The 144,179-nt window shown below is 43.1% G+C and overlaps 3 protein-coding genes across 4 annotated transcripts in view; all 3 read right to left on the bottom strand.

The window, feature by feature from the left end:
- Window positions 1–6,211: 6,211 nt before the first annotated feature.
- Window positions 6,212–46,798, bottom strand: LOC149441005 (guanylate-binding protein 5-like). The gene is made up of 13 exons (XM_089657869.1): window positions 46,272–46,798; window positions 41,430–41,628; window positions 36,614–36,744; window positions 36,427–36,536; window positions 33,748–33,941; window positions 32,735–32,983; window positions 30,172–30,449; window positions 29,882–30,094; window positions 25,312–25,393; window positions 21,711–22,019; window positions 18,099–18,225; window positions 12,374–12,447; window positions 6,212–8,455 (listed from the first exon to the last, which is right to left on the bottom strand). Exons 2-13 carry the CDS (start codon window positions 41,620–41,622, stop codon window positions 8,172–8,174), a joined length of 2,244 nt encoding a protein of 747 aa, XP_089513995.1. The 5' UTR covers window positions 41,623–41,628; window positions 46,272–46,798; the 3' UTR covers window positions 6,212–8,171.
- A 19,425-nt stretch (window positions 46,799–66,223) lies between these two features.
- LOC149441006 (guanylate-binding protein 3-like) lies at window positions 66,224–88,942 on the bottom strand. Its single transcript, XM_089657872.1, has 11 exons — window positions 88,779–88,942; window positions 88,489–88,687; window positions 88,244–88,371; window positions 86,885–86,994; window positions 84,434–84,621; window positions 80,770–81,027; window positions 76,385–76,665; window positions 69,939–70,151; window positions 69,552–69,654; window positions 67,644–67,837; window positions 66,224–66,614 (listed from the first exon to the last, which is right to left on the bottom strand). Exons 2-11 carry the CDS (start codon window positions 88,673–88,675, stop codon window positions 66,399–66,401), a joined length of 1,878 nt encoding a protein of 625 aa, XP_089513998.1. The 5' UTR covers window positions 88,676–88,687; window positions 88,779–88,942; the 3' UTR covers window positions 66,224–66,398.
- A 12,136-nt stretch (window positions 88,943–101,078) lies between these two features.
- The window catches only part of LOC149441007 (uncharacterized), a 50,438-nt gene continuing 7,337 nt past the window's right edge, over window positions 101,079–144,179 (bottom strand). The window contains exons 2-7 of one of the 2 annotated variants that reach the window (XM_089657879.1): window positions 126,089–126,349; window positions 121,229–121,429; window positions 120,784–121,149; window positions 112,523–112,584; window positions 107,459–107,567; window positions 101,079–103,566 (exon numbers count right to left, since the gene is read on the bottom strand). In XM_089657879.1, the coding sequence (XP_089514005.1) occupies window positions 103,382–103,566; window positions 107,459–107,567; window positions 112,523–112,584; window positions 120,784–121,149; window positions 121,229–121,429; window positions 126,089–126,349 (1,184 nt within the window). In that variant the 3' untranslated portion in view covers window positions 101,079–103,381. Of the gene's footprint in view, window positions 103,567–107,458; window positions 107,721–112,522; window positions 112,585–120,783; window positions 121,150–121,228; window positions 121,430–126,088; window positions 126,350–144,179 lie in introns of both variants that reach the window. The other variant, XM_089657878.1, reaches the window with a different exon arrangement.

Here is a 144,179-nt window from a genome sequence, read left to right on the forward strand (position 1 = left end):
GGTAGAGTCCTCGACACCTGGCCGAGGAGAGATGTGGGAACTCTCAGCAGGAGGCAGCTCCCTGGTGCCCGGCACACCACTTTATGTGGGCCACGTGCGGGTGCAGGGGCATGCAATAGGGAAGGGGAGGGGACAGGGATCCGGAGAGGGGGAAAGAGAGGGAGGATTGTGACACAAGGGTTGGACAAAAAAATGGAAACCCTACATGGTTTGCAGGTGAGAAAGTGACGCCATGTTTGGCGGTAAAAGTGGAAGTGATGTGACATCCTTTTGCTTCCGCTGTGTGATGAGACACCTAGCTAACAGGTGAGAAGCTTCAATTTTCTCATTCACTGCGTGCGCTGCTAGTAATACAGAGTCATGTCAGAGCTTACTGAGTTTCAAAGAAGGCAAATCGTTGGTGCCGCTTAGCTGGAGCCTCTGTGACTGAAGTTACCAATTTATTTGCTGCGTCGAGAGGTACAGGATCAAAGATTATGGCGGAGTATACAGTTTCCGGGAAACGTTGTTGATAAGCATACGTGCGGTCCACATAGTCAACTGATCGAAAGAGACGTTGTGGAGGATTGTGACCTGGAATGACAACTGTTGCAAGAGTCACTGCAGAGCTCAATCTCTGTCTTCACAGGACACAGTCTTCACAGGACTGAGACTGAGCTCTCACACAACACTCGTGGTTTATGTTTTACTGGAGTAGATATGTATTTTTACAGACAGCTAGTTGGGAGAGGTTGGTGACTAACCTGTACCACTCAAAAGCAATGGTGAAAAGTTTGATTGACTGGTCTGGCAGAAGTGCTTGGGTCACAGGACTGGATAAATACAATTGGAAAGCTTTAGGCCAAAAAGTGTTCACATATTTACATTTAATTTGTATATTTAATAAATTATCTGGCTGTTAGTTTTCTATATTCTCTTAGGGCCAGTTCACACCACACAAATGCACTCCTGATCCGTTCTGGATGCATTACTGAATACAAGATTTTAAAGTGTTTCTAAAGGCTCAAGGTTTTTTACCTTCATGAATTCTTTACCTTCTATGTGCAGAAGCCCCCTACCCCCCCAATCCTTACTTGAGCCCCCTCTGATCCAGCGATGTTCTCAACAGCTTTAGGGGACTCTTCCTCACTGGCTGAGACAGCAATGGGAGCTCATTGGCTCCCGCTACTGTCAATTACAGCCAGTGAGCCAATGAGGAGGGAGCAGGGGGTGGGACCGAGCCAGAGCTTTATGTGTCTTGTGGACATATAGAGCAGAAGCTCAGGTGACGAGCACACAGAGGTGCCCCCAGGGCAAGTGGCTTTCCCTGGGGGCACTTCTTGAGGGGAAGGAGAAGTATAGACATGTTTGTTATTTTAGAAAAAAAAACAAGCTTTTGTGTCACTTTAATGTGTGTTTGATGTGTTCTGGTGCTGTTTTATGCATTTCTGGATGCCTTACAGATGTTTTTTTCTTTTTTTTTCTGTTTTTTTCTCTCTGTACTGAGGCCCAGCATGTTTTTAATGCATTCCACTGCAATCTGATGCACTTTACTGTGTTTCAGTACAGTTCAGGGGCGGACTGACCATTTGGGCTCTCGGGCACTGCCCGAGGGCCCAGGGTCAGTAGGGGGCCCCATGAGAAGCCCCTAGTACCATTCATAGGCTTTTTTGGGTGTGGTTTGAGTGTGTGTGAGGACACAGGGGCCCCATGATCCCCTATTGCCCGGGGGCCCCATGAGTTGTCAGTCCGCCCCTGGTACAGTTCAATGCAGGAAAAATGCAGAATGTACTACTTTTTTTTTTCTGGCACAAGAACTCACTGGAACTGACTGAACTGCTGTGACCTATGCCATTGGAAACAATATACCCTACTTTCCATGTGTTTTTGATACTGAAAAAAAACTGCACTGGACTGAATGTGGCCTGAACTGGCCTTTAATTGTTTACCACTTTGCCATCTAGCAGACCCAAGCTATCCATTCACGACTCCTTTGTTATGCCATGGGACATGTTGCTAGTCAATCATTTGTCCATGACAACAGTATTCTTCATGATTCGTTTTGTTCCCCTAAATTCTTATATTTTATTTTTGTTGAAAAGGAAGAGATCCCGGGCAAACGTTTCTATTCTCGGCTGGGATATTAGGATCTGTCTCTTCTCCTTATCATTCTTCCTCCAGATGGTCAACAACCACAATTGCCTTCTCTTCCCTGTGTATAGACATCACGTTACATCACGTTACATCACGCTACATCATGTTACATCCAATACATACATCCATGGAGGAATAGTTACAGCTCTGCTGACAGTAGAATTAGTAGAGGTAGAAGAGCAGTAGGATTCGCTGTGACAACATTATCAGTAGTTGTGTTGGTGGTGATTGCAGTTGTAGTAATAATAGTAGCAACTGGATTATAGTTTTGGCCTTTTTATAGTGAACCTTCTTTTGAAAAAGGGTTTCTGCTTCATTTAAAATAAAAGCCAGTCCCTGGAATTCATAAAGACTGGCACAGACAGGAAGGCCCGGAGCAGGAAAAAAAAAAATATTAAGTGCAGGGAGGACATGACGGGCTGACTAGAGGGACAACCTAATAGGGTTAAAAGAAGTGTAAGAAGTTGGAAAGTGCAGCTTACCTGATTGGATGGTTATTGTTGGGAGGGGTCACAGGAAGGTAGGGGAGAGTCAGATCTCAGGAAGTCCAGTGGGAATTCTGTAGAAGGAGAAGCTTCCCACCCTCCCTTCTCTTCATGCTTGGGCTTGGATTGCCACGGCAGCCTTGCCGGTGGTTGGTCTTTGGAGGAGGAAAGAATTCTGTATGTAGAATGATTCGGGACCCATTGGTGGTATGGGGACCTCAGAGCATTCCGATTAACAAGGGGTTAACTTGGAATAGGTAAAATGGTGGTCACTGCGGATAAGTAGGATTATCTCCGAGCCGGTGTGTTGTGGATGGGGATAAGTAGGATTATCTCCGAGCCGGTGTGTTGCGGATGGGGATAAGTAGGATTATCTCCGAGCCGATGTGTTGCGGATGGGGATAAGTAAGATTATCTCCGAGCCGGTGTGTTGTGGATGGGGATAAGTAGCATTATCTCCGAGCTGGTGTGTTGTGGATGGGGATAAGTAGGGTAATCTCCGAGCCGTTGTGTTGCGGATGGGGATAAGTAGGATTATCTCCGAGCCGGTGTGTTGCGGATGGGGATAAGTAGGATTATCTCCGAGCCGGTGTGTTGCGGATGGGGATAAGTAGAATTATCTCCGAGCCGGTGTGTTGCGGATGGGGATAAGTAGGATTATCTCCGAGCCGGTGTGTTGCGGATGGGGATAAGTAGGATTATCTCCGAGCCGGTGTGTTGCGGATGGGGATAAGTAGGATTATCTCCGAGCTGGTGTGTTGCGGATGGGGATAAGTAGGATTATCTCCGAGCCGGTGTGTTGCGGATGGGGATAAGTAGAATTATCTCCGAGCCGGTGTGTTGCGGATGGGGATAAGTAGGGTTATCTCCGAGCCGGTGTGTAGCGGATGGGGATAAGTAGAATTATCCCCGAGCTGATTGGTTGCGGCTGGGGGCCTGAGTTTAAGAAAAATTTTCCCCAAAAGATAAGTTTGCGTTTGTTGCCTTCAAATTACCACGTTTTTTTCTTCTGTTTCTATTTTGGAATGTTATGTTATTTATATTGAAATGTATTAGTTAATAAAAGGCTGCTACGGCCATTTGACTCCAAAACCCTGGTTTGTGTATTTTGTATATCTAAGTCGGTGGAGGGTATGGCCTAGCAGGCCAGGTTAGGTTGAAAGGCATCTATTCTACCCTTGTAAAGATCTTGTGAAAAGTGTTTTTCATGCATTGTATGCATTTGTTTCTGAATGCATCAAATTCTTATACCTGTGTAGAACTTGCACTTGAATTCGGCTCATGCTGCATCACTTTTAGAATGAACCAGGGGCGGACTGACAACTCATGGGGCCCCCTGGCAATAGGGGATCATGGAGCCCCTGTGTCCTCGCCCACACCCAAAAAAGCCTATGAAAAAGACAATGAAAGGTACCAGGGGCATCTCATGGGGCCCCCTACTGACCTCGGGCAGTGCCCAAGTGCTCAAATGGTGAAATGGTCAGTCCGCCCCTGGAATGAACTCAAGACTTCAGCAAAATCTTTCTTTCTCTCTGTTTGACAAACGAAAGTTGGTCTTATTTAGCTCCACTTTTACATTTTGTGCATTGAATACAACACAACGTAAAAGTGGCACATTTTAGGACTACCTGAATTTGGTGCACAAGTCGCTGTCAGAACCAAAAGTGTTGCAAATGCTTCATGAATTTGGCACAATACATTAACAGGAGGAATTAACACCAGAAAAGTAGCTTGGCAGCTTTATTGAATTCCCCCCTATGTGTTTTTATTTACTTTAACCGCTTTCCTACCCTGCTATAGCCGAATGATGGCTACACTGTGGTTGTCTGGTTCTGGGAGGGCGTCGTATGATGTCCATCCAGAACGCGCCCTCCCCTGCATACGCCACCTGCAGCGCACATCCGGGGCTGTCTGTGATCGCTGTATCACGTAATCAGCTGTGTCCAATCACCATGAGTTATCCATCCGCCCCTGCTCTCAGTTGTGTCACAAAAAAAGGAAGTGGGGCAAGTTAGCCTCAGCAGTGAATAAAGCTGAGATATGGAAAAGGATGCTCTCCATGTCCATGAGTGTTCAGAAATAGTGGTGGGCTGCTTGGGCACCAATGTTGTGGATAGGAGAAAGGAGAGTCATGTTTCTATCTCTCCCCTGGTGGGTAAGTAGAGAGGAAGGAAAGGGATGGTGAGTATAAGTAGTGAGCAGGTGGAATTAAGTGAAATGCAAGGGCATAGCACAGGTCTACTTTAAAATAATCAAGGGGTCAGCTTGTGTCTGCAGTGTAATTACCACAAGGCAAACACTGCCCCCAGAAGAAGGGAAGGAAGGAGGAACACACACGGCATGATGACCAGGTGGGATCCGAGAGGGGCTGTCAGCTGCTTGATGTTGTATGCAGAGCCCGACTCTCATTCCTGGGAATGTCCAGAGCTGTGAAGGTAAGTGTCTTCTCTCTCTCGACAGGGGGGGTGGCCAGTGTATGGGGGGCGGTGGTAGTGGAAAGCTCTCTCGGGTGGGGGAGCAGGAGTGTTATTGGCCAAAGTCAGGCTCTCTGTGAGGGGGGGGGGGTGTTGGTCGGTGCCGGGCTCCTTTCCGCAGAAGGTGGGGGGTGTTAAGCGGCCAATTTTTGTGTTGCCCAGGGCAGCACAGAACATAGATACACCACTGCTGCAGAGTAATATAAAGCATCATCTGTTCCAATGGATCCATCATCATAACCAAGGCTCTCTGTACCATAACTGGGGGATCTCTGCTGCCATCTGACTTTAATATTTACATTCCTTGACTAATGAGAGCTTCCCTCTGCATCTACTAATATGGACAGTATCATTCAGGGGCGGACTGACAACTCATGGGGCCCCCGGGCAATAGGGGATCATGGGGCCCCTGTGTCCTTGCCCAAACTCAAAGAAGCCTATGAAAAAGGTACCAGGGGCATCTCATGGGGCCCCCTACTGACCCCGGGCCCTCAGGCAGTGCCAGAGTTTCCAAATGGTCAGTCTGCCCCTGGTACCATTGCAGCGGAAAGATACATAATTGAGAAAGTACCAGTACCCGGACCAGAAGCCACAACCTCTGCCCCCTTAGCTTTCCTACTCGTTATTCATACTTAGGATAATTAGGTAAACTGCATCTGTGGGGACTGTGCAGGAACCCCAGTGGGATGAGAAACACACATATCTGATATCTTCTATGTTAGGATCTGGCTGCATATGAAATCCCTTACTTAAATGTTCAGACATACATTGTAATTCTTCATCATACAGGGAGTCGGTGAAATCCGTGATGTTAATTCATCCTCTGTTGTTGGTGTGATACAGAATCCCAAATGTGCACTGAGAGACGTCGTCAAGAATTGTTGCCTCCCATTATTGGAGATGTAGTGAGGACAGTAGACACTATGCTCTGAAAGGGCTCACAATTCAGCTGGCTCAGCCATTTGCAGTCATCCTCTGGTGACCTTGAAAAGATCCCAATCGTGTGAGATACCACTAAATAATGAAAGACGTTATAACAATATGAAGAAAACAACTGCTAGACCCCTAGACAGTATAAAAAAGGACTTTATAGGCACTACTTTATGAGACCACACTTCATTTCATTCAAAAATATATATTTTATTCTATAGAAATGTAAAACAATGAGAATACATTGAAACAATTCATACATTTAAAAACAGGGGAGACTGGGAAAAGAATCCCCTAAGATACACAACCTCCTCTTATCAGTAAGTTGTGTACCCACATAGACTGGTTTTTTGCTTGCCCAGCTTCAATGGTCAACGCGTTTCACATATAGTTTCCTCAGAACGGTATAATAGAGGAGGTAGAATATTATTAGTATAGAGAAATGACATACATTAGTACATATATCACCAAACGATAAGGAACCGTACAATGGAAAAAAAATTGCATATATACATAGGCTCCCATTAATAGGGCGTACTGCAGAATGACCCAAATGCAAGGTCTGACAGGCGAACATAGGGGAACCTAAAAGGACCACTTCTCTGAGGGGCACATTTGCAATGATACAGCGATCACCAATGGGCTGTAGAAAGATAATTAGATTAGATCTATCTTTCTCTTCATAAGTTGTTTCAAAGAGACTGGTGCATATACTGTGGATCCCTACATACTGTAGCTTGGCTTCACATCGGCGTCTTCTAATTGTAACAGTCCTCACAGGGAACGTCACACCTTCTTTCATCTTCCCGGAGCTGATTGTTGGCTGAGTCCGCGCCATTTTGGCTATTCTTCTATCCATTCGAATGGTAGTTTTTTGCTTTTTCCCTATGGATCTGTACAATTATCCTGACTGTATATCAAACCCGCAGGATTCGTCTTGAACCCATGGTAGCTGTGAATCCAAACCTCATCCCTAATAGTGATAAATCAGATTATTTTCCTGTACTTCTTGATAATTGCAGTTTTTATTATAAATATAGTTTTCATAGTGAATATAATTATTATCATGATCATTATAAAATGTAATGTTACAAAAATATAGTGCATAATAATATACTGTTATAAGTAAATACAGAGCTCAAAAAAATGAAAGGAACACTTTGAAAACCCATCAGATCTCAATGGGGAAAAAAATTTCCTACTGGCTATCCGGTGCATTTTTGATGCATTTTGCTATGTTCCAATACAGTTCTGTGCAGAAAAAAATGCCACACTGGTTCCGGTGCACTTCCTGATGTACACAGGGTGTCCCGACCAGGGACAGACTGACCATTTGGAAACTTGGGCACTGCCCAAGGGCCCAGGGTCAGTAGGGGGCCCCATGAGATGCCCCTGGTACCTTTTTCATAGGCTTTTTTTGAGTTTGGGCAAGGACACAGGGGCCCCATGATCCCCAATTGCCTGGGGGCCCCATGAGTTGTCAGTCCGCCCCTGGTCCCGACTCCATTCTCCCATCTTCCAGTCTAGATGAGAATGGCAGAGCCTGCTAAAGGAGCGAACTAAGGACATATAAGTCTGAAGTTTTTAGCCATCTTTAAACACTTTTAATAAACCGTCTTTATACACATACTGCACTTAGGTGGCGCCTCCTGTTCTTCCCTTACTGTCATCCCTACAGAGCTGGTCACACTCTGCGGATGGCTGCCACCTTTGCCTCTTTGTATTTTTGGTATCTTGGAATTCTAGGACTTATAAGAACTTTGTAAGAGCAATTAGGACTTCTAAGGACTCCCTTATGTATTGTTTGCATTAAGATTGGTCCTGGTTAAGCACCAGATCATGCTGTTCTCAAAGTCAGAAGATGACCATGTTGTCAGGACAGACTGGGACTACGTAGGTAAGTATGTCAATGCGTACGGTGGCATTTGAAAGATAAAGTTCACTGTCCAAGCAGTAAGCCCAGAACATCTAGTCTACCCCCCACCCCCACTCACAATGACCCCACAAGAGAAAGCTGCCACTGCCAATTCAAAAGAAAAAATGAAAAGCACGTGTGATGTCACTGGACTGAAGACGTCTCGAAAACATTTCAGTCCAGAGAATTTTAAGGATGCCAAGGCTGCTCCGAGGAGATGAGGCGAGTTGTGTTTCAGAAGTTGTTACGACAAATGTCATTGGCCTCCTTCACCAGGAAGCTCATCCATTCATACCGCTGAGTATGAAACGCGTCACTCTCCTGCAGGTGGAAGTTTACAGCCTTCAAGATGTTTTTAAAAAAACGCAGCAATTGGAGATGCTTGTGCCTGTCCTTGATATGGTCGGAGATAATGTAATTTTCTATTGGATAGATGTTCTCTATCCCCATCTGGGCAAACGTGGGTCTGAGTCCGGAGTCCTTTCTACCCTTGGTCAGCACAACGAAGGGCTGGATACCTGGAGAGATGTACATCATCGCTATGTTAGTCCTATATTTCTATATTGATCAATAATTTCATCAATATCATTTCAATAGAAATAGATTGAATACATTCTTAAAGTGATAGAAATAAACATTCCCAATTCCTTTAACCCCTTGTCAACCGGGCACTTTCACCCCCTTCCTGCCCAGGCCAATTTTCAGCTTTCAGTTCTGACGCATTTTGAATGACAATTGCGCGGTCATGTGACACGGTGAAATGTTTAGCATTTTTTTCACACAAATAGAGCTTTCTTTTGGTTATATTTAATCGCCACGGGGGGGGGGGGTCATTTTTTGCACTGTAAACAAAATAATAGCAAAAAATGTGAGAAAAAAAAAGGTTTTCTTTGTCTCTATTGTACAGATATATTTTCTCCTTCACTGATGAGCGTTGATGAGGCTGTACTGATAGGCAGCATTGATGGGCACTGATAGGCTGCGCTAATGAGGCAGCACTGGTGAGAATTGATGAGGAGGCACTGATGATGCTGCACTGATAGGCAGCACTGATAGGCGGCACTGACTGGCGGCACTGACTGACAGCACTGACTGGTGGTACTGATAGTCGGAACTGCTGGCTGGTACTGCTGGGTGGCACTGATGGGCACTGATGGGTGACACTGCTGTGTGGCACTGCTGGGCACTGATAGGCGCCATTACTGAGCACTTTTGAGGCTGCACTGATTATCATTATAGATGCCCTGTGACACTTGCCGGTTATCGGCAGTACTTTCCTTACGCTGTTTTTGCTTTGTGATCAGCTGTGTCATTGGACAGAAAGTGTTGCACCAGAGCTGACATTTACAATTTTTTTTTACATTTTACAAAACCAATATAGCAGACCTCTAAGTCTGTATGGTTTTATTTTTTTCATTTTTTAATAACTATCATTTTTGCTGTAGCACATCGTACAGCAGGAATAAAAAGTCTCCACCAAAATTCATACCAAACCCTTGAGTTTGGTATGAATTGTTAGAAGGTACCCCATACAAAAAATAAAAATAAATTTGCACGGTCCCTCAAGAAATCCATACCAGACCTTTAAAGGATAAGTTCACCTTTGGGAACATGTTACGTGTTTCCTCGTACTGCTTGTCAGATTTGAAAACAGCGTGGCTGTGCGGGGCTCCACCCACATGACCACGCCATTCATTCCCAGGATTCTGTGAATGAATGAACTGCAAGTCCCAACAGCCTTAGCAGCTGTCAGTTTGTAGTTTTCAATAAACGACCAGGGTGCTGTGGGGCGCTGTGATAGTTCATTGAATCTTCCTGTCAGAATATCTGCTTGACAGCACACCCCATACATCCCATATGCCCCGTACATCCTGTAGATCCCGTACATCCCATACACCCTGTACATCCCATACACCCCGTACATCCCGTACATCCCATACATCCCATACACCCCGTACATCCTGTAGATCCCGTACATCCCATACACCCTGTACATCCCATACACCCCGTACATCCCGTACATCCCATACATCCCATACACCCCGTACATCCTGTAGATCCCGTACATCCCATACACCCTGTACATCCCATACACCCTGTACATCCCATACATCCCGTACATCCCATACACCCTGTACATCCTGTAGATCCCGTACATCCCATACACCCTGTACATCCCATACATCCCGTACATCCCATACATCCCATACACCCTGTACATCCCATACATCCCATACACCCCATACATCCCATACACCCCGTACATCCCGTACATCCCATACACCCTGTACATCCTGTAGATCCCGTACATCCCATACACCCTGTACATCCCATACATCCCATACATCCCATACACCCTGTACATCCCATACATCCCATACACCCTGTACATCCCATACACCCCATACATCCCGTACATCCCATACACCCTGTACATTCCATACATCCCATACACCCTGTACATCCCTTACACCTTGTACATCCTATACACCCCATACATCCCGTACACCCCATACATCCCGTACATTCCATACATCCCGTACATCCCATACACCCTGTACATCCCATACATCCCATACACCCCATACATCCCTTACACCCCATACATCCCGTACATTCCATACATCCCGTACATCCCATACACCCTGTACATCCCATACCCGTACATCCCATACACCCTGTACATCCTGTAGATCCCGTACATCCCATACACCCTGTACATCCCATACATCCCGTACATCCCATACATCCCATACATCCCATACACCCTGTACATCCCATACATCCCATACACCCCATACATCCCATACACCCTGTACATCCCGTACATCCCATACACCCTGTACATCCTGTAGATCCCGTACATCCCATACACCCTGTACATCCCATACATCCCGTACATCCCATACATCCCATACATCCCATACACCCTGTACATCCCATACATCCCATACACCCTGTACATCCCATACACCCTGTACATTCCATACATCCCATACACCCTGTACATCCCTTACACCTTGTACATCCTATACACCCCATACACCCCATACATCCCATACATTCCATACACCCTGTACATCCCATACATCCTGTACATCCCGTACACCCTGTCCATTCCCTACACCCAGTACATCTCATACACCCAGTTCATCCCATACACCCAGTTTATCCCGTACATCCTGTACACCCCATACATCCTGTACACCCTGTCCATTCCATACACCCAGTACATTCCGTACACCCAGTACATCTGGTACACCCCATGTTACCAATCACTCATTGTGTTCATTCAGGAGAGGATGGGGCTGATAAATATGACATATTTACTTGACCCTTTCCCCACTGTCCATCCTGAAGGATTGTATTGTGTGCTTGCAGCTGCCAGCATGAAGGAGAGGAAGGAAGCCAACAGTACCGCGTGGGTGGGGGCACACAGGAGGACCTGGGCAGCAGGGAGAAACATATGGTGCAGAGTGAGGGTGATCAGTGCGGTGGTGGTGCAAGTACTGGAACCAATCCCCTGTATGGCTCTCTCTGAAGCAGCTGAAAGCCGGAGGCAGAGGAGAAGAAGCCAGTTTCGAGCTGCTGATCACCCTCCCTGCTCAAATTTGATTCACCCAGCTGCCTGGGCCTTGTACAGGAGGCCTGGTGGTACCCCCTTATCCACAGCCCTGCATTCTGTGCACCCCGTACATCCCTTACACCCGGTACATCCTGATCTACTGGTCACTAATGCAATGCTTTCCAGGCTCCTGTAGACAAAAATAATAGATGCAATTTTGTACCTGCAAAAAAATGTGCATTTATTATTTTTGTCCAAAAGATGAACTTATCCTTTAATCTTAGCATGCAGCCTGCATGGTCAGGAAAGGGGGTAGATGAGTGTGCGCTCCCCTCTTTCTTGAACCACACCAGGTCACATGCCCTCAACATTGGGAAAGTTCCCCCTGGCAAAGAACCTTGTCCCCAAGTCCACAAAGGCAAGGGTTTCTCCCTGGCTGGTGGTTGTAGAAGTCTGCGGGTGGGGGCTTATCGGACAATGCAAACGTCTAACAAAATGTATTTGCCATGAATTCAGAGTCAATGATCTGTCCTTTAATTAGCAGGATGGGACAATAGTGTACTCTCTCTTATAAGCTGAAAACAGAAATAGCCTAAGTAGATAAGCCGGCCCCATGATAGCCGCAGAGAAGAAGTCTCAGGCTCTGGGTTGAAGTAGAAGAGAGACAACTGCTTCCACACAGAAAACAAAGGTTCTTTGCAGCATTCTGGCAGAGGATAGGATTTTCCACTCAGGCTGTGGCTGCTTTCTAAAGAAAATCAGCATTATGCCAAAAACACAGTAGGCTCCAATATATCACTTTAGCTGACTTTATAGATTTTCTTTTTCTTTAATCACAATTACTGTTACAGCAGATTTAGTGCTCACTTACCAGTAAGTTCATGAGCCTTTTTTAAGAATGTTTTGAAGGAGCTGGATTCAACATCACTTAGGTTATGTTCTGAGCTACAGAGGAAAAGCAAAAGTTAGTTTAGATTACTTCAAGAGCTCAAAAATATAAATATAAAAAACATTAAAATATTCCAGTTATTTTTAAATAATAACCAAGTGTGCAGGATGCAGGGGATGTGTCCTGGACAGCAAGTATAAGGTGAACATTTGTACGCAGTTTGTATAGAAGTGATCCTGAGCTATATCTAATAGATGCCAACATCCCTAAAGTACAAAATTGTATAGGAGAAACAACCCCCCTAGATGGGACTTTAAAGGCATCACCAAACATGAGTAAAAATTGCATCAATCTTTATTGAACATAAATGAATATTAGCCGTAAAACAGTGAACAGGCGGTGATTTACAAATAAGTACAATAGTACCATACAGAATTGTGTCAACATAACAGAGTTCCGAAATAGCATCCAATGCGTTTCAGAGTACATCTACTCCTTCTTCAGGGCCGAGACTCTGTGCATGAAACATATGGCCTCTAAAGACTGAAACATATATACAGTCATACAGTAATCCTATTGACAATTGTAGACAATTTTGTGGCATAAATCTCAGAAATACAATACTCACAGCATATTATAATGGAGACCAAAGAATATCAATAATCAAGTTTCTGCCATATTGCAAACATTTGGTAATAGCCAAGTCTGTATATCCTCCCCAGACCGCATCCGGGCAAGCACCAACCGGGCCAGGGCCCCCCAGGAGAGCACTGAAGCCACACCAATAGCCACAGAGGCGAGCTATATGCAAAGAATAACAAAAGTAACTATCAAGTAGCCAAAAAGAAAAGAGTATCATAACATCTTTGTCATATGTAAAAAGGGTATAGTGACTATTGGATCTAGTAAGACACCCACCACTGATAAGGCAGATGCAGATTCTATTATAGCCACTATTCTCAAAAGGTTAGGGAAACAAGTCAGATCCATACACAGTGAGATCATCCAATGTCATAAGCCACAGCTCATTCAAAAAACCTTAAAAAGAGTATCAAAACAAAGGGAAAAAAGCCCAAAGAGGTATATAGCCATATAATCATATACTGAGCCCCATATGGAGCCGTGTAACAAAGCAAAGAAGAAAAGCAACATTAGTTTACCTAAATGGAGAACCAACGGCAAGACCGCAAGGAGTTATGTCCGGCTTGTCACCCGAATATAGAGAAGAGAGAGTGAGGTCAGGGAGAGTGGTGACAAGCCGGACATAACTCCTTGCGGTCTTGCCGTTGGTTCTCCATTTAGGTAAACTAATGTTGCTTTTCTTCTTTGCTTTGTTACACGGCTCCATATGGGGCTCAGTATATGATTATATGGCTATATACCTCTTTGTGATCTCGATATGGGCTTTTTTCCCTTTGTTTTGATACTCTTTTTACATTTTTTTGAATGAGCTGTGGCTTATGACATTGGATGATCTCACTGTGTATGGATCTGACTTGTTTCACTAACCTTTTGAGAATAGTGGCTATAATAGAATCTGCATCTGCCTTATCAGTGGTGGGTGTCTTACTAGATCCAATAGTCACTATACCCTTTTTACATATGACAAAGATGTTATGATACTCTTTTCTTTTTGGCTACTTGATAGTTACTTTTGTTATTCTTTGCATATAGCTCGCCTTTGTTGCTATCGGTGTGGTCTCAGTGCTATCTTGGGGGGCCTTGGCCCGGTTGGTGCTTGCCCGGATGCGGTCTGGGGAGGATATACAGACTTGGCTATTACCAAATGTTTGCAATATGGCGGAAACTTGATTATTGATATTCTTTTGTTTGGTCTCCATAATAATATGCTGTGAGTATTGTATTTCTGAGATATATGCAACAACATTGTCTACAATTGTCAATAGGATTACTGTATGACCAGGGGCAGACTGACAACTCATGGGGCCCCCAGGCAATAGGGGATCATGGGGCCCCTGTGTCCTTGCCCAAACTCAAAAAAGCCTATGAAAAAGGTACCAGGGCCATCTCAAGGGGCCCCCTACTTCCCCCGGGCCCTCGGGCAGAGCCCAAGTTTCCAAATGGTCAGTCCGCCCCTGTGTATGACTGTAATATATATGTTTCAGTCTTTAGAGGCCATATGTTTCATGCACAGAGTCTCAGCCCTGAAGAAGGAGTAGATGTACTCTGAAACGTGTTGGTGGCTATTTAGGAACGCTGTTATGTCGACACAATTCTGTATGGGAGTATTGTACTTATTTGTAAATCACCGCCTTTTCACTGTTTTATGGTTAATATTCATCTATGTTCAATAAAGATTGATGCAATTTTGTAGACACAATGCTGTATGGTACTATTGTACCTGATTAGTCATTGTGATGCCTGCTCCCCGTGTGTGCTCTCTGTGTACATTGTATACATTGTATCTCTCTGTAGCCTTGCTAAGAGAAAAAGAAATTGTGTGTGTGTGTGAAAAAAAAAAAAATAATAATAATAATAACACAAATAAATAAATAAAAATACCTAGATCAAGGTTTGATCTAGGTCAGTGCCAGGGTTAGTGTTTGGGTCAAGGTCAGGGTCAAAGGTCAGTCATTTTTTTAATATATATATTTTTAAAATAGTGTCAGTGTATTTTAGATAGGATTAAAAAAAAAACAAAATGTGCACTTTTGTTTCTAGGCCATACTACAGGTACAAACAACAACTAACATAAAAACATGTGGTATTGCTGCGATCCTCGGGAGCAGGAACATTTATTTTGGGTTGTTCTTTGGTGGTAGGTTATGGTAGTAGCAAGAAATATACAGCTAATTTTTTTCTTTTTAGATTTTTTTTTTACTATTTTGGGCCAGTTTTCCTTTGACAATAAAAAAAGAAAATCAGGAGATATCCAATACTTTTCACCACCACAGGAAAGCCCAATTTGTCCTGAAATAAAACCAAGGTATAATCCACCTGGATGTACAAAGTAGTTGCGATGATGTGTAAAGTTTTACTAACGTATGTCAAAGTTGCAAAATTGAGCTTCGGCATTAAGATTTGTTTTACCCCTCAGGCACAAAGGGGTTAAAGAAAAATTTTGAGTAGCATAGTTTGTCGCAATTTTGCAGATGCATGCAATTTTGAGAACTGACACACGTGGCATCTATTTACTCAACAAAATCTAACCTTTTAACAAAAAATGGAGATTATATTGTGTTTCTGTTCAGTAAATCTTTTATGTTTTTTTGCACAAAAAATAGTTTTGATAAAGAGTTTTTGCAAATATTCCGCAACATAAAAATTTGCAACTACTGTTTTATTCTGTAGGATCCCTGCTTACAAAAATCTATGTTTTAGGGGTTATATATAGTCTCTAGGCCAAAAAAACATGTGTCTTAGCAGGTGTTTAAAAAAATGGTCTGGCACCAAAAAACATAAAATCTACTGACGTTTTATTGTATAGGATCCTTGCTTTCAGAAATATAAAATGTTATGGGGATTATAAGTATTCTTCAGACCAAAATGTGAGTAAAAGAAAAGAAAAAACGATTTAAATAGTTGCCGACCGCAGATAGCCGAATGACGGCTTCACTGCGGCCGGCCAGTTCTGGGTGGACGTCATATGACGTCCCCCCAGAACGCGCTCTCCTGCGCGCCCCAGGGGGCGCGCACCCGGCGATCTCCGTGATCGCTGTGTCCTACGGACACAGCTGATCACGTGATGTGGTAAAAGGCCAATCATACCGGCCTTTTACCACGTGATCCGCGGTGTCCAATGAACGCTGATCACAGGGAAATGCAAGTGCCGGTTCTCGGCTGCACTTTCCTCACGCTGTCAGATCGTGAGGAAAGTACTGCCGAGAACCAGCAGTTGTCAGAGCGGGGATCGGCACCGATCATCAGGGCACTGATGTTCAGTGCCCTGATGATCGGTGCCCAGCAGTGCCACCCACAAGTTCCGCCCACCTGTGCCCAGCAGTGCGCCCACTAGCTCCGCCCACCTGTGCCCAGCAGTGCACCCACCTGTGCCCAGCAGTGCACCCACCTGTGCCACTCTGCAGTGTCACACACCTGTGCCCAGAAGTGCCACCTACCTGTGCCCAGCAGTGCCCCCCACCTGTGCCCACCCACCTGTGCCCACCAGTGCCACCCACCTGTGCCCACCAGTGCCACCCACCTGTGCCCACCCACCAGTGCTGCCCACCAGTGCCACCCACCAGTGCAGCCCAGCAGTGCTGCCAGTCAGTGCCACCAGTCAGTGCCCAGCGGTTGTGCCAGTCAGTGCTGCCAGTCAGTGCCCAGCAGTGATGCCAGTCAGTGCCATCTATCAGTACCCATCATCAGTGTCACCTATCAGTGCCGCCTATCAGTGCTGCATATTAGTGCCGCCTATCTGTGACACCTCATTAGTGCTGCCTATCAGTGCCGCCTATCCGTGCCACCTCATTAGTACTGCCTATCAGTGCCCTTTAGTGCTGCCTATCAGTGCCCATCAGTGCCGCCTATCAGTGCCCATCAGTGCTGCCTCATCAACGCACATCAGTGAAGGAGAAAAAATACCTGTTTGAAAAATTTTATAATAGAAACAAAGAAACTTTTTTTTTTCAACTTTTTTGCACTTTTTTAATTTATAGCGCAAAAAGTAAAGCGCCCAGTGGCGATTAAATACCACCAAAAGAAAGCTCTATTTGTGAGAAAAAAATTATCAAAATTTCATATGGTTACAATGTTGCATGACAGCGCAATTGTCAATCAAAGTGCGGCAGCGCTGAAAGCTGAAAATTGGCCTGGTAAGGAAAGGGGTATAAGTGCCTGGTAGGCAAGTGGTTAAAAATGGTCTGGTAGTGATACAGGTTAAAATGGTCCAAACACTGGCCATTTTACAGTACTGTATTCTCTGTAGTATCTCCATTCTTGAGTAAAACAACTGCGAGTGCTTTTTGTCTCTAGTATATTTTGTTAAATTTTTCTTCATTAAAAATGTCCTGGTGCTGGCCAATTGTGTTATCTACAATCCCTTTATCTCTAGGACGTTTTTTTGTATAAAAAAAAAAACTGAAATTAATCAGATTTCTTGTGAAAGAAAAACATAATAATCAGTCAAGTATATGATGCCAATCTATGCTGTCATTGGGACTGTCTATGGAAATCTTACTGGTTTGTTAGACCACATGCAGCTTTAAGGCATCCACCAAGTATGTTGTTAAAAATATTTGTGTATTATCTTCAAAGCCACATGAAAACACTGTCCTCACTCTGAACAGCATTTTGCTAAAAAAAAATTATTTTGCAGTGGTACTTACTAACAGGGGCGGACTGACCATTTGGAAACTCGGGCACTGCCCGAGGACCCGTGGTCAGTAGGGGGCCCCATGAGATGCCCCTGGTACCTTTTTCATAGGTTTTTTTGAGTTTGGGCAAGGACACAGGGGCCCCATGATCCCCTATTGCCCAGGGGCCCCATGAGTTGTCAGTCCGCCACTGCTTACTAACGAACTTTACCAAGTTTTGCCCCTCCCAAAACTTCAGTAGGATTCGCCTCTAAATTTGTATGTTCGGGTTTGCCAAATTTTGCGAAAGATTCGCCAAGACCCTTGGCAAAGCAAACCCGGGCAGATTTGCTGATCACTAGTTCTAATATAACAAAGAATTTAAAACATTGACATTTACATTAAAATATAATTCATACTTCACTGATCAGATTCACAAGCTATAAAGTTACCTGCACACAAAGACGGGAACAATCAAGTCAGGAAGTTTATTTTCCTTCAATTTTAGTATTAGGCCATCGTTTCGTTCTTGAAAGCTTTTATTCCACACCACCTTCTCATTAAAAGGTGCAAAATTACCTTTTAAAATATAATTATTATTATTATAAAAAATTATAATTGCAGTGTTTCGTCATTTCTTTCCCAAGCATAGTTTTCACTGTAAACTAACATTATTTAAAATGAATGCTTGAATCGGCTAAATGTTAGGATCTCATGGTAACCCACCTGCCCCCTTCATTCCTTCTCCCTGCCTCCCACCAATTTTCACATTTGATGCTATATGCTAATATCTCATAAATGTGCAGCGCTAAAAAATATATGTAGTCTCATTAATACGTGTTAGTCCATAGTAGAGTGATGAATACAAGAACTGGTAATGACTTCGGACTTCAGTGGCATGCCAAGGAAATATAGTAAAAATACGCACTCACCAGATGCGGATTTCTATATACGCAAAATAATGTAACCAGAGGTCCTCCGCTCAGGATGGAATGGATGGGTTGTGCCGTAATAGCTGAGCTGATGTCTCCCTAGGTACGTATGAACAGGATCCAACCAAAGGCCTCCTTAATGGATGGATGGACGCTTGTCTGCCAGTAATGGAACAGCTCACTCCTTTGGGGTAATCTCACTTGAACCACTGCTACCGTATCATCCAGGTGGGCTCTATAAATGAATCTCAGCTCACTGGTCCTATTTTATTGTTTTATGATGCTATGTGCTGTTTGATTGTCAGAACCCTTAGAACTATCCAGTATCTCCAGCTATAGGTGAGCATGTGACCCGCCTCTTTCTCCCAGAGTGCAGTACTTGATTGGCTCCTCACCAAGATCACACTGACTAAGCACAGGATTTTTTTTTCCATATACAGTATGTTCCAGATCAGTTACTGGGAAGATATTTAAGCCAGTGCACTAAGATGATACCTTTCAACTAGCATTTTTACAAGGAGAGGTCAGCAAAGTCAACCCCATATTATATATATTGCGGGACCCCTAGAAACAGGGCTTTGACAGCAATAGGCTTCCTTTATAAACCACAGGTTAAAAAAAAGACTAAAATATTGTTTAACATCTCTTTAAAAGTATATTAAAAAACACTCAAAACACTAAAGCCCAATAAAAACACTCAAAACACTCATTTAAAGCCCAATAAACATAAATCATGCTTTTGATACATTTATTCATTTTGCGTTGGCAATTTTTTTGGCAGAACTGATGCCGATCAGTAAAAAAGTGGACATTTTTGCAAAAAAATAGAAAGTGAAATGGTGCTACAGAAATATTTACAGAAAAAAGAAAATACACAAAATAAAAAATAGTAACAACAGCAAATAAAATGGGATCAAGAATAAAAAAAAGTTCAATGCAACGTAAAATAAGAGTCCAATGCAATGTGAAATTAAGTATTAGAACCATTAGTTCTCAGGATGTGTTTTTTTTTTTATATGAGTATCCACGCAGGACCCCACCAACCTGAACAACTTAAGACCCATCTCCCTGCTCCTGTTTACCTCTAAACTCTTAGATCTCTTAGTCTACAATCATGTATAAAGAAACAAACAGAGGGCGCACAAGCCTAGTGCATTACCTTCTAAAAATTAGATTTATTGAATACAAAGTTGTATACTCACAAAGAAATAAAATCAAAGGCACATCACGAGAATGACAGCATGGTCCAATCTCCCTAAATCGTAGCTAGTAGGGGACTGTAGACCTCCAAAAGACTGACGTGTTTCGGGGCTGAACCTCATCCTTCAGATCATGCTGTAATTCTTGTGATGTGTCTTGGGTTTTTTTGTTTGTGAGTATACAACTTTTTATTCAATAAATCTCATTTTAGAAGGTAATGCACTAGGCCTGTGCATCCTCTGTTTTTTTTCTTTATCCACAGTTCCACTCTATGTGGGGTCACTGACATTGTGGAGCCCATCGTCCGGCGCAGGAGTTACAGCATTTCTTTGCTTTTTCTTTTATATCATGCATAGTCTACAATCGCCTGAGCTCCTACCTCACTGACAACAACCTTCTTGACCCTTTACAGTCTGGCTTTTGCTCACTACACTCCACTGAAACTGCCCTACTAAAACTCACTAATGATTTACTAACAGCTAAAACCAATGGCCACTACTTCGTACTCTTGACCTCTCTGCGGTTTTTGATACGGTTGACCATCCACTCCTCCTCAAAAAACTCCACTCTCTTGACCTCCGAGACTCTGCTCTCTCCTGGTTCTCCTCCTACCTATCACAGTGCTTCTTCAGCATTACCTATAACTCTGGCTTCTCCTCTCCACTTCCTCTTTCTGTAGGGGTCCCTCAAGGTTCTGTCCTTGCACCCCTTCTCTTCTCCATCTACACCTCCTCCCTTGGTCTCTTGATAAACTCCCAAGGCTTTAAGTACCATCTCTATGCTGATGACACACAAATCTATCTTTCTACTCCTCACCTCACCCCTTCAGTCTCCTCTTCACCTCACCCCTTCAGTCTCCTCCTCACCCCTTCAGTCTCCTCTCACAATACTAACCTACTAAGCGACATATTGGCATGGATGTCACTCCACTTCCTCAAACTCAATCTTTCTAAAACTGAGCTCTTAGTATTCCCTCCAGCCAGTGCCCCCTCCCCTGTCTTCTCCATGAAGATCAATAACACAACCATCAGTCCCTCCCCTCATGCCAGGGTACTCGGTGTAATCCTAGATTCCCATCTGTCCTTTCAGCCCCAAATCCAATCGCTGTCCAAATCTTGTAGACTTCACCTCCGCAACATCTCCAACATACGCCCGTTTCTAACCTCAGAAACCACTAAGCAACTTATTCACTCCCTTGTTATCTCTCGCCTTGACTATTGTAACTCCCTCCTCATTGGCCTATCTCATCGCAGGCTATCCCCTCTTCAATCTATCATGAATGCTGCTGCCAAACTCATCCACCTTACTAACCGTTCTGTATCTGCCACCCCTCTCTGTCAATCCCTCCACTGGCTTCCCATTGCCCAATGAATAAAATTCAAAACAATAACATATAAAGCCATTTATAACTCTGCCCCAAATTACATCACCAATCTTGTCTCTAAATATCACCCAAACCGTACTCTCCGCTCCTCGCACGACCTCCTCTGGAACTCTCTACCTCAATCTATCTGACTATCGCCTGCTCTGCTCACATTTAGGACGATCTCTGAAAACTTATCTCTACAGGGAAGCCTATCCTGTCTTCAGCTAATAACAGAATCTTCTCTTCCTCCTACCAGTCCATCCCCCACAGTTATTACCTTTTGTACCACTAGCCCCGACCCCCTCCTAGATTGTAAGCTCCAAGTAGCAGGGCCCTCCTTTCCCTCTTGTATTGAACTGTATTGTTCCTGTATTGTCTCCCGTTATATTGTAAAGCGCTGAGAAAACTGCTATATAAATCCTGTATAATAATAATAATAATCCAGGGATATTATGTACACAGAAATTGTAGTACACAAATCATGATTATGCAATTCCATGATGTGCATTTAGTGCATATGAGAATATCTGTTCTGAAATGTTAATGTTTGTATAGAATCAACTTACATAATTGTGCATAGATTTCCCAAGCTTCTGGACCCCCCAACTTTTCAAAGCCACGATTATCCACAATAGAGATTGTGTTGGTGAGTTTGTATGCTTTCCTCTCCATGGTCTTCCCACCATAAAATACTCCTTCTCCTGCCCAGTCCTGGAATTCGCCATTGCTAAATGCGTAGACACAGGAATTCACAAAGGAAGACTTTCCATGGCCAATGTAACCGAAGAGCTGGATAAGAAGATGGTTAAATTGGCCAGCGGGTAACTGGTAATTCTGAATATAATCTGATTGCTGGTCCAAATCCTCGGAATCTCCTTTTTTTAGAAAAAGAAAATTTGCCTTTACAAAACAGTTGAAATTTATTATGCATGTTTGCCTTAGGATAATGTATTTCCAGGGCTTTTTTTCTTAGAGAATAGGTGCAGGTCCCCCCGTTTCCAAGTCACCCCTTGTCTCCACCCACTACCCACCTCCGAGCACCATCCCTTGATTCCACCCCCTACCCATCTCCCAGTATTACCCCTTTCAGAGAATACAGAACAAAGTATCATTTTGTGTTGCTAAGTCATTATTAACAAATTCCATACAAAGAAAAGCTATGAAATAGATCCCCTGCAGTCAGCAACAATAAATACCTCAGAGCAACAATAGACCACCCAGCAACAATAGACCCCTGCCAGCAACAGCAGATTTCCCAGAAACCAGCATCAATAGACCACTTAGCAGCTAGTAATAATAGACCACTCCCTTAACAGTAGATCTCTTAGAGCAACAATCGGCCCACTATCAAAAATAAAAACCCCCAGCAACAATAGACCCCCCCCAGTGGCAAAACAAACCCAACAGCCAAGAACAATAGAACAATAGCATATAATCCAATTTTGTACCGCGCTCCAATATATTCTACCTCATGTGATATAGTGAATACCTGTGTATGCCACCAATAAACAAATAATTTCATCAAACAGTAATACTTAAATATATAATTTGTATAAATATAAGAGAAATTAAATATTCTATAAATGTGAAAAAACAAAAAATTAATATGAAAAAACAAAAAAATAAAGTGGGAATGATAGTTCTCCTCTATGTGAATTGAGATGGTATTATTCAGACTGGATTGTATTATGGATCTGTGTCCACTGCGTGAACCTCTCTCTCCTCAGCACAGCCTTCTCAGTAGAACTTTCTCCGCTGGCTGCTTGGCTTAATCTTGAACTCACGATCAAGTGATCATCCAGTACCAGGTTTTTCTCCTCACTGTGTATTTCCTGGAGGAGTACTTCTGGGTTTTCAGTTTACTGCTTGATGTGGACAATTCCCATTGGCTGACCAGTGGAGTGGTCCATGCAACTGTAGATCATCTGGATTTTCTGGGTTATGTTGCCTAAAATGTGCTTCATTTGGTGTGTCTTTTCCTTGTATTTTTTTTTTTTTTTTTTTTAAGACTGATGTAGCCATAAATTTCAACTTGTAGTACTTGATGTCCAAATAAATTGCACTTATGATTGGTGTTGCTTGCCAAGTGACTCTCCCTGTCATGGGCTTGTTCTGGGAACTGATTAACAATTGTTAATTGTTAATCAGTTCCCAGAACAAGCCCATGCAGTGGACACAGATCCATAATACAATCCAGTCTGAATAATACCATCTCAATTCACATAGAGGAGAACTATCATTCCCACTTTATTTTTTTGTTTTTTCATATTAATTTTTTGTTTTTTCACATTTATAGAATATTTAATTTCTCTTATATTTATACAAATTATATATTTAAGTATTACTGTTTGATGAAATTATTTGTTTATTGGTGGCATACACAGGTATTCACTATATCACATGAGGTAGAATATATTGGAGCGCGGTACAAAATTGGATTATATGCTAACATTTATACACCTAGAGAGGGTGTACTAAGTACCTTGCGATCTAATATTTTAAAAAAACTTTTTTAAGCATGCAATTAATTAATTTAATTAATTTCTTTATGCACGCAATCTATTGTTATTAGAGTTTGTACATAGTAAGAAAACCCCTAGTGGCTCACAAGCAGGGCTTTTTTTCTCAGAGGAAAGGTGGTGGAACTCCCCCACCCAAACCTGGCCACGCCCCCATCAAACCCTAGGACCACCCCTTTAGAGAACAGGAATGCAAGTAAAATTTGGGAGGGGCTTCCGATGACATCATTTCCCGTACATACCATATAAGGGAAATGATGTCATCGGACCCCCGGCTGCCTCTTGCATGATCTGCATGAAACACATGCATAGATATAAAATGACTAATGTACTGACACCAGAAACACATGCATAGATATAAAATGACTAATGTACTGACACCAGAAACACATGCATAGATATAAAATGAATACCGTACTGACACCAGAAACACACGCATAGATATAAAATCAGTACCGTACTGACACCAGAAACACATGCATAGATATAAAATGACTAATGTACTGACACCAGAAACACATGCATAGATATAAAATCAGTACCGTACTGACACCAGAAACACACGCATAGATATAAAATCAGTACCGTACTGACACCAGAAACACATGCATAGATATAAAATCAGTACCGTACTGACACCAGAAACACACGCATAGATATAAAATCAGTACCGTACTGACACCAGGAACACATGCATAGATATAAAATCATGGCAGGCCGTTTGTAAACGTCCAGCATAGATATAAAATCAGTCTAGCATGCATGTGTACCCTGTCTGGTAGATGTGCCTGCTCCTACAGGCTCCCCTAGGGTTGCCACCTTTTCCTCCAAAAAATACCGTCCATCACTGAATTTATCTTTCCTGTTCCTCATGCACAGGAGGGGCGCTCTCGATCGGCGCCGCTGAGCGCTGAGCAATTGCGTTCTGAAATAGTTTAGGTGGGCTCAGGTGGGTGAGGATAGTTTAGGTGGGCTCAGATAGTTTAGGTGGGCACAGGTGGTTGGGATAGTTTAGGTGGGCACAGGCTGGGGAGAGAGTAAAAATTTAGAGCAATACATGATACTGCAGTCAGTGACAGGGAGCCGAGCGCAGCTTACCTACTCCAAGCTGTACGGCCCCTGCGTCCACGCTGTCACTGCCGTTGATGTCGCCGCGCCGCCCCCGATGTTTACACGCCGGCGGGGGGGGGCGGTGAAGCGTGCATAGTGTCCTCGCCCATCGTCCGCGCCCCCGATGTTTACACGCTGGCGGTAGAGGGGGGGGGGGTGAAGCGTGCATGTCCCCGCTCACCGGCTGTGAGCAGCGGCAGTGACAGGTGCCGGGCACGCGCAAGCATGACATAAACAAGCCGCGTCCGGCACCTGTCACTTTCGCTGCTCTGCATAGCTTGTCAGCTCTGCAGAGGCAGTCGGTGAGCGGGGACAAGAAGAAAAAGGTGGCGGAACGCAGTACCGCCGCGTTCCGGCAGAAAGAAAGCCCTGCTCACAAGTAACTATCCAACTCAGCCAAGAACAATAGACCCTCCAGCACATCTCACCACTCCTTGCCATTATATACATTCAGTTCTGGAGGCGCCAGAACTGCGTTCCCGCTGAAAAAAAGCCCTGTGTATTTCTAGCATTGCAGAAACAAGGCAGGAAGACTTACCTAATAAAGCCTGGACAGTCTTTTGTATTGTGTTTCCTATGTCCTCTAAATAGTCTGAAAGCTTCTTCAGAAATTCCTGAGCCTGTAAAAATAAAATGTGTTGAAAATCATCAAGAGGTATTTTTATTTAAAATATACCAACCAAATGTAAAATATAAAAATGCGCTGTGGAGCGCTGAGGTAAAAGTGACGATGGCGTCTAAAAATGACGCACAAGGTACAATAGTGACATGTTGTAATAAGAAAAATGTCCAGTCTATAGAATAGGTGAAATTCCATGCTTCCAGTGAATATGGAAATGAGTAAATATTGCACTAACCAGAAAGCGCAATTATGAGTGCATTTGAGTACTTAGACCACTCCTGGTCATCACTATCCTAAGGGTATCCTCGGGGATCATCTGGTATATGTCTACACATCAGCTGATCGTCCGGCCGCTCCTCTCCAGATCTCCAGGGTAAGTCCAATCCAGATAAAATATGGACCAAAATGACACTTATGGAATCCACCTTAAATTGCTTGTGCAGGCAGTGCAGGTCTAGTCCCCCCTCTATGCAGCTCTGTAGGAAGCAGGGGCGGACTGACCATTTGGAAAATCGGCACTGCCCGAGGGCCCAGGGTCAGTAGGGGGCCCCATGAGATGCCCCTGGTACCTCTTTCATAGGCTTTTTTGAGTTTGGGCAAGGACACAGGGGCCCCATAATCCCCTATTGCCTGGGGGCCCCATGAGTTGTCAGTCTGCCCCTACTAGAAAGCAATAATACACAAGGCTCTCTGCTCCACAGCACATTTTTATATTTTACATTTGGTTGTTGTATTTGGTTGTTATATCAGTTATCATTTTATGTTATTCAGTAGCGCTGCATTACTATACTTTTATGTTTTATGAGGGTTGGAGTTTGACCTTAATGCTAGCTGCTTATTGCATTTTACCTAGCGCTCGTTTACCTATTACAACCAGGTATTTTTATTTCTTTATCTCTGTTTACCTTTAAACCCAATTACAATCTCAAAGCCACCTTAATTACTAACAGAATTGTAGAACTCGGACTTTATATCAATGTTTCAGTGTAAGTGTTGGCTACATACACAGCCGTGTGAACAGCTTTATCTGTGAAAATATGCGTCATTTGTCATTTGAAATCCAGACACCCCTGCCAGGCACTATACAAAGTCCTGAACATCTACTTTTCTCTACTGTAATTGAAGAATTACAGCTTGGTCAGGGCTGTGATTGGATAGTAAAGGAACTGCTGCTGATGAGGTCACCTTGTTGTTTTCCAATCAGAAAACCCAATTTGAAGCAAGTTTGATCGCAATAAAGCCAAGTTGGCTTAGGTTCTAGCGTAATAGCATTTTTTTTGTAGCGTTTTAGTAGCATTTAGAAGAATTTAGGAGCGTTAGCATTTTTAAAGTACATGTAAAAACTAAAAAGAAAAAGCTAGAAAAAAGCTATTAGTAGTGCTTTAGTAGTGTTTGGGGGGGGGGGGGTTCTACTAGAAAAAAGCTCCAAAAAACTCTACAAAATCAATTTGTTTCCTGCTTAAAAGCTCAAGTAGTGCGCATGGACACTATTTAGCTTCAAGGAGCTTAAAACAGTGCTAGTGTGCCTGGAGCCTTAGAGTGTTTCCCCCTTCGCTCTTGCTCTGAAAGGGGTTTACATGAGGATAGCAGAATGACAAAGACAGAGGCCATTTAATTATAGCAACTTTAAAGAATGCAATAGAAAATGTAGCGCTACTCCTTTAGGTACATACACACATATATATATAAAACAAATTAATTAGTGATGTGTAAACATCTTTCTGTTATCCCAAGCTGCAACATGAAGAGGACTGGCTCCATGTGTAGGGTAATGCAGTACCTCCACTCAGGGCTGCTGTTAGAAACCACGGGGCCCCATACAGCCAACCTGACAGGGACCCCTTAAAAAAAAACACAGTTTACTATGCTTCAGTTATGAATGAATACAGTGAGTGATCAACACTTAGCACTCAGTGTGTTCATTCAGGAAAGGAAAGGGCTGGTTAATGTGACATATTTATCGGACAGTTACCCCAATCTCCATCCTGAAGGATCCTATTGTGTGCTTGCAGCTGGAAGGAAAGGAGGGAAACCGGCACTGTGTGGGCCCAGGCAGCTGGGTGAATTAAATATGCACAGGGAGGGTGATTGGCATGGTGGGTCAGGGGGGGCAATTACTGGAACTGATCCCCTGTGTGACTCTCTCTGCAGCAGCTGAAAACCAGCAGGAGGGAGAGGAGAATAATCCAGCTTTCAGATGCTGCAGAGAGAGCCATACAGAGGATCGATTCCATTAATTGCCCCACACCACTGTGTCGATCACCCTCCCTGCCCACATCTGATTCACCCAGCTACCTGGGCCCCGTATTCTGTGAATATAAAATCACACGTGCCTCTCGTGTAGTGAAAAAAACCACAATATAACAATAAATAGAACAGTGCTCTCAAAGTCCAATAAATGCTGATATTGACCAAAGAATAAAAAATAAAAAACACTCGTGCTTCCAATAACTACTGATGGTGACCATAAATTGACAGGAACTCGTGTAGATATTTGGGTGCATGTGAATATGACAATCCGACCACCATCTGGATGAGCCTCTCACCTCATCACTTCGACCCTTGCGGATCAAAGCGCTTTACTGGATCCCCCTCACGGATCCTCCAAGATAGCTATCACTCCAAATGTTGCTCCTTGTCGCACCCAAATCTCTCAGAAATTAGTACTCCACCAATGGCTCCTCTCCAGGCAAGTTGCAGCATCAATCTGCCTGCTGCTGCCTCCAATCACAACGTCACGTGACCCCCCTTTAAAGAATGCATAACTGAATTGAGCTATTTTAAATTCCTCCAAAGCCTACACTTTAACAATTGTACAAAAGGCACGACAAGTATAAAAAGACAATTATTTCCATAAACATATCTATAATGGTGATTTTTTTTTTTGCTGAAGTAGGTTGTCTGGCTCAACCATGAATGACATGGCCACATGACTACCTAGAAGTACTACCTGGGCAGGGAAGTCATGGTAGAAATATGGTTCAAAGAAGGCCACAGGAGAATTAAACCGTGATAAAGCTGTAAACAGAGCACACTGGATTGTGCAGATTAAACCACCTTAAATAGAAATAAATTAAAATTGCACTTACATGTTAGTGGCTTGTTCCATGCATACCACAAAAACAGCTCATTCAGAGGAATACCATGTCCACCAGACAGATGCAATTGCACTCTTGTGTAGAAGTCAACAGCGGGGAAGACAGCAATCACACTGGAAAGTCTATGGTGGACACAGGAAGTCTTGAGGATTGAGACTGCAGAAATATCCCAAGCTGCAACATGAAGAGGACTGGCTCCATGTGTAGGGTAATGCAGTACCTCCACTCAGGGCTGCTGTTAGAAACCACGGGGCCCCATACAGCCAACCTGACAGGGACCCCTTAAAAAAAAACACAGTTTACTATGCTTCAGTTATGAATGAACACAGTGAGTGATCAACACTTAGCACTCAGTGTGTTCATTCAGGAAAGGAAAGGGCTGGTTAATGTGACATATTTATCGGACCGTTACCCCAATCTCCATCCTGAAGGATCCTATTGTGTGCTTGCAGCTGGAAGGAAAGGAGGGAAGCCGGCACTGTGTGGGCCCAGGCAGCTGGGTGAATTAAATATGCACAGGGAGGGTGCATACAGCCAACCTGACAGGGACCCCCTTAAAAAAAAACACAGTTTACTATGCTTCAGTTATGAATGAATACAGTGAGTGATCAACACTTAGCACTCAGTGTGTTCATTCAGGAAAGGAAAGGGCTGGTTAATGTGACATATTTATTGGACCGTTACCCCAATCTGCATCCTGAAGGATCCTATTGTGTGCTTGCAGCTGGAAGGAAAGGAGGGAAGCCGGCACTGTGTGGGCCCAGGCAGCTGGGTGAATTAAATATGCACAGGGAGGGTGATTGGCATGGTGGGTCAGGGGGGGCAATTACTGGAACTGATCCCCTGTATGACTCTCTCTGCAGCAGCTGAAAACCAGCAGGAGGGAGAGGAGAATAATCCAGCATTCAGATGCTGCAGAGAGAGCCATACAGAGGATCGATTCCATTAATTGCCCCACACCACCGTGTCGATCACCCTCCCTGCCCACATCCGATTCACCCAGCTGCCTGGGCCCCGTACTGAAGGACTGGTGGTACCCCCTTATCCACGGCCCTGCCTCCACTAAACTAACATATTTCTGGTGTCCTTGTCCCTTCATTGGAGTCTGTTTTTTATGATACGCATTGTAAGTGCAATTTTAATTTCTCAATAGTGGTTTAATCTGCACTGTATAGTGAACTCTTTTTCTCTTTCTTATCCTTACATGTATATTTGATCATTGGAAATATATACAGTGCCAGCAAGGATATACAGCTGCTTGGAACCAGTGTGGCAGGATACATTTGAAGATTGTATTGAGTAATATTCGCTTTAACCAATGTAACAAGGGGATACCAAAATATACTGAATCAGCAGAGGAAGAACATTGGAAGACCATTTAGGTTTACCTTAATGCCTTTGTCAGGTTGTTCATTATACACCCTTATTATAGTGTCCTTGTCCTTTACAAATTCAGCATATCCTCCAGAGAAATGGTATTTTTTTTCCTTGTGGGCCTGGTCTACATCACACTTGAGTTTCTTAAATAGATCTTCACACTTTTTCAGAGAGGAATCCTCACAAATCTTCCAGAGCTCCACTTTCTTTTCCTTTAGGTCCTTCTGCCAAAACAATTGCCAACACAAAATGAATAAATGTATCACATTTTTGGAAACATTACAACCCTCACATGAACTACCTCTAGCTGTTGAAGGTATTCCTTTTGACTCTTCTCTTGCGTGACGTAGCTCTCTTCAAACTCACGTAGAGCTTCTTCCAGTGAACTCTCATGCAGCCTTTGGAACTCCTCTTCAGTGTTGAATTGTTGAGCTTTCATTTTGTTTTCATATGACTTGGTAGATCTGCATACTGAGCTTAGATTCTCTTCCAGGGTCATTTTTGACATGGAACGCTCCAGGTGGGCGATATCACATTTAGTGACAGAATCAACATAGGACCTGAGAAGCTGTGCAAAATCTGAAAAACATTGAATAAGTCTGCCCATCTCCAGGAACTTTTGGTATTTTTTCAAGAAGTTCAGCATTAGGTAGTTCTAACATTGCGCACTGTGACTTGTCACAGTTAGAGTCCCTAAAGTAAAAAAAAAACTTTTTTCTGTTTTGGGTAGAGAAGGTGAGGATTAATGTTTGTATTGTTGACTGCAGCCCCATCAAGGAGATTCACCCTCTCTATTTCTCTTGGCAAATTTTAAACCTTCCCTACGCTATAATCAATCAGTCAATAAATCACTAAATAAAGCAAGTATCAGCTATAAATACATAAAGGGGAAATCCCCTGTACACAACCATAAAAAAAAATCTCACATTGTTTTTAACTGTTTCCTCCTCTATCCAAACTATATAAATCTCTACACTGAACATCCCAAAACGTCTACTTTTCAGTGACTCCCCCAAATGTTGTAATAGTTTTTGAGCCATAAAACAAAACAATTCCAGTCTTTAACAGTGCTGATTTGAAAACAAACTAATATTTAAAATGTGAGCATGACTATACCAGCAGCGCTACATTTTTTTAGACCACAGTGGTCATATTTTGCAGACTGGACTGTGGATCTTTTATGTTACACTGCAGGATGTTTCTCCAATGCATCTGGTTACTCTCTTTTTGTGATGGGAGGACTGGCTACACAGAAAAAAGTGTCCCAAGTGCAGGAGCTGCGGTGACTATTTTGTTGAGGAGTGCAGGAGCGACTGAAGGGTGGTAGCGCCCATATTGGAGGCAACCATGGACAATGCTAAAGTTGTCCTCAACATAGGGGATGGCCATTTTGAAAGGAATGAGAAATTTACTGGGAAGGATTGTGATTGACCACCTACCAAATCCAGAGGAGAAGTGGATTGCAAAGACTTATGGGAGATGTAGACCCTTCAAAGAGACAGGGACCTGTGGAGAAGAGGACCAAGACTACAGATCCCAGAGTGCCTGGAGGGCAGGGGAGATTAGTGAGAAGGAAATCATGCGTAAGAAGGACAGACATGTGGAGAGAGTGAAAAGGAGGACAGTTGCAGGGTGATCAGCTCTACCTAAGTTATCTGCTATTCTGCTGCTACAGGTCTCCGAGAGGAGAATCAGGAAGTACTGAGACTTGTATTTGCCCCAACCTGCTGCTGTGTGCTGACCAGGGGCAGACTGACCATTTGGGAACTCGGGCACTGCCCGAGGGGCCGGGGTCAGAAGGGGGCCCCATGAGATGCCCCTGGTACCTTTTTCATAGGCTTTTTTTTGGGTGAGGTTTGAGTGTGAGCAAGGACACAGGGGCCCCATTGACCCCTATTGCCCGGGGACCACATGAGTTGTCAGTCCGCCCCTGGTGCTGACTAATTAGTGTGGCATTGTTTCCCGGGAGTGCTCCCTGCTATGAGCCTGTGAACAGGAGTGCTCTGAGACTGTTACCTTGCATTCCTGCATTTGTGGACTTAGCTGCTGGGAGTCATGGTTGCTTCCACAGTACTTGGAGACTGTTTTATTGCATCCCTACCTGCGGGGGACACTATGTTGGTGTTACTGAAATCTGAACTGTGATGCATACAAGACTCCATATGAAATTGGACTGTGCAGACTCTGTTTACAGGTTTGCTGATTCTATGGTAGGAGCTTTGTCTACAGTGTTTCTGAAAAAAAACCTGCCTGCAACAGCTGGAAGGAGCTGAAGGTGGTCCCTTTTGTTGGCCTCTGTGGGACCACCCAGGCGCCTGCTGCACTGATGAGATGCTTTGTGCCATATTTCTTGTTGCTGTTTCTCCTTACTCTGTGGGATTACAAGTGCCCTTGACAGGTGCATGCCCCAGGAATCAGACCCTGACTTTCATTAGTAAACCACTGGCAATTGGTATAGAGAGAGATCACTGATAGCCGCCCCTGTGTTCTCACCATTGGAGTCCTTCTTCAGCCCTGACATACTGATACCTGAAATCTGCTTCCTTATTGCATAGGTATTGTGCATAATTTGTTATTATACCATTGGTAGTTCTTTATTGCTCTATATGCTGTTCTATATTACTGTGGTGTTTTAGGGTTTATACTATTTACCCAGCTGGGCAGTGTTTGCCCAAAATAAAATAACCCCTTTCAACTTCAAGGTGTGTCAGAGAGTGTGGTAACACCTAGTTCATCAGCATCAGGAACAGAAGAACCCAAAAATCCAGCAACTCCTTCAAGGGTGGCTCTACATTTAAAATGGCCCTGTAAATCCCTCTTGACGTCACACAATTTAGCTGAAATTTGGTTGTTTATCAGCTCACCAGATCCAGTCATAATTCTGCCCTCTCTTAATCTTTTTCCTGATGCTTCCTGAAGAATGAACTGGCAGAAATCCTCAGCCTTCCTGACAAACTCAGGCACTAGCTCTGATTCGGGAACTCGGGAAATGCTTCTCAAAACCTCTTTGTCCGTGGATGGAAATCCAAAGTAAAAACACTTTCGCTTTGGAAAATGAGCCGTGATAGTCCTACGCATCTCATTTTGCCTTTGTCCCCTGGGGGTTTTCACAGCTAAAATTAGAAAAAAAAAGTGCATCTTAAAATAATAAACTTTAATACACTAAACCTGGAAGAATAGGACAAAACACAATTACAAAGTCAGACTCAATCAATAAAGTAACAATGTGTATTGCTATATAATCCATAAACTCTGTCAAAAAAAACACTAACCTCTAGCCAACCAACCCTGGGTTCCCTTAAATTGGGTCTGGGTGACTGGCTGTCACGATGGTCACATGATCAGGATCCGGTTGTGCCAACTTCCTATCATTAATAGAACAATCTAAATACAGAAACGTAAACCATCCATAGATGCATATGTGTGACATGTGTGTGTTAAAACCCACCCTCTTTGCTGCCGTACATATGTGTTAGAGATTAACAATAACATCAGTATTGGGAATGGGAAACATATCATCAGCATTGGGTGGATAATCCCTGTAAATGAGAACTAACTTAATTCCAGTGACTAGACCAGGGGCGGACTGACAACTTATGGGGCCCCCGGGCAATAGGGGATCAAGGGGCCCCTTTGTCCTTGCCCAAACTCAAAAAAGCCTATGAAAAAGGTACCAGGGGCATCTCATGGGGCCCCCTACTGACCCCAATGCCGAGTTTCCAAATGGTCAGTCCGCCCCTGGACTAGACTATCTGTCATGACTATGACAACTGAAAGACCCAAAATGATTATTAGGGATACAAATAATAGGTAACATAAATTGCATTATTGAACAAAGATGCCAAAGAATTGCACCACAGGTTAGATTAGTACATACGGACATCCTTTAGACAGTTTTCCAAATATTCATCAGCGGTGACTGAGCGTCCATCCAAGACTGACTTAAGAGTAAAATCCCGTATGACCCAAACAAAGAAAGGTGCCATGTTGCCTGTATCTTCCTTACTCTGGGCTTTCATCTTCTGAAATGAGGCTTTGTGTACAATCTCGATATATACATTTAATGTAGAGCTATGAACATATATTATAAAGGAAATAAAACCTATAGTGATCTTTATGTCTAAAAGTGTGTGTATAGCCAAAATGTTCTCTTTATTTTTAGAGAGAGTCAGAAAGGGTTAATTCCCCTATCATGGGGGATTTCATCACTAGTCATTACTAGAACAGGTATCCCTGTTGAAAAATGTTCCCGCACTTCTTGTTCTGGTGACAACTCTAAAACTTCTCAGAGGGAAAGAGTAGGCGAATTGCATCTGGGAGTTACAGTGTCTTATTTTTTTTTCTGAGGCTGAAAATATGGACATATTTGCAGCACAGCTTTTAATCCTTTTAATTAGGCCGCTATTTCAGAAAAAGAGAGAGCAAGTTAATTTCATCTTGAAATAAAAAATTAGTCTTTTTTTCTGAGAATGAGAACAGATAAATTGTACAGGTTTGCATTATAGGCTCTGTGACCAAACTCCCTATGGGCATGGTGAAATGCGTCAGCGCGCATGTCCAGAGTGACAGCTGAGGCTGTTTGCATCATAGTGTCTTCACAGGACTGCTCGGGACAGGTATGAGTGGCGTCCATCTTTTCTCCCTGCACACAGGTTCGCATTATAGTCTGCACTCCCTATTTTGCTCGGATACAATTTCAGAAAGAGATGTCAAAAAGATTTCATCTGGAAATTATAGTGTATTTTTTTCTGAGACAGATTTTATGTTTGTACTTTACATTATCCTTTTGAATAGAATGGAATTTCAGAGGAAGAGAGCAGGCAGATTTCATCTGGAAATTAAAAATCATAGTGTCTATTTTTAGAGTCAGAAAACATAATCAGGTTTGCTGCACATTGTTGTCCTTTCTAATGGGATGCAATTTCAGATGGAAATAGCAGGCAGATTTCATATAGAAATTAAAAATTGCAGTGTTTTTTTCTGAGACTGGAGGCAGGAAAACTGGAGAGATTTGTTGGACAGTATTTATCCCTTATTTACTAGGATGTACTTTCTTAACAGAATGCACAGCAAGTTATAATATTTAATGATATGTAACTTGAGAGTGAAAGAACAGGTATATTTAATCTACAAATACCTTTTACAGTGTAATTTATAAACAGTGTATTATCCGTTCTAATAAGATACAATTTCAGAGGGAGAGAGCAGGCAAACTGCATCTAGAAATTGAAAAAAAAAAATTTTTATTTTGAGACCACACAAAAAAACTGTACAGATATTCTGTATAATTTGATGCCCTTTTGATATAGAGCAATTTTATAGAGAGACCAGGTTATTTATAATCAAGGAATCACTGTTAGACCACTGTTAGACCATTTAGGCAATGCACTGAAATAGTCCCCAGAATGAGACAAACTGCATGATTTAGCCAACAATAAACCAAAGATATTTTCTCATTTGTGAGAAATATGCAGAGACAGTGATGGGCCGAACACCCCCCTGTTTGGTTCGCGGTCAAACATTTGAACCTACAGAATGTTCAACCACGAACTTCGAACACAAACAATTTACTGAGTGGCATCTTACTGCATCTGAGTATGTGGTAAGATAGCACTCAGTTACTAAAATACCGCATGAGTTATATTATGAAGTCTTGCAGTATTTTAGTAGTGAGACATTCATTCATGTTTCATCTGTCAGTGGGGTTCTCCTCTGATAGCTGAATATGAAAAGAATTGTGAGCATTGCCTGACAATTAAAACATTTAAAAAAAAAAAAACAACGTGGGGTCCCACTCCCATCCATACCACGCCCCTCGGGTCTGATATGGATTTAGACGGGAACCCCCAGGCCAGAATTAAAAAAGAATGGCGTGGGGGTTCCCCCAAAATCCATACCAGACCCTTATCCAAGCATGCAGCCCAGCAGGTCAGTAAAGGGGGGGGGGAGTGAGCACCCCCCCCTCCTGATCCATACCAGGTAACATTCCCTCAAAATCGGGGGGTTCATTGAGGCAGGGGGCCTCCAAAGCACCTTGTCCCCATGTTGATGGGGACAAGGGCCTCTTTCCCATAACTGTGACCAATGGTTGTGGGGGTCTGAAGCCGGGGGGCTTATTGGAATCTGGAAGATTCCAGCCCCCCTCATGTGAATAAGCATGCGGTATATGGTACCCATTCACACAAAAAAAAGTGTAGTGTAAAAAAGACAGGAGACAGTCTTTGACAAGTCATTTATTAAAAATAAAAGTATAAAAAAATGTCGGCTAGCTCCAAGCCGTCTGAGAGCTGTGCCCTGATGACAGTACTTAAATACCGTCATGACATCACAAGGGGGCGGGGTTCACCTGTGGTCAGGTGCTTTGCTTTGACCAATCACAATGCACTGTCAGGGCACAGTGCATTGTGGGGCGCAGTGGGCGAACAGCCATCCAAACACCCGTACTGTTCGTAGGAAAGGAGAGGATAGGAGAGGATAGGAGAGGAAAGGAGAGAAGAGGAAAGGAAAGGAAAAGGAAAAGGAAAAGGGAAAAGACAGCTTCTGACAAAAAGGATACTTTAATTTCTCCAGGGCATCCTGATTGATGACCCCACTACTGTTGTAGATGACAGCACTACTCATGAGCATAGCCAATGACAGGATCATACAATCATTGTCCTTGTCTCCCTAAAAGATAGATATTCAGGGGTCAATATTGAGCAGTTTACGTAATGATCTGTTTTAAATGATCTTCTGAGGTTTACCTTCTCTGGGTCTCCCAGTCCTTCTGTGTCCAGAAGTACTAAGGTATGATCACTTTTTATTGGGTGTGGCATGCACCACATCCAAATGCCTTTGGTATGTGCCTTAATTGTGGGATCCACGGAGAAAGCACCTGGAATAAGTACACACAATGCTCACAATGTTTTACTCATGTGCCTGCAGTGAAAGTAGAACAGTATAATACACTCTACTTGATATAAACTTGATATCCTTCCTAGTAGCACAACCTTTCATGGAACTCCACCACTAACATTTAACTGAAGATTCATCTTATTAAAATCCAACAGTAAGAATGAAAGCCATTAGTGAAAATTGGCACTGGGCCCACAATTTTGTATGGAGATTATTCCTAACAATTAAGCGCATTGTTTATAATCTAATAGCTCAACATAATCATCAAACATTTGACTTTTCCTAGTGGAGACACCCCAAAGGTGGCCATACTAGACCTGGCATATGCAATATTTAAAGGGGTTCAGTCAATGTGTGATTGTTACTATTCACAGATATTACCTGACATGCTGAAATACCTTAAAAACACAATTTTTTTTAAATTATTTCTTAAAAAAAAGACCTTCACTGAGCAGATCTGTTTTTCCAGCTGAGAGAAAAAAAATCATGGTTGGATTCCAATGCTAAGAGATAAAAGTGATGATGTGTAACTAGCTCAACAATCATTATTTTAGTGAGAGGTCGGCAGCCCTTACGTCATTTTAGAGCTAAACTTCAAGGTGACTACGCAGATAAAATAGTTACATAATCTCTTTTTTCCCAACAAATATTTGTTTTTCTGTCCCTCCAGTTCTGAGATTGACACAATTCTACCAGACTGTACAGCCAAGTTGGCCAGGTTGGTGATCTGACTCTTCTAACGCTGTTATGCAATACAAGGTAACCGCTCTGTTCCCAGGCTGTGGTTAGACAAGGAAGAAGCTATAGCAAAAGACGTGTTCGTGTTTCTCCTTAAGTCAAGCTCTCGCATGTGCATTCCAGCACATCTCATTGGCCCTGCCCCCGCCTCTCCTAGTAGTCTTCTACCATGCAGAGGATTACAGGAAGTCACATTCAGGTCCATACATCAATGGTATTCCGATGCAAGGAATTTGCTTGTTACCATATTTTCAGTTTTTTTGTGTGGTGGTCATTTATACCTTATTCACCCATCTGTGGTGAGGCTCTCTGTCAGGGATCCCCTCGATCCCCGCCACGATGGTCCCGGCGCAGGCGCAGTATGCCGCCCTGTGCAGGGACGCGAGCTCTAGGTCCGGGCCGGCCGCGGTGCGCGAGTCCGCGCATGCGCAGTAGAAGCCGCGGCCGTCCGCTGGGCACCAATGGCAGCGCAGGGCGCGATATTTAAACGGCCCTGAGCTGTCATTCGGTGCCTTCTGGTCTTATCCTTGCCCTGCATCCTGTATCCTGAACCTGAACCTGTACCTGTAAGTTGCTGACCCGGATTGTACCTGACCACTGCTGAATTCTCCTGCCCAGACCCTTGCTTTGCCTGACCTCTCTTCCGTATGTCCCCTATTGGACTATTGGATCTGACCTACTGTTGCTGACCTGGCGTGTGACCCGACTATTCTCTGCCCGCTGCCTTGTACCGTACTGTCCTCCCCGTTACCGACCCGGCTTGCCTGACTCTGCACTTGCTCAGCCATCCATCCATCCCTCTCAACGGGGTCTCGAGACCTCCTCATATCTCCCGTGGGAGCCCCTGGCGAACACCCCTACCACTGACGGGTATCCTCAGTAGGCACGACCTGGTCCCGGGGTACTCCAAGTCCATCCCCACCATCAGGGGCCCTGGTGAACAAGTACTCTGGGACTTAGACTCCGTGCGCTGGGGACGCCTGATTAGTGGAGTGCTAGTGGTGTCGCCGGGCGATCCTTTACACCCTCTATTGAGCTCTTGACTAAAGGTTCTCCATCCATTAGATAATCAGTTTCTCATGGACTGTTTGGCATTTTTGTCCTACCTCTCTTTTACCTTCTGAAAACTCTTCAGTCGTCCCACAGTAACATGGCTTTATTCAAATACCATGGCAAATATTTTCTATGTATGTATTCAGGCACACAGAACAAGTGCAGATATATGATCACTTGGTTTTGGGTAGAATGCCTGACTTTTGCCTCAACCTGTGTCTCTTCTCCCTTTTCTTATTCCTGTACAGTAGCTTATATTACGGATCTCCTGGTACAGTCCTAAGACGCCCCATACATGAGTCAGTTTTTTTGTTCAACCAGTGGGTTGAAAAGAAAAAAAAATGAATTGATTCTCCCATCCACACATTCAGTGTGGATATGGGAATCCTTCTGTTAAGCCATTGTATTTTGACAGCAGGGAAACGTCTCTGCCATCTGAATACACTGATCAGCACTGCTGGCTATAGTCTGTAGCACTGATCAAGTGGCAAAAGTCCAACAGAAGATGATTGGTAGATTGACTACCATGCAACCTCAGTGCCCATATACGGATTGATATTTAGCAAGTTCCTGCTGAAGGGTTCCGATCAATGAATGGCCAGCTTTAGTCTTGACTAGAGATGGGAAGGCATGGACAAAAATGTTTTCTGTTTTTTTCCAAGACTTTTATTTTTTTACAGAAAAATTGGGAAAAAAAGTGTGGAATATGTTCTTTTACAATGATAAGTAAAATATCTATGACATTGTATTCAAACTATTTAACATGAAGACCTTAATGAAAGATTTCTCAGACTTTATGTAAAGTTTTAAATTGGTGCAAGTTCACTCAGCTGAAGACAAAATCCTGGAATACAATTCAAGTAACACTGTACTTTTCAATGCAGTTCTCAAACAAGAGAACCGTGCATTTATGCTGCTAGGAGGCACAGCAATTTGCGAATATTAAGGGAGATTTACTAAAACTGGAGCACTCAGAATCTGGTGCAGCTGTGCATGGTAGTTAATCAGCTTCAAACTCCAGCTTGTTCAGTTAAAGGATAGGTTCACCTTTGAGAACATGTTACATGTTCCACTTATTTTTATGGTGGAACATGTAACATGTTCTCAATGCTGCAGCCACCACCTGCAACCCCCCCTTCCCTGTGACAGAAGTGCAGGGAGAGGTTCCCCATACTAGCTGTCAGTATTTAAGAACAGCGAGGTTGAGCGGGGCTCTGCATACAGGGCAGTGTCTTTTATGCACAATGTTCCGTAAATGAATGAAATACAAGTCCTGACAGTCTGGATGTTGGCTTGTAATTATCAATGAACTACTACGGTGCTGTGGAGCGCCATGGTATTTCATTGATTCTTTCTGTCAGTATATCTGCTTGCAAGTACATCTGGTACAGACAAGTAGATATACTGACAGGTCTGCAGGAGACCTACATAGCACCAGCGATCTGCTCATTTGCTCCTGCAGCCAAAAATAGTAAATGCACATTTTTTTACCTGCAAAAAAAATGTGCATTTATTATTTTTGTGCAAAAGGTGAACTTATCCTTTAAGCTTTGACAATAAAAGCTGGGTGCTAATAGGTTTCTATGCACAGTTGCACTAGATTTTGCACACCCCAGTTGTAGTAAATCTCCCCCATTGTGAGAAGAAATATTCTTTTCCAAATGCTACAAGTATGATATAACATTTCTTTGCATGCCAGGGGTGCCCTAAAGACATTAAAAAACACTTTATGGAATGAAATGATGAGGACCAGAATGAAAGTGTGAGTAGCTTTTCCCTCCAGAGTTCTCATTCCAGAAACATTCTTTCTGCTAATTCTGGATGATCACAAAATGTTTCTTCACCAGCAGCATCTTCAAGTAAGGAAGTGTTACAAACCATGGCCTTCCAAAAATACACAATCCCTTCATTTCTAGATAAGATTACACCATTAAAATCAGGAGAACATTCATCAAGCCATTGCAAGAGACATATATATTTCTGGTTCAGCATTGTCAAAAATTGAAAGTGCATATTGGCAGGAAGTTTTTACATTGTTGTGAGTGAAAGGAGGGTGGTGACCTGTTCTCATGTATAGATGAAATGTTCTGAGCATATACAGTCCTTGTTATTCCATTGGTAATAAAACATGCAATTTTAAAAAGCAAGTTTATTTTATTTACTGAATAAGCTGTACTTTTAATTCAACCAAAATACTTTTATATACACTGCATTTCACCTTCCTAGTGTAACAAAATGACTTTCAATTTGTAAAACTACTACACACTGAATGTTTCTTCAGTTTTTTAGAAAATGTCCAATTTTTCCGGGAAAAAAATAACAAAAAACTTTTCTTATGGCTTCAATATTTCTGGGAATTGTACATCTCTAGTCTTGACCCAAGTAAGCCTCTTGGCACTGCTTCTGACAAAGCTGGCTTGACCCTTGGTCACAGGTCTCTTAGGAACTAAGCCAGTGTGGGCATTCTTTCTTAAGTTCTTATTGGGGTAAGGTCTCTCTTTTATGGTTCCATAATGAGAGCAAATAATGACAAGTACCAGGGCACTAGAATATGGTGGCACCTAAAAACTCTGCAAGCACATAAAGTTTCATGTTGACAGTGGCTACTTAGGACCGCTGTAGAAGCAGTCATCAGATCCGAACAAGTAGTCAGCTCTTACAGAACACATGAACATGTGAACGTATGGTTAGAACATTTATGCCCTCTTCTCTGTCATTTGGGTACCTAATTTTAAAGCCTAGCTCCGGGTTTTAGTTTAAATAGTTTGTTTGAACCAGATCATGTTAAATGTTGGTAAAACCTGTAGTTAGGTTTTAAACCTAAAACACATCCCACAGAAACAGAACATTTCTAAAGTAGTCTTGTTATCTCACCTCCTTGCCGCCCTGATAATTTGTTAAGTAGATATGATTTTCCAGTCCTGTAGGGCCCCACAATGGAAACCACAACCAGTGGTTGTGTGATCTGTGCAAGGATTGTTTGGGCGTTCTCATTTACACTCAACCGATTATCGGCACTATTCTCAATCACACAGATGGGGTTGTCCATCCTTGGTAGGAGAGCCATGGTTAACTAGAGAAGCAAAAAAGAAAAACCTTATGCTGACAATTGAAAACTGGCCAATAACATTGTTCTAAAAAATAGGGTTGTCCTGATCATTCAATTTTGTCAATCATTTTTAGTTATTTGCTGTATCTTTTATTGCGATGTGATTTTAGAAAAAATGTTTAAATGAATACGAAAGCATTAAAAAGAGGGAAAAAAAAAAGAAAAACCCAGAGTGGGATTGGAGCAATTTTGTACATTTTAGCTACCCACCTATAGGTTTAGTAATAGCTTTACTTAGCAATAATCTATGATAATAAAGTACTAAATATAAAAGTGTGCAAGTAAAACTTCAGCGCAACAAAAACACCAACCTCCTGTGTATACTAGTGCTGCTGACACTTACATGCATTTCCACACACAAATAGGTATATCCAGGGCTCGCCCGCTCGCTAAATGCGAGAGGAAATTCTATAGCGGCGAGCACAGATGATGGAGCTGCTGCGCTCCAAGCCTCATTGTGAAGCCGAGTTCCGGTTTCCAACTTCCGGTTTCCGGCTTCTTCAGCACCGCTGCTGAGGGGACAGGTGCAGGAGAGGTCTGCTCTCCTCCGCTGAGAGAAGACACCCTCTCCACCGCCACGGGGGACTCAAGAAGTAAGTACTGTATACATGTCATATCACTATAATGGGGTACAGGGGAGGGGGGTATAGATTACTGTATACATGTCATATCAATATAATGGGGTACAGGGGAGGGGGATATACATTACTGTATACACGTCATATCACTATAATGGGGTACAGGGGAGGGGGGTATACATTACTGTATACATGTCCTATCACTATAATGGGGTACAGGGGAGGGGGGTATACATTACTGTATACATGTCATATCACTATAATGGGGTACAGGGGAGGGGGATATACATTACTGTATACATGTCCTATCACTATAATGGGGTACAGGGGAGGGGGATATACATTACTGTATACATGTCATATCACTATAATGGGGTACAGGGGAGGGGGATATACATTACTGTATACATGTCCTATCACTATAATGGGGTACAGGGGAGGGGGTATACTTTACTGTATACACTTCATATCACTATAATGGGGTACAGGGGAGGGGGAATATACATTACTGTATACATGTCATATCACTATAATGGAGTACGGGGGAAGGGGGATATACATTACTGTATACACGTCATATCACTATAATGGGGTACAGGGGAGGGGGATATACATTACTGTATACATGTCCTATCACTATAATGGAGTACGGGGGAGGGGGGATATACATTACTGTATACATGTCATATCACTATAATGGAGTACGGGGGAGGGGGGGTATACATTACTGTATACACGTCATATCACTATAATGGGGTACAGGGGAGGGGGATATACATTACTGTATACACGTCATATCACTATAATGGAGTACAGGGGAGGGGGGATATACATTACTGTATACATGTCATATCCCTATAATGGGGTACAGGGGAGGGGGGTATACAATACTGTATACATGTCATATCACTACAATGGAGTAGAGGGTAGCTGGAATATACATTACTTTATACAGATTTATATTTTGGATTCTTTATTCTAAAGAAAAATGTAATTTCATTAGCTTTAAGGAGGTGTGGTTGGGGGCAGGGCTGGGCGTGAGGTTGGGGGCAGGGCTGGGTGTGGGGTTGGGGCAGGGCTGGGTGTGGGGTTGGAGGCTGACCTGGGCAAGGTTGGGTGGGGCAACTGGTGGAGAGTAAGGTTTGTGCCTGGCTAGTAGGTCTAGACTCGAAATTTTAAGCCCTGGGTATATCATATATTAGTGCCGCGCATATAACCCTCTATCCCTATATACAATCTCCTACGTACATCAAAACATCCAAAACGTGACAAATAAACGCTCGTCCATACAATGATTAGTCCTTCATATGTGATTTTATTTGTGAATATATGATTTTTTTCCAAACAGGTGCTCTTTATTCCTTATATCCACGTATATTCTTAGAGGTGCTCCTCCACCAGAGACATACGTATATACTCTCACCTCGTTATATGACCCAAATTGCATCGGTCAAATACCGCCTTTCCCTTTAACCCGTGTAGGTGAACTATTGTTGACTCCACTCTCCTCCTCACTCTGCTGCAGATGGTCTCGTCTCCTCCTTATCCCACATATCCTCAACATATGTAAACAGAAACGCTTGCCATAGTGTAGTACTTAAATATTGTGTGATTTATTTTAAAAAAAAACAAAATGCAATCACATTTAAAAGTGCCCTGCTGGGACATCACAGTAAAAAAACCTTGTTATAATGTAATTCCAATGTGTTCAGGAATTTCCAAGATGGCGGCTCGTAAACTTCCGGTTTATCGGCTTGACATCTTTGGCCCAATTCATGTTTTCCAGACAAAGTTTTTATTTTTTTTTTTATATCCTCTTTTGAAAGTAGTTTTATTTTCTTAATAAATTAAAGGCAAAAAAGTGCAACTGAACAATTTTTTTTTTTTTTTTAGAATAAATCAAACCCTTTTTATAGTTTGACCAGGGATAGTTTTGAAACATTTAATGTTATTGTAGAGCCAAGCGTTTGGCTGGTAGTTGAGGTGTGACCTCATTGATCTCAATGGGCGGGTTTGACAGGTAGCGCTACCTGTCAAGCTCTGCAGCCCAAGTCATGTCATGGTCTTGATGAACTGCATCATGGCTGTAGCATGTGTACAGTCCTATCAGCCTGTAATGTTACAATCCCCATGGGTGGGCAGAAAGGGCACAAAACTGCAACTCAGCTGCCATTTTTTACCAGCTGCCAACCCTGCAGACTAAAGAAGTACACATCCCATGGGTCCTGTATCATTTGCTGTGCTATGCAAGGATTTTTTTGTCATACCCATCATGTTTTGCAAACTTTTTTTTGTAAATTTTTGTAAAATAAAGATGCCGCACAACTAATTACCAAATTAAACCACAGTAGTACACTTTCAAAAGTACGTATGGAAAATACAACTGATCAAAAATACATTATAATTTATACATTTTTTTATACTGTCCAGTTAAAGGAGAAATACAGCCAAAGTTCTAACGGCTGTACTTCTCCTATGGATCACAAGAGTGTAGTTCATTCTGCACTCCTGTGACCTGTTTTCAGATGACAGTGGGCTAAAGCCGCTGTTGGCTGACATCACAGAGCCGGTCCAGGCTGGGGAAAGATTCTGACTTTAAAGTCAGGGACACGGGCACTAGGTCCGGGCCGGCCGCGGCGTTCGAGTTCGCACATGCGCAGTAGAAGCCGCGGCCGCCCGCTGGGCACCAATGGCAGCGCAGGGCGGGATATTTAAGTCGCCCTGAGCTGTCATTCAGTGCCTTCTGGTCTTTCCTGCATCCTGTGATTCTGCGAACCTGTACCCTGTAAGTTATTGACCCGGATTGTACCTGACCTTGCTCTTTTCTCCTATTCTGACCCTTGCTTGCCTGACCTCTCTCCTGGATGCCCCCTATTGGATTTGACCTGCTGTTGCTGACCTGGTGTGTGACCCGACCATTCTATGCCCGCTGCCTTGTACCTTGCCGTCCTCTCTGTTACCGACCCGGCCCGTCTGACCTTGCTCATGCCTCACAGTGGGGTCTTCTGACCTCCTCATATCAGACTCTTTCCCGTGGGAGCCCTTGGCGCATACCACTACCACTGACGGACGCGCCCAGTAGCCACGACCTGGTCTTGGGGGGCTCCAAGTCCATCCCCACCATCAGGGGCCCTGGTGAACAAGCACCCTGGGACTTAGATTCCGTGCGCTGGGAACGCCTATTCAGTGGAGTGCTAGTGGTACCGCCAGGCGGTCCCTTACACACCCGTTCACAGCCCAGCACTCCAGGGAGCATGGGAAGGGGGTTCAGAGCAGACAGTTGCCACTCTCTGCTAAGAACAGTGGAGAGAAGTGAGCGATCAGCTCATGTGTCATGCGTTCGGTCATTTCTCACCCTTAGAGCCGACAGGGGACAGACCTAGGTATGTATACTTTTGAAATAAAAACAAATCCCATTCTTCTATTGTAATGTATGTCTAAAGCCATTGTTGTGGTTTTTGGGAGAGGGAAAGGGTTAGAATATCTGTCAATTAATTGTTGCCATCTATGTATGTTCCATTAGAAAGAAATCCCTTCCTTTCCTATCCTATAGACACAAAGCGGTTTATTTACTAAAGCTGGAGAGTCCAAAATCAGACTCCCTTCTGCATAGAAACCAATCAGCTTCCAGGTTTCATTGCCAAAGCTTCATTGAACAAGCTGAGGTTAGAGGCTGATTGGTTTCTATGCAGAAGGGAATCTGATTTTGGACTCTCCAGCTTTAGTAAATAAACCCCAAAGTGACAACTGGCTAAGAAGAGTGGGAATCTCTTCTTAGCCAGTTGTCAATGGAACGGGTGCCCCCATAGGAAGATTTCTCATCTATCTGTTGTGACAATTCAGACTTTGTGTTTCAGTTACAGGGGACAAATCCTCCCACATCTTATACAAAATAGGAGAGTTCTGTCTGTAGACACATTTTAAAGCAGCACTGTGGCTATTTTTGACATAACAGAGCAAATTCACATGGGGCATTGATGGTTTAGCAAAGATATCGACATACACACATGACTAATCACTAGAGGTTACCTGTTTCACATGCAGTAGTTCTGGAAGAGTTAATCCTGTGTGTTACAGCTTCTGGAGCTTCTTTGAGCCTCACCGTCTACCAGGATCTCTTCTGTGCTTTATTAAATCACAGAGTCTTGTATGTCGAATTTGTTTTTCATTGTCAGTTAATTGTTTATGACAATATTCAGAGGGATCTGCTTCCCTTTCAGACAGTCTGTGGCTTTGCAAAATATGTCTGCTTGGAATCCCACGCCATTAAAAGTGTCTGGTTGGTGTCTCACACCCTGCAGGGTCCCTCGGTGTCCCGCTCAGTCCTCAGCCTCTCCTGTGCTTCAATAATTTTTGAGGCTGGAGATTTATTTTCACAACAGTCCAAAGGGGATAGATAACAAGACGTGCTTCTATCACAATACATTCCTGTCTATTACATTTCTTTACTTCAATTAGTATTTCCTGGAAATTAAAAGTGAAAGTAGGGTGCACAATGATCATCTCTGTGGTAGACTCACCCAGTATGTCAGCAGAGTAGTAAACATAATATTCTGGATAAAGTGGGGAAGGGTTCAAACTTATCAGGCATGATATCAGTCTGTGTACCTATTGGAAAACTTTTAGGTCACTTCTAGTGAAGAAAAGATGAACTTTTAGGTCACTACCAAGATAACATGACAGTAAGTGAAGGGTTGACATGACAGTAAGTGAAGGGTTGCCACGTACTTGGCAGTGAGCCTGACGTGCAGAGGAAGGTCTCCCATACAGCTCCGGCCCAGGGGTTACTGATAGTGGAACAGTGACCACGAGAGCACAGCAAGGTATGACGGCTGTGATCAGTACAGTGGTCTGCATGGGTAATAGCCAATGTCTTGCTGGAAGGATGCCTGGAACAGAACAGCAGGCAGCAGGCAGATGTCACGGCAGGGCAGGCTGGTAGCAGACAAGGTGGGAGCAGGCAGATGTCATGGCAGGGCAAGCTGGTAGCAGACAGGCTGGGAGCAGGCAGATGCCACGGCAGGGCAGGCTGGTAGCAGACAAGCTGGAAGCAGGCAGATGTCATGGCAGGGCAGGCTGGTAGCAGACAAGGTGGGAGCAGACAGATGTCACAGCAGGGCAGGCTGGTAGCAGACAAGGTGGGAGCAGGCAGATGTCACAGCAGGGCAGGCTGGTAGCAGACAGGGTGGGAGCAGGCAGATGTCACGGCAGGGCAGGCTGGTAGCAGACAAGGTGGAAGCAAGCAGATGTCACGACAGGGCAGGCTAGTAGCAGACAGGCTGCCAGCAAGCATATGTCACAGCAGGGCAGGCTGGTAGCAGACAAGGTGGGAGCAGGCAGATGTCACAGCAGGGCAGGCTGGTAGCAGACAAGGTGGGAGCAGGCAGATGTCACAGCAGGGCAGGCTGATAGTAGACAAGTTGGCAGCAAGTAGATGTCACAGCAGGGCAGGCTGGTAGTAGACAAGCTGGAAGCAGGCAGATGTCACGGCAGGGCAGGCTAGTAGCAGACAAGGTGGGAGCAGGCAGATGTCATGGCAGGGCAGACTGGTAGGAGACAGGCTGGGAGCAGGCAGATGTCACGGCAGGGTAGGCTGGTAGCAGACAAGGTGGGAGCAGACAGATGTCACGGCAGGGTAGGCTGGTAGCAGACAAGGTGGGAGCAGACAGATGTCACAGCAGGGCAGGCTGGTAGTAGACAAGGTGGAAGCAGACAGATGTCACAGCAGGGCAGGCTGGTAGCAGACAGGCTGCCAGAAGGCAGATGTCACAGCAGGGCAGGCTGGTAGTAGACAAGGTGGAAGCAGGCAGATGTCACAGCAGGGCAGGCTGATAGCAGAAGCAGCAGATGTCACAGCAGGGCAGGCTGATAGCAGAAGCAGCAGATGTCACAGCAGGGCAGGCTAGTAGCAGACAAGGTGGAAGCAGGCAGATGTCACAGCACGGCAGGCTGGTAGTAGACAAGTTGGCAGCAAGTAGATGTCACAGCAGGGCAGGCTGATAGCAGAAGCAGGCACATATCACAGCAGAGCAGACTGATAGCAGACAAGGTGGAAGCAGGCAGATGTCACAGCAGGGCAGGCTGGTAGCAGACAAGGTGAAAGTAGGCAGATGTCACAGCAAGGCAGGCTGATAGCAGACAGTCTAGCAGCAGGCAGATGTACAAGTTGAGGGTGTGCTGGACTGGGGAGCTGTAGCGGACTGGATGGAGCAGGATGCAGCGTCAGGCAAGCCAGGTTGGGAAGATCAGGCATAAATGGCAAACAGGAGAGAAGTCAGGTCACAGGCCAGTGTTAGCAATGGTGGAGGCAGATCAGGCTGAATCCGGAGAACAAGCTAAGGACAGGGCAGGTAGCTAGACATCTGCAGTTTGTTTCGTTCTGAATCAAATTTCAGACAATTTTTTTCTTTATTCGGATGTATCAGAATTCCGAATCACAAAAATAACAAATTTAAACGAATTCAAAATAACAAAATTAAAAGCCAAAATTAGAATTGAAAACAAATTTGAATTCAAAAACAAAATTGAATAAACATTCAAAACAAATTTAAAGCAGAGCTCCACCCAAAAGGGGATGTTCCCCCTTTAAGGATTTGTCCCTCTCTCCCCGTTAAGGATTGGCAGGTATTCGCTCCCACTTCTGCTGTGATTGCCTAGGCAATGGGCAGTGGAAGTTATCCTCCCGCCTCCCTCCCTGTAGTCTTCTGGGACATGTGACAGGTCCCAGAAGACTACAGGACCATTCACAAGGCGTAGCATTACTCACCGCAAGCTGTCACAGCTGGGTGCCCACACTGAAGATGTTGGCGTCGGGGACAGATGGCGGCCGGTGAAACAGGTTACGGGGGGGGGACACACTGTGGGTTCAAGGGACAGGTGAGTGTCCGTTTTTTAAAAGTCAACAGCTACAGTTGCTATGCAGAGCCATACAAAGCAGTGTGCAGGAGCTGGCAGGGGAGAGATCTGTATTGTTTATACACAGGTCTCTCCCCCATCTGAGATACTTGGCGATCACCAGGTGCCGGCGATATATATGTGAATTTTTGCACTCGTGCCGCCCTGTAGCAGTATTTCTGCTATAGGGCAGCGCAGAAGCGGTTAATAGAAATACAAACAAAATATAGTAAATTTAAAAGTTTGTACATTGCACAATAACATCATGCATATATACAGTATGAGCAACAAATATCTCAGAGGTTTGTATATTGCACATCAGGAGACCAGGAACTCATAATTTGGTCATGCCTTTTCCAGTTATGAGATTGGGGTGGAGTATTCTGTGATTGAGGGGCATAGACTGAGAATGATTTGGAATACTCTGTGAAAGATGGGGCATATTATTTCTACAGTTCTGGCCAGGCATGAGTGTTTGGCTAGAATTTGGTGAATTGTATCCGACAATTGTGCTGTTATAGGTTGCTTGTTCCATTTGACCTATGGTTACAAGTTTATAGATTAGTGGAGCAATTATTTCCCGTTGCTGTTGGGACATCTTGAGCAGCTTGTGTGCGATATGGTTCTCAAAGAGTTCACTTTCTTCCTCACTTTGAGAAGGTGCAGCAGATGCAGTTCTCACAGACGTTGCTGTATCGGAATCAGTTGATTTCCTCTCTTTTTCTGTTTAGTCTAACCACTGAGGTTGTTCTTTCCTGTTGTTGTCAACTTGAATTTCCTATTCAAAAAAACCAATGCAAATATGTATAATGTTCAAGAAACACCTATGAAAACACACATTAACCAGTTCCACGCCGGCACGGGTACGCAAAATATATATATGTGATTTTGCATGACTAGTGCACCCGAGATAGGTTCATCCAGACCCCACTACACCACCGTTACCCTTTACCCTTCCATACCAATCCCCTTTACTTACTATACTTACAGAAAACACAACACCAATTTTGGAGTAAAATGGCCAGCACGGCCTTTTATTAACAAATCAAGTTTAAACACATCAACCATTCCTTATAACAGAAAACATAAAGAGTTGTCATTGGTCTTTGAAGGCACCCCCAAAACGATCCGAAATGCACCTGCGGACAACCATATTCCACTAGGCCTCCAGCCGCAACCAACCAGCTCGGAGACAACCATACCGTCCGCAGTGCAGCACCACCACCTTCCAGTTAAACCTCGGTTAACTGGGAATGTTCCCGGGCACACCATACCAACGATGGGTCCCACACCATTTTGTACCTCCAAGATAAGAACCGCCTCCAAAGACCAACCACCGCCCAGGAACCAAAATAACCCTTCCCCCCAGGAGGAACACAACATTCACCAAACAGGGCGGGCGGGAGGGAAGCTCTCTCTCCCACATCCAGCTCCCAACTGACGCCCCTCCCCAGAAAACCCCACCCTAAAGTGCAGGAGACCCCACATACACTCTCCTCTACCAACCAGATCCCCCAGCTATCCTTTACCAACTCTAAACAATCATTAACCCCTCATACGTCTTCCTTCCCACTCTGGGCCTAGTCATGCCTGCCCTTCGCTAATTCTTTTCTTCTTTTATCGCTGCAGGCATTTCTGTTCTGGGTAGGGGGCACACGCGCGCACCCTACCTGCGCCACCATTCGCTGCCTTAGCTGTCAATCTCCAGGTCCTGGGTGGTGATTTCCTTCTGGCACTCGGTGATCTCTGAGTATTACCTTTGGGGGGAGAGACCTGTATGTAAACAACACATATCTCTCTCCTGTCAGCTCCTGCACACTGCTTTGTATTGCTCTGCATAGCAGTGTGCTTACAGTTAACCCTTTGATTGACCCACATGTTAACCCCTTCCTGACCAGGCCATATGTTCGATAAGGCGCTGCGTTACTTTAACTGACAATTTCACAGTCATGCAACGCTGCACCCAAATGGAATTTACCTCCTTTTTTTCCCACAAATAGAGCTTTCTTTCTGTGGTATTTGATCACCTGTGCGTTTTTTTATTGTTTGCGCTATAAACAAGTAAGACCAACAATTTTGAGAAAAAAAATATATTTTTGACTTTTTGCTATTAAACATGTCCAGTAAAAAAATTTTAAAAATCAAATTTCGTTATACATTTATACCAAAATGTATTCTGCTCCGTGTCTTTTCTAAAAACAAAAATCCCAATACGTGTAAATGAATTGACTTACATGAAAGTTATAGCGTGACGGTTATAACGGTGATATAGATAATGGGATTTTTTTTTCACTAGTAATCATGGTGATCAGGGATTTGTAGCGAGACAGCGGTGGGCATTCTGACACTGGGGGGGGGAATTGACTTGGTGTCACTGAAATCCCTAGTGACACCAATACAGTGATCAGTGCTAATAAAAAGCACTGACACTACTAATGGCACTGGGCAGGAAGGGGTTAATGTGAGGGGCTCTGCATAGCCATACAAAGCAGTGTGCTTACAGTGAAGCACACACACAGCACAGTAGTAAAGCACACGGCACACTGTTAAGCCTTTGGAAGCCCCAGATGTTAACCCCTTCCTGCCCTGTGCCATTAGTACAGTGTCAGTGCTTTTTATTAGCACTGATCACTGTATTGGTGCCACTTGGGATGTCAGTGACACCAAGCCAGTTCCCCCCTCAGTGTCAGAATGTCCACCGCAGTCCTACTATAAGTCGCTGATCACCGCCATTACTAGTAAAAAAAAAAAAAAAAATTCCAGTATGTATTTGTAGACGCTATATCTTTCACGTAAGCTAATTAATTTACACGTATTGGGATTTCTTTTAGTAACGACACGGAGCAGAATACATTTTGGCCTAAATGTGTAATGAAATTTGATTTTTAACATTTTGTAATTGGACATTTTTAATAGCAAAAAGTCAAAAATATTGTTTTCTCAAAATCATCAGTCTTTTTTTGGTTTATAGCACAAAAAATAAAAAATGCACAGGTGATCAATTACCACTAAAAGAAAGCTCTATTTGTAGGAAAAAGAGGACGTAAATCTCATTTGGGTGCAGTGTTGCATGACCGCGCAATTTATAAGTTAAAATAACGCAGCACCATATCGCAAAACAATGGCCTGGTCAGGAAGGGGGAGGGAATCCTCTGGAGGGCAAGTGATTAAAATATCTATATTTTTATCTCTTACAGGTTCCAACTAGCTCTCATGAATGGCTGCAGACTGCCAAAGAATTCCATGACCTTTGGAACTTTCCGAACTGTGCTCCATAGATGGGAAACATGTACGTATCACACCGCTTGCACTTTCAGGATCCTATTGCAAAATATGAATTTCTCTACCTTGGCATTGGTAAAGATGTCAGGAATTCAGATGGAGGTGTCATGGAGCATACTGGATTCATACAAAGAATGAAGGGAGGACTTTTAAAGCTTCCAACATTAGCAGAGACAGTTGAAAGACTGAATTTTGTCTTTGTGGGAGATGATGCGTTTTCTTTGCATGATCATATTTTGAAACCATTCACATGAAGAAACGTAACTCATGAACAAAAACTACAACTACCGGCTGTCACAGGCAAGGCGCATGGTCGAAAGTGCATTTGGAATGATGGCCAGTCGGGTTCTGCATTTTCCACACTGCCATCAATGTGGATGTAGACACAACTGATATCGTTGTGGAGAGCTGCTACAGCTTGGAACATCGTTTTTTGTGGGGTAGTATCATGGCCTATATGCCACCGGCATCATTGGATTGAGAAGATCTCATAAGTGGTGAACTTGGACAATGCAGAAATGGTAATGGTGGCCTAGAAAACTCGTGCACTACCTGCTTTGTCCACAATGACAGCACATCAAAACCATGCTAATTACTGTATATGCATTATTTTATGGGGACTGGTGCAGTGTCTTGGCAGGATCACATGGTGTAAATATATATAGTAACACAAGAACAATTTCCAAAATATTGACAACACTGAGTTTTATAGAAAATTAGTTTAGCTCATTACATGAAAGTAAGGTTAATAATATAACTTAGATGACAAAATCTTCAGTTTTACTCCAATTAGTTGATGCAAAATTAAATACACCCCACAACAAAAACTCCTCCATCTAGTACAGTGGTTCTTAACCTGGGTTCGATCGAACCCCAGGGGTTCGGTGAGTCAGTCTCGCGGGTTCGGCGGAGGTGAAGACCCACACCCGACTCATATGATTCGTGCAGTAAATATTCATTATTATGTTCTTGTTTTTGTGTGAAAATCATGTTTTAATGGTTTTGTTCTTTGTTCTTAACGGTTTTGTTCATTTTGTGCACCTATGTATAAATATATACCTAAATATATACCTATATTTTGAATTTTAAAAATCATATTTTATTTTTCCAATTAAGAAGGGTTCGGTGAATGCGCATATGAAACTGGTGGGGTTCAGTACCTCCAACAAGGTTAAGAACCACTGATCTAGTATTTTGTATGACCGCCATGATTTTTAAGGACAGCACCAAGTCTTCTAGGCATGGAATGAACAACTTGGCGACATATTGCAACATCGATCTTTTTCCATTCTTCAAGAACGACCTCTTTTAGAGCCTGGATGCTGGATGGAGAGTGATACTCAACTTGTCTCTTCAGGATTTCCCGTAGGTGTTAGATTGGGTTCAGATCAGGAGACATACTTTTTTTTATTATTTAAATATTTATTGATTTTTCAGATTAACAAATTATACAAACCTATCGTTTATAAAAACATACACACAGTATTAAAAATCATAAATCTTTTCATCCCCCCCTCCGACCTATGCACCACCCATCCCCCCTCCAACCCTTCCCCCCCCCCGCAACTCTGCAATTTCCTATTCCTTTCTGGAGATCTCAATCTCAACAAAGGCAGAAGCGAGTAAAACCATATTGTTCCATGTTAGTCCCCCATAAACTCTAGATTTAACTTTAACTTTTTAAATTCCTCCCATTTGTTCCATCTGATATGGTGACTCTCCATCTTATCTTCATTCATATGGTAAAGTTCCTCCAATCTACATATTTGATCTACCCTGTCAACCCAATCTTTTATTTTTGCCACCTCCTGTCTTCTCCAGAACTTGGGTATCAGTCCCTTTGCTGCATTCAAATAATACAATAAACCAGACTCTTTATATTTTTTGACTGAAAGCTTAGTACTATGAAAAAGGCAAGTCTCTGGGTCTTTTAATACATCAACCTCTGAAATTTTTTGAATCAGACTTATTATTTTCCCCCAATACACTTGGGTTTTAGGACATTCCCAGTATATATGATACATTGTGCCTCTACCCCCACATCCATGCCAACATAAAGGTGAATTATCTCCACTTAATCTATGTGCTACACTTGGTGTGATATATCATCTTGCCAAACACTTATAATTCATTTCTACCTCCTGCATATTTCCATGAATTATTCTATACATTTTCCTCTGTTTTTCCGCATCCAGTGTCATTCCTATGTCCCTTTCCCATCTTTCTATAAACGGAGGCCTTATATCCGTGTTTATTTCAATGAGAATCTTATATATTTTATAGGTTCCGTGTTTCCCATCTCCCCGTGTATCTAACAAGTGCTCAAAAGGGTTCCAATCCTCTCTTATTCTTAAAGGCTTTGGAAGCTTCCCTATAAAGTGTTTCAATTGAAAATAATGCCACTCATCCATTTTCGTGAAGACTTCTTCTTTTTCCAGTTCCTTAAGTGAATCTATTTCCTCTCCCACCATTATATCCCTTAATTGTGCATCTTCCTTCTTTATCCACTTCCCTGTGATACCTTCTTTACCTGGGGGGAAAAACTCTGTGGACCCTGAGGGCATTAATAATAAATTAAATTCCCATCACATCTGTTTGTGTAAAACATCCCACACTCCTAAAACATTTAATGTGAACAAACTTGTGCTATCTGCTAATCCTCTGTATTGTGGAGGTAACCATACGGTTCTACTTAAGTTGGTGCTACTTAGTGTATTTTCTATTTTAACCCAGCTTTTCCCTTTTGCATTATGTGTCCAGTCAAAAATTCTCGCCATTATTACCGAGCTATAATATCTTTTCAAGTCTGGAACTCCCAATCCACCTTTCTTTTTATTTCTACTTAAAATTTCATAGCTTATTCTTGGTTTTTTATTCCTCCAGATACATTTTGTTAACATTTTTTTAATTGTTCTAAAATATACTTCTGGTAGTTTAATTGGTATCATTTGAAATTTATTTAGAATTTTTGGAACAATCACCATTTTTATCAAATTTATACGACCTATCCACGATGGGGTACCCCCTCCTAATTTTCTTACTTCATCCTTATTCTCATTTAACAAAGGGATGTAATTCAATTTATACAGGTTCTTGGAAGACACAGTTAGTTTTATTCCTAAATGTTTTAGTTCTTTTTCTCACCAAACGAAGGGAAATTCCTCCTATTTTTCTCACTATTTGAAAGATTTATATTTAAAATCTCTGTTTTTGTTGGATTGATTTTTAAATTTGATATCTCCCCATACTCTTTCAGTGCTCTCATTAAATTTGGCAATGTTATCCTTGGGTTTCCCACATAGAACAGCATATTATCTGCATAAGCTGCCACCTTATGCTCTGTGTCTCCTATCCAGATTCCTTTTATATCTATATTATTCCTTATTGTAGCTAATAGAGATTCTAATGACAAAACATATAAAAGTGGAGACAGAGCACAACCCTGTCTTGTTCCGTTTTGCATCCCGAAATACTCTGATAATTCCTCATTGACCTTAATTGCTGCAGAGGGTTGACTATATAATTTCCTTATCCATTCTCTCATTCTAGGACCCATCCCCAATACTTCCAGTGTATCCATCATATATCCCCAATCTACTCTATCAAAAGCTTTTTCAGCATCAATCATGAGTACCACCACAGGGGTTTTTTCTTTCTTACTTTTTTGTTTGAGAAACAAAGATCTCAATCCATTGTCTCTACCCTCTCTCCCTGGGACAAAACCTACTTGATCTATGTGTATTCATTCTGGCATATGGTCTTTTAACCTATTTGCCAGAACTTTTGCATATAGTTTAGTATCTGTGTTTAATAAAGAAATTGGTCTATAACTTGAACAGTGAGTATCATCTTTACCTTCTTTATGTAAAAGAACTACATGTGCCTGTAGAGACTCCTTCCTCATTTACATCTCTCCACCCAATGCGTTCATATATATCCTCAATTTAGGTACTAATAGTTCTTTATATTTTGTATAATACCTCACAGTATATCCATCTGGTCCTAGACTTTTCCCCGCTATTGTACTTTTTAATGCTGTTTGTATTTCTTCCTGCGTTATTTCTAATTCAAGAGATTTTAATTGTTCCTCACTTATTTTCGGTAGTCCTGCCTTTTTTAGGTATGTCCGTCTTTTTTCTATTTTTCCTACCCCATCTTTATTTCTAGAACTGTGGGGAATAATATTATATAGGTTATTATAATATTCTTTAAACACTTTAGCTATATCTTTTCTCCTTTGGGATCCCTTATTTTCTCTATATAGTTCCTAGTTTTTTTTTTTTCTCTGAGCCCTCATTAAGCACTTTCCTGGCCTTTCTCCCCATCTATATCTCTCACTTATCATTTTATTATTATTATTATTTATTATCTTTTCTTCTCTTCTTCCAGGATATTATTTAATTCTTCTTTTGTATTTGTTACCCTCTGCAAAATCTCTTTTGTTACCTCCACCACTCATCCGCTTGCTGGAGAAAATGCGGAGAAATAGGATCATCCCTACATATACTTTGGACCTGCAAATCTCTAAGATCGTACTGGAACAGTATCTTCCACTTGATCTCATCAGTTGATGGAGCCCAAGTGGCTCCAAATCCTGCTCTCGCACTTCTCCATATAGGAATCGACAAATTCAGTACTAAATCCCGTACCATCATTATCCACATATTAGCAGCTGCAAAAATTAACATCACTAAATTATGGAAATCTTCCACAACTCCTTCTCTCTCTGCCCTTATAGCAGACCTGAATTTCCAATGAGATATGGAAAGAAGATCAGCTCTCAATAATTCCTCCCATCACAAATTCAATAACCAATGGTCTCGATGGCTACAAAACCCCAACTGCTCTATAAGATGATAATATATACATAAATATGTAATACTGCGACCCTTTTGTCCTAGACTGGTGTCCCCCTTACCCCCCCCCCCACCCTCCCTCCCCTGTCCTGCTCTACCTTTTACAATGTTTCACACCTAATGGGTTCACACTAAACAAACAACACCTTTTGAGACACTTGATATTTGCTCATATATTCCCAGCCAATTGGTGGGGAATTTCTTTTTCATTTGAAGTATGTATGTACCCAATTGTGAACCGCACTGATATATACCGTTTTGTATTGTGTTCAAATATATCAATAAATACATTTGAAATAAAAATCTCTTTTGTTGCTCTATATTTGCGTGTCTGCTCTAGCTCGCTTAGTTCCCCAAGAAGCGTATTCATTTTTTCTCTATTTTCCCGCTTCTTCTTTGCTCCTATCGCTATCAGAATTCCTCTAATATATGCCTTATGAGCCTCCCACACCATTGCCACAGACACTTCCCCTGTATCATTCTCTTCAAAGAATTGCTCTATTTCTTTTTTAATTTTCTGGTCAATCTCTTGATCCTGAAGAAGTGTCTCATTTAACCTCCAACCATTTCCCCCCTTCTGCTCCTTTCCCCATAATAATTGCATTGTGACAGGAGAATGGTCCGATATTGACATCACTTCTATTTTTACTTTGACGAAAGACTCAAGGAGTCGATGTTCTAGCAATATGTAACCCAATCTTGAATACATCTCATGTGCATGTGAGTAAAACATATAGTCTCTGTCCTTCATATGCTTAATTCTCCATATATTCACAAGTTGGCATTGATCTATCATTTTTTTCAAGGATCTCAAAGATCTACTTTCCTCTCTCTGCACAGGAAATGTCATGTCTATCTAAGGATCCAAACAAAGATTGAAATCTCCTGCCACAATTAAACTGCCTTTTTTAAAATCCAGTAATTTTTTTCAGCAAATCTTTTAGGAATATCTCCAGTTTTTTATTTGGGCAATAAATATTTGTTAATGTACAATCTTTTTCTTGTAATATTCCCTTCAGAAACAGAAATCTCCCTTCAGGATCTACCAACCTGTCTTCCAATTTAAACCTTATATTTTTCACAAAACCTATTGCCGCTCCTTTAGCTCTTCTAATTGGGGAATATGCATAAAACCACAATTGATAATATCTGGAATTCAATTTCACATTTGTTTCTAGCCCCAAAAAAGTTTTCTGTAACAAAACCACTGAGGACAATCTATGTTGAATCTCGTTAAATATCCTAAATCTCTTCCCAGGGCTATTTAAACCATTAACATAATAAGTCACAAAGTGAATTTCTTCCATTCTTCCCTTTTCCTCCTGTCCTCTTCCTCCATCCCCACTCTCCTCCTCTCTTGCCCATATCTTCTCCTTCGTTCTCTAAAACTTCTCCAAACTAATGTATCCTCTACTATATTGCAGAGTATTAACCTACCTAACCCCTCCTCTATCCCATCCTCCCATCCCAACCCCCCACCCACCCATCCCTTTGACCTCCCTCCCCTCCCCCCTCCCCCCTTTTAGACTACTTTCTTGCCTATAAATCATTTGTGGTTCTAACCCCAACTTTGATTCAACTTTAGAGTGAAGCTCTGACCAAGTACGTCCCTCCAGTATTCATACCTAAACCTCCGTGACCCCGCCTTACTCAGAAAAGGAGGAAAAGAGAAAAGAGAGGAGAAAAAAAAGGCAGAATAGAGGGAAAAAATTATAATGATAAATATAATGTTGAAGGAGGGAAGAAAGAGAGAGAAAAAAAAAACCACACCAAAATCCTAAGAGGGAGGCAGAAATAGGTCATATTTACCATTCTGCTTCCTATTCCTTCTTGACACAACTTGCCACCCTTATTTTCCTTTAGTCCGTATCTCCCCTTCTTCTACTTCCCACCCAGGAATATCTACTTTCTGTAAATCAAGTCTCTCACAAAAGTCACTTAAGTCTTCCGGATGTCTCAATCTTGCTGAACGACCATTTTTCCAACCATTTAAACATGCCGGGAATCCCCAGCTGTATCGAATATTCTGCTTTCTCATCTGCTCTAATAATGCTTTCAGAGATCTCCTTCTTATCAATGTTTGTGTTGCTAAATCAGCAAAAATCTGTATATTTATTTCTCCATATTTTATCACAGTTCTTCCTTTTATCTTCTTCCACATTTCTTCTTTATCTCGATAATTATAAAATCGCACAATTACATCTCACGTATTTTCTTTTCTACCTTCTTGTTGATGTCTTCCTATATACTCTGTCCGTTTTAAGAGTCTCTAATGTAGGTCTGTCCATTATAGTGTTCAGCATTTTCCTTATTATTCCCATTGGATCTTCTTCTTGAGAGATCTCTGGAAGACCTCGTACCCTTAGGTTACTTCTCCTATCCCTATTCTCCTGATCTTCTATCTTATATAGCAGATTTCTTTGTTCTTTTCTTATTCTATAATCCTTTTTTCTAACTTCTGGATAATTTGCGCATGTTTATCCACCTTTTCTTCCATCTCCTCCACTCTGGACAATATTTGCTCCAAGTCTTTCTGTATTTTCACCATTTCTTGTTTTATGGATTTCTCCAGTCTTTTAAACATTTGTGCTATTTCTGTTTTAGTGGGCATCTGTGAGCTCTTATCTTGTTCTGCTACATTTTCCATCCCCGCTCCTTCTTCCGTTTGTTGGCTACTATCAACTACTCCTAGGGATAGTCTGGAATTTTCTCCAACACTGATTTCTGTCTCACTTCTTTTAGATATTCCTTGTTCTCTTTCTGGGGTCCATTGCTCCTGTGAGGGTATATATATTTTAATTGAGCCTGTTTGGGAAGCTTTAGCCCCGCCTCCTTTAAGCACTTTATTTTTCATAATGTCTGCACTGTTTTCAAATATTTCAGGGTTCTGGGGGGCTAGTTTTGGAACTAATTATTCAGGTTATAGTCACTTTTATACTCTCTTCCATGAGAATATTCTCATCACTTTCTTTCTTTTGCTTTTCCTCTCCCCCCTTCGCCTAATCACCTCCACCAAGTTCCACTTCTTCTGGGTCTTTATTGGTTTATAACTTATTCTCCTTCCGCCTCTTTTTTTTTTTTTTATATCCTCCTCCTTCCTCTCTCCTCCTTTAGACCCTCTGGGTCTCTATACACTCACCCTCCTGACTCTTTCTCCACTTTCTCCTGGGTGAGGCGGCTTCAATCACTCTCCTCTGGGGGGTTTTGGCAATCCCTTTAGGCAGGTTGCAGAGGGGGGTTCTCCCAACTTCTGTTGGATCCAAGCATCCACAGTTCCTTGTGAGGGAGGGGGGTATCTCCTTACCTCTGAGAATGCTGGCCGGCTTCCCCACCTCCCAGTGCTTCCTTACGGTGAGTCACGTGACCGCCCCAGCGTCCTCCTAGCTCCAGGGAGCACCTCGGCACCGAAGAGAGATTGCAAGGAGCAATGTGACTCTCTGGAACCATCTGAGTCAGCTAGAAAAAGCAGGCTATCAAAATACCACAAGATAAAGGTCATCTGCCCAGGCACCATATTTCTTTGAATCCTCAATTTTATTGCACTCCTTTTTAAGCACCTCAATACCGGATACTTTCGCCCCCTTCCTGCCCAGACCAATTTTCAGCTTTCAGCGCTCTCACACTTTGAATGATAGTTACTAGTCATGCAACACTGTACCCATATTAAATTTCTGTTCCTTTTTTTTGCAAAAATAGAGTTTCCTTTTTGTGGTATTTAATTAGCACTGGATTTTTATTATTGCACTATAAATTAAAAAAAGACCAAAATTTTGCGAAAAAATGCATTTTTCTTTATTTCTGTTATAAAAATTTGCAAATAAGTAATTTTTCTTCATAAATTATGGCCACAATGTATACTTCTACATTGCTTTGGTAAAAATAACCCCAATCAGTGTGTATTATTTGGTCTGTGTGGAAGTTATAGAGTCTACAAGCTATGGAACTAATCACTGATAACTGATCACACCTGATGTACTTATTTCTGGAGACACTAACAAGCCAGGACAGTACAAATACCCCCCACATGAAAGCAGACATTCCAAGGTATTTAGAAAGACATATGGTGAGTTTTTTTAACCTGTATTTTTTTTCCCACAATTCTTTGGAAAAAGAAGGGTTTTTTTCCACACAATTGTTATATTAACAGGTTATTCCTCTCACAAGGCATATGCATACTTACAGCTTCACCCCAAAACACATTCTGCTGCTCCTCCTGAGTACGGGGATACCACATGTGTAAGACTTTTCCATAGCCTGGCCACATACAGAGGCCCAACATCCAAGTCGCACCTACAGGCATTCAGGAGCCAAAAATTACACATCTCATTTCTTGACTACCTATCATATGTTTAAGGTCCTGGAGCACATGACAATGGAATTACCCACAAAATGACCTCATTTTGGAAAGCAAACACCCCAGTGTATATTCTATGAGGCATAATCCTTCAGCATTACCTATAACGCTGCCACTTCCCCCTCTCTCCCCCTCTCTGTTGGGGGTCCCCCAAGGCTCTGTCCTCGGGCCCCTTCTCTTCTCCATCTACACCTCCTCCCTCGGCAAACTAATACACTCCCACGGCTTCAACTACCATCTCTATGCCGACAACACACAAATTTACCTCTCCACCCCCCACCTCACCCCCTCACTCTCCGCCCGCATCACCCACCTCCTAAACGATATATCAGACTGGATGTCGCTCCATTTCCTCAAGTTAAACCTTTCCAAAACCGAGCTCCTAGGAGCGTCACTCCGCTCCTTGAAGACGTCAAGTGACGAAACGCGCTGGGCCTGGCCTAGTGGACGTGACATTGGAACGTTTCTCCCAGCTGTCGGCTGTGTTGATCGCAGTGCAGGAGGTTCGTCCCTTGGTTTTTCCCTTGTGGATGTGTCATTTTAGAGGCTGTCATTGCTGGTGTCGGCTAGACACCTTCTTTGTGAGTGCAATACTTTATAAATAACATTTTACTGGTTTTAAACGTACTGCGCCATCATATCTCTTCTTATTCCTCGAGCTTTGCCCATGTTATTGGAAGATCATTTGCTGCTTAGCTGTTCCATATGTGCTGATTGGATCACTATTGGTTGCTGTTCCTCTACTGGGATATCCTGCAGATCATCGCTCCCAGAGCAAAATGCTATCATGCTGGTTTATAATATAATCAGCATATAGCTCTGGTGAGTGTATTCATTTCATCTGGTGTCGGATTTGCACACGGGTGTTTGTTTTCAAAATTGACATGTTATCCTATGTGTCCATGCACACACAGACTGGAATCAACGTTTTTGGCTGGAAAAAAAAAAACAGGACTAGTGGGTTTCTAGAAGAGTTTTTTAGCTGTAAAAGCACTCTAACGCTGAAAAACACTGAAAAATGCGGCAAACCAGTGTTTTTGGTCTTTTTTGTAGCTAAAACTTTTTTATTTTTTGGTAAAAAAAATGCTAAAAAACACAAACGCGGAAAATTGCCCCAAACGCGGTTAAACACTAATACAAAAATGCTAAAAAACACTGAAAGACTTGAATTTTTAACGTGACTTTACACAGCTAACACTGCCAGCGTTATCAACCACTTCCCACCCAGCCTATAGTAAAATGACAGCCGGGTGAGTCTCTCGTTGATCCGGGAGGGTGTCATATGACGTCCTTCCCAGATCACGCATTGCCCGTGCCCACAGGGCCGCACTGTGGCGGGATCTGTCACCGGCTGTGTACTTCGGACACGGCCGATGACAGATCTGAGTACCGGCCCCCGTTGCCAGTACCATGTGACCTGCTGTGACCAATCATCGCAGGTCACATGACAGTTGTATACAATGGATGGCTTCCTTTCATGCCATCCATTGTATACAAGTATGTCTAGCTGTGAATGGTTACAGCGATCACATGCACAAGCTGGGCCAATCACAGCCCATCTGTGTCACGTGATTAACTGTGGCCAAATCACAGCTAAGCAGAACAAAAAAACCGAGTGAATTGATTTCATTCAGTTTAATGCTTACTTACAGCAATCAAATTGTGTAAAAAAATAAAAAATACTGATCACTTCCCCAAAGTAGTACAGTGTTACTATGGTAACATTATACTACTTTGATCATATGAAAAAAAAAATCTTTACAAAAGAGAAAAAAATTTAATAAAAAATAAAAAAATAAAAAAAAACAAATTGAAAAAAAATTATCATTTTTTTTTTCGTACTGTCACCAGTCAGTGTTCCTAATCACCACCACACCAGTTATATGATGATGCTGTACTGCACTGGTGACAGTTCCAAAAAATTATGACAAAAAAATTACAACTTCAAAAAAGTTGCCATGTCTCTTATGAAATACGTTGGACTGTCTACTTTGCAAAAAGGGGTCCTTTGTGGGATATCTGTACTGTTCTGACATTTGGGGGGATATCTGTACTGTCCTGACATTTGGGGGATATCTGTACTGTTCTGACATTTGGGGGATATCTGTACTGTCCTGACATTTGGGGGATATCTGCACTGTCCTGACATTTGGGGGATATCTGTACTGTCCTGACATTTGGGGGATATCTGTACCGTCCTGACATTTGGGGGGGATATCTGTACCGTCCTGACATTTGGGGGGATATCTGTACCGTCCTGACATTTGGGGGATATCTGTACTGTTCTGACATTTGGGGGGATATCTGTACTGTCTTGACATTTGGGGAATATCTTTACTGTCCTGACATTTGGGGGATATCTGTACTGTTCTGATATTTGGGGGATATCTGTACTGTTCTGACATTTGGGGGATATCTGTACTGCCCTGACATTTGGGGGGATATCTGTACCGTTCTGACATTTGGGGGATATCTGTACCGTTCTGACATTTGGGGGATATCTGTACCGTCCTGACATTTGGGCGATATCTGTACTGTCCTGACATTTGGGGGATATCTGTACTGTCCTGACATTTGGGGATATCGGTACTGTCCTGACATTTGGGGGATATCGGTACTGTTCTGACATTTGGGGGATATCTGTACTGTTCTGACATTTGGGGGATATCTGTCCTGTCCTGACATTTGGGGGATATCTGTACTGTCCTGACATTTGGGGGATATCTGTCCTGTTCTGACATTTGGGGGATATCTGTCCTGTCCTGACATTTGGGGGATATCTGTACTGTTCTGACATTTGGGGGATATCTGTCCTGTCCTGACATTTGGGGGATATCTGTCCTGTCCTGACATTTGGGGGATATATGTACTGTCCTGACATTTGGGGATATCTGTACTGTCCTGACATTTGGGGGATATCTGTACTGTTCTGACATTTGGGGGATATCTGTACTGTTCTGACATTTGGGGGATATCTGTACTGTCTTGACATTTGGGGAGATATCTGTACTGTTCTGATATTTGGGGGATATCTGTACTATTCTGACATTTGGGGGATATCTGTACTGTTCTGACATTCTTGGACCTCAAGAAATTAGATTGGCTGTCAGTACTTCAGGATTGATCAATTTCCAGATATATCTCATAGTTTGTAAACTCTAACTTTCCTACAGACTAAATAATAAATACTGATTTGGGTTATTTTCACCAAAGAAATGTAGCAGAATACATCTTGGAATAAATGTATGAAGAACAATTATTTATTTGCAAACTTTTATAACAGAAACAAAGAAAAACGTGGGTTTTTCTTCAAATTTTTTTTGTTAATTTAGCAAAAAATAAAAACCCCAGTGGTGATTAAATATCACCAGAAGAAAGCTCTAGTTGTGTGAACAAAATGATAAAAATTTAGTTTGGGTACAATTGTCATTCAACATGTGAGAGCGCAGAAACCTGAGAATTGGCCTGGGCAGGAAGGGGGTAACAGTGCCCGGTACTGAAATGGTTAAAACACCGCGTTTGCATGGAGCCTAAGAAGCAAAGTCTGCTCACTCAGGGTGGCCACCTCCCCCTTCCTAAAATGCTACATGGAAGTGGAAAAGAAACCTGTTGGAAGAAAAGTTGGATATTATACATACCTTATCCCCAGCTTCCACCTGTGGCCCCTAAGTGACAGTGACATCATCCTCCTTCCAATAAGTTTTCAGGGAATATTGAGTATTCCAGATCTCACTGAGAAGTCAATTCTTTACTGTTCCACAGCATCTTCTCATTTGCAGTAAGGGTATTCCATGGGATAGCACTTCCTGCACTATGGAAGTCAAAAGAAAGGGAGGCCCGGGGTAAAAGGACAGGAAAAAACATGAACAGAGAGCCGTCATGACAGGGGTGAAAGGGGTGGGGAGATAAGAGTCATATTAGTTGGCAGGAAATATGATGGGGAGTTCTAAGCGGTGTTAAGATAGGAGCGGGTGGAGCCACAGGGGATGGTTTAGATGGGGTGTGGGAGGGGGTCTTCAGTCGGAAGGAAGATTAGCAAAGGAAAACTTCCCTCCCTCCCACCTGTTCTTTTTTTTTTTTTTTTTTTGTGGTTGTAATGGTTGGAGCTGACGGGCAGTCTGAAGTTCGGCTCCCAGTTGTTCTGATGGTGGTATCTGTGGTGGTTGTCTCCAAGTCGGTGGTGTTTTGTGGCTGGATGCCTAAAGTAGGACACAGGTAGTTTTTTTTATTGATGCCTACTGGGACCTTAAAGCTCCAGTTATACTGTGTTTACATTATTTCCAAATGTTATTTATTGATTGTTGTAATAAAAAGGCTGTTTTAGCCATTACCTCCAGCTTTTTGTCCAAGTGGTTACTTCATGTGAAAGGGGAGGAGGTAATGGTCAAAAGGGAATGGGGACAAGCCACCTTTAGTCCCCTGGTCAAGGTAAGTTTATTATTTATTGTTCCTGCTACAGGTACTTTTTTGCAGTTTTTTTTAGGAATAGATAAGCAGTTCTTTTCTGGAGTGCAAGGTCTGCTTTAAGTTAGAAAAATCCACATCCTTACCATGGAGGAAGCATATTGTGGAAAAAACAGATATTGACAGCTTCATGAGTTTAAGATAACTATTTTATTGATATATAAAAAACAGGAAGCCAGAACATTTCAGATATTAATTTTTTCAAAGATAATAAAACACACTAGCACAGTGCAATTTTAAAGAAATAAACACAATGTTATCTCTTATATATTCTATATGTCAGCGAATAATATTTTTTTATTAATTCTACTTCTTGTAGAAGGAATACACCGCCCTTACCACGCTTGAAACAAGGAACCCCTTCCATGTAAAAAATTGTGCAACATTGCAGAACATATCAACTGCAGAATCCACCCATGAAGTTTTTTTCAGGTCTTCCATCTCTCCTTTTAAGCCTTTAACCTGTCGGTGGTACATGTCAGCTTCTTCACGAAACCCCTGCCTGGTGTACAAGTCCTGTTCCTGCGTAAACACGAATGACAGAACTGATTAATAGGAAAGGTGTCATAAGAGGGGTTTTTTCACACAGCTCCAATTCTATAGAATTATCTTTGTATTTGGTTACACTTGTCTCTATCTAAAACTTCTATTACCTCCTCACTGGCCTGCCTCGCCGCTGGCTATCCCCGCTTCAGTCCATCCTGAATACGGCTGCCAGACTCATTCACCTTTCCAACCGCTCCGTTTCCGCCACCCCCCTCTGCCAATCCCTCCACTGGCTTCCGATTGCGCAATGGATCAAATTCAAAATCCTAACACTGACGTACAAAGCTGTCCACCATACTGCCCCGTACTACATCACTGACCTAATATCCAAGTACCACCCAACACGCACACTCCGCTCCTCACAAGACCTCCTTCTCTCTAGTTCCCTGGTCTCCTCCTCCCATGCCCGCCCCCAGGACTTCTCCAGGGTGTCACCCATCCTCTGGAACTCCCTGCCCCAACCCATCAGATTATCACCTACACTCCTCTCCTTTAGGCACACCCCGAAAACCCACCTCTTCAGGGAAGCCTACCCCACCCCCTGCTAACTTGCCGACCTCCTCCACTCTTCCTACCACTCCATCCCCCACAGCTATCTCCTCCTGTGCCACCATCCCCTCCCTCCTAGATTGTAAGCTCGAAAGAGCAGGGCCCTCGATCCCCTCATGTTTGGCATTGTATTGTTATTGTTCTGTCACATGTTCTGTCCCCCTTTGTAATGTACAGCGCTGAGCGAACTATTGGCGCTTATTATAATAATTAATTATTAGTATAATAATAATAATATTACCTTAATCTCTACCATATCCCTTCCTTACTGCATCTAGTGTTGCCGACTGCCACCATGTCCAGCCATTGACACATCACTTTCTTTTTGAACTCAGCTTACCCAGTCTTTTACATCCTCGCCAATAACAGCTGTTGGAGACTTCTCCTTGTAGTGCATGGAGGGTTGTTCACCTACCACACACCCCTTGATTTACATAGAGCTCCCACAGCACTTACTTTTTCCTTTGCTTGTATTACTAGGCTCAGTTTTTCTTGGAGCATTCGGTTTTCACTGAACTGCTTCTCCATCAATGCTATATAGTTCATCTCAGCAGTTCGCTGTTTATCTTCAGCTATTTTAGACTCTTGTGACAACTTTAATTCCTTTATTTTATTTTCCAGATCCTCCATGTTTCTGCATGACTTGTTTTCTGTTAAATAAGAAGATCCATTTTTTATTTGGTTGTGATATATCATTATGAAATACCTATACAGCCAAGGCTGAAGAAGAGATGTTTTAAATTTTCCCTTTTAGCTCTAAAATTCGATTGGCTCGCATGCCCATGTATGTGAGCCAGTTTTCTCAATCACAATTCCTTCATCTACTTATCCCTTGGTTCCCAGCCTCTGGCCCTTTTGCTCTAACTGTGTGGCCCTCAGGGACACTGCAGACAGTAGTCTGTGCGGTCCGACATTCTGCACTAATGTCAATTCAGCGTTATGGCTTTGGGCTTTCCCTCTCCCCAGCCTAGATTTGTGGCTGGGTCAGGGGAGAGAAAAACAGTGACTCTGCTATGGCTGCAACCATGGTTTAAGCTCCACTTACCACACAGCAGGAGATGAGGACAATGTCTTTGGCTGAAGTTGCAGCATGGGGAGGCTTGCCCATTAATGCTGGGAGTTGCAAGAACTGATGGGGAATGTAGTCCCCAGGCAGGCATCAAGGGGAAGACTGAGTGGGACTACAAGTCCCAGAAGGACTCACCCTGGAGGGTGAGAACAGGGCTGGGAAATCATTCATAGGACAGTCTTTGACATGGGGAGAGAGAGAAGAGAGCGCTACCTGAAGTTCCTGGTGCCATAATGAGTTGTAGAGTGTCACATAGAACCTGGAGAAGGACAGGTGCTTGGTTTATGTGCTGTGTTACTGCATAGGGACTAAATTGCTGCACCTGTCTAGAGAGTTCTGTGTGTATACAGAGGACCCTGCCCTGGAGCAGAGGCTCCTGGCGTAGGACTGTATACTGCAGGGGCGGACTGACCATTTGGAAACTCGGCCACTGCCCGAGCTTCCGGGGTCAGTAGGGGGCCCCATGAGATGCCCCTGGTACCTTTTTCATAGGCTTTTTTGAGTTTGGGCAAGGACACCGGGGGCCCCATGAGTTGTCAGTCCGCCCCTGGTATACTGTGGTTTGTTAGAGACTGTTTCTCTGCCTGTGTGGGACTCTGATGAAATTGTGGTGTCCACATCTGTGTTGATGTGGGCCTGCAGGGCCCAGCATGCTGTGAAAGAGCATCCAAAACTTCATGAAGAATGAGAACTCTCACCTCCAGGACATATGTTGCTGTATCCAGGATGACTGAATGCTGTTCCCAAACCCTGGGACTCCCAAATGTGCCATCCCAGGTGATTTTGGACCTGTTGGCCATCATAACTGGCTCAAGATGTGGGCCCACTGACCTCTTGCTGCGCTATGGTGGGCCTTTGCTTTGACCACCTTTGCTACCTTCCTGCTTATAGGGACAGTACCATCAATATTTTCTGTGAACCTTAGGATTTGTTCCCTGAAAAGCTCCCTCCCTTGTTTGGAATTGCAACTCAAAATATGAGCGCTCCATCATAGATGTGGGGCCCCAACAATAGCAATCAACAGCTTTTTTCTACTGGCCAGTGGAAGGGGGATAAGTAGGGATTGTGCCTTAATAGCCCCTGTGTGTGTTCCCTGTTGTTCAGTGCAGTGCATTGACTAAGGTCAGAATCTAGGAGGTCTAATCTCTGTCCCTGAACCAGGTTGTTGGGTGCCCATTTATTTCATATAGATAACTCCAAAAATAATTATTTGAAAAGATAAAAAAGTAAAATAGAAAAAACTCAATCCAATAATTACAGTAATAATAACAACTGTGTTATTAATAATTTGATACCTTCATCCTTCTTCTGCTGCTCAGTCAAAGTATCATCAGCATTCATAATGGAGATTTTAAGAGATTCTTTTGTCATAATAAAGTCCTGAAGAGCAGACTCTGCCTGCAATAGGAATTCTGATCTAATTATTTTGAAAAACATGTAGAACATTGTAAAAATGTTAAATAGGTTAATAATTATATATTTATTAAAATTGATCACCGATTTGATCCAGAAACAGTGAGCACAGTATATATATTTAAATCTTCTGGACCAAATTTTTGGAACACTTTAATTGTGAAAACGTTTTCAGATGCAGAATTATTGAGGGTTTTTTTTAAATGATAAATAGCTCTATGTTAATGTAAAAATAAAATCTTGTTATGTCACATAAACAGAACACTGACCTGTAGACCTTTCCCTGGTTCCTTGTTGTATTTCTCCACTATCTGCCCCATATCTTCCTGAAACTTCTTGTACCCGCCTGGAGTGCAGTACAGACCTTTCCTCAGGGTTTCATCAAGGTCTTTGCTATGTTTTCTTATTAGCTCCTCACAGTATTTGAGGGACTTCATCTTATTCATCTCTGAAAATTCACGTTTTTTCTTCTCCATGTTCTCCTGTTGGGAAGTTAAAAAGATTGAGGACATGCAGGTGCATCCATTGATTTAACATGAAACTATAAATTAGGGAGATTTAGGGCTGTTTACAATGTACTTCAATGACTAAAGTGACCCAATACAAAGATGCATTCATGGAATATGCTAAGCTATTTACAATCTGTCAAGAGCACTAGGCAGGTGTCAAAAACACTTGCTAAATGCTCCCCTTTCATGTTTAACTTCATGCTAGAAGATGCTGTCTGTTGCAAATAAAAGAGCTTGTAGATAAGAATAATTATGGAGAGCCATTGTTTAGTATGGTTATCCACCTTCAGGAGTTCTGAGACACTGGGGACAATTCATTAAGCATTTGCAACATTTTTCTGCAGGTACGGTCCTTTTAAAAAGCTCTGCACCTAATTCATGAAAAACCTGTGACAGTTTTGTTAGGAGTTCTGACAGGTGTAGGTAGTTCTTATATGCACCATTATTAAAGCACTGTCCCGAAGGACACACAGACCCTGCACTATATCCCAGTCTGGTCACAAAAAACAACAGCAGAGAAAAGCCACCAATAATAACACAAATACTTGTGTCATAATACTATCTCCGTCTCACTTATTATAGAAGTGTGGATTAATAAACCGAGGATTGCGTAATAAAAAATATGGTAGTGTGACAAGAGCAACACCACCCAGAAAGGAAAGTGGTTACTTAAACATCCACGCGGAGTAATGTAAGCTAAGTAATTACAGAAAATACTTTATTTTGATCACATAGATCATAGGGAGGTTGAACACAGGCACAGTGAACATATCAAACGAAATAAAATCATTTAAAAGCACTAAGCGTCTTCATTTCTGGGTAATTAGGGCACATAGGGAACCATATAAGGCAATAGAATTATCTTGCATAGTTCTCTTAAGTTTACATATAGTCCAGTCTTGTATTTGATTTAGCCATGTAGTCTTCAGACACATTCTTGGTATAGGCCAGGATATGTAGAGTAGCTTCCTGGTGAGTGGAGACTATAACACAAAAAGATGGCAGTCAAAAACTATAAATAACGTATATATCACACCAACTCTCCCCCATAGACATGAACTGTTGCTCCAATTACCTTCTCAGTAATTTCGCTGTCATACCAGCATGATGAGTGTGGAGACTTCCTGGGTAACCACCCCAAGTGAAAAAAGATCCACAATAACAAGTGATTCTAAGGATATATATAAAATATATAGATCATAAATAACAGGCAGGGTCCCTGAATAAACACAAAAAAAATATGTGTATGAGGTATATATTACCATCAATGATGATCAAGAAGACTTCACGTCGACTTGAAATAAGATCAGGTCCTTTCTGCTTGTTTAGTTGTATATATATGGATGGGAGGCCAGGTAGTCTCAGAGCAACAATTTATGATCAATTATTTATGATCTATATATTTTATATATATCATTAGAATCACTTGTTATTGTGGATCTTTTTTCACTTGGGGTGGTTACCCAGGAAGTCTCCACACTCATCATGCTGGTATGACAGCGAAATTACTGAGAAGGTAATTGGAGCAACAGTTCATGTCTATGGGGGAGAGTTGGTGTGATATATACGTTATTTATAGTTTTTGACTGCCATCTTTTTGTGTTATAGTCTCCACTCACCAGGAAGCTACTCTACATATCCTGGCCTATACCAAGAATGTGTCTGAAGACTACATGGCTAAATCAAATACAAGACTGGACTATATGTAAACTTAAGAGAACTATGCAAGATAATTCTATTGCCTTATATGGTTCCCTATGTGCCCTAATTACCCAGAAATGAAGACGCTTAGTGCTTTTAAGTGATTTTATTTCGTTTGATATGTTCACTGTGCCTGTGTTCAACCTCCCTATGATCTATGTGATCAAAATAAAGTATTTTCTGTAATTACTTAGCTTACATTACTCCGCGTGGATGTTTAAGTAACCACTTTCCTTTCTGGGTGGTGTTGCTCTTGTCACACTACCATATTTTTTATTATCCCAGTCTGGTGACTGTCCTTTTGAGCGTTGGAGAAATTGCTTGTGAATTTGTTGGTGTACAGAGACAGATTAAAGTGCTCTGAACATGGCTACAGTGTGTATACATCGTTGAATGTGCCACCCCTCCACCTGTCACCAGTTTCTAGGACATTATTGAGTATACATGAACACTGGTTGCTAGGATTCTGGATAGCTGACAGCATCCTGGAAACCAGTGTGGTCCAGAGGATAAACATGTACTGAAGATGTAGTGTCTGTGATATGTAGTACCCAGCCTCTGTATCCCCTCCACCGTGCCTTCATGCCATAAATTCATGTGCCTGTTTTATCACAGGTACCTGATTTTTCCACAAACACCGAAATCCATTGGGTGGAGGTATAAAACCTTAACAATTTCAGGAACTGAGTATCATATTATTGTCGGGCATTTATTAGGGCCACAACTATCACACTTTAGGGACCTCTGAGCTTTAGAGCTGTCCTCAGAAAGTAAAACCTGATTAAGGGCATTTATACGACTTTCACAGGTGAGCCCAAATCATTTCAACAATTAAATAGTTAGGCGCAAGCCTAATCTGTTCTCTTTTGACCTTCCGATATACAATGAGATATATATATATATATATATACAGTCAGGTCCATAAATATTGGGACATCGACACAATTCTAACATTTTTGGCTCTATACACCACCACAATGGATTTGAAATGAAACGAACAAGATGTGCTTTAACTGCAGACTGTCAGCTTTAATTTGAGGGTATTTACATCCAAATCAGGTGAACAGTGTAGGAATTACAACAGTTTGCATATGTGCCACCCACTTGGTAAGGGACCAAAAGTAATGGGACAGAATAATAATCATAAATCAAACTTTCACTTTTTAATACTCGGTTGCAAATCCTTTGCAGTCAATTACAGCCTGAAGTCTGGAACGCATAGACATCACCAGACGCTGGGTTTCATCTCTGGTGATGCTCTGCCAGGCCTCTAATGCAACTGTCTTCAGTTCCTGCTTGTTCTTGGGGCATTTTCCCTTCAGTTTTGTCTTCAGCAAGTGAAATGCATGCTCAATCGGATTCAGGTCAGGTGATTGACTTGGCCATTGCATAACATTCCACTTCTTTCCCTTAAAAAACTCTTTGGTTGCTTTTGCAGTATGCTTTGGGTCATTGTCCATCTGCACTGTGAAGCGGCATCCAATGAGTTCTGAAGCATTTGGCTGAATATGAGCAGATAATATTGTCCGAAACACTTCAGAATTCATCCTGCTGCTTTTGTCAGCAGTCACATCATCAATAAATACAAGAGAACCAGTTCCATTGGCAGCCATACATGCCCACGCCATGACACTACCACCACCATGCTTCACTGATGAGGTGGTATGCTTAGGATCATGAGCAGTTCCTTTCCTTCTCCATACTCTTCTCTTCCCATCACTCTGGTACAAGTTGATCTTGGTCTCATCTGTCCATAGGATGTTGTTCCAGAACTGTGAAGGCTTTTTTAGATGTCGTTTGGCAAACTCTAATCTGGCCTTCCTCTTTTTGAGGCTCACCAATGGTTTACATCTTGTGGTGAACCCTCTGTATTCACTCTGGTGAAGTCTTCTCTTGATTGTTGACTTTGACACACATACACCTACCTCCTGGAGAGTGTTCTTGATCTGGCCAACTGTTGTGAAGGGTGTTTTCTTCACCAGGGAAAGAATTCTTCGGTCATCCACCACAGTTGTTTTCTGTGGTCTTCCGGGTCTTTTGGTGTTGCTGAGCTCACCGGTGCGTTCCTTCTTTTTAAGAATGTTCCAAACAGTTGTTTTGGCCACACCTAATGTTTTTGCTATCTCTCTGATGGGTTTGTTTTGTTTTTTCAGCCTAATGATGGCTTGCTTCACTGATAGTGAGAGCTCTTTGGATCTCATCTTGAGAGTTGACAGCAACAGATTCCAAATGCAAATAGCACACTTGAAATGAACTCTGGACCTTTTATCTGCTCATTGTAATTGGGATAATGAGGGAATAACACACACCTGACCATAGAACAGCTGAGAAGCCAATTGTCCCATTACTTTTGGTCCCTTACCAAGTGGGAGGCACATATGGAAACTGTTGTAATTCCTACACCGTTCACCTGATTTGGATGTAAATACCCTCAAATGAAAGCTGACAGTCTGCAGTTAAAGCACATCTTGTTTGTTTCATTTCAAATCCATTGTGGTGGTGTATAGAGCCAAAAATGTTAGAATTGTGTCGATGTCCCAATATTTATGGACCTGACTGTATATATATACTGTATATACCTGCGTGCGCAGCCCGCACCTTTCGGAAGTTATTAGTGTACATAGTTACATAATTTCCAGTAGCCGCAATTGCGTCACTTCCGGTTTTGTAACCGCCGTTGTCTAGGAGGTGGATTGAGGGTCTCTATACATAGCAGTGTGGCAGCCTGGCCCCACACCTACTGAAGAAGCCCAGAGGGCATACAACTTATAGGGAAGGAGCCACACTGTGATTTGTAAGCATGTCTGTGATCCTGGCTTTTTGCGATTTATTTCAGGTACTTATATAGCGCCATCTATGTACGCAGCACTTTACATATCTATTGTACATTCACATCAGTCCCCAACCCTCAAGGGGCGTACAATCTAAGGTCCCTAACTCACATTCATACATACACATACTAGGGACAATATAGATAGGAGCCAATTCACCTACCAGCATGTCTTTAGAGTGTGGGAGGAAACCGGAGTACCTGGAGGAAACCACAAGGAGAACATGCAAACTCCAGGCAGGTGGTGCTGTGGTTGGGATTCAAACCAACGACCCTAGTACTGCCAGGCAGAAGTGCTAACCGTTTAGCCAATGTGCTGCCAGATGATAAGTATTGGGTCCCTATTGATGTGGAATCTGTTAAACACAATTCATAGAACTTAAGGTGCTTTTTTATGTGACTGCAATATATAGTTTTTTAGTAAAGTTTTAGTAAAGTTTTTAAGCTGCAGTACACCAAAGAGGAAAAAAAAAATCCACACTCGATGAAGGCTCCTGCTCTCTGACAGTTCTTAAATAACAAAGGGGTGGGGCCACCCGATGACCCCACCCCCTTGTGACAACGACTCAGCATTCCCCGGTCGATGATGCCACAAGGGAGTGAAGTCACCCGATGACGTCATCAGGTGGCCCCGCCGCTTTGTTATTTAAGAACTGTCAGACAGCGGAGCCTTCATCGGTGCAAATCTCTTTTTTTTTTTCTGCCGGCCAGCATTCATTGATTAACATTTGATCTACTTTGGGGAACATTTATCTTTTGTTTCTTTTTGATAAAGGACTTGTCAGAAACTGGTGTTGTTTTTTTCTCACTTTTTACACTTTTTTGGTGAATGAGTAGGGGGAGTATGTACCCATATTCATTCACATGGGGGGGCAGGATCTGGGGTCCCCCTTGTTAAAGGGAGTTTCCAGATTCTGATAAGCCCCACATCCGCAGACCCCCACAACCACAGCCCATGGTTGTGGTGAAGAGACCCTTTCCCCAACAACATGGGGACAAGGTGCTTTGGGGGGGAGCCCCCCTGCCCCAAACCACCCCCCCATGCTGAGGGCATGTGACCCAGTATGGTTCAGGAGTGGGAAGGGCTCTCAATTGTCCCTCTGCTCCCTTTTCTGACCAGTCGGGCTACACACCATTTTTTTTCTTCATTTTTCATTGGCTGCATTCGGAATGAAACAAATTGCATATGTCTACTTATGACATTAATTGATATTGGAGTCCACTACAGAAGGTGAGCGTACATATTGCATGGGTGATTAGAATAGTAAGAATATATCATACACTTTGGTGATGGACTATTGACACTGTATCAGAAGGTGTTTTACCTTATTATTTTTCTTTGTTTAGATTGAGATTTTGCGCTACATTTTATGTATGATAATTGTGTATGAGGTGGTGAGAAGAACTATGGATGTTTAGCAGCAATTTCTCTGGACACACTGAGTGGAAACCAGGGGCGGACTGACAACTCATGGGGCCCCCGGGCAATAGGGGATCATGGGGCCCTCGTGTCCTTGCCCAAACTCAAAAAAGCCTATGAAAAAGGTACCAGGGGCATCTCATGGGGCCCCCTACTGACCCCGGGCCCTCGGGCAGTGCCTGAGTTTCCAAATGGTCAGTCCGCCGCTGGTGGAGACACTGTGCTGATTGTTTTCCTATATATTTATAAACCTACAATGTGCTGTTTCTGAAAGATGAGTTCAGAGTCCTTGAAGGACTTTTTCATGAATATCTGAAGAGCTTCTTTCTCAAACTGTGTGCTCAGCTCTGTAAACTCTTCGTCCGTCTCTGTGGGGAATTGTCCTCTCTCTCCCATCATCTTCTCATAGTGTTTAGTTGCTTCCCGCACAGCTGCTTCATTCTCTGCCTTAGATATACTCATCACTATATTCTCCATGGAAGTGACTTCAGAAGACATTATGGCGTTTGTGTAGAGGGTCACCAGCTCTCCCAGCACTGAGAATGGAAAAGACATTTAAGAGGGTCATAAACAGGGTCGATTTGGAGTGTACTTACACAGAATGGAAAATCTGCTTCTTTCAGCATCCACATTATCATTTTGTTGTGCCTTGTGTAGCTATGATGTCTTCTTCCCACCTCATTTTTAACCATAAAAAGCTTGCTGCTGAGGTTGCCTCACATTTAAAACACTATATCCATGGATATACAAAAAACCTGCAACTCCTTTTAGATAACTTGAATAGTCACGTGGACTGGACTTGTCAATTCATATAGAGGCATATCATTGTATGGAGCAGGGGCGGACTGACAACTCATGGGGCCCCCGGGCAATAGGGGATCATGGGGCCCCTGTGTCCTTGACCAAACTTAAAAAAGCCTATGAAAAAGGTACCAGGGGCATCTCATGGGGCCCCCTACTGACCCCAGGCCCTCGGGCAGTGCCCGAGTTTCCAAATGGTCAGTCCGCCCCTGGTATGGAGCCAACAGAAAAGCTTCAGACGGTGACAGAGTTCGTTGTAACAGTGAGAATGCTGTTTGGGGATTTGATTAATTTCTATTGCCATTTGGAAGATTAGGGTAATTTCAGTACAGCTGCTGCTGATTCTGTGTGTATTTTCTCTCCTAACTTTGCACTGCCTTGTCTTGATTGTTTGGGTCAACTTACACTCACCAGCCACTTTATTAGGTCCATCTGTTCAATTGCTCGGTAACACAAATTGCTAATCAGCCAATCACATGGCGGGCAACTCAATGCATTTAGGCATCTAGACTTGGTGAAGATGACTTGCTGAAGTTCAAACCGAGCATCAGAATGGGGAAGAAAGGGGATTTAAGTGACTTTGAACATGGCATGGTTGTTGGTGCCAGACGGGCTGGTCTGAGTATTTCAAAAACTGCTGATCTACTGGGACTTTCACACACAACCATCTCTAGGGTTTACAGAGAATGGTCCGAAAAAGAGAAACTATCCAGTGAGCGGCCGTTGTGTGGAGGAAAATGTCTTGTTGATGTCAGAGGTCAGAGAAGAATGGACAGACTGGTTGCTGTGACATTCAAATGGTAGGGTCAGAATTTGGTGTAAACAACATGAAAGCATGGATCCATCCTGCCTTGTATCAGCAACTCAGGCTGGTGGTGGTGGTGTCATGGTGTGGTGGATCCATCCTGCCTTGTATCAATGGTTCAGGCTGGTGGTGGTGGTGTCATGGTGTGGGGGATCCATCCTGCCTTGTATCAATGGTTCAGGCTGGTGGTGGTGGTGTCATGGTGTGGGGGATCCATCCTGCCTTGTATCAGTGGTTTAGGCTGGTGGTGGTGGTGTCATGGTGTGAGGGATCCATCCTGCCTTGTAGCAATGGTTCATGCTGGTGGTGGTGGTGTCATGGTGTGGGGGATCCATCCTGCCTTGTAGCAATGGTTCAGGCTGGTGGTGGTGGTGTCATGGTGTGGGGGATACATCCTGCCTTGTATCCACGGTTCAGGCTGGTGGTGGTTGTCTCATGGTGTGATGGATCTATCCTGCCTTGTATCAATGGTTCAGGCTGGTGGTGGTGGTGTCATGGTGTGGGGGATACATCCTGCCTTGTATCAATGGTTCAGGCTGGTGGTGCTGGTGTCATGGTGTGATGGATCTATCCTGCCTTGTATCAATGGTTCAGGCTGGTGGTGGTGGTGTCATGGCGTGGGGGATATTTTCTTGGCACTATTAATATGTACCTAATAAAAAGTGGCCGGTGAGTGTGATCTGAATGCTAAATTCCTCCAGTCCTTTCATAGCTTGATACCTGGACTTTAATGACAGAATGCTTACACTTACGGCCTTCAGAATCCAATATAACCTGATAACAGATGATCATAATCTCTTATTGTTCTCTGATTGGTTAGTTGAACTGGCAAAACAAAGCTTTTAATCAGATTAGACAACAGTTGGTGCATTTACAGTATGTATTAAGTTTGCTTTTACCTACCCAGCAGCACTCCACATGGAGAATCTTCCTTCTCCAACCCAATTAAAGATCCCTTGCTCACAACTCAGGCACCACTGGAGGATTAGTCCGGACATCCATCCTGAGGACTTTCCATAGCAGCTACAAAACCCCTTCAGTGCTCCTTGCTTCCTTCAGTAATAGTATACTATTTGAATTATCTCTACTTTCAATGGTTACTTGTTTAACAAGCTGTGTTCATTGTTAGGTCTTATCATGTTTGTACATCAGTGCACTATCACAGGTGGGATGTATTCTTGTCTTTCTGGACACCCCTATCAAAGTGTCCTCTCCCTGCTCACGCTTTGCTACTGGAGGAAAAGAGGTTTTACCTCCATATGTGGAAAGACTTGCTCACAGTAAGAGCTGTGAAAATGTGGAACAGACTCCCGCAAGAACTGATTTAAAGAAAAATGCTGGGGAAATGTATTAATAATGCACAGAATAAAACTGGCTATTAAAATTTACATGTAAAGATTGTTGATCTAGGAAAATAAATTTAATCTCCAAACATGGAAAGGTTTCTTCACAGTAAGAGCTGTGAAAATGTGGAATAGACTCCCTCAAGAGTTGGGTGTGGCCAGCTCAGTGGATTGCTGTAGGAAAGTCCTGGATTCTTTCTTGGATGCACAGAATATAACTGGATATAACATTTATAGGGAAAGTTGTTCCAGGGAATATCTGATTGCCTCTCGGGGGATCAGGAAGGAATTTTTTCTTCTGCAGGAGCAAATTGGATCGTGTTTTGCTGGTTTTTTTGCCTTCCTCTGGATCATTTGTGGGTGTAGGATTATAACTTTTTTTTTTTTTTATTAACCTCCCTAGTGGTCTGATTATTTCCATATTTCTGTGCTCAAAGCGGTACATTTTTTGCATGGAAATATGTTTTTTTTTTTATTGTAGGCCTGTAATTTTTAGGAATAACTCACTGAAATCTGTCCAAACAAGAGTCTATTAAACATCCCGGATATGATAAAATTTGAAACACGAAATCATACATTATAATTTAATAAATAATCATAATCAGTTCTGATTTACTATCGCTGTTCTCTAGCCGGTCTAAAATCGGTTTTGACCTAAAGGGACGCTTTTTGGACGCCATGGACGTTTCTCAGTTTCAAGGCAGAAAGAACAGTAAAAATGCAGGCAGGGCGCTGGACAAAGCACTCGGGACAAAATGTATGTGAAATGGGTTGATACAGGAATGTTATACTATGTGATTTTAGTGTATTTAGTGAATGTCACTTTTTGTCATTTTCAAATTTCCCGCCAGTTCCGTCCCCCGTATGTCCCAACGCTCGCAGGGGACCGAACCCAGATGACAGATGCCGGCATCCGCCGGATTACATTGCCGGGGACACTGCAGGAGGCTACAAAAGCAACATTCACTAAATACACTAAAATCACATAGTATAACATTCCTGTATCCAACCATTTCACATACATTTTGTCCCGAGTGCTTTGTCCGGCGCCCTGCCTGCATTTTTACTGTTCTTTCTGCCTGGAAACTGAGAAACGTCCATGGCGTCCAAAAAGCGTCCCTTTAGGTCAGACGCGGTTTTAGACCGGCTAGAGAACAGCGATAGTAAATCAGAACCACTTGCAGAATTGAGTGATAATGATTCGTGGGGGAAATTCCTCATCAGACACTGAAAACGATTCTGCGACTGAGCTCAGCGATGTGCGAACTTGGCGCTCTATTTCACATTTCTGTGTTTTTGGTTTGATTATATTATTGAATTAAATGTATTATTATTATTTTTTATGATTATTTATTAAATTATGATTTATAATTTCCGCATTTCAAATTTTAACATCCCCGGGATGTTTACTAGACTCTTGTTCGGACAGATTTCAGTGAGTTATTCCTAAAAATTACAGCCTACAATACAAAACGCCAAATCTCCATGCAAAATAATGGTACCACTTTCAGCACCAAAAATCTGAAATAATCATACCGCCAGGGAGGTTAATGAAGTTATGAAAAGCAGACCCCCCCCCCCCTTCCCCTTGATGTAATCTACTACTAAGAAAGTAGCAGACCCCTAATCAGTAAATACTAAACGTTTAGCTTTAAATCACTTTATCAAAACGTTAGGGAAGATACGCTTACTTTTCCCAGTTGCTACGTTAATTTGATCCAGATATTTCACTTCAGCATTTGTGTAAATGTATGTACAGAACTTCTCAGCTTGAGCCAGAAATGTTAAGCTGAGTTCTTCCTCCGACACTTCGTCCATCCTCTGAAGCACATCGCTGCTCCCGGAGGGAAGGTCAAAGACGAAACATTTCCGGGTCCTGAAGTACATGCGGATGCATCCTCTGCAATGGTTACGTTCTTTTACCCTTCTGGGGTTTTGCACAGCATCACCTTTTAAAATCCAAAAAAAAAATATAAAATTCTATAATTGCTCTCATTATCCTTACATTACAGAACATACCTTTGCCGGTTCAGTTAGCACAGAAGCACAAATGTAATGTTCTGAGCGGGAAATTATGAAATTCACAGTTCAATGACCATAGAATAGTATCACTTTGGGCCAATGTACAGCATTTTAGGTTCTCTAATTAACAAAATGCATTGAATTCAACCTGAGTCTTATTTTACTAAAAAGTTAATGAAATCCATATCCTCACAAAATACATTGAACAAGTGAGCGATGGGTTAAATCTGAACTCCAGGTAAACCACTAAATACACAAATACGATATATACATGGGAACGTATAACGTGCGTTTTGCACGAAACATGTCAGGGGAATCCCCTATTTTGACGCTGTTGACTACTAGATGAGGAATTCCTTTGAGTTATGCCTGAAAACCTTTCTGCTGTAACATATGTGAGCGTTCTGCATTTTTTAAACATTTTTGTGGATTCAATAAACGAGATTACACTATTAGAAACCATTTTGCCTCCCGGGCTCGTTACCGTATTTTTCGCCGTATAAGACGCACCTGACTATAAGATGCACCTAGGTTTTAGAGGCAGAAAACAGGAGAGAAAAAAAATTCTGAACTAATGGACTGCAGACACAGTACAGGAGATGACCAGAGACTGCGGACAGCACAGGGATGACCAGAGACTGCGGACAGCACAGGGATGACCAGAGACTGCAGATAGTACAGGAGATGACCAGAGACTGCGGACAGCACAGGGATGACCAGAGACTGCGGACAGCACAGGGATGACCAGAGACTGCGGACAGCACAGGGATGACCAGAGACTGCGGACAGTACAGGGATGACCAGAGACTGCGGACAGTACAGGGATGACCAGAGACTGCGGACAGTACAGATGACTGCTGACCTTTGGGGAGGTGGGGAGCGGGTACCTGAATTTGACAGGTACCCGCTCTTCCGCAGAGTTGTTCTTTCATCTTACCTGTTCCTCTATCCAGTCGCGCGCTGTCTTCCCGGCTTCTGTAATGGCGCTCGGCATGACAGCCGGGTGCCCAGTGCGCATGAGCGAGAAGCACTTGCGCTTTGTGATTGGTCCGGCGGCTTCTGGGATCTGTCATGTGTCCCAGGTACCGCCTTACCATTCACAAAAAGCACCGCTTCTTGCGCATGCGCACTTGGCACCCGGCTGTCATGCCCAGTGCCCACACTACAGAAGCCGGGAAGACAGCACGCCGCTGGATAGAGGAACAGGTAAGGTCCCGCTGCAGAGCTGAGCGGGCGGCCCAGTATTCTGACACGGCCGCGGTGGAAATACCGGACCGGCCGCTCCATATTCGCTCCATAAGACGCACTGACATTTCCCCCCCAGTTTTGGGGAAGAAAAAGTGCGTCTTATATGGCGCAAAAATACGGTATATCTCGAGCCAACTAGGGAGGAGTGGATCCAGGAGTCTGAACGGCGTTGGACCTTCTGGTGAGCCTGTGATGACCCCCAAGTGTGAGTGACACCATTCCTGGGAGTCTGCTGCAGCCCTAGATGACGCCATTCTGGTGACCAGACCCTGAAATCTCCACGGATTATTTACATACAACGCTCAGTTTGTATGTACTTCTGGTAAGTACATTATTGTACTATCACCTCACGGAGTAGCCAGACGTATATCACATCACTTTGACCTCTGCAATATTGGAAAACTTTACATCAACAGGACTTTCAAGTTTTTGCTTTATGAAGGGATAATCCATTCGAACATTCTGTTTGCATTTGATGGTCATTACCACAATCATAATTTCAGCGCTGCATTTTTTAGATTTTTATACATGGGAACCCTTTTACTCTACAGATCTTATCCCTCTCTCACCCTTTGATTGCACAGTGATAGGAAAAGCAGCAGACTGAGTCACTCTGCTTTCTCCTTCTATGCATGTTCTTTGCACCACAATAAAAAGGGACTGCATACCTATAACCCCCCCCACCACCACCACCACCACCACCACCACCACAGGGCCTAGAAGGGAGAAGTCTTCTAGATGCAAGTTCTTGGCAAGCCTTCAGGGGACAGTTTAATGTGTACCCAATCCCTTGTCCTGGGATCAGATACCAGTTGCCAGATGGGCTGGTAATCTGTGCACTAAGGGGGCCAAGAGCTCCTACGAGTTTTCACATTGCTAAAAATCCACTCAGGGGACACCACACTCCTAGAAGGAGCTTACCTTACTAAGTACTGTAATGGTTCCAGCTGGAGCTGTCATTTTTGCAGTATGCTAGAGAAGGAAACTGTCTTCATTCTGTTGTTCTTCAATCAAATCACATAACCCTTTTACCCTATACAAGTTGAATCTCCTTAATCCAAAGAAAACCAAGCCCATGGACTGTTTTTTTTGTGTCTGGAAAATGCATGTTGCCTGGTTGTGCAGGAAAATAGGATGACCCAAAACCAGCAGCTTTTAAGTGATCAGTGCTACATACTGTATATGATTTATGTGAATGAATTACCACTTCTCTGTTTAGTATCACTTTAACCTCCTAGCCCACTATAACTAACCTTCTAACCCATTCCAACCTAAAACCCCACTTGCTTGTCACTCCAGAACAGTGGCAGCCTCCTTCATTGTGTGCACTCCTCATCCAGAAATCTTCTTTGACATTGCCTGGTCCTTCACAGTGATTTCCAATTGGCTTGAATAGGACTTTACTCCTACACTGGAACCTCTAGGACAGTGTTTCTCAACCTTTTTCCAGTCAAGGCACCCTGAAAAACTATGGACAGTCCCAAGGCACCTTTTAAAATTATGGACAGTCCCAAGGCGCCCCAATCTAAAATGTGAAAAACTTTTCTAATATTGTTATATAACACAGCAACATCCACACATGTAGGACACCCAATATTAGAGGTGATTTATTCTTCCAAAGCAAATACACTTTTGCACCCTGGTACTGACTAGTATGCCCATGTTTCTCTTCTTTCTCAATTTTTCTCCATCACGGAGCTAATGTGACCCCAGCACTGATGGAGAAGGGTGGGGGAGGGCCAAACTAGGATGCTGTGCCAGCAGCTGACATCCTCCTTATCAACTGATGATGTAATTGGTTGTCAGGATGCCGGTGGCTAGAAGGTTGTAATGGCGCACAATGAAAACCTGTGGCTTAGTGTAACTAAAAGGCAGGCTTGTTCCACCCGCTGGCTTGTATACATGTTTTTGGCAATTTATAGACATTTTGCCAAGGCACCCCTGAAGAAACCTCAAGGCACCCCAGGGTGCATATAAATCAATGGGATCTCGCTGCGCCAGAGCCCATGATAGACAGGATCATGACCTAAGCTGTCCCTGTAGTTACTACAACATTTTCTCTATAGTTGCTATAAAATAACTCACTGATTTGTGGTGCCAATGCACTCTCCATGTACTCATCTTCGGTGATCGTTTTTTCATCACTCTCCAGCTTCAAGATAAAATCTCTCACTGCCCAGATGAAGATGGGGAAGTGTCTGGAGAACTCATCCTCTTCATCTTCATTGTCTTTAGATTTCACCTTAATTAAATCAGCCAATTCACTGACAAAGCTGTTAAAGTTAAGTAAAAATGATAAAATTCAAATGCTTTATATTTATTCATAAGATCAATTTCAAGCTTTGTTTTATGATTTTAAAGAGTAAGTTCACCTTTTTCAAAAACCTGCCCATGCCGGTAATGGGCATCTGTAGATAAAAACAAACTGTGCAGCTTTGGCCAAAGTTGAATAATGCCCTTGCCATAGGTGTAGGCCATGTACATACCTCATGGAGCCTGACTAAAAGACTCCTAGAGGCTGCATCAACTTTTGTAAGGATGTTGCTAAGAGACTCCCGGTTGTGAAAGTCCATTTCCATCATTACAAGAATGAGCTCTCAAATGCTGAGCTCAGATCTATTGCATCAGGGGAGAGAAAGTGCATGTGAGGGGTTTTGAACCCGAGAAAGAGCTCATTCCTGTGATGGCTGGCATGAACGGTAAGAGTTGGGAGTCATAAAGATGTCATTTCTGACTTTTTCTGGGCAGGCATTGGGAGATACATAAATAGCTCACCTTGTTTTCTCTCTCTGAATGGAAGAGAGAGATAAAATTGTATCTCTCTCTGTCCTTTCAGAGAGAAAAAAAAGTGTAAAAACAAATAAATACATTGATGAAAATAATAATACAAAAACAAAATAAACAAAAATCAGTGCCAGGGTTAGTGTTTGGGTCAAGGCCAGGGTCAAAGGTCAGAGTCAGTATTTTTTTTTTTTGTAGCCCCCCTGGAGGTTTTCCCGAGTGTAGCTCGGGGTAAAGTTTCAGCACCACAAGCGGTAACCCCGAGCTACACTCGGGCTTACCATGCAGCGCTGCTCCGGGATCCCAGTATCATTTACCTTGTCCTGCGCTCCCGCGGTGTCCCTCCTGCAGTGTCCCCTGTAATGTCCTCCGGCGGATGCCGGCATTTGTCTTCCGGGTTCCGTTCCCTGCGAGCGTCGGGACGTACGGGGGACGGAACTGGCAGCAAATTTGAAAATTACAAAAAGTGACATTCACTAATTACACTAAAATCACATCGTATAACATTCCTGTATCAAACCATTTCACATACATTTTGTCCCGAGTGCTTTGTCCGGCGCCCTGCCTACATTTTTACTGTTCTTTCTGCCTGGAAACTGAGAAACGTCCATGGCGTCTAAAAAGCAGCCTTTTAGGTCAAAAGCGGTTTTAGACCGGCTAGAGAACAGCGATAGTAAATCAGAACCACTTGCAGAATTGAGTGATAATGATTTGTGGGGGAATTCCTCATCAGACACTGAAAATTATTTTGCGACTTTGCTCAGTGATGTGCGAACTTGGCAATCTCCCCCCTAGGCTTGGGGCCTCAGCCGAGCTCCCTCCGTGACTGGACAGTGGATTCGAGACTCAGGCAACAGGCGGGCAACCTACCCCTGAGCAGGGGTCTCGGGCAACAGGCAGGCAATCTACCCCTGGGCAGGAGTCTCGAGCAACAGGTGGCAACCTACCACTGGGCAGGGACCTTGGGCAACAGGCGGCTCATGCAGAGCTGGGGAGACTCCCAACACTGGGGTATTGCAGAGGGTTACAGTCCTGACCTTTTAAGGGTCTGCAGAGTGTGCAGGGGGGATGGCTGGGGAGGCTCGGTCCCCCTCACCCAAGCCTCCCAGCATCTTTCTGGAAGCAAGATGATTCCAGCAGCATGGACAGGAACAGAGAGTGGAGGGCTGCTTCCTGTGCGGGTCTTTTGAAAACCATGTGGGATGCGGCCCAAACCCTGTCCATGGAAGCTCCACAGACATTGGAATGTGCAAGGGGGAATGGAGGGGTGGAGGGATATGGCGGGGGATGGGAGAGGCACTGGCAGTCCGTGACACTCCTGCTAGAAATCCAGTGAGCTTGCAACTTCCCATGGACTCTGCAGGTGCTCAATATCATCCAATGGGAGTTTAGAAACAGTCACACATTTACAAAGATGGCACACAGTTGGGACCATCACTTGTAATTACTAAGCAGTCTGTGGTCATACTCATCAGATTTTAATTTAATTGTAATACATGTCATAAAAGTACAATACTCTTGAGCCGGGGAATGCCCAAAGGCTCTGTTATGTAAGTTTTACTTTGGGTTTTTTTTCATGAAAAATTGAATAAAAAGATTTTATGAAAAAAAAAAAAGTACAATACTCAATAATCTACATATCTGTACTAAAAACAGTCATATCACGGTTTCACAGGACATTTTCTGTAATAAGTAATTATTATTCCAATTGTAAATAAATCACTTTATATTATTAATGACCATGAAGTATAATACCAGAGTTTCTCAACAGCGTCCTCATCAATTGTGCCTTTGCTGTTATAGACCAGAGCGCTGCTCAGTATAACGGACAGACAGAAAATTTTCATGTCATTGCTCTTGTCTCCCTGTAAATTAATAATAGATTTTATCAGTGTGTGTCTAAAATAATGTCTACCAGACACACCAAATATATTCAAATTTGAACAAAAAAATGACATTTGGAGAGGGGAAGTTTGAATATTGGTGGTGTTTGTGCATCTGACTAGCTGCACATGTACGGTTATGTTTTGGACAATCAGAAGATTGGATCATTCATGGTGGGGGGCTCTACTGATTGAGCAAAAAGTTGGCCTGAGAACTTTTAGGCCACCATCAAATGTCTTTGGACTTTCAAGCTTTGTACACTTGTATGTATGTATGATGGATTGAGAACCTCAAACTGCCATCCTAGAAAGCATACATGAGACCACCACACTCATTATTAAAAGAGTGCCCTTTATTTGTAAGTGATCATTGTCAAGTGTAGGACCATTATTAGAAACCATGGGGCCTCATGTAGCCTACCTGATATTCCCAGAGACGTTCAATCCACTCTACCTCTATGTTGAGGCAGCAACATGCAGGACTCTGTCACGACGGGTTAGCCTTGCCACATTGCAGTTACAATGCTCACCCCGTGTAACTTACTTTTACACCGCACCAGTGTATCCCCCCTCTAACACAGGGGTGTCAAACCATTGGGAGTCATGCTTGTAACTGTCAATCTTGCAATGCCTCATGGGAATTGTAGTTTTGCAACAGCTGGAGGGCTGCCAGTTTGACACCCATGCTCTAACACATGAAGGGGAAGGAAGTTTGGGGGATTGGTCAATCTGCTCCGTCAGCCCCCACAGCACACAGCTCTAGGTTTAAGGACATTTACTTTTTCCTTGTCTTGCTGTCAGATGATATGCATGTTTTCTTGCCTTTCATCTACATGCTTTCAGAAAGGTCCAAATAGCACACACCTGTCAACTGACAATAGCCTCCCCAGGAACAACCCATCACCATGGCAACACTAGCAGTGGCCAAATAGTTGCCAACATTTGAAAATATTTAAGACGGACACCTTAAAAAGTTAAAGAAGAAAAATGTCCACGTTTTTTGTGAGGGGGTGACCAAAGTGGGTTGGACCATTGAAGCATGTGTGACATTACAATGTATGGCTTGTAGTGTGGTACTTTTACCCTGCTATATTTGCAATATTTTGCTATATTTAATTTTTTTATTTTCGCTATATTTGTATATTACATCCAGGTGTGGATGGGTTTTAAGAAACCCTTATTGGATAATATGGTATGTCTCAGATGTCAAGGGTCATTAGTTATGACTCACCTTCTCCACATCACCCAGACCCTCTGTATCCAACAAAACCAGTGTATGGTTCTCCTTCGTGGGATGGGGGACACACCACATCCAGATACCTTTTGTCTTTGACTGCACCGTGGCCCCCAGTGCAAAACCTGCAGTGGTAAGATGGATTTAAAAAATAATACATTATATATATATATATATTTTTTTTTTTTATACTGTATGTAAAGTATTAACAAAATCCCTTTGCCCTTAATCCGTCGTCTCACCTCTATGAGCTTTGGCCAGCTTGTTCATCAGGTAGGACTTCCCTGTGCGGTACATTCCTACAATTCCCACCACCACCACTGGCTGATCTATCCTGGACAGGATGCTTGCTGCCTCAGGTTTGACCTGGAGCGTACCATCCTTAAGGTTTTCAATCAGACACACCGGAGCCTCCATTCTGATTGCCATCTTTACTATGTCCTAGAAATATTTCAAATAAGTCTATTTGGACAAAAGCAATTCGCAGCACAACCTGTACTTTTCTGATTGAAACTCCTGATCGTACACCTACCTCTTTACTGGTCTGCTCGGTGGGCAAAGAGCTCTTCAAATTTGTATGACTTCTTCAGTCTTGTCGGTTGTTCACTTCGATCCAAGAAAGGGGCTTCAGGAACAGCAACCAGCTCACACTTTGCTCAGCAGTATCCTCACGAAAGTCACACAGCATTGTAAAGGCTTGTAGTTGTTAAACAGATATGTGTGGAAGAAGGAAACTGAAAGTAAAGTTAACATCGGCCCATATTGTGGGCTCTGGTTTAATACTACAAGAAAATGACACTTTACAAGTTCTGCCTATGAAATACACAATATGCCTCTTTATTATGACATTGTGTTACACTTACAGAACTCAGAGGCAGACATCTATTATTATACAGTATTTATAAAGCGCCAACAGTTCGCTCAGCGCTGTACATTACAATGGGGGACAGAACATGCGACAGAACAATACCAATACAATGTGATACACGAGGGGTTCGAGGGCCCTGCTCCTTAGAGCTTACAATCTAGGAGGGAGGGGATAGTGGTACAGGAGGAGATAGCTGTGGGGGATGGAGTGATAGGAAGACTGGAGGAGGTCGCAAGTTAGCAGGGGGTGGGGTAGGCTTCCCTGAAGAGGTGGGTTTTCAGGGTGCACCTAAAGGAGAGGAGAGTAGGTGATAATCTGATGGGTTGGGGCAGGGAGTTCCAGAGGATGGGTGACACCCTGGAGAAGTCCTGGAGGCGGGCATGGGAGGAGGAGACCAGGGAACTAGAGAGAAGGAGGTCTTGTGAGGAGCGGAGTAAATGCAGATGTTAAAGTCATTCCACAGCACTCTATGGACCACACTTACGGTCCAGAACTACCACTTCACAATTTTCATGTGATTTTATGTAATATAGAGTGTCCTGTGCAAAAATACCTGCAGAGAGGACTTTTTTAACTTTTGCCCTCTGTGACGGAAGAGTAGGTGGGACAGAAAGCACATGAAGGATGATAAACACACAAAGTTTTATTGAAATAGGAGAGACACTCAATCAGGGTACCTAAAAGAGGGGCAAGAGGGGGAGGAGTCCAAACAGTGATAATCCGGCTCAGGATAGGGCGATTCAGGTAGCCATGGTCTGAGCACTCAGTGGGGCAGTCCAGGTAGCTACGATAACCCGGGCACACAATTGGGGCTGTCCAGGCAAGTATTAATCCAGGTACTGAAGAAAATTAATTATATCAAATTTATAATTCGGCACTTATATTGATGGCAAGCTTGCAAAATATTTGGTTTTTATGATTAATCATAATTAATATTAAAATCTGTGAATTGTCGCCTTAAACCAGTGATAGTATTTATTTCTTCAGTACTAAGCTGAGACAGTAAAATAAGCTGAGACAGTAAAATAAGCTGAGACAGCTGAGCTAGCTACCACCTGAGAGCTGAATATTCTATAATAAGGCATAGCTGGTTACAGGACTCTGGTGGAAAATGTCCAGGGTGTTAGAAGTGACTCCTAATAGAATAACTATTACGTAATGTATTTTAATAGTATCTGTGTGTATTTAGTTTGAGTTATAAGTTGGTAATATTGTTACATATGTAGATTAGTGGTTATACATTGAGATATTGTAAAGATACATTCTTAATTTATTTTATCATTTAAATATGATTAACTGATGTTACATCACCAGCTTAATATGGACATCACATATGTACCTGCCAATCAAAAACACCATGTATGTAGCGTCCCCTACCTTCTATGCAATTGCTCTGCTAAGCAGTATTGATTTCCATACAAGGTCTCAAGATCCCAAAGTATGATCTCCATGTATAATACATAAGGGGGGATATGATCTCCATGTATAATACATAAGGGGGGATATGATCTCCATGTATAATACATAAGGGGGGGATATGATCTCCATGTATAATACATAAGGGGGGATATGATCTCCATGTATAATACAAAAGGGGGGATATGATCACCATGTATAATACATAAGGGGGATATGATCTCCATGTATAATACATAAGGGGGGGATATGATCTCCATGTATAATACATAAGAGGGGATATGATTTCCATGTATAATACATAAGGGGGGATATGATCTCCATGTATAATACATAAGGGGGGATATGATCACCATGTATAATACATAAGGGGGGATATGATCTCCATGTATAATACATAAGGGGGGATATGATCTCCATGTATAATACATAAGGGGGGATATGATCTCCATGTATAATACATAAGGGGGGTATGATCTCCATGTATAATACATAAGGGGGGTATGATCTCCATGTATAATACATAAGGGGGGATATGATCTCCATGTATAATACATAAGGGGGGATATAATCTCCATGTAACTCAGGATCCCTGCCATTCATCCGTCCATCCATCCATTCATCCATCCATCACCAACAACTCCTGCCTTGAAGGATCCTCCAAAACTTCCATCTGTAGCAGAGCAGTACAACTGCGATCGGAGATGGAGAGCGATGACTGGAATAATATAGCCTAGGTGGTCTGCTAGAAGACATCCACTGGAGGAGTCGTCTTGTCTGGGCTGAGGATTATCTCGGGGGTTCAGGTCACATCAGTCCTGGAGTTTTCTTCTAAGGAGTCCTGGCTGGTGACAAGGAGAAGGTCTGCACTCTACCCCCAGGAGGATCAAGACCTGGACCTTCTGGAGACCATAAGTCATCTTCTGCTCCTCTACACCTTCTCGATTCTGGGATTTAAACCTGCTCGCGGGAAAAGTCGCTTATATTAAGCTCGGCTGGATTTACTTTGGGGTTTGCAAGAAGTTGTGTTGGATTTCCTGGGGATTGTATTCCATTATCTCGGGGTTGTCGGTGGCATGAGAGCACCATGATTGGGGAGTTTGTTCACTTTTCTCTGCTCTATGGAATTGTATGCATCGCTTCAGGTTCACGTCTTCGGCAAGAAGATTTCCCTCCTCGCATAGTAGAACATCCCTCAGATCTCATAGTTTCCAAAGGTGAACCTGCCACATTAAACTGTAAAGCAGAGGGCAGACCAACTCCTTCCATCGAGTGGTATAAAGGGGGGGAAAAAGTAGAAACAGATAAAGATGACCCTCGCTCCCATCGAATGCTGCTGCTGAGTGGATCTCTATTTTTTTTACGAATTGTCCATGGACGCAAGAGCAGACCGGATGTAGGGGTCTATGTCTGTGTGGCTCGGAATTATCTTGGGGAGACAGTGAGTCGGAATGCATCACTTGAAGTTGCCAGTTCTTCTGATGGGGGGCACAGTCTCTGATGGGGGTGCTGCTTCAGATTGAGTGCGGCTTAGAACGAGTGCATAGAAGAAGCAGTTAAACACAGCTGTTGAACTAAAGCAGGAGAACTTAAGCAGCAGGAAGACACAACAGCAAGAAGCTCTACTGCATGCTGGAAGACTGCAAGCAAACACCCTGGGAAACCTCTTACATGCCTGAGACCCACTCTGTGTACCTTTATATAATACACCCCTCTTCTCCTTATCATATTACTATCCTCTGTTCCCAAATCTCATTTCTTTACCCCTCTGCTCCACCCTACAACCTGTACATCTCACCCTCATTGCTATCATCTCCCTACTATTGCTCTCTTCACCTCCCCAAAATGCCTCTTCCACTCCTCCTTCTCATTTTCCTCTCCTCCATTCCCAAAATCCATTCACTATATCCCTCTGCCCCTCCCAAACAATTGTATATTGTGTCCTCACTGCTTCCTTCGCCCCTCTATGGCACCCACCACCTCCTCTTATTACTCCACTCTCCCACTGACCCCAACACCTCCACTAGTAGTTTCTCACTCTCCTGCACATCCCGCTCCCATGCCACCTTTCTCACCCTTCTCCTCCTCATAACCGCGGGGGACATCTCCCTGAATCCTGGCCCTCCACCACCTCCCTCACCCGCTCAACACCCTCCCACCTCCACGTCCTACTGCAACCCCCACAACTTAGTATCTGTCCCCCTGCTCCCTAAAATCTCCCCCCCATTTTCATGTGCACTCCTGAACGCCCGATCGGTGTGCAACAAGCTTACCGCCATCCACGACCTCTTTGTTTCCCGCTCCCTCAACCTCCTAGCGATCACCTCCTGCTTCACTCTCCTACAGAGGTCTCACCTGGACCCACTCACCCAGGCCTAACGGTCGTAAAGGTGGTGGGGTTGGTCTGCTCCTGTCACCGCAGAGCACCTTCCGAGTCCTCCCAAACCCCCCCTCCCTATCCTTCTCCTCCTTCGAGGCCCACTGCGTCCGACTATTCTCCCCAACCCCCCTGAAGATTTCTGTGATATACCGGCCTCCTGGATCCATACCCCGCTTCCTGGATGACTTCTCCTCCTGGCTACCCTTCTTCCTCTCCTCTGAGCTACCCACCATCATCCTTGGGGATTTCAACATCCCTGTCAACCTCGACAACCCAGACACAGCCCGTCTCCTCCACCTAACCTCCTCCTTTGCACTTGCACAGTGCATACAATCCACCACCCACTCCGACGGAAATATCCTCGACCTTGTCTTCTCCAACCGCTGCGCTCCCCACAACCTCACTAACACCCCCTTCCCTCTCTCTGACCACAACCTGATCACCTTCTCTATCTCCTCGTCCTCCAACGCCTACCCCTCCAAATGTCACACTACTACCAGCCGTAACCTCCGCAACCTTAACCCTGCCTCCCTCCACTCTGCAGCTGATCAACTCCACGACCGCATCCTCCCCCTGTCCTGCCCCGACTTGGCTTTGACCGCCTACAACAATGCGCTCTCAACAGCCCTTGACTCACTAGCGCCTTTAACCACACGCAACATCAGACCCCGACCGCTCCAGCTCTGGCAGACTGATCACACCAAAACCCTCAAACGACAAAGTCGTGCCCTGGAGCGACTATGGCGCAAAACCAAATCCCAACAAGCCTTCACCCGCTACAAATCTGCCTTCCACACCTACACCTCCTCCCTCCATGCTGCCAAACAGGCCTACTTCTTGACCCTCATCAAGGCCCTCTCCTCCAATCCTCGCCGACTCTTCTCCACCTTCAACTCTCTACTCTCGCCACTCCCACCTCCACCCAGCACCTCACTCACTGCCCTTGAGATTGCCAATCACTTCAAAAACAAGATTGACACAATTCGCAAGGACATTGCCGCAACTCACACGCCTTCTCAACCTGTCCCCTCTCACACAGCTACCCCCTTATCCCCCCTCCCCCTCGACATAACCCGCAAGGACTTCGTCGCTGCTCAAACTCTCTCCAACCCCCTTCACCCTCACTCAGCTACCCCCTCATCACCCCTCTCCCACAGTCCCACCACTGCTCTGACCTCCTCTTCCACCCCACCCTACATTCCTCATACTGAAGCTCCCCCCACACTCCGCACCTTTGACCTTACTACCATCGAGGAAGTCTCCAAGATCCTCTCTGATGCCCACCTCACCACCTGCCCCCTCGACCCTATCCCCTCACAACTCCTACGACCTTCCTCCTCCATCCTACGCTCCCTCACCCACATCTTCAATCTCTCCCTCTCCTCAGGCACTTTCCCCTCCCCTCTGAAACATGCACACATCACCCCCATACTTAAAAAGCCCTCCCTGGACCCCAATGACCCGAACAACCTCAGACCCATCTCCCTGCTCCCATTTACATCTAAACTCCTCGAGCGCCTAGTCTACACCCGCCTATGCTCTCACCTCAACGACAACAACCTCCTCGATCCCCTACAGTCCGGCTTCCGTCCCCTACACTCCACCGAAACTGCCTTACTCAAACTCTCCAACGACCTGCTAACCACCAAAGCTAATGGCCACTATTCAGTGCTCCTACTCCTTGACCTCTCTGCGGCCTTCGACACAGTCCACCACCCCCTCCTCCTCAAAAAACTACACTCCCTCGGCCTCAGAGATTCTGCTCTCTCCTGGCTCTCATCCTACCTGTCACAACGCTCCTTCAGCGTTACCTATAATGCTACCACCTCCCCCTCACTCCCCTTCTCTGTTGGGGTCCCTCAAGGCTCTGTCCTTGGGCCCCTTCTCTTCTCCATCTATACCTCCTCCCTTGGCCAACTCATACACTCTCACGGCTTCAACTACCACCTCTATGCCGATGACACACAAATCTATCTCTCAACCCCCCACCTCACCCCCTTGGTCTCAGCCCGAATCACACACCTACTGAGCGACATATCAGACTGGATGTCGCTCCACTTTCTTAAATTGAACCTCTCCAAAACTGAGTTTCTTGTCTTCCCCCAGCCCGGACACCACCCCCCATTGATTTCTCCGTCACATCCAACAACGCTACCATCAAACCCGCCCTGCAGGCCAGAGTACTGGGTGTCATTCTGGACTCCAACCTATCCTTCCAGCCCCAAGTCCAATCTTTAACAAACTCGTGCAGACTCCACCTCCGCAACATCGCCAAAATCCTAACCCCAGAAACCACTAAACAGCTCATACACTCCCTCATCATATCACGACTCGACTACTGCAACTCCCTCCTCACTGGCCTGCCTCGCCGCTGGCTATCCCCGCTTCAGTCCATCCTGAATACGGCTGCCAGACTCATTCACCTTTCCAACCGCTCCATCTCCGCCACCCCCCTCTGCCAATCCCTCCACTGGCTTCCGATTGCGCAACGGATCAAATTCAAAATCCTAATGCTGACGTACAAAGCTGTCCACCATACTGCCCCGAACTACATCACTGACCTAATATCCAAGTACCGCCCAGCACGCACACTCCGCTCCTCACAAGACCTCCTTCTCTCTAGTTCCCTGGTCTCCTCCTCCCATGCCCGCCTCAGGACTTCTCCAGGGTGTCACCCATCCTCTGGAACTCCCTGCCCCAACCCATCAGATTATCACCTACTCTCCTCTCCTTTAGGCGCACCCTGAAAACCCATCTCTTCAGTGAAGCCTACCCCACCCCCTGCTAACTTGCTGACCTCCTCCACTCTTCCTACTACTCCATCCCCCACAGCTATCTCCTCCTGTGCCACCACCCCCTCCCTCCTAGATTGTAAGTTCGAAAGAGCAGGGCCCTCGAACCCCTCGTGTATCACATTGTATTGGTATTGTTCTGTCACATGTTCTGTCCCCCTTTGTAATGTACAGCGCTGAGCGAACTATTGGCGCTTTATAAATACTGTATAATAATAATAATAATAATAATAATGTATAATACATAAGGGGGGGATATAATCTCCATGTATAATACATAAGGGGGATATGATCTGCATGTATAAATACATAAGGGGGGATATGATCTCCATGTATAATACATAAGGGGGGATATGATCTCAAATGTATTATACATAAGGGGGATATGATCTCCATGTATAATACATAAGGGGGATATGATCTCCATGTATAATACATAAGGGGGGGATATGATCTCCATGTATAATACATAAGGGGGATATGATCTCCATGTATAATACATAAGGGGGATATGATCTCCATGTATAATACATAAGGGGGGGATATGATCTCCATGTATAATACATAAGGGGGGATATGATCACCATGTATAATACATAAGGGGGATATGATCTCCATGTATAATACATAAGGGGGGGATATGATCTCCATGTATAATACATAAGGGGGATATGATCTCCATGTATAATACATAAGGGGGATATGATCTCCATGTATAATACATAAGGGGGGATATGATCTCCATGTATAATACATAAGGGGGGATATGATCACCATGTATAATATATAAGGGGGGATATGATCTCCATGTATAATACATAAGGGGGGATATGATCTCCATGTATAATACATAAGGGGGGATATGATCTCCATGTATAATACATAAGGGGGATATGATCTCCATGTATAATACATAAGGGGGGATATGATCACCATGTATAATATATAAGGGGGGATATGATCTCCATGTATAATACATAAGGGGGGATATGATCACCATGTATAATACATAAGGGGGGGATATGACCTCCATGTATAATACATAAGGGGGGGGATATGATCTCCTTGTATAATACATAAGGGGATATGATCTCCATGTATAATACATAAGGGGGGATATGATCTCCATGTATAATACATAAGGGGGGATATGATCACCATGTATAATACATAAGGGGGATATGATCACCATGTATAGATTGTAAGCTCAAAAGAGCAGGGCCCTCAAACCCCTTGTGTAGTGTATTGTTACTGTCTTGTCTCATGCTCTGTCCCCCTTGCTACTGTATAGCGCTGAGCATGCCCTTTGGCGCTATATAAATACTGTATAATAATAATATAATAATGTATAATACATAAGGGGGGTATGATCTCCATGTATAATACATAAGGGGGATATGATCACCATGTATAATATATAAGGGGGGATATGATCTCCATGTATAATACATAAGGGGGGATATGATCTCCATGTATAATACATAAGGGGGATATGATCTCCATATATAATACATAAGGGGGATATGATCTCCATGTATAATACATAAGGGGGGTATGATCTCCATGTATAATACATAAGGGGGGATATGATCTCCATGTATAATACATAAGGGGGGATATGATCTCCATGTATAATACATAAGGGGGGATATGATCTCCATGTATAATACATAAGGGGTATATGATCTCCATGTATAATACATAAGGGGGGATATGATCTCCATGTATAATACATAAGGGGGGATATGATCTCCATGTATAATACATAAGGGGGGATATGATCTCCATGTATAATACATAAGGGGGGATATGATCTCCATGTATAATACATAAGGGGGATATGATCTCCATGTATAATACATAAGGGGGGGTATGATCTCCATGTATAATACATAAGGGGGGATATGATCACCATGTATAATACATAAGGGGGGATATGATCACCATGTAAAATACATAAGGGGGGATATGATCTCCATATATAATACATAAGGGGGATATGATTACCATGTATAATACATAAGGGGGGATATGATCTCCATGTATAATACATAAGGGGGGGATATGATCTCCATATATAATACATAAGGAGGATATGATTACCATGTGTAATACATATGGGGGGATATGATCTCCATGTATAATACATAAGGGGGGATATGATCTCCATGTATAATACATAAGGGGGATATGATCTCCATGTATAATACATAAGGGGGTATAATCTCCATGTATAATACATAAGGGGGATATGATCTCCATGTGTAATACATAAGGGGGATATGATCTCCATGTATAATACATAAGGGGGATATGATCACCATGTATAATACATAAGGGGGGGTATGATCTCCATGTGTAATACATAAGGGGGATATGATCTCCATGTATAATACATAAGGGGGGGTGATATGATCTCCATGTATAATACATAAGGGGGGATATGATCTCCATGTATAATACATAAGGGGGGATATGATCACCATGTATAATACATAAGGGGGATATGATCTCCATGTATAATACATAAGGGGGGATATGATCTCCATGTATAATACATAAGGGGGGATATAATCTCCATGTATAATACATAAGGGGGGATATGATCTCCATGTATAATACATAAGGGGGGGATATGATCACCATGTATAATACATAAGGGGGATATGATCTCCATGTATAATACATAAGGGGGGATATGATCTCCATGTATAATACATAAGGGGGGATATGATCTCCATGTATAATACATAAGGGGGGATATGATCTCCATGTATAATACATTAGGGGGGGATATGATCACCATGTATAATACATAAGGGGGATATGATCTCCATGTATAATACATAAGGGGGATATGATCTCCATGTATAATACATAAGGGGGGATTGCTGTAGGAAAGTCCTGGATCCTTTCTTGGATACACAGAATATAACTGGATATAACATTTATAGGTGATGTTGATCCAGGGAATATCTGATTGCCTCTCAGGGGATCAGGAATTAATTTTTTCCCCTGCAGCAGCAAATTGGATTGTGCTTTGCTGGGTTTTTTGCCTTCCTCTGGATGAACTGTGGGTGTATTATTATAACTTTTTTTTTTTATAGTTGAACTGGACTTTTGTCTTTTTTCAGCCAGACTATGTGTCACTACAGGACCATTCAAAAATAGTGATAGGCTGAACACCCCTGTTCTGTTCGCGGTTGAACATCCGAACCTACAGGATGTTCGACCGCGAACTTCAAACACGAACAATATACTGAGTGTTATCTTCCTGCATCTGAGTATGTGGTGAGATCCCGCTCAGCTCTTACAATCCGGCATGAGTTCTATGATGAAGTCATGCTGTATTTTAGTAGCGAGACATTCATTTATGTTTCAGCTGTCAGTGGGGTTCCCCACTGACAGCTGAATGTAAAAAGTATTGTCAGCATTACCCGAAAATTATTTTTTTTTTTTTAAACAGCGTGGGGTCCACCCCTCCCTAACCATTCCAGGCCACATGCCCTCAACATGGGGGGGGTGATTTGAGGTGGGGGGCTCCCCCCCAAAGCACATTGTCCCCATGTTGATGGGGACAAGTGCCTCTTCCCCACAACCTTGACCTGTGGTTGTGGGGGTCTGCAGACGGGGGAACTTATCGGAATCTGGAAGCCCCCTTTAACAAGGGATCCCGGCCCCCCGCTATGAATGAGTAATCCTGTCCAGTCTCCTGGGCTTTGATACATGTCTGCCCCAGCCCACACACCAGCTCCTCTGGGAAATGTAGTTCTCTTTATCACTGCTTCCCAGCAAAGTCCTGCGGTTCAGCATACAAGGTCCATTGGGCTGTTCTACAGAGTGTGAGTGCTACTAAATTGCAGGACACTGCCATCTTGTGTTTGTTTTAACATCCTGCAACTGACATTATAGCAGGGTGTTACACATAAATGGACAACAGTGAACAGGAATGTGTATAGCCATATGATTATCAAGGCTAATCAAATTTAACTACACAATATAATACATAGTGGGTTTGAAAAATGTTACTGCTGATTGTTTATCACGGTCACCTTACCTGCAGCTGGAACACAGAATAAGGATGTTGAAGTTGCTGTAGATGCAGTTATGGCCTTCGAGTTCAAACAAGCCTATCTTGTATACCCAGAACAAGTACCAAACATTGGACATTGGCCGCCTTAGTTAATGGCTATATTGTCCATAGACCTCATTGCTTACTAGTGCCAGCATAGGAGAGAGCACCTTATATAATTTGCATGTTGAAGTCACCAAGAAATTGTGAAAACAAAGCAAAGACTGCATGAACTATACTTGTAGCCGATTTTTAGAAAGGCATTTGTCCAGTCTATGGATGCCTGAAAGGATGGACTTGGAGTAATAGTCAAATATCTGAATGTGAGAAAAAAGTCAGCCCTATTTCTTTTGCTGGCTAGACAAAATCAAAGGCAAGATACTCAGCTCATTATTATTTGTCAAATTACGCATCAAGCGTAGAACGTGAGAAAATCATATCAGAATTTGCTGAAATCATGCAAAATTTTTGGTAAGGATACTCTTCAGGATTTATATAAGCTCGCTATAGACAAGCTGCAATTGACATCTCAAAAAGGTCCTAACAGTTAATGACATGTGAGGAAGTTAAGGCACTACTAGGAAATCACCTGCAGCACACATTGAATACCCCACATAGTACTACGAGAACAACATGTGCATAGTATGATCCAAAAGGGGGACACCCCAAATCATAAATTCTCATTGAATGATCTTCAAAATGAAGATGATGATCTTTCCCGGGTCAGGCACTTTGTTCAGAGGAAAAAAAGGTAATCCTGAAGGGAACATCCCTATGATTCACAAACAACTTTGTGCTAAAACACTGGAATAAACTGAAATTCATTGATGGAATTCCTTACAGACTGTCCAAAAACAGATCTGAAACAATGAGACACCAATGTGTAGTCCCTTCTAAAATCTGCTGTTTTAAAAGGTATTCATGATAATGCTGGACATCAAGATCAAGGCAGAACACCCTTCGCAGCCTATGAAAATGTTTTTTTTGGATCTGAATGGAGGAAGATGTTAAGACAGTGCAAGAGATGTTCAACGAGTTAAATTCCAGAGACAGAAGGGAAGGTGCCTCTTGAATCTATTGTAACTTCTTAAGTTGGACAAAGGAGTTTGGATGACCATCGGGTGGCTAGACTAATTGGGGGTGTCTCTGTTTGCTCATTGCCTAATTGATGTGCCCCCACACCTGTTGTGGAGGCTCCGGCTCTGGTCGGCTGGGGGGACCTGTTTTGCTGCATTGAGGAGTCCTCCATCATACAATACAGACTGTTTACCTTTCATGTAAGTGACTGATAGGCGGTACCCATGTTGTATTTGCATTTACTGTTTAATTTTACAATGATTACTGTTAAGTTTTTTCATTTTTTAGATGCGTTGTTAGCCCCTGAAGAAGTGATTCAAGTCGCAATACATGTTGGGCTTCTACACAGCTTGGAGGAAGTGGATTGTGTCTACCATCTCTACGAAACATCCATTGGAACAACCTACAATGTTTCTGGTTGATGAGGAGAAACATGCTGTGATTTAGTGTGCAATGCAATGTTAAATACACAAAAGATATGTTTTCGATGTGATATGTTAATAAAGTAACAATTGCTTTTATTCCATGCGTACTGAGTTTAAGTGACTAAAAAGACAAGTAGCAATTTTTGACAGATTGTAACTTCTTACCCGGTAGAACGTGTATGGATTGACTTTTGGTCAGCAAAAAATAATACAAATGAAAGTGTGGATGTGTTAGTAGTTACAGACCATTTTACAAAGCTAGCTCATGCATCTCAATGTCAAAACCAAACTGCAAAACACGTAGCCTACAGACATGGAGATCATGTCTTCTGTGTTTATGGCTTTCCTGAAAGGTTGCGTTAGGACCGAGGATGTAATTTTGAAAACGAACTAATCATAGAATTCCAACTGCTGTAAGAAAATCTCACACAACTCCATATCATCCAATGGAAAATTGAAAAACAGAATGCTTTAATCATACACTTGGAAATATATGCGACTAGAGATGATCCAAACATTTACATTTTCATATAACTGTACTGTGAACTACAGGGCAGCCACCTTACTTCTAATGTTTGTAGGTACCTCAAGACCCCAAGGGACTGGGGAGTGCCCCTTGCAGAGCATAGTACTCAACACTACACATCGGTATATGATTGCCACATATACTGCAGGTGCATTATTATCAAGGTATAATTACATAGTTATCTAATAGAGGCTGGAGAACACCAGAATGCTGTACCACTGCTCTGTGCAAATAACAGATTCAGAACCAGATGACTGGAAAGTACCACATGGAGAGTCCAGTCCTCAAAGCTCACTATAGTCAAAATTCACCCTGTCCTCGGGCAGACTCCTTAGGGAGTCTTCAGAGACTGGACACAGCAGAGGCTGTGACACAACTCTGGATGTGTAAAACACTTTTCGGCTAACAAACCAGTACATTAGATATGTTGGAAGCACTACAACTAGAGCCCAGTGCCCAAGGGTCACATTACAGGCAGGATTGGGCTCATCAATCCAGCAGGATCCAGGTATAACCTTTGAGGCAGTGCCAAAAATGAACCAATCCAGATAGCTGCTTTAGGGAGACTAGCTCAAGCGGCATAATATGTATCTTGATTGAAGAGAAAAAAACATCCACAAATGGAAGAATAAAGTAAGCAAATGTACCAGCAGTAAGATAAAGGCACACAACCTTAAGGGCCAGGTTTCACCACAAAAACCCACTCCAGATGCACTCTGAATACGTTTTTGCTCTTAGTTCCCACCACAAACAGTTCCGGTGCAGTTTTGATGCAGTTTGCTATGTTTCCAGTACGGTTCTGTGCAGCAAAAATGCAGCATGTTCTACTTTCTTTTCTGCACTGGAAACTGACTGCCACTGACTGGACTGATGTGAGCCAGGCCAATTGGAATACATGGAAAACACTCTGCCTGTATTTTTGATGCAGTAAAAAAACGTACTGGACTGCATCTAATGTGAACTAGTCCTAAGGACCGGTTCACACTATAGAAACGCAGTCCAGATATGTTCCAGATGCGTATTTGCAGGCACATTTTTGGCATGTTCCGGTGTGTTTTTGATACATTCCAGTGTGTTTTGATGTGTTTTACCGCGTTCCAGTACAGTTATGTGCAGAAAAAATGCAGCCTGTTCTATTTTCTTTTTCTGCAACCGGAACGCACTGGAAATGCAAGCGCTGATGTAAACTATGACACTGACAACCATATAACTTACTTTCTGAGCATTTTTTTATGCAGAAAAAAGCGCAACTAAAATGCATGGAGTGTAAACTGGCCTTAAAGGATATTAGCAAAAACCTGAAGCTCGATGGTTAGGGGCGGAGTTATACAGGGGTGAGCCTTTGACAATTTTTTTGTTTGCCAGTTTCTACCTCCTGAAGACAGCTGCATAATCCACATGTCTGTGATCTACTGTACATCTATGTCCCAACAAAGAAAGCATGTGAAGACGAAATGTGTGCTCCTCCTGCTGTATTGCTATTAAAATTCATATGCAGAACTTCTCATTTACCTAGTTTTTTTTTTTTTTCATTTTTAATTGTGGTCCTAAACATAATAACATATAACTTGTATCACATTTATGAAAAGTCTGGTTTTCTCTTATGTTCAAAATAAAACATTTTCTGCTGGTTTGTTCCTTGCTTCACCAGGAAGAGATCTCGTGCCAGTTTATATATTTTGGGCTGCTCCCGCAGTATGGTCCTTTTCACCTCATCGCTGTTGTCTTCCAAGTCGTCCAGAACCACGATCACACGATTCTTTCCTGTATAATAATTGGAATTAGTGTCATTGACAGCAAGCTGCAACCTTCTGAGATACTGGACAGTATATATTCCAAAATCGGCTCCTGGTATATTCCCCCCATGGCCAAAATAGAATTTTGGTTTACCTGAGTCAAGAAATAATTTGCTACATTTGAGTATTCATTGAGTTAAACTCCAAATGAACATTTAATAGAAATGTGGTCAATACATTCCAGGTGAATAAAAGCAAAAGGTATTCAAAGTCTAAGGCTAGGCTCACACCTATGCAGGCTGCCTTGCGTCTTGTGTTTTTGCTCTGTTTTTTTTTTTCTATTTTGTTTTCTTGTTGCTAGGCATACATAAAACATAATAAAAAGCATAAAGAATGCGTCAAAAATGTAGCAAAGACGCAGCAAAAAGGCAATACATGCTTTCCTACAGCATTTCCACTGACGTCTATAGAACCAAAAACGCAACTTTTTGCGTTAAAAAAAGTCCTTGACCCTTTCCAAAAAAAGCACCTGGTGAAAACGCTCACATGTGAAGAACATGTCCCATAAGAAATCATGTTAAATGGACTGTCGTGCGTTTCCGAAAAACGCTGCAGAAAAAGCTTAGGTGTGAACCTAGGGTGAAAGTTTGCTTTCCTTACAAACCAGCCACAGTCTGAAAACAAAAGCCATGTTCCTTGCCAGAATGCTGCAGAGATGGAACCTTGAGGAAGCAGTGATCTCTCTGCAGAGATCCCAGCTAAGTTAGAGCTAGAGCTCTCCAATCAGCAAACCTCACTGCCTGCTGATTGGAGAACTCTAACTGGGCTGGGTTGAACTAGATGAACTTGTGTCTTTTTTCAACCAGACTAAGGCTCTATGCACACTGCGTGTTAGCTGTGTAAAGTCATGTTAAAAACACAAGTTTTTCAGCAGTTTTTAGTGTTTTGCATTAGCGTTTAACTTTTTTTTTCCATGTTTGCGGTTTTTTACAAAAAAATTATTATTAATTAAAACGTTGGTTTGCCACATTTTCCGCATTTTTAAGCGTTAGAGCATTTTTACTGCTAAAAAACTCCTCTACAAACTCACTAGTTCTGGGTTTTGCTTCCAGCCAAAAAAGGCCCCTGCCAAAACTGCTGATTAAAGCCTAAGTGTGCGTGGACACAGAGGATAACATGCGGGGGAGTTTACTGGCTAAACAAAAAAACTTCAAATGCCAAAAACATGCGATCAAATACCACCGAAAGAAAGTTCAATTTGTGGGAAAAAAGGTCATAACTTTCATTTGGGTGCAGTATTGCCAGTTAAACTAACACAGCACAGTATCACAAAAAATGGCCTGGTCAGGAAGGTGGGGAAAGCCTCTGGAGGGCGAGGGGTTAAACAAGTAATTACAAGTAATAATGGCTACTGCATTACCCCGCATTCATTATATCCGCTCTCCCCGGACCCCGCATTCACTATATACGCTCTCCCCGGACCCCGCACTAACTATATCCGCTTTCCCCAGACATTGCATTCACTATATCCACTCTCCCTGGACCCCGCATTCACTATATACGCTCTCCCCGGACCCCGCACTAACTATATCCGCTCTCCCCGGAACCCGCATTCACTATATCCGCTCTCCCCGGACCCTGCATTCACTATATCCGTTCTCCCTGGACCCTGCATTCACTATATCCCCTCTCCCCGGACCCTGCACTAACTATATCCACTCTCCCCGGACCCTGCATTCATTATATCCGCTCTCCCCGGACCCCGCATTCACTATATCTGCTCTCCCAGGACCCTGCATTCACTATATCCGCTCTCCCCGGACCCCGCATTCCCTATATCTGCTCTCCCAGGACCCTGCATTCACTATATCCGCTCTCCCCGGACCCTGCATTCACTATATCCGCTCTCCCTGGACCCTGCATTCAATATATCCGCTCTCCCCGGACCCTGCATTCACTATATCTGCTCTCCCAGGACCCTGCATTCACTATATCCGCTCTCCCCGGACCCTGCATTCACTATATCCGCTCTCCCTGGACCCTGCATTCACTATATCCGCTCTCCCCGGACCCCGCATTCACTATATCCGCTCTCCCTGGACCCCGAATTCACTATATCCGCTCTCCCTGGACCCTGCATTCACTCTATCCGCTCTCCCTGGACCCTGCATTCACTATATCTGTTCTCCCTGGACTCTGCATTCACTATATCCGCTCTCCCCGGACCCCACATTCACTATTATCTGCTCTGCCCAGACCCCGCATTCACTATATCCACTCTCCCTGGACCCCGCATTCACTATATCCTCTTTCCCCGGACCCCACATTCACTATATCCGTTCTCCCTGGAACCCGCATTCACTATATCCGCTCTCCCCGGACCCTGCATTCACTATATCCGCTCTCCCCGGACCCCGCATTCACTATATCCGCTCTCCCCGGACCCCACATTCACTATATCCGCTCTCCCAGGACCCTGCATTCACTATATCCGCTCTCCACAGACCCTGCATTCACTATATCCACTCTCCACGGACCCCACATTCACTATATCCGCTCTCCCCGGACCCCACATTCACTATATCCGCTCTCCCAGGACCCTGCATTCACTATATCCGCTCTCCACAGACCCTGCATTCACTATATCCACTCTCCACAGACCCTGCATTCACTATATCCGCTCTCCCCAGACCCCACATTCACTATATCCACTCTCCACAGACCCTGCATTCACTATATCCGCTCTCCCCGGACCCTACATTCACTATATCCGCTCTCCCCGGACCCTGCATTCACTATATCCGCTCTCCCCGGACCCCGCATTCACTATATCCGCTCTCCCCAGACCCCGCTTTCACTATATCCGCTCTCCCCAGACCCTGCATTCACTATATCTCGTCTCACACAGTACACTCAAAATGGAAATGCAATTATTTTAGTAAATATAAACTGCTAAATCCCTTTTCTCATCAGCAGTGTATAGCAGTCTTGTGACTTCTATCAGTGTCCAGCAGGGCACTGGTTAAAGCTTGTAGGAGGAGTTTTCTTTCTGCTCTAGGAGGATGCAGAATGCCTGACCTCTGCCTGGACAGTGCTGAGCATGTGCAGAAGTGCTACGAGTTCAGTCTGTCTTATCAGCGTGGACATTTGAACAAGAGGAGAAGCAGAGAAGACAGGATCAAACAGCCTTTTTAAAAAATGCTGAGGATTAACCCCTTAGGTTCCACAGTGAGTATAACCAGCATGCTTCACTGCATCTACAGACTGATTGTACTGTTGTAGGTTTAGTAACACTTTAAGCCCCCGGTCACACTGGACGTGAATTGGCGGTTCTGACTTGGTCGGAGCCGCACTGATTTCTAAAGTACTACATGCAATACTTTTGGTATGATTTGCATAGACATATGTGTCCGATGTCTTGCAAACCGCTCCTGAAAACATCATGTCATCCGACTTTGAAATTGAGCGACTTCACTGCAAGTCACACTATTTCAAAATCTGCTTTGGTGTGACTGGGGTTTAAACTGCATAAATTTCAATAAAAACTGGACAAATGAGGGTGTTCTCAAACTGTTGGCAGGTAGTGTATTCTAGTAGCATCAGGCTGGTATTGATCACGGAAGAGGAGAAGGTGCAAAATGCGGGTAAAGAAGATTTGATTGATGCTGAGAGTTTCTATGCATGGGAGTAGGTCATTTACACCCTAAGTATACCACCATTACTCAGCAGGTCATGACTGCAATTAAAAAATGTGTGTTAGAGTATTTAATTGATCATGGAGGCTAAAATGGAATTAGATGAACAACCTTATTGACCTATAATGGCCAAATTGCTGCCAGAACAAATTTCTAAAACTTCATAAATCTTTAGCGCTGCTTTCCCCTAGCATTGTAATTAATATTGATCGTATATATACATACCAAGTGTAGCAGACATAGATTCCAGATGTCTGTCATACAGGGAGTCAGTGACATCGGTCACATTGATTCGTCCTCTGTTCTTGGTGTGATACAGGATTCCATGTGAGCACTGAGACAAATCATTCAGGAACTGATGAAACCCAGCAAAGGAGATGTGGAAGGATTTGACATTTCTAAATTTATTTCGAAGCAGATATTTCAGCCAGCTGTACTCAGTGTCTGCAGTTATCGAGAAGATCCCAACCAGGGGGACTGGTCTGAGCTATGATAGTCAAGAAATAATATTAATAACCCCTAAATATATGAGGGTACATACATGCAATACGCCAGAGATAGATAGATAGATAGATAGATAGATAGATAGATAGATAATAGATAGATAGATATATAATAGATAGATAGATAGAGAGATAGATAGATAGATAGATAGATAGATAGATAGATAGATAGATAGATAGATAGATAAATAGATAGATAGATAGATAGATAAATAGATAGATAGATAGATAGATAGATAATAGATAGATAGATAGATAGATAGATAGATAGATAGATAATAGATAGATAGATAGATAGATAGATAGATAGATAGATAGATAATAGATAGATAGATAGATAGATAGATAGATAGATAGATAGATAGATAATAGATAGATAGATATATAATAGATAGATAGATAGAGAGATAGATAGATAGATAGATAGATAGATAGATAGATAGATAGATAAATAGATAGATAGATAGATAGATAAATAGATAGATAGATAGATAGATAGATAATAGATAGATAGATAGATAGATAGATAGATAGATAGATAATAGATAGATAGATAGATAGATAATAGATAGATAGATAGATAGATAGATAGATAAATAGATAGATAGATAATAGATAGATAGATAATAGATGATAGATAGATGATAGATAGATAGATAGATAGATAGATAGATAGATAGATAGATAGATAGATAGATAATAGATAGATAGATAGATAGATAGATAGATAGATAGATAGATAATAGATAGATAGATAATAGATAGATAGATAATAGATGATAGATAGATAGATAGATAGATAGATAGATAGATAGATAGATAGATAGATAATAGATGATAGATAGATGATAGATAGATAATAGATAGATAGATAGATAGAAGGAGAGATAGAAGCAGAAGTACCGCTACAGGGCAGCAGGGCTGTGCAAAATCATGTATATATATGTGATTTGTATTTCTGGGTAGGGGGCCGCCCTAACTACGCCGCTATTGGCGGCCAGGGATGTCAATCTCTGGGTCCAGCACTCGGTGATCGCTGGGTAAAGCTGACAGGAGAGAGACCTGAGTGTATACAACACAGATCTCTCTCCTGTCAGCAAGGACATGCTGCTTTGTATCTCTCTGCACAGCATGTCTCCCTAGTAAAACACACACAGTTAACCCTTTGATCTCCCCAGATGTTAAGCCCTTCCTCCCCAGTGCCATTAGTACGGTGTCAGTGCTTTTTATTAGCACTGATCACTGTATTGGTGTCATTGGGATGTCAGTGGCAGTCGGTCAATGTCAGAATGCCCGCCGCATACCCGCAGTCCCGCTATAAGTCGCTGATCACTGCCATTACTAGTATAAAAAAGAAAAATAAGTTTTGGCCTAAATTTATGAAGAAATTTGATTCTTTTAAAGTTTTTTTTTATGTTTTATAGCAAAAAGTCAAAAATTTATATATTTTTTTCAAAATTGCCGGTCATTTTTTGTTTATAGCGCAGAAAATAAAAAACCTCAGAGGTGGTCAAATGCCAACAAAAGAAAGCTCAATATATGGGAAAAAAGGACATAAATTTAATTTGGGTGCAGCGTTGTATGACCGCATAATTGTCAGTTAAAGTAACTCAACTCCGTATCACAAAAAATGCTCTGGAGGGCGAGGGGTTAACTTACACATTAGATGTGTGTGGGGAACTGTGTCAAACTCCAAATATACAATAGCCACAGACACCCCTCTGTCCAAGTATACCACGTCCACCACTACCCCTCTGTCTAAGTATACCACGTCCACAGCCACCCCTCTGTCCAAGTATACCACGTCCACCACTACCCCTCTGTCCAAATATACCACATCCACCACTACCCCTCTGTCTAAGTATACCACGTCCACAGCCACCCCTCTGTCCAAGTATACCACGTCCACCGCCACCCCTCTGTCCAAGTATACCATGTCCACAGCCACCCCTCTGTCCAAGTATACCACGTCCACCACCACCCCTCTGTCCAAGTATACCATGTCCACAGCCACCCCTCTGTCCAAGTATACCACGTCCACCGCCACCCCTCTGTCCAAGTATACCATGTCCACCGCCACCCTTCTGTCTAAGTATACCATGTCCACCACTACCCATCTGTCTAAGTGTACCACATCCACAGCCACCCCTCTGTCCAAGTATACCACGTCCACAGCCACCCTTCTGTCCAAGTATAGCATGTCCACAGCCACCCCTCTGTCCAAGTATACCACGTCCACTGCCACCCCTCTGTCCAAGTATACCACGTCCACCGCCACCCCTCTGTCTAAGTATAACACATCCACAGCCACCCCTCTGTCCAAGTATACCACGTCCACCATCCTCCCTCTGCCCAAGTATACCACGTCCACCGCCACCCCTCTGTCCAAGTATACCATGTCCACAGCCACCCCTCTGTCTAAGTATTCCACGTCCACAGCCACCCCTCTATCCAAGTATACCACATCCACCACTACCCCTCTGTCTAAGTATACCACGTCCACAGCCACCCCTCTGTCCAAGTATACCACGTCCACCACTACCCCTCTGTCCAAATATACCACATCCACCACTACCCCTCTGTCTAAGTATACCACGTCCACAGCCACCCCTCTGTCCAAGTATACCACGTCCACCGCCACCCCTCTGTCCAAGTATACCATGTCCACAGCCACCCCTCTGTCCAAGTATACCACGTCCACCACCACCCCTCTGTCCAAGTATACCATGTCCACAGCCACCCCTCTGTCCAAGTATACCACGTCCACCGCCACCCCTCTGTCCAAGTATACCATGTCCACCGCCACCCTTCTGTCTAAGTATACCATGTCCACCACTACCCATCTGTCTAAGTGTACCACATCCACAGCCACCCCTCTGTCCAAGTATACCACGTCCACAGCCACCCTTCTGTCCAAGTATAGCATGTCCACAGCCACCCCTCTGTCCAAGTATACCACGTCCACTGCCACCCCTCTGTCCAAGTATACCACGTCCACCGCCACCCCTCTGTCTAAGTATAACACATCCACAGCCACCCCTCTGTCCAAGTATACCACGTCCACCATCCTCCCTCTGCCCAAGTATACCACGTCCACCGCCACCCCTCTGTCCAAGTATACCATGTCCACAGCCACCCCTCTGTCTAAGTATTCCACGTCCACAGCCACCCCTCTATCCAAGTATACCACATCCACCACTACCCCTCTGTCTAAGTATACCACGTCCACCGCCACCCCTCTGTCCAAGTATACCATGTCCACAGCCACCCCTCTGTCCAAGTATACCACGTCCACAACCACCCCTCTGTCCAAGTATACCACGTCCACCACTACCCCTCTAAGTATACCACATCCACCACCACCCCTCTGTCCAAGTATTCTACGTCCACAGCCACTCCTCTGTCCAAGTATACCACGTCCACAGCCATTCCTCTGTCCAAGTATACCACGTCCACCGCCACCCCTCTGTCCAAGTATACTACGTCCACAGCCACTCCTCTGTCCAAGTATACCACGTCCACAGCCACTCCTCTGTCCAAGTATACCACGTCCACAGCCACCCCTCTGTCCATGTATACCACATCCACAGCCACCCCTCTGTCCAAGTATACCACGTCCACAGCCACCCTTCTGTCCAAGTATACCATGCCCACAGCCACCCCTCTGTCCAAGGTTTTGCTCACCTCCTCGTAAAAAGAAATCAGATTTGTTTGACAACTTCCATCTTTCATGAATCCACGCTGTCTGTTGCTTAAAATATTTTTTTTCCTGCAAGAACTCCTCTATGTGGTCTTTTATTAAACTCTCCAGTATCTTCCCAACTATAGAAGTTACACTAACAGGTCTGTAATTACTTGGGAAAGATTTTGATCCAGATTTAAATATAGACACAGCATTGGCCTTAAACCAATCCAATGGTACTATGCCAGTCATTAAAGAGTCCCTACAATTAAAAACAGTGGCTTAGATATAACAGAGCTCAATTCTTTAATGCCCCGTGGGTGTATGCCATCCGGTCCAGGGGCTTTATTCACCTTTATTCTGTCTAAATAGTTTTGGATCATATCAATTGTGAGCCAATGTGGATCACCTGGGGCTGTGTCAGTACCACGCCCAATATGGACAATATGCTCCTTTGTGTACAAGAAAGGATTTCATACATTTGCCTTCTCTTTGTCTGTCACCCACTTTAAATTATCCTGTAAAGGTCTAAATGCTCGGAGCTGAGTTTTACTTTTAATATATTTGAAGAATGTTTTCGGGTTTGTCCTGCTCTCTTTTGCAACCTATCATGTGGTTTCCATTTTAGAGGCCTTGATTTCCTTTTTAACATATTCTGTTATACTCTTTGTAACTTTTAATTGATGATAGTGTTCCTTCATGTTTATATTTTTTAAAGCTCTTTTCATATTTTTTATACTGTAACTATTTTAACTTTTCACATGGTCCACATAGGTTTTATTTTTAGACTTTTTAACTTATTGCCCATGGGAATATATTTTGCAGTGTGTTTGCTTACAATGGTTTTGAAGAACTCTCATTTCTGTTCTGTGTTCATTGATACTAATATTCCCTCCCAGTCTAAGTCTTGGAGAGCAGCCCTCAGCCTTGGAAAAATTTGCTCTCTTAAAGTTAAGTGTTTTTATCTTTCCAGTTACTAAAGGAGCAACATTTCTAAGGAGCAAAATCACTAAGCTATATGTAGGAGACTCATCTTTAAAGTATTGACGTTCCTTATTTTCTATATAGAGAAAACAACTGGTGAGTTGGAGAGGTTTTACCTACATTATATGGAAATGTCATTAATCTCTGTTGCTCTGTACTTTGTTTTTTCCTTGGATTGTGTTCTAAAAGTAAATAATAAAAACAACAATAATAATAATAATACTAATATTAATAATAATATTAATATAAAAATATTTTAAAAATTATATTAATGATAATTTGCATTCCAGAAACCTGTATATTTGACTGTAATTTGGTCATGTTAACAATTGTGTTTTTTATTTCTTTTGCTGATATAATTAGTCAGAAATAGCTGTATAATTCATTATATTTCTATTCTATCATACATTAATCAATATATAAAAAACAAGTTGGGGGGCGCATGCGCGGCCGGCTCCGGGGATGGACGCTCACTGAGGAGAGCTCCGTCCACCCACCAACGGCACACTACGGCCCCAGGGAAAATTAATCACCTACTATTCTCCATCCCACTTATCCTATTCCAGAATCAACTTCTTCATTACCAATAAATGGACTCTACAACATGTCACCTCCTCCAAAATTGGTACCATCACTTGGTCAGACCATGCTCCGATCACTATCTCCCTTGACAGCAAACAACATTCGTCGATACCCCGTTTATGGCGATTGAACACAATCTTGCTGAAAAACCAAGACTACAAGCAACAAATATTAGATGTACACAGAATATTTTTTCAATTTAATGATACCCCTCATATATCCATAACCATTCTATGGTCAACCTATAAAGCATACATGAGAGGTATTCTGATACAACTAAACGCTCGTGTCAACAAAAACAGAACCCAACAAATAGATAACCTCCTAACCTCAATCAAAACAAATGAGAAGAGAAACAAAAAATCCCAAGATCCAACAATCTCTTCCTCCCTGACAGCGGATAGAAATAAATTAAGATCCCTTCTACTCTACAAATATGATCTAAATCTCCAAAAAATTAAAGCAAAATTCTACTCACTAGGTAACAAAGCCAACTCGTTAGCCAAATTGGTAAAACAAAAACGGCTGAAATCCAAAATAGCCTCAATTAAACACCCATCCATGAATACCCAAAACACAAACCCGCAAGACATAGCTAACGCCTTCGCAGAATACTATCAAAACCTATATAATCTTAAAAACGACCCTGACACCATTCAACCAACAATCACATCCATACAACAATTTCTCCAAACAACCAATCTCCCTCAACTATCCACAGACCAACTTGACTCCATTTCTATCCCAATATCACCCAAAGAAATAGAAACGACCATTAAAACACTCCCAATTAACAAATCACCAGGAAACGACGGATACACTAACGAATACTATAAACACCTTTCCACAGAACTATCACCACACCTGACCAAACTCTTCAATCACGCTGCCACCACAGGCTCATTCCCCAAAGACATGTTGCAATCCATCATAACAACTATACCAAAACCTGGCAAAGACCCCCAACTTGTCCAAAACTACAGGCCAATTTCGTTACTCAATACCGATATAAAACTATACGCGAAAATCATATCCCGAAGAATTCTCCCCTACCTCCCCACCCTAATTCACCCAGATCAAGTAGGTTTCATCCCAGGTCACCAAGCACCCGATGCTACCAGAAGAATTATCTCCCTCCTACATAACTTAGAAAATACTAAGAGCCCCTCCTTATTCCTATCTCTAGACGCAGAGAAAGCATTCGATTGGATACATTGGCAATTCATGCAGCTCACACTTCAAAAATTTGGCATCACAGGTTGGATGCTGAACACCATCTTGTCATTATATTCACATCCATCCACTAGAGTACTGACAGATGGCACATTATCAGACCCCTTTGACATCTCAAATAGCACAAGACAAGGCTGCCCACTCTCCCCGATAATATTTACACTCCTTATTGAACCCCTAGCTTCCAGACTCAGAGAAGACCGATCATTTACAGGAATCACACATCTTAACATGGAACACAAAATCAGCCTATTTGCAGATGATATTATATTAATGGTGACCAACCCAAAAAAATCCCTCCAAACGATTCGCGCACACCTATATACCTACTCAACGGTCTCATATTACAAACTTAATGAACCCAAATCTTCCATACTTAACCTTCACATCTCAACCCAACTCCCAACCAAACTAGCCAAACAATTCCCCTTTTTATGGGAAACAAACAACATTCCTTACTTAGGAATCAATCTCACACCAACGACAGACCAACTATACACAGCAAATCACAAAATATTGCTTGAAACTATCCCCCGAGAACTAAACACTTTACGCACTTCAGAACTCTCCAAACTAGGCCGAGTGGCGACTCTAAAAATGTATATTTTACCCAAAATCTTGTACATATTCCGCACACTACCCATACCAATCCCTAACTCATTCTTCTCTAACCATCAAACAATCCTCACAAAGTTCCAATGGAACTCGAAAAAACCAAGATGTACCACCAATCTCTAATACGACCTACAACTAAAGGAGGAGCAGGACTCCCACACCTCAAGTCTTATTACACAGTTACTCTTTTAGACCAACTATATTTCTGGTGGAACCCATCGAAGGAAAAAATTTGGTCCATAATGGAAACCCTGCCTTTTCAACCACTTAAGCCCCAAAATATACTCTTGACCCCACCGACCGACCGAATGGAACCCCAACTAAAACATCCCTGCATTCAAGCCTCCCTACAAGCTTGGCGGGACCTCCTTTCCACTAAATTTAAAGACGTCAAACATATACCTACTCCAACCAATATACTACACCTTCTCATTCCCTCGCTAGACTTATCGCAATGGACAAAACAAGGGAAAACCAATATGACAGACCTCTATATCAATCAATCTATATGCCCCTTCCAAATTCTCCAAACCAAGTATAATCTCCCTACTACTGAAAACTTTACATACCTAAGAATTGCTCATTGTCTACAAACAGCTAGCTTACCTCACACCACTATGATACCAATTACAGCCTACACCTTCTTCACCAAACCTCAATACCCAGGTAAAGGTAAATCCACCTTCTATACATACCTCATAAACTTACAGTTTACTCTACAACAACCTCCCTAACCAATTGGGAAAAAATCCTATCAGATCAAATAACTTTAAAATGCTGGGAAAATACCTTCAACATCACCTATAAAGCTACCCGATGCAGCTCCCATTGGGAGTCATATCTAAAAATACTTCACCAATGGTACCTGACCGCGGTCAAACTCTCCATCTACTACCCGAAACAGTCTCCTACATGCTGGAGACAATGTGGTGAGCCAGGCTCAACACTACATATTCTGTGGTCATGCAAGTCACTTCGATCCTTCTGGAATACTACTTTTCAATTAATCTCCAAAACAAACAAAATTTTTAATAGTCCCGAACCCCTCATTAGCACTCCTACACATCGGAATTGAGAAATTCCCTCCTCATTCCCGAACAATTATTACCCACATACTCTTTGCCGCCAAAATTAATATTACCAGATTATGGAACACAAACAATATCCCGTCAATCACTTCATTAATTACAGACCTTAACACCCAATGTGAAATGGAAAAATTATCCGCAATTAATACTTCCTCCTACTACAAATTTAATAACCAATGGACCCGATGGCTAAATCACCCAAAATGTTCTGTACAACCCTGATGACATATTATGAGCTAAAGTTACCTCCCACAACAAGACTGGTATTTCCTCAATTACCCAGTTATATCCCTCCTCCCCCAATCCTATCCTCCCCCAACCCTCCACCAAAACCCCCCTAACACCCCAAAAACCCCAAAATCCTCACCAAGGTTCATCATACGCACACAAATACCTCTGATGATATTGCTAAACAAGATCACCGTCAATACAATGGGTGGAACCACAACAAAAATGCTCAACTATATATCGTCTATTGCAATATTGTATGAATGAACCGTATCTCATTTCCCTGTTTTTCCCTGTTTATCTCTGAAAAATTTTATAAAAATATTGAAACATAAAAAACAAGTTGATTCAATTTGGCTTATGCACAAATCTCAATATTTCATCTTTAATTATCATCATGATGCAGGATTACTTGGTGTTTTTATATTTCTCATAAATTGTCATTTCACGTTATTGCCATTCTGACTAGTTCTCCGTAGCTCATGCATGACCAAAATGTAACATTCTTTTAGGTTGTATACATAATACATGTTGCCACATTTGTTTTTTCCCACTGAAACCCCAATATCCTCATTAGGGATGAGCTCCTGGTTCCGTCTGAACACGAGTTCAGACCAAACTTTGATTGTTCAGGCATTTGTATACAGTAGTAGCAGATTTTTCTCTCGCTACTACTGTGACACCATCTTTCTGCCACTGCCAAGGTTGTTAAAGAAGAGGGGTACCAGCACCCGCCACATCCATAGTGACATCATCCTGCCCCATTTATTTACTGTCCAGGAATTTCCGGCTATATAAACACAGCGGCCGGATAGTCTAAAAAAAAATGGCGTGGGGTTCCTCCCATAATTCATACTAGACCATTCAGTTCTGGTATGAATTTTATGGTAGCCATACACAATAAACAAATGGTGTGGGGTCCCCCCAAACTATATATCAGACCCGAAGGATCTGGTAGGGGTTTTAAGGGAGAACTTGATACAAAAATCAAGAAATAAAAGTGTGGGGCCCCTAAAAATACAGATCAGACCCTTATGCAAGGGTGGGGATAAGACCCTGCCTGCCTCACCTAAACCATACCAGACCACATGCCCTAAACATTGGGATCCCTGTGACAACATTGACCAAATATAGTTATGTCCATATTTAGACAATACCATCACCCAGGATACCCCACCCCATTGCTTATACTTAAAGCAGAGCTCCACCCAAAAGGGGAAGTTCCGCTTTAAAGACTGGTCCCCCGCTCTTATTAAGGATTGGCACCTTTGGGGGGCGGGGGGGAGTGGGTACCTGAATTTGACAATGAAAGGTGTCCTCCCTTCCTCCCCGTAGTCTTTTGGGGCATGTGACAGGTCCCAGAAGACTACAGGACCATTCAGGAAGCGCAGCGCTTCTCACGCATGTTGTCAGCAAGCGCAACGGCGCACGGATCTGCGCATGCGCAGAACGCCAATGCGCCCTAATCAGCAGGCGCTAGGACCTGGGCGGCGGCCGCACATGCGCACTCGCGTTCGCGGAAGCGCGCCTGGCACCAATGACAGCGCAGGGCGCGCTATTTAAACCAGCTCTGCACAGACACTAGTTGCCGTATGGTCTAATTACCCTGTTCCTGCTCCTGTGTATCTGCTGATTGATTTGTTACCGACCCTGCTTGATCCTGACCTCTGCTGACTATCTCCTGCTCTGACCCCTGGCTCGTTTGACTACTCTCCTGGATATCCCTATTGATCTGAACTCCTGTTACCGAACCCGGCGAGAGACCTGACTACTCTTTGCCTGCTGCCTTGTACCGTGCTGTCCCCACTGTTACCGACCCGGCCTGTCTGACCACGCTTGCTACTCTGCCATCCATCCGTCCTGCACGGATCCGGTCACCACTGCTCAGGCCTTTCTGCCTCTTCACGTCAGGCTCTCTACCAGTATATACCTCTGGCGGATCCCTCTACCACAGGCGGGTGTACTCAGGGGCCGCAACCTGGTCACTGTCTACTCCAAGTCCATCCCCACCATCAGGGGCCCTGGTGAACAAGCAGACTGGGGCTTAGACTCCGCGCTCTGGGGAATCCTGTCCTGTGGATTGCTAGAGGTACCGCCAAGCGGTGTCTGACACATGTGCAGTGGGCACCCGGCTGTGAAGCTGGAAGCTGTCACAGCCGGGTGCCCACACTGAAGATGTCGGTGCCGAGGGAGAGAAGACAGCCGGTAAAACGGGTTGCAGGGGACACACCGCAGGACCGAGGGACAGGTGAGTGTGTGTTTTTTAAAAGTCAGCAGCTACAGTTTTTGTAGCTGCTGATTTTTATTTTATGAACTCCGCTTTGACTGCCATTCATTTGAGCAGTTTTTGGGACAGGATTTTGTCAGCAGTCTGCATTTTATTTTACTTTTGGTAGGTTAGCAGGCATTGTTCATTGTGATTTCATGACAAAAAAATAACTTTCTTTTAGTTTGTATAAATATTACCCATTGCCACATTTCTCTTCTCCCGCTGAGACCCCAAAATCTTCATTAGCGATGGTCTCCTAGTTCGGTCTGAACATAACTTCAGACTAAACTTTTCTTGTTCAGGCCTTCATCCAAACATTGGACTTGCAGCCTGTTCAGCGGGAGAGCTGAATATTATATATAGTAGCAGATTTTTTTCTTGCTGTATTATAACACCTTACTCCTTCCGCTGTCAAGGTTAAAGAAGAGGGGTGCTGGCACCCTCCAAGTCATTAGCAACCAGTCTTGAATCTTGCCCCATTCAATTTTGGAGGATGCCACACTCATTTTTTTTTTTTTTTGCATGCGGTCCTATTTGAAATTCATACCAGACCTGAAAGACCTGGTATAAATTTTGGATGGAACCCCACATTATTTTTTTTGCATGGGGTCCCAATTAGCATCTATACCAGACCCTTATCTAGGATGAGGGTCTGGTATAGATGAAGGGTTCCACTGGCTGTTTGTTTACAAACAGAAGTAAGTGGCTGAAACTGTCATATGCCCACAGATTTCTTTGTAAATGTCGATGTTGCTGCAGTAACTTGTATACATCATACAGATGAGCCACTTCATTGGCAGGTTAATGGCATTCCCCAGACATGTTATTTAAAGGAATTTAGCATTTTTAACTACCTGCCGACCGCAGATAGCCGAATGACGGCTAAACTGCGGCCGGCCAGTTCTGAGTGGACGTCATATGACGTCCTCCCAGAACCCGCTCTCCTGCGCGCCCCAGGGGGCGCGCACCCGGCGATCTCCGTGATCGCTGTGTCCTACGGACACAGCTGATCACGTGATGTGGTAAAAGGCCAATCACAGCGGCCTTTTACCACTTGATCAGCGGTGTCCAATGACACGCTGATCAGAGGGAAATGCAAGTGCCGGTTCTCGGCTGCACTTTCCTCACGCTGTCAGATCGTGAGGAAAGTACTGCCGAGAACCGGCAGTTGTCAGAGCGGGGATCGGCACCGATCATCAGGGCACTGATGATCAGTGCCCTGATGATTGGTGCCCAGCAGTGCCACCCGCAAGTTCCGCCCACCTGTGCCCAGCAGTGCGCCCACTAGCTCCGCCCACCTGTGCCCAGCAGTGCACCCACCTGTGCCCAGCAGTGCACCCACCTGTGCCACTCTGCAGTGTCACACACCTGTGCCCAGAAGTGCCACCTACCTGTGCCCACCAGTGCCACCCACCTGTGCCCACCCACCAGTGCTGCCCACCAGTGCCACCCACCAGTGCAGCCCAGCAGTGCTGCCAGTCAGTGCCACCAGTCAGTGCCCAGGGGCTGTGCCAGTCAGTGCCGCCAGTCAGTGCCCAGCAGTGATGCCAGTCAGTGCCGTCTATCAGTACCCATCATCAGTGTCACCTATCAGTGCTGCCTATCAGTGCTGCATATTAGTGCCGCCTATCCGTGACACCTCATTAGTACTGCCTATCAGTGCCGCCTATCCGTGCCACCTCATTAGTACTGCCTATCAGTGCCCTTTAGTGCTGCCTATCAGTGCCCATCAGTGCTGCCTCATCAACGCACATCAGTGAAGGAGAAAAAATACCTGTTTTAAAAATTTTATAATAGAAACAAAGAAACTTTTTTTTTTTTTCCAAATTTTTTGCATTTTTTTTTTATAGCGCAAAAAGTAAAGCGCCCAGTGGCGATTAAATACCACCAAAAGAAAGCTCTATTTGTGAGAAAAAAATGATCAAAATTTCATATGGGTACATTGTTGCATGACCGCGCAATTGTCAATCAAAGTGCGGCAGCGCTGAAAGCTGAAAATTGGCCTGGTAAATAAGGGGGTATAAGTGCCTGGTAGGCAAGTGGTTAATACTTCACTTTAGGCGTTACTAAAATAGCTGCTGCTTGTCAAACAGAATTTTTTAAACACTTGTTTTGCTTTTGTACATATCCCTTGGGGCAATGAGCAGCCCCCATTCCATTTGTTTGAGAGTCCCTTGCCTATTAGCAATGACCTATTCATTCTCTTTGCCCCATAAGCACATATCTTTTGCTCCCAACCATCCCACTCTCCTATCAAAAAGAAAAGTGAAAAAACATGATATAGAAAGCATATGACTAATTCCCCTATCTCTGACAGCACTGGTATTTGGTGATTGGCCACTCTGTTCTGGGAGATAGGGACTTACCCGATTCACTGATTTGTGCCTGGCAAGTGGAAACACTTTTGGAGGAAGGTGGAATGTGTGCTGTGAAACCTTTGGAGGCAGAAGGATGGTGCTCTGTTAAACCTGGAAGAAATGAGAAGCATTGTCTTGATGAACCTGGGGAAGCAGGGGTGCATTGTTCTATTGAACCTCCAGGAGCAGATACACATTGTCTTGATGAACCTGGGGAAGCAGGGGTGCATTGTTCTATTGAACCTCCAGGAGCAGATACACATTGTCTTGATGAAAGTGGAGAGGCAGGGGTGCATTGTTCTATTGAACCTCCAGGAGCAGATACACATTGTCTTGATGAAAGTGGAGAGGCAGGGGTGAACTGTCCTGTTGAACCTGCAGAAGCAGATACACATTGTCTTGGTGAACCTGAGGAAGCAGGGGTGCATTGTCCTATTGAATGTGCGATTTTTACCTGTTATCATGACTTCCAGTTGCGTCAACTTTGTCTCTGGATATAGTATGAAATGTGGATCCAATTTTTTTTCTTCTTGGCAGAATATAAAAAGATCCTGGGCCCATTCCTTAATACTGTGCTGCTCCTTCAGGATCCTATCTTTCTCCTGATCTGTGCTATCCTCCAGATCATCAATCACCACAAGCACATTGTCCTTCCCTGTAGATGGAATACAAGTCATTGGCCCCAACTGGTCAAATTCTAGACACACAAACCAGCTGCAATACAACAAGATTTCTTCTAGTTTTTATAAACCCGTTCCATGGAGTGGGACTTCTTTCCCAAAGGCCATCATTTTTTTTCTCTGGGTGCTCTCAACTCCTTCGATATTCCTGAACTCTGTTTGTCTGTCAGCTTAATATTTATATGACTAATATTTCAGTGTACAGTCATGCAAAGTGCATTATACAATACATATGTAGCACACGCTAGTGGTGCTACAGAGTAGGAAAATTGAATGGCTCACTAAGTAGTTGAAGTGAGCATGTCTAAGTAGGGGTCAAGCCCAGGTTAGGCTAAATGATGCAGCAGGTTGGGCCTCCGTCAACTCCCATTGGTTCTAGAGGCCTATGGAAGCTTCCAGAAGCTAGTGGGCAGATGGATGGAAACTTGGATCTGCATATTCATGGGAGTCTGACCAATCCAAGACAGGATGTCCCGGTAGTGTGAGAAGACAGGTCCATAAATATGTAAGAGCCAGCCAGCAAAGGGAGTAGAAGATAGATTACTGAAGGTCCAGCTCTGTAGCCTGGAAGCAGACCCCGGGGAAGGGGGTTCTACCTCCAGGCTAAAGGAAGAAAGGAAAGGAAGCTGACAGAAGGAGCTTCACTGTCTTACAGTCCACCAGGAAAGGACAGCCTGCAAGCTGGAAAAGAAACTGGCTCAGTGATAGGCCTGAGCACAGTCTACCCAGAGCTACAGGATGGAAGGACAGTGTGAGTATCTCTACACCCCTGGGTCCTACAGGAGAGAGGGCTGCTGGGTGGAATAGTTAACCAGTTCTCCCTGGGACAGTGCTGCAGGACTGCCTTGGAACCTCTTGCTCCAGGATACTCTTCAAGAGATAGCCAGGTCAATGTGCACTCCCTAGGTGGGATCTGAAGAGATTCACTGAAGAAGAGACCAGGTACTCCTCACATAGACTGTGCTATTGATTCATTAGGAAACTGTGTCATGCTGGCTGGAGAAGAAAGTCCAGGATCTTAGTTTTTGTACAAAATAAGGAAGTGGTCCTCGAAGTTATAGCTTCAAATGAATGTGGGTATCCCATATACCCCTAGACCCTATCCAAGTTGTTATCCCCAAATAAAACAACAAACACAAACCAATGGACTTGTTACTGAAAGTTGGAAAATGTGTATTGCCTGGCTGTGCAGGGTGAGGGGGACCCAATACTTAGTGTCTTCCTGTGGGTGTGAGAGCTACACATATTTAAAGGAAAATGCCACATAAATACTTTTTTTTCAAATGTCTAATGCAATACTTTAAAGTGTTACTAAACCCACAACAGTACAATCAGTCTGTACAGTTGTGTCCAAAATTATTCAACCCCCACTGAAATTGAGTGTTTTGGCCAGTTTGACATTGCTTTTGATCATTCAGTCATCTTGCTTACATTTACATTAAAGAGGCACTTGTAGGTCAGACAAATATAACATAACAGTTATAATGAAATAACCACAAATGTCTTTTCTGTGCTCACAGCATTATCAGTTTTATTCAACCCCCAAGTGACATTCAATCTTAGTACTTAGTACAGCATCCTTTTACAGTTATAACAGCTTTTAAACGTGAAGCATAGCTTGACACAAGTGTCTTGCAGCGATCTACGGGTATCTTCGCCCATTCTTCATGGGCAAAGGCCTCCAGTTCAGTCACATTCTTAGGCTTGCGCACTGCAACTGCTTTCTTTAAGTCCCACCAGAGGTTCTCAATCGGATTTAAGTCTGGTGACTGCGATGGCCACTCCAAAATGTTCCAGCCTTTCCTCTGCAACCATGCTCTAGTGGACTTGGAGGTATGCTTGGGATCATTGTCCTGTTGAAAGGTCCAACGTCTCCCAAGCCTCAGGTGTGTGACGGACTGCATCACGTTTCCATCCAATATCTCCTGGTACTGAAGAGAATTCATGGTACCTTGCACACGCTGAAGCTTCCCTGTACCTGCAGAAGCAAAACAGCCCCAAAGCATGATTGACCCTCCACCATGCTTCACAGTAGGCAAGGTGTTCTTTTCATCATAGGCCTTGTTCTTCCTCCTCCAAACATAGCGTTGATCCATGGGCCCAAACAGTTCTAATTTTGTTTCATCAGTCCACAGAACACTATCCCACAACTTTTGTGGTTTGTCCACATGGCTTTTGGCATACTGCAGTCGACTCTTCTTATTCTTTGGAGACAGCAAGGGGGTACGCCTGGGAGTTCTGGCACGGAGGCCTTCATTACGCAGTGTGCGTCTTATTGTCTGGGCTGAAACTTCTGTACCCACATCTGACAAATCTTTTCTCAGTTCCTCAGCAGTCACACGGGGACTTCTCTCCACTCTACGCTTCAGGTAGCGCACAGCAGTCGAAGTCAGCATCTTCTTTCTGCCACGACCAGGTAGCGTTTCAACAGTGCCCTTTGCCTTGAATTTGCGAATGATGCTTCCTAAGGTGTCTCTTGGTATGTTTAACATCTTTGCAATCTTCTTATAGCCATTGCCCTTCCTGTGAAGAGAAATCACCTCTTCTCTTGTCTTCCTGGACCATTCTCTTGCCTTCACCATGTTTGTAACCACACCAGTAAATGTCTAGAAGGAGCTGAGTATCACAGTCATTTTAAAGCTGCCTAATTGGTGCTTATTATGCTTGATTGCTGCTCGGTGACATCCACAGGTGTTTTCAATACCTGATGGAAAGCACCTGTATGAACCTCTGTTCTTCAGAGTGGTAGTCTTTAAGGGGTTGAATAATTGTGGCAATGAAGAAACCACATAAGAACCATTTACTACTGTATTACATAAACAATTGATGTCATTTTAGTTGCATTTGGGTAGTTACAACGTCCTTGTAGGATTTGATTCTGAATACAATTCCAAATGTACACTATAGTCCCTAAACCCCTTTACAGCATTGGGGGTTGAATAATTTTGGACACAACTGTAGATGCAGTAAAGCGTGCTTGTTATACTCCCTGTAGAACCTAAGGGGTTAATCCTCTGCATTGTGTAAAAGTGCTCTTTGATCTTGTCTTTTCTGATCCATCCCTTCTTCTAGTGTCCCCCTCTTATCTCCTGATAAGACATATCGTATGGAGTCACTCTGCACATGCTCAGTTTGGTGTGTATTGCTAGAGACATGCTGGTAGGTTAATTGGATCCTGTCTAAATTGTCCCTAGTATGTGTATGTATGAATGTGAGTTAGGGACCTTAGATTGCATGCCCCTTGAGGGTTAGGGACTGATGTGAATGGACAATATATATGTAAAGTGCTGCGTAAATTGATGGCGCTATATAAGTACCTGAAATAGAGAGGGGTTTTTTTTCCTGGGAGAGTGCATGTGATCAGCACAGGGCCAATCAGCACTGTCCATAAAGAGGTCAGGGGTTCTGCATCCTCTTAGAGCAGAGTGAAAACTCCTCCTACAAGTCTGTAACCAGTGCTCTGCTGGACACTGATAGAAGTCACAAGACTGCTCTATACCGCTGTTGAGAAAAGGTATTTATCAGTTTATATTTACTAAAATAATTGCATTTCCATGTTATGTGTACTGTAGGAGACCAGGTATAGTGAATGTAGAGTCCTGTTTTTTTTAGGTAAAAGAGGGAAGGAAAGAAGGTAAAACACTAAAAGCATTGATACATTCACATAGTACTAAAAAATATATACTATATCGTGCTATGGTCTATCCAGATTCAGTAGGTATACATCACATAAGCAGCCAACACAATATTGCCGGTTACAATACATAAAAAAAAATATATATATATATATACAGAAAGTGTAGTGATAAATTTGAACATTCAAGAACATACTAAATATACTGTAACAAAACAGTCCAATCCAAAACTTTTTGTATGCAGAAAAAAGTTCTTCAATCAAGGACCCAACAGATTTCCAAGGGATCTTCAAGAGGAAAACTCCTTCACCAACACCAATCACACTGCCTCTTTCCAGATGATATTGACCCCCAAAAAGGAAAGGTCAATATGCGGTGTCCTTCCTGGAAGCAAACAATGGACCTTATGCATCCTGGTCTTCAATACAGAGTTTTTTTTGGAGTGGACCCAAATAAGAAATATCCAAACTGAGGACTGATACTAGAAAAAAGTCCACAGTTACTGTAGAAGGGGTAGTCCAGTTTTTCACAGGGCGCACATATTTGTTTGTATCGTTGAGTTGAATATCCTTGTAAGAACAATTGTTGCAGTGGAGTACATCACACGATGGAGGTACCGCAGTATCGCACCGCCTCTCAGAGACATCAGTTTGGATAATACGTATTTAGGTCCACTACAAAAAAACTCTGTATTGAAGACCAGGATCCTTTAGGTCCATTGTTCACTTCCAGGAAGCACACAGCGCATATGACCTTTCCTTTTTGGAGGTCAATATGATCTGGTAAGAGGCAGTGTGATTGGCGTTGGTGAAGAAGTTTTCCTCTTGGTGATCTCTTGGGAATCTGTTGGATTTCTGATGGGTCCTTGCTTGGTGAACTTTTTTCTACATACAAAAACTTTTGGTTTGGACTGTTTTGTTATAATTAGTATGTTCTTGGATGTTCAAATTTAGCACTGTACTTTCTGTATATACATTCACATAGTACTGTAACTCTTACCAAGTGTGTCATGAAGATATTTCAGCTCCTTGTCATATAGGGAACTTGTTACATTGGTCACATTGATCCTTCCTTTGTTCTTCGTATGGTATAATATACCAAATGTGCACCCAGACACATCCTGCATGAACGTCTGGAATTTATAGTTAGCTATATAAAACGGTGTGACACTGAGATTCTTTGACTTGAGAAACTTCATCAACCAGGAGTACTCACTGCTATCTGATCTGGAGAAGATTCCAATTTCATCTTTTTTCCACACTAAGTACAAAAAAAAAGAGAGAAAGCATATTAATATATGACTTCTATCAGTAAATACATGAACTGATGCCCTCCTGCCCTAGCTGTCCTCTATCTGTCCGCCAGCACAACCACTTCCCCCAAGAAAAAAGTGGCGCATGAGTCTAGGGTTGTGTGAATCTGCCCAGATGTGATTTGCAGCCAACTTCCACAACCTTTCGTAAGTCTTGTGAAGGGAACATCACTTTATTTGCCACTAGTTGTCAATCTTTCCACACTATTAAGTGGTTGTAAAGGCTGAAGGTTTTTTAGCATTCAATGAAGGAAGGTAGAAAACCTTGCTGCTTGCTATGGGGGCACCCGAAAGAAAGGAAGAGCCAGGAGAGCCTGCAGGGGACCCGAGAAGAGGAGGATCCAAGATGCTCTGTGTAAAACCACCGCACATAGCAGGTAAGTATAGACATGTTTGTTATTTTACAATAAAAATATCCTTTAGAATCACTTTAAGGCAATACTGATAGGGGAGTTCATCCAAACATGCAGAAATTGTTCAACAAATTATCTTTTTGATAACGAATGTGAAATTATAAAAACCAGGCTTTTGGATAGAGGCTTTCCGATCTGGAGAAAAGAACGAGGTAGGAGGATTGCTAAATTCTCATCTGGAATCTGCAGTTCAGTTTTGGGCACCAATTCAAAAAAAAATACTGGGGAACTGGAGAAAGTACAGAGAAAGGAAACCAAACTGATAAGAGGCATGGAGGAGCTCAGCTATGAGGAAAGATTAGAGGAACTGAATGTATTCTTTACTGAGAAGAGGAGATTAAGGGGGGATATGATCTCCATGTATAATACATAAGGGGGGATATGATATCATGTATAATACATAAGGGGGGATATGATCTCCATGTATAATACATAAGGGGGGATATGATATCATGTATAATACATAAGGGGGGATATGATCTCCATGTATAATACATAAGGGGGGATATGATCTCCATGTATAATACATAAGGGGGTGATATGATCTCCATGTATAATACATAAGGGGGGATATGATCTCCATGTATAATACATAAGGGGGGATATGATCTCCATGTAAAATACATAAGGGGGATATGATCACCATGTATAACACATAAGGGGGGGGATATGATCTCCATGTATAATACATAAGGGGTGATATGATCTCCATGTATAATAAATAAGGGGGGATATGATCTCCATGTATAATACATAAGGGGGGATATGATCTCCATGTATAATACATAAGAGGGGATATGATCTCCATGTATAATGCATAAGGGGGGATATGATCTCCATGTATAATACATAAGGGGGGATATGATCTCCATGTATAATACATAAGGGGGGGATATGATCACCATGTATAATACATAAGGGGGGATATGATCTCCATGTATAAATACATAAGGGGGGATATGATCTCCATATATAATACATAAGGGGGGTTATGATCTCCATGTATAATACATAAGGGGGGGATATGATCTCCATGTATAATACATAAGGGGGGATATGATCTCCATGTATAATACATAAGGGGGGGATATGATCTCCATGTATAATACATAAGGGGGGTTATGATCTCCATGTATAATACATTAGGGGGGGGATATGATCTCCATGTATAATACATAAGGGGGGATATGATCTCCATGTATAATACATAAGGGGGGGATATGATCTCCATGTATAATACATAAGGGGGGATATGATCTCCATGTATAATACATAAGGGGGGTTATGATCTCCATGTATAATACATAAGGGGGGGATATGATCTCCATGTATAATACATAAGGGGGGATATGATCTCCATGTATAATACATAAGGGGGGATATGATCACCATGTATAATACATAAGGGGGATATGATCTCCATGTATAATACATAAGGGGGGATATGATCTCCATGTATAATACATAAGGGGGGATATGATCACCATGTATAATACATAAGGGGGATATGATCTCCATGTATAATACATAAGGGGGGATATGATCTCCATGTATAATACATAAGGGGGGATATGATCTCCATGTATAATACATAAGGGGGGATATGATCTCCATGTATAATACATAAGGGGGATATGATCTCCATGTATAATACATAAGGGGGGGGATATGATCACCATGTATAATACATAAGGAGGGATATGATCTCCATGTATAATACATAAGGGGGATATGATCTCCATGTATAATACATAAGGGGGATATGATCTCCATGTATAATACATAAAGGGGGGATATGATCTCCATGTATAATACATAAGGGGGGATATGATCTCCATGTATAATACATAAGGGGGGGATATGATCTCCATGTATAATACATAAGGGGGGGATATGATCTCCATGTATAATACATAAGGGGGATATGATCTCCATGTATAATACATAAGGGGGGATATGGTCTCTATGTATAATACATAAGGGGGGATATGATCTCCTTGTATAATACATAAGGGGGGATATGGTCTCTATGTATAATACATAAGGGGGGGATATGATCTCCATGTATAATACATAAGGGGGGATATGATCTCCATGTATAATACATAAGGGGGATATGATCTCTATGTATAATACATAAGGGGGGGATATGATCTCCATGTATAATACATAAGGGGGGGATATGATCTCCATGTATAATACGTAAGGGGGATATGATCTCCATGTATAATACATAAGGGGGGGATATGATCTCCATGTATAATACATAATGGGGGGGGATATGATCTCCATGTATAATACATAAGGGGGATATGATCTCCATGTATAATACATAAGGGGGGATATGATCTCCATGTATAATACATAAGGGGGGATATGATCTCCATGTAAAATACATAAGGGGGATATGATCACCATGTATAACACATAAGGGGGGGGATATGATCTCCATGTATAATACATAAGGGGGGGATATGATCACCATGTATAATACATAAGGGGGGATATGATCTCCATGTATAAATACATAAGGGGGGATATGATCTCCATATATAATACATAAGGGGGGTTATGATCTCCATGTATAATACATAAGGGGGGGATATGATCTCCATGTATAATACATAAGGGGGGATATGATCTCCATGTATAATACATAAGGGGGGGATATGATCTCCATGTATAATACATAAGGGGGGTTATGATCTCCATGTATAATACATTAGGGGGGGGATATGATCTCCATGTATAATACATAAGGGGGGATATGATCTCCATGTATAATACATAAGGGGGGGATATGATCTCCATGTATAATACATAAGGGGGGATATGATCTCCATGTATAATACATAAGGGGGGATATGATCTCCATGTATAATACATAAGGGGGGTTATGATCTCCATGTATAATACATAAGGGGGGGATATGATCTCCATGTATAATACATAAGGGGGGATATGATCTCCATGTATAATACATAAGGGGGGATATGATCACCATGTATAATACATAAGGGGGATATGATCTCCATGTATAATACATAAGGGGGGATATGATCTCCATGTATAATACATAAGGGGGGATATGATCACCATGTATAATACATAAGGGGGATATGATCTCCATGTATAATACATAAGGGGGGATATGATCTCCATGTATAATACATAAGGGGGGATATGATCTCCATGTATAATACATAAGGGGGGATATGATCTCCATGTATAATACATAAGGGGGATATGATCTCCATGTATAATACATAAGGGGGGGGATATGATCACCATGTATAATACATAAGGAGGGATATGATCTCCATGTATAATACATAAGGGGGATATGATCTCCATGTATAATACATAAGGGGGATATGATCTCCATGTATAATACATAAAGGGGGGATATGATCTCCATGTATAATACATAAGGGGGGGATATGATCTCCATGTATAATACATAAGGGGGGGATATGATCTCCATGTATAATACATAAGGGGGGGATATGATCTCCATGTATAATACATAAGGGGGATATGATCTCCATGTATAATACATAAGGGGGGATATGGTCTCTATGTATAATACATAAGGGGGGATATGATCTCCTTGTATAATACATAAGGGGGGATATGGTCTCTATGTATAATACATAAGGGGGGGATATGATCTCCATGTATAATACATAAGGGGGGGATATGATCTCCATGTATAATACATAAGGGGGATATGATCTCTATGTATAATACATAAGGGGGGGATATGATCTCCATGTATAATACATAAGGGGGGGATATGATCTCCATGTATAATACGTAAGGGGGATATGATCTCCATGTATAATACATAAGGGGGGGATATGATCTCCATGTATAATACATAAGGGGGGGGATATGATCTCCATGTATAATACATAAGGGGGATATGATCTCCATGTATAATACATAAGGGGGGATATGGTCTCTATGTATAATACATAAGGGGGGATATGATCTCCTTGTATAATACATAAGGGGGGATATGGTCTCTATGTATAATACATAAGGGGGGGATATGATCTCCATGTATAATACATAAGGGGGGGATATGATCTCCATGTATAATACATAAGGGGGATATGATCTCCATGTATAATACATAAGGGGGGATATGATCACCATGTATAATACATAAGGGGGGATATGATCTCCATGTATAATACATAAGGGGGATATGATCTCCATGTATAATACATAAGGGGGGATATGATCTCCATGTATAATACATAAGGGGGGATATGATCTCCATGTATAATACATAAGGGGGGATATGATCTCCATGTATAATACATAAAGGGGATATGATCTCCATGTAAAATACATAAGGGGGAGATGATCACCATGTATAATACATAAGGGGGGGGATATGATCACCATGTATAATACATAAGGAGGGATATGATCTCCATGTATAATACATAAGGGGGATATGATCTCCATGTATAATACATAAGGGGGATATGATCTCCATGTATAATACATAAGGGGGGATATGATCTCCATGTATAATACATAAGGGGGGGATATGATCTCCATGTATAATACATAAGGGGAGATATGATCTCCATGTATAATACATAAGGGGGGGATATGATCTCCATGTATAATACATAAGGGGGGGATATGATCTCCATGTATAATACATAAGGGGGGATATGGTCTCTATGTATAATACATAAGGGGGGATATGATCTCCATGTATAATACATAAGGGGGGATATGATCTCCATGTATAATACATAAGGGGGATATGATCTCCATGTATAATACATAAAGGGGATATGATCTCCATGTATAATACATAAGGGGGATATGATCTCCATGTATAATACATAAGGGGGATATGATCTTCATGTATAATACGTAAGGGGGGATATGATCTCCATGTATAATACATAAGGGGGGATATGATCTCCATGTATAATTTATAAGGGGGATATGATCTCCATGTATAATACGTAAGGGGGGATATGATCTCCATGTATAATACATAAGGGGGGATATGATCTCCATGTATAATTTATAAGGGGGATATGATCTCCATGTATAATACATAAGGGGGGGGATATGATCTCCATGTATAATGCATAAGGTGGGATATGATCTCCATGTATAATACATAAGGGGGGATATGATCTCCATGTATAATACATAAGGGGGGGATATGATCTCCATGTATAATACATAAGGGGGGATATGATCTCCATGTATAATACATAAGGGGGGTTATGATCTCCATGTATAATACATAAGGGGGGGATATGATCTCCATGTATAATACATAAGGGGGGATATGATTTCCATGTATAATACATAAGGGGGGATATGATCTCCATGTATAATACATAGGGGGGATATGATCACCATGTATAATACATAAGGGGGGATATGATCTCCATGTATAATACATAAGGGGGGATATGATCACCATGTATAATACATAAGGGGGGATATGATCTCCATGTATAATACATAAGGGGGATATGATATCCATGTATAATACATAAGGGGGGATATGATCTCCATGTATAATACATAAGGGGGATATGATCACCATGTATAATACATAAGGGGGGGATATGATCTCCATGTATAATACATAAGGGGGATAAGATCTCCATGTATAATACATAAGGGGGGGATATGATCTCCATGTATAATACATAAGGGGGGGATATGATCTCCATGTATAATACATAAGGGGGGATATGATCTCCATGTATAATACATAAGGGGGGATATGATCTCCATGTATAATACATAAGAGGGGATATGATCACCATGTATAATACATAAGGGGGGATATGATCTCCATGTATAATACATAAGGGGGATATGATCTCCATGTATAATACATAAGGGGGGATATGATCTCCATGTATAATACATAAGGGGGGATATGATCTCCATGTATAATACATAAGGGGGGATATGATCTCCATGTATAATACATAAGGGGGATATGATCTCCATGTAAAATACATAAGGGGGATATGATCACCATGTATAATACATAAGGGGGATATGATCTCCATGTATAATACATAAGAGGGGATATGATCTCCATGTATAATACATAAGGGGAGATATGATCTCCATGTATAATACATAAGGGGGGATATGATCTCCATGTATAATACATAAGGGGGGATATGATCACCATGTATAATACATAAGGGGGATATGATCTCCATGTATAATACATAAGGGGGGGGGATATGATCTCCATGTATAATACATAAGGGGGGGGATATGATCACCATGTATAATACATAAGGAGGGATATGATCTCCATGTATAATACATAAGGGGGATATGATCTCCATGTATAATACATAAGGGGGGGATATGATCTCCATGTATAATACATAAGGGGGGGATATGATCTCCATGTATAATACATAAGGGGGGATATGATCTCCATGTATAATACATACGGGGGGATATGATCTCCATGTATAATACATAAGGGGGGATATGGTCTCTATGTATAATACATAAGGGGGGATATGATCTCCATGTATAATACATAAGGGGGGATATGGTCTCTATGTATAATACATAAGGGGGGATATGATCTCCATGTATAATACATAAGGGGGATATGATCTCCATGTATAATACATAAGGGGGGATATGATCTCCATGTATAATACATAAGGGGGATATGATCTCCATGTATAATACATAAGGGGGATATGATCTCCATGTATAATACATAAGGGGGATATGATCTTCATGTATAATACATAAGGGGGGATATGATCTCCATGTATAATACATAAGGGGGGATATGATCTCCATGTATAATTTATAAGGGGGATATGATCTCCATGTATAATACATAAGGGGGGGATATGATCTCCATATATAATACATAAGGGGGATATGATCTCCATGTATAATACATAAGGGGGGATATGATCTCCATGTATAATACATAAGGGGGGGATATGATCTCCATGTATAATGCATAAGGGGGGATATGATCTCCATGTATAATACATAAGGGGGGATATGATCTCCATGTATAATACATAAGGGGGGGATATGATCTCCATGTATAATACATAAGGGGGATATGATCTCCATGTATAATACATAAGGGGGATATGATCTCCATGTATAATACATAAGGGGGATATGATCTTCATGTATAATACATAAGGGGGGATATGATCTCCATGTATAATACATAAGGGGGGATATGATCTCCATGTATAATTTATAAGGGGGATATGATCTCTATGTATAATACATAAGGGGGGGATATGATCTCCATATATAATACATAAGGGGGATATGATCTCCATGTATAATACATAAGGGGGGATATAATCTCCATGTATAATACATAAGGGGGGGATATGATCTCCATGTATAATGCATAAGGGGGGATATGATCTCCATGTATAATACATAAGGGGGGATATGATCTCCATGTATAATACATAAGGGGGGATATGATCTCCATGTATAATACATAAGGGGGGATATGATCTCCATTATTAATACATCAGTGTTTCATATAGTGAACTTGGTGTAGAGTTATTCCCCCTGAGTTCATCACAGAGAACAAGGGGGAGCTCTTTACGTCTGGAGGAAGCGAGATTTAATCTTCTAGTAAGAAAGGTTTCTTCACAGTAAGAGCTGTGAGAATGTGGAATAGACTCCCTCAAGAGTTGGTTGTGGCCAGCTCAGTGGATTGCTGTAGGAAAGTCCTGGATGCTTTCTTGGATACACAGAATATAACTGGATATAACATTTATAGGTAAAGTTGATCCAGGGAATATCCGATTGCCTCTCAGGAGATCAGGAAGGAATTTTTTCCCCTGCAGCAGCAAATTGGATCATGCTTTGCTGGGTGTTTTGCTTTCCTCTGGATCAACTGTTAGTATAGGATTATAACTTTTTTTTTTCTTGTTCAAACATTTTATTGAATTTTCCAAAGCCAATAACAAGCGTAGGACATGCAAAATACATGTACAGTAAAAAAGGGGGACATGTTGAGCTAAGGCAAAAAGGAAAATGTTGTACAAAAACATACAACAGGGAACCATTAGAGAATAATGTAATACAAAAGGGGTTAAAACATGGATATGCTCTAAATAGGGAGTACTATTCCTAAGAACTACATGATGGTTCCATGTAAGGCGTAGGTAAAAAAGCGGTAGCAAGTAGAAAAAAGGAGGGGAAAATTAGGAGAGACCAAGGGGGGGAATAGAGGAGGGGATGGAGGGATGTGTGACTTCTGGAAGAGAAGAGGCAATCTCGGGACTGGACCAATGTATAGTTTGGCACATAGGACCACCATAGAGCAAGACTAGGGGATGTTAAGGGAGGAGCAACGAATCATCAAAATTCGGTGGGAGGAAAAGTTCCACCCAAAGGGTCCAGATCAACAGAAACTTGGGGACAGAGTCCATAATAGTGGCTTCCACTTTGGCGTGAATCATTGCATGTGTAACCTTATTCCTAACTACTAGAATACACAGAGATGGAGACTTCCACGATTTGGCCATAATCTACTTAGCTGTCATAGTGATTTGCATTGGGATTTGGATATGGGAATGAAGATTTAAAAGTGCTATGGTTGGCTCTTTTGATAGTGGCTTTTCAAGAAGCAATGGACAGCATATGAAAACTTCAACCCAAAAAGCTTGGGCAGCCGGGCAAGACCACTAAATATGAAAATATGTTCCTACCATCGCACAGCCCCGAAAACAATCAGAAGTATAGCTGGGGGTATATTTAGCAATCCTCTCCGGCACTAAGTACCATTGAGTCAAAACTTTGTGATTAGTCTCTACAGCTACTACGTTCTGCGAGGAGGACTTGGTACCTGAGCAAATGCGATCCCAATCTGCTCAACTGATGTTCAAGATCTTTCTCCCACTTAGATACATAAATAGGTCTTGGCGAAGACTCAGGACTTAAAAGAAGATTATAGAGAGCAGAGATAAGGCCTCGCCTATGTGGGTCCCTGTAGCAAGAGCATTCAAAAAAGTTCATAGAACAGGCTGAATGGGATTGAAAGGTAAGCAGAGCATAAAAATGCTTCAACTGAAGATATCTGAAGATTTCTGAAGCCGGTATAGAGTGTGACTCATGGAGGGAAGAGAAGGATTTGAAGCCCCTATTGGTCAAGACGTGGTGGGTGTGGAGCAGGTTTGCCAAGGAGCAGTGCTTGAAGGAACATGGGGAGGACCAGGCCAGGGGGAAAGCCAGGTTCTGAAAGTACGGTAGTAGGGGATTATGGGGTGACTGAAGAGAATTGTGGGATTTTAAGTCTGTCCCAGAGCGAAGCATAATGAGACGTATTGGATTACAAGGCGTCCAACGATCTGAAAGTCTAAGCCATAGTAGATTAGCGACTGAGAGAGGATCACAGTCAACCAATTCAAGAATGACCCGTTGAGGGATTTCATGCATCGCATGGTACTTTGGCAATTGTGTAAGATGTGCAGCCTGGTAATACTTGGTAAAATCTGAGAGACCCAGGCCGCCCATAAGCTTAGATTTATGTATGGTTAACCGCAAGGTATACAAGGACGGATGGAACCCCAGATATATGTGTAAGCTCGTTGCTGCAGAATGCGGAGAAAATGTTCAGGCACTGCAATGGGTAAGACTCTAAACAAATATATTTTAAGAAGAATGGACATTTTCTCAGCAGTGATTCTGCCCATTCAGGCCAATGGCAGGGAGGACCATTTGGTCATGAGGCTAGTAAGGTGGGTTAGCATAGGTAAGTAATTGGCAGAATAAAGGCCCGATGGGCTAGCAGTCAGTTTAATACCTAAATAGGGAATGGATTGCTGGGACCAAGTAAATGGTAGAACCTGTTGTAGATGAACCAGCTCCTGAGTAGGTAGGCAGACATTTAATGCTATCGACATTTTGGGGTTAATGTGAAGGCCGGAGATATGGCCGAAATCCTGGAGGAGTCGGAGTAAAGTTGGAGTGGAGGTCAGCAGGGAGGTGAGAAAGAGGAGCACGTCATCAGCAAAGAGGCAAAACTTATAGTGGGAACCTCCTAACTCAAATCTTCGTATATCAGGATTGGCTGTTATCAAGAGGGCCAAAGGTTCAATGGCTAGGACGACGAGCAACAGATGAAGCGGGCAGCCTTGGTGGGTGCCATGAAGGATTAGAAACAAGGCTGACTTGTGCCCCAAGTATCTAACGCAAGCCCATGGTTCACAGTGTAAGGAGGAGATCCACATCAGAAAATGAGTTCCAAAGCCCCAGTGACATAGAATGAAGTCAAGGTAGGGCCACGAGACCATGTCAAAGGCTTTCCTAATATCCAGGGACAAGAAGTAAGTGGGGATGTTACAAGTACAGGACAAATGCGAAAGGAGGACCACGCAGCAATGGGTAATCCGGACACACATTTGAGGGCAGGCAGGTGGCAATGGGTAATCCGGGCACACAGCAGAGGGTAGGCTGGTGGCAATGGGTACTCAGGGCACACAGTAGAAGGGCAGGCTGGCAGGCAATGGATAATCCGGGCACACAGCAGATGGTAGGCTGGCGGGCAATGGGTAAAGTCCGGGCACACAGCAGAGGGAAGTTCAGGCAGGCAATGGGTAGGTCTGGGCACACAGCAGAGGGCAGGCTGGCAGGCAATGGATGATCCGGGCACACAGCAGAGGGCAGGCTGGCGGGCAATGGGTAATCCGGGCACACAGCAGAAGGGCAGGCTGGCAGGCAATGGATAATCCAGGCTCCCAGCAGAGGGGACACAGCAGAAGGAAGGCTGGCAGGGAAGGGTTAAGTCTGGCTTGGCTGTAGGGTCTGGCCACAGCTCAGACCTCTCACAGCCCTCTGGGTCATGAGCAGGGAAAGATCTCCCCACTGGGGTCCTGCTGTGGTCTTTTATCGCCGGAGCAGGATGCTCCCAGGTTGCCATGGCAATGGCAGCCCCAGAGTTGGGTTTCCGGGGCAACAAGCCCCACCCTCTCACTCCGGCCGCACACAGGGAGTGCTGTGCCCACCGAGACACAGGGAGGGGGGCGTGCAGAGACACCTAGGTGGCCTGCATGTGGAGAATCCACATGCAGGCACAGGGGTGCGGCAGACTCCTCAGCGCCAAGCTGAGGAGAGGTGTAATCCTCGCCGCAGGAGGCGGCAGCTCCCTGGTGCCCAGCACACCACTTTATGTGGGCTACGTGCAGGCGCAGGGACATGCAATGGGGTAGGGAGGGTGGAAGAGAGGGAGTGAGGGAGGGGGGACTGTGACAAGAGGATTTTCTCAAGGAGTTTATTATCAATATTAAGGAGAGAAATAGGCCATTGTAAAACTGCTCCAGTAACAGCAGTTGCAACCGTTCCTCCAGCTTGGTGATCTGACACCCTCGGACCCAGCTGCGGGCAGCGTGTTGTAACTGATGTCCCCATTCAGTGAAAGTATCCTGGGGTTTCTTCTTGAGTGCCCAGATCTTTAAGCGGTATGCCTCTGGGGTGAGAGCGTAGCGGGCCAGCAAGTGTTCCTTAACAAAATTATAATCCAAGCAGTAACTGTCGGGTACAGTCCTGAATGCACCTGCAGCCCGACCGGTTAGCTTGCTGCTCATCATGGATGGTGCACAACTGTTCAAAGTCCCCATCCGCCTCCGAGAAAGTTTTAAAAGCAGCATAGGGAATTTTCTTTGGTCTGATTGCAGTCTGGAGAAGGCAGGAGGTTTTCACTGATGTGCGCTGATGAGGCTATACTGATAGGCTGCACTGATTGGCACAGATGAGGCTGCACTGATGTGTACTGATGAGGCTGAACTGATGAAGCAGCAATGATGGGCATTGATGAGGCTGCACTGATGAGGCTGTACTGATGGGCACTGTTAGGCGGCACTATTGGGTACTGATAGGCAGAACTGATGTGCACTGATAAACTACACTGATGGGCACTGATAAGTTGCACTAATTTGCACAGATGGGCACTGATTGGCACTGATGGGGCTGCAATGATAATCAGGGCATTGATTATGAGTGTAAATCATGTACTGAAAACCTTGCTGGGTATCGGATCTCCTTTTCTCATACAGACATAGTGTGTGAGGAAAGGACTAACCGGCAAGTCTGTTTAGATGTGATCAGTTGTGATTGGCCCTTTACCTTGACCTGTAATCAGCAGTGCACCAAAGAATACAGCGGCCACAGAGCGTGCCTACTGCGCACCCTATGGGGTGCACGCAGGAGGCAGGGTTCTGGGAGTACGTCCTTTGATGCTCTTCCAGAACTGGAAGACAGCGGAGCTCAAATATTTTTATTATTATTATTATACAGGATTTATATAGCGCCAACAGTTTGCGCAGTGCTTTACAATATAAAGGGAGACAAAACTACAATACATTTCAGTACAGAAGGAATAGGAGGGCCCGGCTCATGGAGCTTACAATCTAAAGGAAGGGGGAGGTGGTACAAAAGGTGATAACTGTAGGAGATGAGCTGATGAAGGTGGCTCAAAGATAGTTTTTAGGTGGAGGTGGGGTAGGCTTCCCTGAATAAGTGGGTTTTCAAAGAATGCCCAAAAGAAGACAGGGTGGGGGCGTAAGGAGATTGAGGAGGTGAGCTGGAGAGTAGAGAGATAGATCTGGGTGTCACCAGCATAGAGATGGTATTGGAAGCCATGGGAGGTTATCAATTGGCCCAGGGAGGAGGTATAGAGAGAGAAAAGGAGGGGCCCAAGGACAGAGACTTGGAGCACCCCAACAGAAAGGGAAAGAGGAGCGGAGGAGGAGTTGTTGAATGTGATGTTGAAAGTGCACTGAGAAAGGTAAAAGGAGAACCAGGAGAGAGCAGAGTCATGGAGGCCAATGGAGTGGAGTTTACTGAAGAGGTGCGGGTGGTCGATTGTATTAAAGGCAGTGGAAAGGTCTAGGAATATGAGTATGGAGCAATGGCCATTGGTTTTAGCAGTTAGTAGGTTGTTTTAGTAGGGCAGTTTCAGTGGAATGTTGTGGGCAGAAGCCAGATGTAGTGGATCGAGAATGTTGTTTGTCAGTGAGGTAACAGTTCATACAGTTGTGAACAAGGCGCTCGAGGAGCTTGGATCAAATGGGAGCAGGGAGATGGGTCTTAAGTTATTCAAACAGGTTGGGTCCAGCAAGGGTTTTTAAGTATGGGGGTAACCAGAGCATGTTTGAGCGGGGACGGAAAGGTGCCCATGGAGAGTGAGAGGTTGAAGATGCTGGTTAGAGAGTTTAGGATGGAAAAAAAAGGAGGCTGGGATGTAGGAGACAGGGAGAGTGTGAAGCTGATAAAGTTGTGATCGGAGAGAGGAAAAGGTGTTAGAGAGGTTACAGGGAGTGCATAGGTGGGAGAACACAAGGTCAAGGGTGTTGCCATTGGAGTGGGTGGTGGATTTTGTCCATTGTGTTAGAGGGGAGGTTAGGTTGAGTAGTTGAGAAGTGGCTGAGGTGTTAACATTGACTGGGATGTTAAAGTCACCAAGGATGATGGCAGGCACCTCAGAGGAGAGAAAATATGGTAGCCATGCCGTGAAGTTAACAAGAAACCGTGAAACTGGGCCAGGAGCCGGGTAGATGTCTGCGATCCTCAGACAAACAGGAGAAAAGATATGAATACAGTGCACTTCAAAAGAGCAGAGGGACAGAGAGGGAGGTGTAGGAAGAACCTGGAATGTGCTTTGTGGGGAAAGAAGAAGTTTAATTCCGCCTTCTTTTCCTCCACTGGGTCTGGGATATTGAGTCCAGAGGAGGCCACCATGGGAGTGTGCAACTATCACGTACCTGGTGATGGAGGCCAATGAAGAGGGCTTCCCTTTGCGGCTAAGTTCCGGACTCCCCTGAGAGTGGGACAGCGAGAGTCAGGCCCAAAGTTGCACAGGTCGCCTGTAGGAGTGCTGGTTGGTGGTCCACTCAGAAGCACAGCTGGTGCACGGAGATAGGTCTGCAGACAGGAGGTGCCATGTACCTGGATAGTGAGCCTGACGTGAAGAGACAGACCTCCCGTACAACTCCGGCTCAAGGACTGCTGATGGTGGAACAGCGGTCGCAGGAGCACGGTGGGGTATGAGTGCCTGAGATCAGTCCAGTAACAGCTGGAGGGCTGATGAGTTGCAGGCCAGAGCAGGGTGTAGATGTATCTGTGCAGGATGGATGGATGCCGGAGCACCGTGTGCTGAGGATGCAGGGTCAGACGAGCCGGGTTTGATATTGGTGAGACAGATCAGGCTTAAAGCGGCAGGTGGAAGAGTAGTCGGGTCACAGGCCAGGTTCAGTAACAAGAGATCAATCAAATAGGAGCAGGCAGAAGAATAATCCGAGGACAAGCCAGAGGTCAGGGCAGGAGGCGATCAAGCAGAAGTCAGGAACAGGCTGGTTTGGCAACAGGAATCAATCACGGAAGCCAGGAAACATGAGCATGGGGAAAAGACCATACGGCAGTGAGATAACCACAGCAGACAGTTTAAATAGCCCTTCCGGGATTTGGATGTTTACTGGATAGTCGGTTCAAGCCGAGGTCAGGTACCAGGTGGGAATCAGAGCAGTTGTAGTCAGATGGGATAGCCGAGGTCATACACAGAGGAGCGAGAGGGAGAGAGTATCCGTAAGCCAAGCCGAGGTCAGATCAGGGGTAAATCAGAGTAGACAGGTCCAGGAGCAAGCCGAGTCGGTAACAGGTAATCACAAGTCAGAACCACAGGAAACAGAAAACAGGAACAGGGTACGGGGAGCTAGAGATCATCCATCAACCAGAGGAAGTGATGAGCCTCCCTATAAAGGCTGTCTGGCACCAGACTGAGGCTGATGTGTCCTTCTGCGGCCATGTATTGGCAGAAACACCAGATCTTCCAGAACTCCTGCCGTGGACAGGACCCTGACAGCAACTGGAGAGACAGAGTCAGATTCCTAGAGCCAGGTTTCGGTAATAGCAAGAAGGTTGAGGGAGTCGGAGAGGAAGAGGTCATTGATAGAAGGAAGTTTGTTAGAGACTGAGCGGACATTCCAGGGGGCTGGTGCATGGAAGCAGGGGAATTGAGATAACAGAGGGTTGCGGCTGATGCCAGTGAAGGGCTGCTTCTGTGGGTTGGAGTTTGATGGTGGAGGGCTAGGGTTTGGGATGATGACTTCGGAAGTTAGTAGTAGTAGGAGGGTGAGGGAGGTGAGATGGGTGCAGGATTTATATGAAGACCAATGCTGCAGTGATTTTGGAGCTGTGACATTATGTGGGCTAAGAGAGCAGGAGATGATAAGTGCAAGAATATTGAGAAGGCAGACGTGAGGGTGATATGTACAGGTTGTGGGGTGGGGAGGAGGGGTAATCGAGAGAGTTTGAGGCGAGAGGGCATTATAGCAACAAAGGGAGTTAGTAAGAGTATGTTGGAGAGTGAGGAGAGATAACAAAGGAAGGCTGACAGAAAGAGATGATAGAAGAAAGAACACTTGCAGACTACTTGGGGTGGAGCACTAATGTTTGTACTTGACTTGCACAAAGTATTCAAAAATTCTTGGAATTTTTTCACCTAGATAATAAAAAATAAAAACCCCAATAGTGCTCAAATACCACCAAAAGAAAGCTCTATTTATGTGAAAAAAATTATATAAATTTAATTTGGGTACAGTGTTGCATGGCCTTGCAATTGTCAGTTAAAGTAGCACAGTGCCGAATAGCAAAAAATGCCTTGGTCATGAAAGTTTTAAACCTTCTGGAGGGCAAATGGTAAAGGGAGAGTGCTACTGAGTGCTACTGTTTTCACTGTTTTGCAGTATTACACCATACAGTTGTGTTCAAAATAATAGCAGTCAGACATCACTAACCAGATCAATCACTGTTTTTGGTGGAAATGATATTCCTACATGGCAAATAATTTCCTAGCAGGTGTAGTAGAGTAATAGAAATCCAACAGACCCAACAGTCATGACATGCATGCTGCTGATTCTGTCATTGAATCACTCATTGAAAGGGGCGTGTTCAAAATAATAGCAGTGTGGGGTTCTATTAGTGAGGTCATTCATTCTTTGAAAAACAGGTGGCAATTATTGCCCTTATTTAAGGAAGGAAGGCAGCAAATGTTGGACATGCTGGTTACAGTGCATTTCTCTCTGAAATTCTGAGGAAAATGGGTCATTCTAGACATTGTTCAGAAGAACAGCGTACCTTGATTAAAAAGTTGATTGGAGAGGGGAAAACATATAAAGAAGTGCAGAAAATGATCGGCTGCTCAGCTAAAATGATCGCAAATGCTTTAAAATGGCAACCAAAACCTGAAAGACGTGGAAGAAAGCGAAAAACTACCATTGGAATGGATAGGAGAATAGCCAAAATGGCGCGGACTCAGCCAACAATCAGCTCCAGGAAGATGAAAGAAGGTGTGAATTATCTGTGAGGACTGTTACAATTAATTTCAATAGTTTTTATTGAAGTTTTAATAACAAGACATTGTAGGTTCAGTTATAAATAATGTAGTGCAGGAAAGTAAACAAAACAATATTTTCCCCACCATTTGGCTGGGGGTAATACTAGAATAAGTGGCGTTGGCATGAGAGGTATGCTCAGTATATTCTGAACCAGGTAAGGTTGCAGAAGAGATCTATAGGGGGTGGAGAACAAGGAGTCGGGAAATAGGGGAGGTGGGAAAGGGGAGAGGGAAGGGAAGGGTAAGTGCACCAGTCTAGGCAGATGGGTCAAGGTATTTTATAGTGAATTTATCAGAATTTTACAGAGCAGTTTGGGTTTTGTAACCTTCGAGACGAATGGAGCTTAAATGTGTGATAGGTAGAATTGTTTAGGGCAGATCTTTTTCCATATCACATTGGAAGTTAAGATCTGTTATCAGTGAAGTAAGAGAAGGGGATTTAGTAGTGTTCCATAATTTTGTTACGTTTATTTTAGCTGCCGATAATGTGTGGATAATAATGGTACGGGAGTCTCGAGGGAAATCGTTGATTCCAATATGGAGGAGTGCTAGAGCAGCGTTTGGGGTTATTGGAGTTTTAGATAATGTTGAGAACATTTGGAAGACGCTGTTCCAGAAGGATTTGAGGGATTTGCATGTCCATAGTGTATGGAGCGTTGATCCTATTTCTCCGCATTGTCTCCAACAGGAGGAGGAGTGTTGTGGATAATATAGTGAAAGTTTAACGGGTGTTAAGTACCATTGATGTAGTATTTTTAGGTACGATTCTCAATGAGAACTACATCGTGAGGCTCTATAGGTGATGGTGAATGTTTTTTCCCACAAGTGTGGAGGTATTGGCTGTAGGAGCGTTTTTTCCCAGTTAATTAAGGAGGAAGATTGTAGGGTGAATAGTGAGTGTACTATTACTGTGTAAAAGGTAGAGATACCTTTACTTGGATA

The sequence above is a fragment of the Staurois parvus genome, unplaced genomic scaffold (assembly GCF_062004578.1).
Source record: "Staurois parvus isolate SC_StPar_1 unplaced genomic scaffold, SC_StPar_1.0 ptg001037l, whole genome shotgun sequence".
Lineage (NCBI taxonomy): Eukaryota > Metazoa > Chordata > Amphibia > Anura > Ranidae > Staurois > Staurois parvus.

Coding starts and splice junctions, on each gene's coding strand:
- LOC149441005 (XM_089657869.1), bottom strand. CDS start 41,622: ATGGCTCTCCTACCAAGGATGGACAACCCCATCTGTGTGATTGAGAAT. Junction 22,020..25,311: donor GACTGTCCAGGCTTTATTAG/GTAAGTCTTCCT, acceptor TTCTAAAAAAAG/GAGATTCCGAGGATTTGGAC. Junction 8,456..12,373: donor AAAGGCTCATGAACTTACTG/GTAAGTGAGCAC, acceptor ACATCTCTCCAG/GTATCCAGCCCTTCGTTGTG.
- LOC149441006 (XM_089657872.1), bottom strand. CDS start 88,675: ATGGCAATCAGAATGGAGGCTCCGGTGTGTCTGATTGAAAACCTTAAG. Junction 70,152..76,384: donor TCTTTCAGAAACAGCACATT/GTAGGTTTATAA, acceptor ACTTCCCAACAG/GAGAACATGGAGAAGAAAAA. Junction 66,615..67,643: donor TAATACAAGCAAAGGAAAAA/GTAAGTGCTGTG, acceptor GTGTTTACGCAG/GAACAGGACTTGTACACCAG.